This window comes from Petromyzon marinus, chromosome 4 (genome assembly GCF_048934315.1).
Source record: "Petromyzon marinus isolate PM22_M1 ecotype Great Lakes invasive population chromosome 4, UKy_Petmar_22M1.pri1.0, whole genome shotgun sequence".
Taxonomy (NCBI): domain Eukaryota; kingdom Metazoa; phylum Chordata; class Hyperoartia; order Petromyzontiformes; family Petromyzontidae; genus Petromyzon; species Petromyzon marinus.
Window position 1 is genome coordinate 15780593 of NC_133670.1, and position 142681 is coordinate 15923273.

At 45.6% G+C, this 142681-nt stretch overlaps 7 protein-coding genes and 1 long non-coding RNA gene across 26 annotated transcripts; 3 read left to right on the forward strand and 5 right to left on the reverse strand.

Annotated features, from left to right (window-relative positions):
• The first annotated feature begins 740 nt into the window (after positions 1 to 740).
• Positions 741 to 18451, forward strand: ACAA1 (acetyl-CoA acyltransferase 1). Of its 3 annotated transcripts, none has more exons than XM_032946000.2 (13): positions 741 to 814; positions 6675 to 6856; positions 7510 to 7603; positions 10171 to 10228; positions 11434 to 11513; positions 12004 to 12046; positions 13233 to 13340; positions 14531 to 14611; positions 15412 to 15599; positions 15999 to 16178; positions 16711 to 16766; positions 17254 to 17399; positions 18125 to 18451. In XM_032946000.2, exons 2-13 carry the CDS (start codon positions 6677 to 6679, stop codon positions 18198 to 18200), a joined length of 1290 nt encoding a protein of 429 aa, XP_032801891.1. In that variant the 5' UTR covers positions 741 to 814; positions 6675 to 6676; the 3' UTR covers positions 18201 to 18451. The 3 variants fall into 3 exon arrangements, with proteins under 3 accessions (XP_032801891.1, XP_032801888.1, XP_075914322.1); XM_032945997.2 differs by having other exon boundaries at positions 753 to 1040; XM_076058207.1 differs by having other exon boundaries at positions 756 to 880.
• TACO1 (translational activator of cytochrome c oxidase I) lies at positions 18448 to 22363 on the reverse strand. 4 transcript variants are annotated; one of them, XM_032946003.2, is made up of 6 exons: positions 22213 to 22363; positions 20983 to 21288; positions 20757 to 20863; positions 20035 to 20168; positions 19647 to 19821; positions 18448 to 18892 (listed from the first exon to the last, which is right to left on the reverse strand). In XM_032946003.2, exons 2-6 carry the CDS (start codon positions 21248 to 21250, stop codon positions 18680 to 18682), a joined length of 897 nt encoding a protein of 298 aa, XP_032801894.1. In that variant the 5' UTR covers positions 21251 to 21288; positions 22213 to 22363; the 3' UTR covers positions 18448 to 18679. The 4 variants fall into 4 exon arrangements, with proteins under 4 accessions (XP_032801894.1, XP_032801895.1, XP_032801893.1 ...); XM_032946004.2 differs by having other exon boundaries at positions 22201 to 22337; XM_032946002.2 differs by having other exon boundaries at positions 22104 to 22337.
• Positions 22364 to 24266: 1903 nt separating this feature from the next.
• On the reverse strand, positions 24267 to 41567 carry CYP27A1 (cytochrome P450 family 27 subfamily A member 1). 2 transcript variants are annotated; one of them, XM_032945993.2, is made up of 9 exons: positions 39519 to 41567; positions 34015 to 34205; positions 32956 to 33149; positions 31775 to 31972; positions 31024 to 31187; positions 30290 to 30456; positions 29434 to 29515; positions 25917 to 26120; positions 24267 to 25171 (listed from the first exon to the last, which is right to left on the reverse strand). In XM_032945993.2, exons 1-9 carry the CDS (start codon positions 39804 to 39806, stop codon positions 25055 to 25057), a joined length of 1605 nt encoding a protein of 534 aa, XP_032801884.2. In that variant the 5' UTR covers positions 39807 to 41567; the 3' UTR covers positions 24267 to 25054. The 2 variants fall into 2 exon arrangements, with proteins under 2 accessions (XP_032801884.2, XP_032801885.2); XM_032945994.2 differs by lacking the exon at positions 24267 to 25171 and having other exon boundaries at positions 25993 to 26120; positions 29380 to 29515.
• Positions 41568 to 41714: 147 nt separating this feature from the next.
• On the reverse strand, positions 41715 to 50001 carry CNOT9 (CCR4-NOT transcription complex subunit 9). 2 transcript variants are annotated; one of them, XM_032945996.2, is made up of 8 exons: positions 49859 to 50001; positions 47585 to 47740; positions 47041 to 47156; positions 46487 to 46596; positions 46266 to 46375; positions 45908 to 46006; positions 45693 to 45784; positions 41715 to 43078 (listed from the first exon to the last, which is right to left on the reverse strand). In XM_032945996.2, exons 1-8 carry the CDS (start codon positions 49880 to 49882, stop codon positions 42916 to 42918), a joined length of 870 nt encoding a protein of 289 aa, XP_032801887.1. In that variant the 5' UTR covers positions 49883 to 50001; the 3' UTR covers positions 41715 to 42915. The 2 variants fall into 2 exon arrangements, with proteins under 2 accessions (XP_032801887.1, XP_075914383.1); XM_076058268.1 differs by having other exon boundaries at positions 41715 to 43090.
• Positions 50002 to 52963: 2962 nt separating this feature from the next.
• BCS1L (BCS1 ubiquinol-cytochrome c reductase complex chaperone) lies at positions 52964 to 60502 on the reverse strand. Of its 5 annotated transcripts, none has more exons than XM_032945991.2 (8): positions 60387 to 60502; positions 58090 to 58507; positions 57801 to 57940; positions 57022 to 57216; positions 56091 to 56154; positions 55188 to 55357; positions 54669 to 54786; positions 52964 to 54056 (listed from the first exon to the last, which is right to left on the reverse strand). In XM_032945991.2, exons 2-8 carry the CDS (start codon positions 58407 to 58409, stop codon positions 53777 to 53779), a joined length of 1287 nt encoding a protein of 428 aa, XP_032801882.1. In that variant the 5' UTR covers positions 58410 to 58507; positions 60387 to 60502; the 3' UTR covers positions 52964 to 53776. The 5 variants fall into 5 exon arrangements, with proteins under 5 accessions (XP_032801882.1, XP_032801883.1, XP_075914348.1 ...); XM_032945992.2 differs by lacking the exon at positions 60387 to 60502 and adding an exon at positions 59972 to 60320; XM_076058233.1 differs by lacking the exon at positions 60387 to 60502 and adding an exon at positions 59796 to 59818.
• A 1125-nt stretch (positions 60503 to 61627) lies between these two features.
• On the forward strand, positions 61628 to 75790 carry CCDC47 (coiled-coil domain containing 47). Of its 4 annotated transcripts, none has more exons than XM_032945982.2 (13): positions 61628 to 61860; positions 63172 to 63697; positions 64017 to 64115; positions 64411 to 64585; positions 65781 to 65902; positions 67391 to 67456; positions 67603 to 67704; positions 68778 to 68888; positions 71043 to 71128; positions 71417 to 71475; positions 71845 to 71954; positions 72637 to 72834; positions 73857 to 75790. In XM_032945982.2, exons 1-13 carry the CDS (start codon positions 61817 to 61819, stop codon positions 73935 to 73937), a joined length of 1779 nt encoding a protein of 592 aa, XP_032801873.1. In that variant the 5' UTR covers positions 61628 to 61816; the 3' UTR covers positions 73938 to 75790. The 4 variants fall into 4 exon arrangements, with proteins under 4 accessions (XP_032801873.1, XP_032801879.1, XP_032801878.1 ...); XM_032945988.2 differs by having other exon boundaries at positions 63264 to 63697; XM_032945987.2 differs by having other exon boundaries at positions 63292 to 63697.
• Positions 75791 to 88580: 12790 nt separating this feature from the next.
• LOC116938622 (1-phosphatidylinositol 4,5-bisphosphate phosphodiesterase delta-4-like) lies at positions 88581 to 129616 on the forward strand. 5 transcript variants are annotated; one of them, XM_076058297.1, is made up of 15 exons: positions 88581 to 89348; positions 101069 to 101227; positions 107972 to 108199; positions 110350 to 110480; positions 111371 to 111617; positions 112332 to 112533; positions 113095 to 113239; positions 114726 to 114878; positions 117083 to 117253; positions 120127 to 120283; positions 121893 to 122009; positions 123318 to 123496; positions 125593 to 125728; positions 126246 to 126395; positions 127096 to 129616. In XM_076058297.1, exons 1-15 carry the CDS (start codon positions 89324 to 89326, stop codon positions 127185 to 127187), a joined length of 2292 nt encoding a protein of 763 aa, XP_075914412.1. In that variant the 5' UTR covers positions 88581 to 89323; the 3' UTR covers positions 127188 to 129616. The 5 variants fall into 5 exon arrangements, with proteins under 5 accessions (XP_075914412.1, XP_075914407.1, XP_075914411.1 ...); XM_076058292.1 differs by having other exon boundaries at positions 88584 to 89357; XM_076058296.1 differs by lacking the exon at positions 88581 to 89348 and adding an exon at positions 96383 to 96631.
• LOC142908095 (uncharacterized) lies at positions 128368 to 133569 on the reverse strand. The gene is made up of 2 exons (XR_012931589.1): positions 131346 to 133569; positions 128368 to 131226 (listed from the first exon to the last, which is right to left on the reverse strand). It is a non-coding gene; the product is annotated as an uncharacterized LOC142908095 (long non-coding RNA).
• Between the last annotated feature and the right edge of the window lie 9112 nt (positions 133570 to 142681).

Below are 142681 nucleotides of genomic sequence, written 5' to 3' on the forward strand. Positions count from 1 at the left end.
GCAGGGTGTCTGCACATCACCCACCACCCGTGCAGGGTGTCTGCACATCACACACCACCGGTGCAGGGTGCCTGCACATCACCCACCACGGGTGCAGGGTGTCTGCACATCATCCACCACCGGTGCAGGGTGTCTGCACATCACCCACAACCCGTGCAGGGTGTCTGCACATCACCCACCACCGGTGCAGGGTGTCTGCACATCACCCACCACCGGTGCAGGGTGTCTGCACATCACGCACCACCGGTGCAGGGTGTCTGCACGTGACCCACCACCGGTGCAGGGTGTCTGCACATAACCCACCACCTGTGCAGGGTGCCTGCACATCATCCACCACCGGTGCAAGGTGCCTGCACATCACCCACCACCGGTGCAGGGTGTCTGCACCTCACCCACCACCGGTGCAGGGTGTCTGCACATCACCCTACTACCTGTGCAGGGTGCCTGCACATCACCCACCACCGGTACAGGATGCCTGCACTTCACCCACCACCTGTGCAGGGTGTCTGCACTTCACCCACCACCGGTGCAGGGTGTCTGCACATCACCCACAACCGGTGCAGGGTGTCTGCACTTCACCCACCACCGGTGCAGGGTGTCTGCACATCACCCACAACCCGTACAGGGTGTCTGCACATCACCCACCACCTGTGCAGGGTGTCTGCACATCACGCACCACCGGTGCAGGGTGTCTCTGGCTGTCACTCCTGCACGCTGTATCGCCGCGCGCGCTGATTGGCTGTCCGCGCCGCACGCGTGACGACATCGGAAGCCTGGGCCGTGGTCTCTGTGCGGTGTCTGTGTTGGTGTACACGTGAGTCTGTGTTGGTGTACACGTGAGTCTGTGTTGGTGTACACGTGAGTCGGTGTTGGTGTACACGTGAATCTGTGTTGGTGTACACGTGTGTGAGTTTGTGTTGGTGTTCACGTGAGTCTCTGTGGTGTCTACGTGTGTGTGGTGTACACGTGTGTGCAATTGTGTACACGCTTGTGTGTGTATATTTGTCTCCGTGTTGAGAACAAGCCGGCGTTCTTCGACGGTATGTAATTTTTTTTGCAAAGGCTATACGACTACACTTTTACATCAATCGTACAGCGTATAACCGCATACACGCACACACAACAGCATGTGAGTGTGTGCAGCGTGAACACGCTTGTGTGTACGTGTGTGTGTGTTAACATTTCGGCTAGCCTGCCTACGATCCATCCTGGGTTTAACCAGCAGGCTGGATTGTGTGAGGAGCTCACAAATCCTTGAAAGATCTGGGCAAGGTAGAGAAGAGATGGAGTGATGTGGTACAGGAGGCACGGGCTAGAGAAGAGATGGAGTGATGTGGTACAGGAGGCACGGGGCTAGAGAAGAGATGGAGTGATGTGGTACAGGAGGCACGGGGCTAGAGAAGAGATGGAGTGATGTGGTACAGGGGGCACGGGGCTAGAGAAGAGATGGAGTGATGTGGTACAGGAGGCACGGGGCTAGAGAAGAGATGGAGTGATGTGGTACAGGAGGCACGGGGCTAGAGAAGAGATGGAGTGATGTGGTACAGGAGGCACGGGGCTAGAGAAGAGATGGAGTGATGTGGTACAGGAGGCACGGGCTAGAGAAGAGATGGAGTGATGTGATACAGGAGGCACGGGGCTAGAGAAGAGATGGAGTGATGTGGTACAGGAGGCACGGGCTAGAGAAGAGATGGAGTAATGTGGTACAGGAGGCACGGGCTAGAGAAGAGATGGAGTGACGTGGTACAGGAGGCACGGGCTAGAGAAGAGATGGAGTGACGTGGTACAGGAGGCACGGGCTAGAGAAGAGATGGAGTAATGTGGTACAGGAGGCACGGGCTAGAGAAGAGATGGAGTGACGTGGTACAGGAGGCACGGGCTAGAGAAGAGATGGAGTGACGTGGTACAGGAGGCACGGGCTAGAGAAGAGATGGAGTGATGTGGTACAGGAGGCACGGGCTAGAGAAGAGATGGAGTGATGTGGTACAGGAGGCACGGGCTAGAGAAGAGATGGAGTGATGTGGTACAGGAGGCACGGGCTAGAGAAGAGATGGAGTGATGTGGTACAGGAGGCACGGGCTAGAGAAGAGATGGAGTGATGTGGTACAGGAGGCACGGGCTAGAGAAGAGATGGAGTGATGTGGTACAGGAGGCACGGGCTAGAGAAGAGATGGAGTGATGTGGTACAGGAGGCACGGGCTAGAGAAGAGATGGAGTGATGTGGTACAGGAGGCACGGGGCTAGAGAAGAGATGGAGTGATGTGGTACAGGAGGCACGGGCTAGAGAAGAGATGGAGTGATGTGGTACAGGAGGCACGGGGCTAGAGAAGAGATGGAGTGATGTGGTACAGGAGGCACGGGGCTAGTGAAGAGATGGAGTGATGTGGTACAGGAGGCACGGGGCTAGAGAAGAGATGGAGTGATGTGGTACAGGAGGCACGGGCTAGAGAAGAGATGGAGTGATGTGGTACAGGAGGCACGGGGCTAGAGAAGAGATGGAGTGATGTGGTACAGGAGGCACGGGGCTAGTGAAGAGATGGAGTGATGTGGTACAGGAGGCACGGGGCTAGAGAAGAGATGGAGTGACGTGGTACAGGAGGCACGGGGCTAGAGAAGAGATGGAGGGATGTGGTACAGGAGGCACGGGGCTAGAGAAGAGATGGAGCGATGTGGTACAGGAGGCACGGGGCTAGAGAAGAGATGGAGTGATGTGGTACAGGAGGCACGGGGCTAGAGAAGAGATGGAGTGATGTGGTACAGGAGGCACGGGGCTAGAGAAGAGATGGAGCGATGTGGTACAGGAGGCACGGGGCTAGAGAAGAGATGGAGTGATGTGGTACAGGAGGCACGGGGCTAGAGAAGAGATGGAGTGATGTGGTGCAGGAGGCACGGGGCTAGAGAAGAGATGGAGTAATGTGGTACAGGAGGACGTGGAGCTGAGTGGACTTGCCGATGACTGGTACCAGCGGTGTCAAGATCGGCCTCTGTGGAGGAGGCTCGTGAAAGACGCTGCTGCTACTGGGCAGTGCCAGGCTAGGTGCATAGTGAGGCTACTGGGCAGTTGGAGGCAGTCGCCCTCCAACAATAACGGAGGGCGGAGGAGCGACGCTCACAACAACGAGCGGAGCGCCGGGTAGCTAAAGCACAGCAGGTTGGCACAGTAGGGGGCACAGGTGGTGCATCAGCCAGTCATCTCAGTCAGTCGACCCGTGGCACCTGGGTCTGCCCCGTGACCTGCCAGCGGGCGTTCGACACTTCACGTGTGTGTTAATGTAGTGAGTGTGTGTTAATGTAGTACGTGTGTGTGTAAATGTAGGTAGTGTGAGTGTTAATGTAGGTAGTGTGAGTGTTAATGTAGTGTGTGTGAGTGTTAACGTAGTGTGTGTGTGTTAATGTAGTGTGTGTATTAATGTAGTACGTGTGAGTGTTAATGTAGTGAGTGTGAGTGTTAATGTAGTGAGTGTGAGTGTTAACGTAGTACGTGTGAGAGTGTGCACAAGGTAACAATATCGCTACTGGCCCTATGACCTACATACGTAGAGTGCACATGCGCACACGTGGAAGTGGCTGTAGTTTGTACGCACCCGCGTATACTACGTGTGTGTGTACGTGTGTATACTACGTGTGTTTGTACACTACGTGTGTACACTACGTGTGTTTGTACACTACGTGTGTGTGTACACTACGTGTGTATGTACACTACGTGTGTGTGTACACTACGTGTGTGTGTACACTACGTGTGTGTGTACGTGTGTATACTACGTGTGTGTACACTACGTGTGTATACTACGTGTGTGTACACTACGTATGTGTGTACACTACGTGTGTGTACGTGTGTATACTACGTGTGTGTACACTACGTGTGTATACTACGTGTGTGTACGTGTGTATACTACGTATGTGTGTACACTACGTGTGTGTACGTGTGTATACTACGTGTGTGTACACTACGTGTGTGTACGTGTGTATACTACGTGTGTTTGTACACTACGTGTGTGTACGTGTGTGTATACGTATGTATACTACGTGTGTGTACACTACGTATGTGTGTACGTGTGTATACTACATGTGTGTGTACACTACGTGTGTATACTACGTGTGAGTGTACACTACGTGTGTGTACGTGTACACTACGTGTGTACACTTCGTTTGTGTACACTACGTGTGTGTGTGCAGTACGTGTGTGTACACTACGTGTGTGTACGTGTACACTACGTGTGTGTACACTTCGTGTGTGTGTACACTACGTGTGTGTGTGCAGTACGTGTGTGTACACTACGTGTGTGTACGTGTACACTACGTGTGTGTACACTTCGTGTGTACACTACGTGTGTGTACACTACGTGTGTGTACGTGTACACTTCGTGTGTGTACACTACGTGTGTGTGTACACTAGTGTGTGTGTGCAGTACGTGTGTGTACACTACGTGTGTGTACGAGTGTGTAGTATGTGTGTGCAGTACGTGTGTGTACACGTGTTTCGTACGTGTGTGTATACACGATGTGTGTGTATAGACGACGTGTGTGTGTACACTACGTGTGTGTACATCCCCCTCCCCGTGGCCTCTGCGTCCTCTGAAGGAGCCGTTCCCCGAAACGTCGTGTGTACACTTGTATGTGTGTGTACTCATGTGTGTGTGTACACGTGTGTGTGTACACGTGTGTGTGTACACGTGTAACAGGGCAGCTTGCGCGTTCTTGGCGCGGTGTGTTCGCATTAGGCCACAGAGAAGCTTTGTTAAAGACGAGCGATGGATAAAACATCGCGTAGCGAGGCCCATGTTAACACATGCATGTGGAACTTCTTACGTGTGTACACACGCCTGCACACGTGTGTGTGCTGCACGTGTGTGTGCTGCGCAACGTGTGTGTGTGTGTGCTGCACGTGTGTGTGTGCTGTGCGACGTGTATGCGTGCTGCACATCGCACACGTGCGCTGCACATTGCACACGTGCGCTGCACTTTGCACACGCGTGCTGCACATGGAACACACGTGCTGCACATTGCACACGCGTGCTGCACGCGCGCGCTGCACACGCGTGCTGCATTGCTGTTACACAGAGGTTGGGGTGTTGAGATGTACTCATGTATATATGGAGATCCCATTGTTGAGAGAATACAGGGAATCTTAAGAATGCGAGAGAGCTGCAGTTCGTAATTGCATAGGAACAGTTTTCACGTGAGTTTTTTTTTTGCCACGTATTTTATGTTCATTTCGATCTTTTTGTTATATTTTGACCTTGCATCCGAATGAAAAACTGTTCTTTTGTCAATTTCATAGCAGGCACATTTTTCTCAGGGTCAAAGTGTGAATTGTTATCTTCAACGATGTCACCGCTTCTCCCTACCCATGCCCCCCCCTCCTCTCAGGAAGGGTTTTTGGCCAAAGCATTAGCCTATTTTTTTCTTATAAACCAGTCTTAATCATCGTAATGTTCTTACCACGTTCCCATGGGCTCCATTCCCTTCCCCCAAGCCATCCCGTACCATGAGCTCCTAACATGATTCATCCCATTCCTATATATTACCTTGAGCATCATTGCCCTATTTATCCTTTCCCATTTTTTTAAATCTCCATTCTCTTGGGACTGCTGGATCCTGCTGGAGTCTCGTGATAATGTCACTCGCTACTAAGAGCCCTACAGCCTGCGTTCGATTCCCAGCCACGGCTAACACCAGTGGCAAGTGATTTTGAGTAATATCTGACAATGTCTGCTTCTGTCTTCTTACCAACCCGCACTGATCATTGTGGTGACGTATGGTTAAATCAACCCCATGACCAAAAGAGTAGGGGGCCTTCGTTCAAACTTTGATTGAAAAAAGGTATTTCTTTTTATTGTCACATTCCTAAGTTGCACTAAAATACAATGCTCTATACAACATTAACGCCACCAGTGCTTTCGATTTAAAGCTTTCGTGACTGCAATGATTCATCTTCTTTGGTTCTTTCGGTAAAGTCACTTAGAATGAGAATAAAATAATAAAATAAGACAATTAAATTCTCACATCGTTTCAGCCACAACACAAGTAGCCTTCAGGTGAAAGAACAGAACTGTCGGGACGACATTCAAGTTCTGTCGTCCCGACAGTTATGTTCTTTCATCTGAAGAAGGCTACTTGTGTTGTGGCTGAAACGTCGTGAGAATTTTATTGTCTTATTTTATTTTATTCTCATTCTACGTGACTACCGAAAGAACCAAAGAAGCCATCAGTGCTGTTTGGTTATTAACCAAATTGCGACATGCCGCAATACTGCAAACAGTCCTATCATAAGAATGTAGATTTGCTTTGGACTGCCACGAAAGGTAAACCGTGTTCACTAGCCTTTTGAGCAGGGAGACTTTAGACTATTTCTGTGTTCCTCATTACGGCTTGAGACGGACACTGCAGGGACATGACGGACATTCTCGTGTGGCTCATACGTTATGTTTTGCAGAAGCTTCTCTTTTCACTGTGTATGCTATTTGTACTGAGTGAAAGCACCAATAAGGATTGTCGAGATACAGCGATACTGTGACACACCATACGATATAAGGTCCACTAAAATCGCATTGTCTGTTATTATCATGGCTGCTCACATTGAAATGCAATATACGAAATGTACATGATGCAATGTACCAATCCTCGCCTCCAAAGCACTGTCATTCACGGCTGCTGTGTTTCGCTGCCCACAGACATGAACCGGGCAGCGGTGATTTTGCAGCACCTGGCGCCGCGGGGCGGTGGTGCCACCCCTCGCTCCGTTTCGTCAGCTGGCGCAAGAGTGGTCCCTTTTGTGCCGCAGACGGACGATGACATTGTGGTGGTGCACGGCGTGCGCACGCCCTTCGGCAGAGCAAAGCGCGGGGTCTTTAAGGTGCCACCGCATCCAACGTCAGCACAGGGCGACCAAGCAGATTTTATTTATTTGACAAATGGAGCATATTTCTGCATTCCTCAATTTGCATTTACACTTTTTCACGGTCTACACTGTTTTACGATATGGTGCAGAGCCATGGGCATCAGGGAAGATGTTAGAAGGAGCTCTTGAAAGGACAGACATGAGAATCCTAAGTTGGATGTTGGGAATATCTCTGATATCTCACTAAGATGGATGTTGGGGATATTTCTGAGGGAAACGAAGCTTAATGAAGACAGAGGCTTAGAAAGGGTTACTAATATTCTTGTGAGGGTCAGTGTGGTTCGACTTTGAAAGTTTTGAACTGTGCTGATAAGGGCTATGGAGATGCTAGTGCAGGGCAGAAGGAGGAGTATATGGATTAAAAACGTTAACTTAAAGGGATCTCAGAGATAACTATGTAATATCTGTTTCCTTAGATCATTCTCTTAAGGAGTTATGAATGGCTCCTTTGTCTCGACATTTGGAATAAAAATTTGTCCAGACATTTACAAATATTGTGTCTACAGATGAATTACCTAAATAATCTGATGTCTGTGTCATGGGCTGTGTGTGGGAATGTGAATTTGGTGCTTGAGATTTTATCTGTTTGTGCCATATTCCACTTGCAGGACACAATGGTTGATGAGCTTCTGATAGCCGTTATGACAGGCCTGCTCAAGGCCACCAAACTCCAGCCAAGCCAACTCGGGGACATCTGTGTGGGTGGGTGGCCACATCCTGTCCTTTATAAGTTATCACCATCGTCAATTAGCCTTGATCAATCCACTGCTAGATGAAGGCCTCCTTTAGGCTGCCGCCATCTCATTTTTAAGCGGCAAGAAATGTGTGCTTTACATTTGTTGCTGTAACATCAGCAGTTGATTAACTGTCAAAAACGTCAAACATACACATCACATACCTAATTTAAAATGACTCTTTTCTCTATCAAGCAGATTAATGTGCTGATGTGTGTGCCAGCTAAACTGGGATTAAAAGGTAAAGGTTCAGACCTGTAAACTGCTTTCTCACGCCACTGCTGGCATAAGGGCCTTTACTAGTGGGAACTCTAAACAGCCCCTCGAGAGTCGTATTTTTGCTTTCTACTTTCATGCTGGCTAGACATCTGCTGATTGACTGTGGCCTACCCAGTTTTACTGCTGGGTGGACAGAGGCGATGGAGGGTTTTAATAATCTTGCAACATTTTGTCAACTGCCGCGCTGGGAGATTGAACCGTCGACCTCTGGATTGCAAGTCCAAAATGCGAACCATAACACCTTGGCAGTCTCCCGGAATTAAGAGTCACACTATAAATAGCAAATTTCAGCAAACGAGAGCTCTAAATTGCTGGGCAAAGTTCAAGTTTTTGCCTTTGTACCAATATAATGTTTTTGTTCCCCAGCATGACGGTGAAAATAAATATGTGTGTAGCAGCAACATTGAAAATTGGAATAAAACGTCCTTGCTAAACAAATAATAACATTTGTCTGGCAATTGCATAATATTGCCTTTGTGTTAATGTGGCCTAGAAACCCCTGCCACTTCAATCTACGCATTCAACCTGCACCTCATGGTATTGTTGGTGAATCTGGCTGTCTTCCCTGCAGTGCAGCAACATCAGTGCGAGCCAGATTAAACCTCTCCTCCAAGGACGATTAAAACATTGTCGTCACTTATCCAGACACACTTGTCTATTTTAAATAGAATATGAATGAAGATTTCAAGAGCATATGTGTTTCTTTGTAACATCTCGAATGGAACGAGAGTGCTCAGCTGTGAGGCAACGACTATTTTATTGTTTCCCTTCTACGTGATTTTACCGAAAGAACCAAGAATATTAGAAGGGCGGCAATTTATTTCCTCGGCATTCACACTTCACATGCAGGCGTGATGAATAAATAAGTGGTGGTGTGTCGCAAGAGGCAAGAGTAATGCCCCTCTCATCTCATTCTACTCCCTATGACCTGCCCTGCGCTCTGGCAACCAACGGCTCCTATCAAAAACCTCAGTTGACATTCACACAATGGGAGGTCGCTCCCTCTCATCTGCTGTCCTCATGGGAATTCCCTTCCTCTAGCTGTCAGCACTGCTGAGACTGTTTCTCTGTTCAAGTCTAGGCTCATGACTTTCATCTGCTCTTCTGCATATGACGATGTCCCGATAGCAGTATCTTAATTTTCCAGTGCATATTCTATTCTTGCATATGCCGATATGTTCAGGAGTGAGATGCGACTGTTGAGATCTGCTAGCCACGACGAGAGGTCTTGAGGAGAGTTTGTGTAGGTTTGCTATTCCTCCTCCGTTGAAGGAGCACTGACTATAGTGCCTTAACAATCTGGTTCCATAGATTGGGTTACATGGCCACAGGCGCACTGTGGCTTGTGTTGAATCTCCATTTATGAAGGAAATGTACACATCGGCCTGTTGATGTTCTGATTTGTTTGATGGCTACACCAATGTCTTTGAGGAATGTCAAAGCCAGGAAGTGCGATTTTTGTCTCGAATAAGGTGTTTATTCTGGACGTCTGTGCATATGACTCTCACAATGAATTGTCTTTGCACTTCTAGCGTGACATCATAGCTCTTTCTCCTAATTTCCTTGCGATTAAAAAAGTCCATGTTTCCCCATTTTTGTATAGCTTGTTGAAAAGCGGTATCTTGGTTTACAGCCCATTGTTAATCCACTGCTGGATGAAGCCTCCCCACACTGGATCAGTCAGGGTTGTTTTAACCATATTTCACCATGCTGGGTAGTGCGGATTGGTGAAAGACGTGGTCAAGGGGATATCCAAAGATGGTTAAGATATCGCTCTTCCACTGATGTTAGCTATGGCTGGTAATCCAGTTCAGGTTGCAGGTTTCATAGTGCAGTCCACTAACCACACTGCTGATGTGCAGCCCTGCAATTTTTTCTCATGCCACTTCTTGCAGAAGGCACTCCACTAGAGAGCCTCTGTAGATGGAATTTGTGCCTACTCTTTCACACTGGCCATACATTTTAGAAGAGGTGGGTGTACCCGCACTTTATTCCACCACATTAACATATCAATCAACTATTTTTGGTGGAACCATTTATACTGCTGGGTTAAGAGAGGCTGGGGAATTTTAATGAATGTTCCCATTGTTTCATCTGTCACAAAGGGAAGTGAAATCGCACCGGCGACCTCCCCATTGCATGTCCAGTGAGCTAACCATTGTATCACGGCAGCATCCCTATGAATGTTAAATTATGTTTAAGCCCTAATTGAATTGCAATTGTAATGCTTTGTCTGGCTGTGTGTGCCACATGCAGGGAACGTGCTGCAGCCGGGAGCAGGTGCCGTCATTGCCAGGATTGCGCAGTTTCTCAGGTAACCACGAGGATGAGCTCCACCAGGAAATAATTTCAGGCGGGTCAACCCGGGCACCCGGCACACTGCATCCAGTATACCAATGGCTATGGCTGCTGCCAGTGACCCGAATAATATTTTCTAATCCAGCACACCACAAAAAGTATGCCTCTCACTTTGGCTGTGGTTACTAGTCACGTGCCTACTGCGATCTACCAACGCCCCGGAAAATATTTCTGCAACCAACACACCACGTCTAGTATAACTCTCGCTATAATTGTGTCTGCCAGTCACGTGCCAACCAGACAGTATTACCGCGCCCGCCACACTGCATCCAGTATACCTCTCGTTAAAGCTGCAGCTACGAGTCACGTGCCACTTCCCGGACTTTGTGCCTGGAGATGTTGGTAACCTTTTTTTACGGGGTCAATGCCTGTTTTGCTCTACGGTGCTGTCTCTAGTCGTACTCCAGTCTGCCAGCCACCTGGAAAATAATCAGTGAGAAATTAAGCTCTGAATGCCACACTTTGGCTGTGAAGAAAGGACATTGATTATGGTGGATTCATAAGGACATTGTATATGCACCGCTAGCTTCTGAGTGTTGAAATTAATCGTGGGAATTAATTTATTTAATATATGTAAAATAATTGCTTTGACAGCTTATAATTTGCACAATTCGTTTTATAAGCATTTATATTAGATTTCATAGATCTGTGTAGATGTACATCCCTTTATTATGCCAATTCACTGTTAGATGAGGGCTTCACCACACCCATGTGAGTTGAGGGGATTATTTGACCATACCTCACCATGCTGCTTACTGTGGGTAGGTGAAGACAGGGAGCATAGATGTTGGGGCATAGTACAGTGCGACAGTGTGCTGCTGTCCTGCTTACAACGTAACCCCACAGACGCCTACAGCACCTGTTTTACGTATGGTAGTCACCATTCTAAGCATTGTCCAGGCTCAATCCTCCTTATCTTGCAAGATCTGAACAGATCGGTACATCCCGGGTGATTTTGAAATAGGCTTTGCATATACATATGCAATATATGTATATATTTTCTCTCGTACTCATACTGCGTTGGAACCTTCCAGAATATGTTTGATGTGACTTTCATAATCATTAACAAGTTTTGCAGCTGCATTGTGCAGATAACGGTGCTTATCTTTGTTAACTTTATTCATCCCTCTGCACCCCCCCTCCTCCCAACTTGCACTCCAGCGGTATTCCGGAGACCGTCCCCGTTTACTGTGTGAACAGGCAGTGCTCGTCTGGACTGCAAGCCTTCATTAACATCGCCGGTACCCGAGCACACACAGCACGCCCACACACCCACTCGTACACTTGGCATGCTTGCTTTTATTTCAAAATGAAACAATAATTCACACCCTTTTTAAATACGTTGATGAATGAAGGCCTTTCCACGTTTTGTGTTTGTCATGTGGGGGCTGTGTGTCCATTAGCTTCTTGAATTGCATCTTCCTTTACGCCTCTCCTGTACCGTCAATAACACACGCTGCTGTAAACAACAATGTCATTTGTGATACTTTCCTTGTTCGTCCACGTTGTCGTGCATGCTTGGAGCTGGCTGTTTTGGGTCCCAGGGGAGCGTGGTAAGAGGAGTGCTCCTGGGCACGACACAACAGGGCCTGGGAGAGAGGCAATGGATAAGACTTTGGTTAGCAATAGGGTCAGTGCTGCCGATTGGTTGCAGCGTTGTTGTTCAGACAACCACGATGCCCGTGACACAGTCTCTGCTGCCATGTCCCACTGCACTGTGTGTGTGCACAGGTGGAATACGCAATGGATCCTATGACATTGGCATGGCGTGCGGGTAAGCAAATTGCTTGATTGTGGGCACAAAGCGATGATTAAGTGGCTTCCATTCCAATCAGTGACACTTGTTTTCGCTGCCAGGTTGGTAATGTGATGGGGCATTTGCAGAGCTTGAAAGAAGGTAACTTTTACTCTTTTAAACCTAATGAAGTTAAATGTAAATACGGAAATAAAAATAGAAACTATAAAAGAACATACAGTTGTTTATAAATCGATTGCTGGATGAAGGGCCGTCCACGCCGTGTCAATCACGGGGCTGTTTGGGCATACTTGTCCACGGTGGTCAGTGTGGGTTGTTAGCGGGGGATTAGCCAGAACAAGCTCTGATATCACTCGCCACTGACGTTCGTTGTGGCTGTGAGTCGAACTCAGATTGCCAGGTTCATGGTCACGGTGTACGAGTCACTGTCACCACTGCAACCTTTTTTTTATCTCCAAATGAATATTTTATCAAACATAGAAATGTACAGCACACTCCAAGGTTCAAACAAATTGTGTCGTCAGTGTAACTACTACAAGATAAAAACATAGATGGCGAGGATACGAGTGGGTGAGTGGGTGGTGTTCGGTTGATAAGGGGAGCGGGTCCATTGTAAGCTGTGAAGAAAATGGAGCAAATTGATCAGATATTATTACATTATTACCTACTTAAACTATTATTACATTTCATTATTTAATCCACCATTAAACCATACCCAACATTACAGAGTGTGGAGCAGTGGCGCAGTGGTAAAGGAATTGAACTGTAAACCTGATGATCTGAGTTTGATTACTGGTGACTGCTAACATCAGAGGTCACGTGATAACTGAACCAGCCATGGGCTGTCCCTCTTCACCAATCTACACTGACCAGCATGGTGAATGCCTTCATTCAAAAGAGCAGTTAATTATTATTATCTTTTACCCCCCCCCCCTCATTAATAAGTGATTGACATACATATTTGATAACAATGGACAATCAGGATAAAAAACATGGAAATTAACATCGTAACTTCTTCACTTTCGGAATGACGTGTCGCACCATCCTGGCTTCTTTGTAATTGCACTTGGCCCAGGCATGCTGTAACACAGCGGTAATAATCGGAGAATGAGAGATAGAGAGTGAGAACCGCAGTCCCTTTCTCTGGAGCGAGCACTGCGGTGATGAGTGACAGCTGCATGCTCTCGGTGCTGTTCTCATGAAGCGTGGAGCTCATGTCTCGCGGTTCGCCTGGGGACCCAAAGAATGTCGGGGACGTGAGCTCGCGAATGATGGACGATGACAAGGCGCGGGACTGCCTCATCCCCATGGGGTGAGCTATGGCACACCGTTGAATGGTGGAGGGATTGCTGGGGATGATGCGATAAGGCCAAAAAATAAATAATGGCAGGGAGCAATACGGCAGCCAACTGCTCTATTTTAATGGCCTGCTGACCTCCGTTTTGCTGTATTTGTGTTGCTCTTTTGCAGCAGAGTGACAAGACATTCGTTCATAGATATAATGTTAATTCTTAATCTCACAACAGGTGCATTGAATCACGTGATTAAGGATCGACATTTAAGAAAAAAATCTCATGTTATCTGGAATGGCCCCGACAGCCACTAATCGCTGCTAAATTCAATCCCAATCCAGTCCCAGATCAACTTCAAGATCGCCCTCGGCATCTTCAATATCATCCATGCACTCGTCTCTGCTTGCCTCTTCACTCTCATTTCACTTTACTCCCTTCGACAAATCCTCCATTCTAACAACCAAGGTCTTCTGTTGAATCCCCCAGTCAACTTCGGCAGAGTGGAAAGTTGCTCCTTTTCCTCTGCTGTCAACGCCCTGACCCCTTCTCCTCTGCCGATACCTGAGCATATTTTGCGTTATGAAACAAATAAATAAACATTCCTCTTTTCCCCTTTTGATGTTCCATTGGTTTTCCATGGTGTCTTAGGATACGATTGCATTTAGATGCTATATCAAACTCCATCGTGATTGTGATCACAATCACCGCAAAGTAAAACAAAAAATCCATTATTGGAATAAATTACTGTGATTCATCAACTCCTTCCCGAGGTGGGTTGCATAATTATACCTCTTACTAAAGTGTCCGCTGATTAAGCTGGCAAATCATTTTCATCTTGGCAAACACACAGCCCCTGCCCTGTGGCACAGAGTCCTGCGATCGTGGATATACGGTAAACAAGTTTTTCCTTACAGGATATAATTTTATAATCCTAACTGGATGGTGTGTTTTGGTTTTACAATTTTATCTCATTTTAATCCTATTTTCACGTTGTGTTTTACCATTGTGTACTCAGTTAATGTGACATTGACCACATTATTTGTATGTAAATAGTTGTTGCTGTACAACATCCGGAGATGCTGCTCGTACTAAGACACTCAAACTCCAAATTAGGATTATTATTGATGGAGCGTGTGACCCGGGAGCATGGCCGTGTTGGTTGTGACTGTGGTGACGTCCCAGGTCCTGCCCCCCCCCCCCCCCCCTGCAGGGTAACATCTGAGAACGTGGCAGAGCGGTACGGCATCACCAGGGAGGTGCAGGACGCCCTGGCTGTCGCCTCGCACCAAAAGTGGGTCCCTACCATCACACAGGAAACACCGCTGAGCGGTCGATGTGGGCGGCACAAAACAAAATGAAAACACGGGTAGATTTGTCACGAGAAAGTTGTAATTGGATCCAAGACTTGCACAGATCATCAGTTGTGAAGCAGTGCTGTTGCAATTCCGTGTATTGGCAGTATAATCATTTATGTGTCTGGCCTATATATAAGCCATATATATATATAATTTTAAAAGAACACTGTGCAGTTTGCAGAATTAAAATGTATCTTTTGGATGGTCCATTTATATCCTGGTGGGGGAGTGGTGGTGCAGCAGTTAGCACACTGTGCATTGAAGCGAACGATGCACATGGACCAGTGTGGTTAAGTATAGTAACAAACCCCATGACTGACACGGAGTGGGGAGGCTTCATCCAGCAGTTGATTGGCAAAGGGCTGTGTAACCATCATTATCGGCCATGACCAAGGCGCTGCTTTACGTAGGCCTCTCCAAGTTGTCGCCATCTCTCATGGTTCAGCGATCTAAGATTGACGACAAAACAAAATGTTTATCTCGGTAGGTGGTCGACTCAGCTCATCACATCCTCGGGTCATTAGATTGACTACTACATGTTAGTGGGACTTCAGTAGCCATTGTCCTATGAAAATACTGGCCCACACCAAAGGAATGGATTGCAGCCATGCCTCGGAGCCACCATCAGACGTGGGCATTATATTGAACAGGGCAACACATCACCTCTGTAACCTTGGAAAGCGACTAACAGTGCCGATGTGCGTAATTGTTGCGGTGACGGTGCCGTATTGGCCAGGGCGGCACGAGCCACCAAGCTGGGCCTATTCCAGGAGGAGATCGTGCCCGTGACCACAGTGGTGCTCTTGGGCGACGAGGAGAAAACCATCACCGTTACCCAGGATGAGGGCATCCGCCCGGACACCAGCATGGAGGGCCTGGCGCGGCTGCGGCCGGTCTTCAAGGAGAATGGCACCACCACCGCAGGTCGCGAATTCACTCAAATCATCTTGAATATATATTTTTTTCTCCTCACTGTAAACCACCTTACCCTACGCTTTGCACTTTAACATGCTGAGGCTGGTCGGATTCAATTGTTAACTAAGTCAACATTTTTATTTTAGTCTTAAGTCTAGTTGATAACAAACTGGAATTTTAGTCAGTCTACAAAGAAGACAGAAAATGATATGAAACAGAAGCAAAAAGATTAATGAATTATTGAATCCCTGATTGTGGGGGGGTAGTGAGGTAGTGAGTGGGTGGGCAAGGGTTGAATCATCACATGCCTACTTGAAACAAAGCAGGAGCCGTATTGCTACTTGGCCGTTACTACCGGCTGCATCCTGCACCCCCTCAAACCCGGCCAACCATTTCCCCTTCACATAGGAAACTCAAGTCAGGTGAGCGATGGCGCCGCAGCGGTGCTGGTGGCACGGCGGAGAGCAGCACGGGAGCTGGGGCTGCCTGTGCTGGGGGTGCTGCGGAGCTACGCGGTGGTGGGGGTGCCACCCGACGTCATGGGCATCGGCCCCGCGCTCGCCATCCCGGCCGCCCTGAGCCAGGCTGGTGAGAGATGCTTCAGCTCCTCTCTCGCACCACCCTATCGCCCTGCACTTGCACTGTAGCTTCGGATTCGCAGCGCACACCCTGACACATTGTGATTTGATGTAGAGAGAGCAGTTACGCGGCTTGGGTAATGGTCAATGTTATATTTGGTGTATGTGGTGAGTATTGGGGTGTCTTGGATCGTGTGTGTGTTGTGTCAATTGTGTATCTGTGGTGTGCGGGATGTGTTTAGGAGTGTGTGGTGTTTGTGTTAAACAGGTTACTCTTATTTTTCACAAACAGTTCAGTCGATGGCATTAGGTGTGAGAACTTATTTATGAATGCCCGTTAAAAGATGCAAGTGTTGGTGTTGAAATGCTAAATTAAGTGCCTGTTTTAATTTTTAGTAAATTCCTTCCATGCCTAAGTGTGTATGTATATTGCTGGCCATTCATCTGACACAACAGCCTTGCAATACTTTTCAGCTTATCTGATTTTGCACTGAAAACCTTTTCGATACCTCTAACACTCCCCTATATATCTTATTCAACAGGTTTGACAATTGATGACGTTGATGTGTTTGAAATCAATGAAGCCTTCGCCAGTCAGGTGAGTTGAGAAGTAGTGGGTTTCATTTATCCGGAATAAGTCGAAATATAGGTTCTACCCAGGTTTATTTTTCCTTGTTTTATATATTGCTCATGGGGACCCTTTAAAGAACCTGTGGAATGTTTCATGCTGCAGCTCCCTTGCAGTGGCGGTTACAGGGAATGATTCCCAGCAGCAGCCTTGGTAACTGAAGCAGCTCTTTTGTCAAACTGGCACGGGCGGTGTGCTGCTGCTACATCTCCAGTGTTGACAATGTGACCAATAAAAAAAACCTTAAATGATTGTGCTGGTCAAGTAAAGGTCATCACAATCCACGACTCACATCTAATGCAGTGCACAGCAGTGATGTTTGTTTTCAGCCACCCCATTGGTTTATCCCATTGTCTGATGTCAGGGTGACATAAACACTGTAACGTGTCAAAATCGCAGTCGCCAAAAGTAACAGAAGCATCAATCTGGCGTGGCCGGTGATGTGCCTTCACTGCAGGCGGCGTACTGTGTGAAGCGCCTGGGCATCCCCGCTGAGAAGCTGAACCCCAATGGAGGTGCCATCGCTCTGGGCCACCCATTGGGCTGCACGGGCACGCGGCAGATCATCACCCTCCTGCACGAGCTGAGACGCCGTGGCCGCAGGTCTCGTCCGGGATTACACACCCAACCGGGATTACACGGATAATCTGGATTACAGGTTTAACTAGGTTTACTCACCTAACCAGAATTACATAACCTTCATGTTTACGCCAGTGGCAGATCCCAGGGGGTGGGTCATGGGGCCAATCGCTGACCTAGCCCACAACCACCGCCCCTTAAGACTCTGAAAATTTTAATATTGATATTTTTCCAGAGAAAACACATGCAATGTTGTATTTATGAATGTGGACCTTATTTAAAAAGCATGACATTTCAAAACTGCCCCCCTGGGAAGTTTATATATTTGTCTCTGTCACACCATGTCATATTGGTTAATATGACCATTGTTCACTGTTAAAGGAGACAATTGCAAGCAAATTGTTTGAAATGTTTCCTCTTATACTCTATATGCATCTTACCATAATGCAAAACAATAACAGCCTCTTGACAATTCACTGCTGGATAGGGGTTGTTTGATCATACACACTGGTCAATGCAGATTGTTGAAAGTGGTGGGGGAATCTCACAACTATCTCATTCTTTAATTCCAAAAATAACCAGAAATCAAGCTCAGGTCGCCAGGTGCATAGAGCAGTGTGCTAACCACTGTACCACCGCAAACAATGTGTGAATATTTCTTCATTGCAGTATGTTGTCGGACCGACAGTACCCAGTAATATAATTCAGAGGTTGAGTCTAAAATTATTATTTTTGTCTTCTCTCCCCAGGGCATATGGCGTAGTCTCAATGTGCATTGGAACTGGCATGGGAGCTGCTGCAGTGTTTGAGTTTCCAGGAAACTGAGGGAAACTGAGCACATAACACACGTGATTTCCACTTTTGGAATACTCTAATCATTAACTTTATATCTCTATACTATACTAGATTGCCTTAAGTTTAACACAAAAAATATGAAATTCTCCTTGATTGTACATCTCATTTAATCATGAAGTTTCATTGAAAAAAATATGATTTAAATTTTCTCATGTATGTACACCTTCCCAAAGTTCGATTTAAAATACTGTATTGAAAGATCTATAAACATTTAAAAAACGTTTCATTTGTTTTGTTTATTGCAGCAATAGTATTACACTCACCATATTCAAAATCCTTAAAACAATATATATAACATTTGGACACAGGTTGGTGCAGTGCAATTATTGTAGCTGGACTGATGTTTCTTTATCAAGGAAAAAAAAGCAGAGGTTGGCAGAATTAAAATAAGAGTGAAGGTCTTCAAGTGTCCAAGGTGAAATGGCAGGGTTTGAGCAGGAACGCTGGTCTCAGCTGTCGATGGCAATGACATTGTCGTAGACTCGCACGACATCGGGCAAACTCTCCATGAGGTGCACGAGGTGTGCTGCCACATCCATCTCCTCGCTCTTCAACTCCACAGTCCGCACCGGTATGAACTCCAGCGCCGAGGAGAGCGGAGTAAAGCCAAGGGACATCAGGCGTTCACGTACCTCGCGCAGTGACTGCACTGCGCATACGAACTGAGTCCCACAAGCACAGTATAAATGCGCATCGTTGGCAAGAACAATGCTGAGATTTTGACATGTCTGTGCTGCTAATTATGCAAAAGCAACAGAAGATTTATACTGTTTTTTTCTGGGCGTTTTGAGTACTAACCCATTGGCATATAAACAATATATATAAAAGGGAAATTTGTGAATGTGTCTGTTTGAAATGTTCAGCATACTTCCCACCATGCAACAAACTTGAAATTTGGCATGTGGGTCGTTTCCGGACTGTACACAATGCAAAAAGTATAAAAATAGACTTTTGTATTTTGGGGCGGGGGGGTGCAATAATTGATATCTTTTTCACGGCAAGTGAGTGGTGACGTCACATCTGTGATGTCACCCGCATGCGGAAGCGTTACGCAGTGTGCCTGCTGACGTCATGCATCCCCCCCCACCCTCCGCGTAGGCCGTGTATTAATCCAAGACAAGAATACAAGTCCCGGGTGAAGCCGGGTAGTAAAGCTAGTAAGCAATATGGCACACTGTGCTTAAATGTGCATAATGAATAGAACACCACTGCAATAAACAATTAAGTGCTTAGACGTATTCGTATGTTAAATATCTGGACCGGATAATATTTTGCCCACATTTTCTTGATAAAAGTTGAGTTGTCATAAGATATCGCACTTCAAACAATGCACTGCTCACTAACAATTGGCAAGCAACGTTTTATTATTGGGCAACCTTCTGGTGCCATTGTTGCAGGTGTTACAGAGCACCTCACCTGGAGGTTGACTGGATCATCTTCGCTGATCTGCTCACGGACATCTTCGGCTCCCACTTCAATTGCCAGTTCCAGTGCCTCCTCTAGACCCAAGTTCTTCCTGTCACTGTCCTTCCGAATCGTCACCACTCCCCTCTGCTCAAAGCTATTCTTTGCCCCTTCAAATAATGACCCACTTTAGAGAGAGCAAGAAATAAAAACACTTTAAACACACTTATAAAAATAATATTTGAAAAAAAATTGCAGTCCACACGAGTATTTCAAGCCGAAGATTACCAGAAAAAACACATTTAGATAACTTTCTTTTAAGGGAAGCTTTGTAAAGTTAAAACTTTTTGTTGCAATCTAACCTTGAACGAAATTATTGTAATAGAGTGCTTTAGCTTACCCATTTTTGTTCACAAGGTTGCGGATATCGCTGTTGGTTCTTTTGTAATTGTCTGTGCAAGTCTCCACTAACAGTGCGAAGCCTCCTGGTCCACGCACCCCAAAATTAATGATTGTCAGAGGCTTGCTCTTGTCCTGAGGTGGCAGGAGAAGAAGGGGAGATGGTCTCCGTTAAATACCACGTTGTTGCACGTAAATGTAAAATTGTGAAAACTTTGTCTTTGTCATGTGGGGGATCAATAATACACATCACATCTGCTGGGTTATTGGCAAATTGACTCCAATTATATGTGGAAAAAAATCGCATATAATTACGGATAATTTGGAGCATTTTTCCACGCGACTCCACTTACGCACAAAATCGTCAATTGGAAGTATCGAAGCACGGCGAGGGGACTTTGAAACATGCTTTTCTTCAAAAACATGCGTCGCTCTGTCACCGTATATTTGTGTCTCCGTCTATTTCCGTGTAATTTTCTGTGTCTGTCTTTCTAGGCATATTTTTACATTAAAATATGAAACAATAACCCACCAGTAATTGGGAATTGCCAAATTTTCCCTCTTTACTGAAAACATGTGTAACTGGATGCTGTGCTCCACAGATTTATGGATAAATTCATATGATGGTGGGCAATGGGAATGGTTACGGGTAATATGATTTGGGAAAAGAGTTTTCCTTTACTGTTATGAGCATTAAAATTGTGTTTTGGTTTGATTACTCACCGCACCCTTGATAGCCGTCTCGTAGGTGGCTTTGGGCATGTTTTTGGAACGGCAAACTTCAAGCAGGCTGGCCAGTGCTGAGTTCATGTCTGGGTTTGGTCCACCCTCTGCAAAGATTATAGTTTTAAATTTTCAAAGCTCTCACTTGAAACGTGGTCGTGTCCACTCCGACCCACAGCAAAGCAGATATGACGAATAGCATCACCTGTGTGGAGAATGCACTCACCCTTCACCGCATGGCGGATCATGATGCCCAACTTGCTGAACTCCAATGACCTCGCAGTGTCCTTAGGGCCCTTGATGTTCTTCACTTTGGACCACTTGTTGTGGCCGGCCAGAGCCCGCGCCGACACGCGATATCCACGGACGGTTTGGCACCGTGAATAAGAGAAGCCACTTTCCACGGGACAGTCCAGCAAAACGGACTGCAGAGACGCTCGGAGGGGTGCCCAGAATCTCCTGGGAAGGTGTTTAAGTGTTGCCGCCCAAGCCATTCGTAGAATAGTCTCGCGGCCTTCTCAGGTTGCTTTCTCTGAGGTACAAACCGAGACAAATGAAAATACTAATTATCCCAATTCTGGAAGATGGAATAATTACATGTGAATGCATTGTCTTGGGTAGTCTATTATTACGCAACTGAAAAGAATGGGACTCATAATATTCTACAAAAAACTTAAACTACCTCAAAATGAGAATGATCCCTGCAACAAAAAAACAACAGGTGGCAGCCCCCCATTTATCCGTGCTGTAACAGCACGGATCCGTGCTGTTGAATAACAGCACGGATAAATGAATATCAACAGCACGGATAAATGGGCGCCGTCGTGCAAGCGACGCAAGGAAGACTGAGAGCGCAGGGGGGCCGTGCATTAATCCACCACGTTCATTTTAACTCCGAGCAGCACAGCGTCGTGCCTTTGAATTATATTCAACGCAACTTGTTGTTCACGAAGATTAAAAGGAATGAGTTGTCGAACGAGCGGCCAAGCCGTCCTTGAATTACGGACGTGCAACTCGCCGTCCGAGTTTCTTTTTGAGCGGCGCGCTCAACTCCATTTGCGATCCTGAACCAGTAGGGGGGGACCGGCATATTTTCATGACGAAGCCTGGTTTCTCCAGAAGACGACCACCCACAACGTTGTATACTCATTTTATTAACGCCCGAGAGAATGCCGATGGGCCGAGTCGATCAGGCTTTGAAATCCGAAACTTTATGTTGCGAGTTGAGCAACATTAACACATTGCCACTTGGCCAAGAACAGGCGTAGAGGCGTAATACGGCGGCAATGTGTAACCATGCAGCGATACTGTAAGTGTAAGAATATTGAATTGAATGACGTCACCTGCCGGTAAAGGGCAAGTGCCACCGTCCGCGATCTCGATGGGAGTGAACGCGACTAAACTGCATTCAACCGCGGAACGACACGCTTTAAACCCGGTTTACCCGCTCGCAAACCTCGGTTGTCCGAATTTAAGTTCGAATCTCCTGAAGGAGGCCTAGGCAAGCGTGGGGGCCGCCTTGACAGTTTCCCGGCGTGCAGCGCGGCTCCTTGGGCCTCGCCCCCCTAGGAGGCCCCGGCGCGATGCCCCGCCCCCAATACTCTATCCCCGCCCCCCTACATGCGAGGCGCTGCCTCCATATTCTAGCCCCGCCCCAAACGCGATGCCCCGCCCATCTCACCCCTACTGCCCACCCGAGGCCCCGCCCCCACATCCTCTGCCGCAACACTGCCGCTTGTGATTTATTCACACCGTGGGAGGGTCTCTGTGGAAAAAGGCAACTTATGTGGAGAAAGAAAACTGGTCGTTACGTGGTTTAGACTCGGTCCCCCGTCATGGAACCAGAGAAAATCCCACCACGGGCTCAGGGCTGTAATTAAAGATGTTCACTTTAAGCATACACAGTACAGTTCAGTACGGTACGCCTGTAGCATGTTATAAAGGGGCCTTAAATAAATAAAATTGCAACACACAATTTTTACCTGCATAGTAAAGTTATTGTATTTTTTTAATTTGCTATACAGTGAGATAATATGACAAATCGCTAACCTTAAACACCCAGTTCATAAAAGTTGAAGGCAGTATAGTACTACAGTAATAGAGCAAGTGCAGAATCACTGAACCGGAATTGAGAGCTTGAATGAATTTAGCGCAGGGCCCTTGAAAGTGCGGGGCCCGTAGCTACTACATATGAAGCCAGTTTTACTACGAGTGTAGTGGAGTAGAAAGGTGCGTATTGCATGGAAACAGAGACAGTGTGGTTTATGTTGGGTCAGCCTCTTGTGAAGGCAGAGTCATTGGGGTTCATGTTGGGTCAGCCTGTAATGAAGGCAAATACAGTGCAGGTTATGTTGGGTGGGGCAATTAAGCTGGGAGAGCCAAGGACGGCTGTGATTGGCTGGTGCTGTTGCCGGGGCCGGAGAGGCGTCTGGAAGTCTGGCGAGAAGCAGGTGTGTGATCACGCGGAGTTGGGACGCGGACTAATTAATTGGGGGCGTAATGAGAGCGGGGATAAATTGGGGGGTCGGCAATTGGAGCGGGGAGTTGGAGTTTTGGGGAGCTGGAAGACGGAGCTGGGAGTTGGAGTTGGAGAGCTCGGAGTGAACAGCGGGGAATTGGAGAGTGGAGAGCTTGGAGACAAGAGTGGGAGACGGAGCTTGGAAACAGCGTAGCGATAGCGGAGCTGAAGAAGAGAATAGCCAGCAGTGGAGAGAGCGTAGCGATAGCGGAGCTGAACAGAGACGAAGCAGTTAGCAGTGGAGCGAGCATAGCGACGGTGATAGCGGAGAGCGGAGACGAAGAAGTTAGCGGCGGAATAAGCGAAGTAATCGTGGGGAGTGGAGAGACAAATGTGGCGAGCGAGTCGAGTGAAGCACGGCGAGCGATCCGTGGCGATTTGGATACTGTGGAATGTGGAGGACATGCTGAGAGTTGTAAATAAAGCGGTGTCCGGAGAAAAACAAGTTGTCCGAGTGAAATCGAACACTACACGAGGATAATTCGGCACAGGTTTCGGCTTTTTTTTCCAATGTGAATAAAATCGAAAACAAAACATCAAAAGGAAAATATCGATATTTCGATGTTATTGGAGGGACCAACATCAACGACAAAACATTCATGTAACGGAACCAAAACACTGATGTCACTCGATGTGCTCTGTCCATCCTTACTTGTAGCCCACCCTACCTCATACCAAATCGGGGGTGAGGAACCTTTCCATAGGACCGAATACGGCTTTCAAACACATTGGACGGGTCAGATTTACACACATGCAGAGACACAACAGCCACTTGTGAGTGCAAGAGGCCCTGCGCCTCTTAGTGCCCCTGTGTAACTTGCGTTTTGATGGATAAATGCATGGACCTTACGAAATTGACCATCCAATTACGAACTAGCGTCATGGTTAGCTACAGCTTGCTCTCGCACCCCTGCATTAAAGCCACTCCCATAACTCTGACCAATCACTCTTGAATCATCGGAGCCTTTCCCAAAGTTAGTCTACACGGAACATTTAAGCATGTATTTATTATATGTAAATCATACTGTATATAAATTACATTTCAATATAGAGAATTAGTTAATAACCAAGCAAAACATAAAACAAATTCAATGGTACATCTCAATAACAACGTATTTAGGTTTTATGGCATTAGTATACATTACAAAACCTAACATTGGACATCGCTGTGTGCACAAGTTTCACAAGTGCTGCTTTCAGTTTACGGTGACAGCTGAACGTAATGCAGCTGTTTCTGGCACTTGTCGAAATGCCGGTTTGGTGAACTGCTAATAAAGTGGTTTCTCAGCTGTTGTTACATTATATCACGTCAGTATGAAAATATTAAACCTAAAAAAATTACCCTTTTATCCTAAACTTATTTTAGCAACATGGTTTTGAGAAATTAACCCAAACATAGCCTGAGTAAACATTTCATTACCTTAGTATGAAATTAAATATAAATCAGTCTAGTATATTAAAATACATATATAAATCATTATAGTTTTGTTCAATGCAATAAAGGATTGGTAACATTGAACTGTATTTTGTGAATATTAACTTCACGTTCAAATAAAAAAAAACTATTATGTTGAAATACACATAAATGAAAATATGCCTCGTGTTCATCATTAAAGCACTCTTTTATATATGTTATAAAACGTGTATGCAGTGCTGATGACACAAACGTGCGAATGTCTGCCCCAAAATGCACATGTAAAACGCCACTTGGTCAGGCCGATTTTGCTGCACCCTGCAAGGTGTCAAATATGCTGCACAACATTTTGAGCAAGAGACATCATCACTTGCGTGCAATGAACTTAAGGTTAATCGATTCACTGGGGATGATGACTGTGCTCGTTTTTGGTAAAATATCCTTTTGACTCGGGTCCCACTGAACCTCAAACTCCTTGATCAACTGCAAGAGACAGGAGACGCAGTGGCACACACATGAACACCGGCGACACTCATGTCAGTCCGCCAAGCGGTAAACATAACCAACTTCCTTACTTGGTATACAGTATTTCATGTAAACAGGAAATCCAGGCTCAGAGACAAAGAAAGATGCAATCAAAGGGAATAAGTTAGTGTTATACCAAAATATAAATTAAGCCTATAAGCATGTTATATGTCAAACTAGTAATACGTATGTGGGTTATTGACAGTCTGAAGCACGGGGATGGGTACACATTAAGTGGAGCATGATATTATTCATGATAAAGGTTTTTGGGTTAGATCGCGTTATTGACTGATTACCAATCGATTATATAATTACAATCCCCCCCCTCCGCCTCAAATCACTGCACCTCAAATGAGTTAAATGATGACGTCACCCTGCTGCTCTATTTGAGCCCAGGAGCAAGTGAGGGCTTTACCATTCTGACGAATTGCCCGATGATGCTGGATGTAATTACCAGCGAAACGTTGTACGCAAACTGTAAATGTTGTGGATTCACTCTTCAACACACCCGTGGGCTAAAGTAGTGAACTAATTGTCTTTTGTCAACGTGACACTTTTTTGTCGGGTGGTGGAGGGTTACGACACATTTATAAATAACGCGATCGAACCCAAAAACACCTTTATTATGAACACTTCATATCATTCACATCTGAAAAACACATTTTATTTGACACTTGTGAAGGATCTCTGTTCACAAACTCACGCGGGATAAGGTGAGGTACATCTCCAGCTCAGCCACACGCCGCCCGACGCATGCCCGCACGCCAAACCCGAACGGAATGGATCCGAAAGGGGGGTGCGCCAACATGGTGCCTTTACGCAGCCAGCGCTCGGGCTTGAATGCCTCCGGATCCGGGAATATTTCAGGATTGTGTGACACCGCGTAGTGGCACAATTGAAACAGTGTCTGAGTGAAATGGCAGAACATGTGCATGCAATGGAGGAGAAAACACAGAGATAAAGATTAGTTGTGGCATGAATATTCAGAATTTGAAAACATTTGTACATATTGGTATTTTATTGTTACTTGTGTATATTAATCAGCAATTACGGCAAGTTGAAAATGTTTAATGTTGTAGATTATTGTTATAATTTTGCATAGATTAGATGTGGACAGTGTATTTTTGAAACATCAAGTAAATGAACTGCACGTGGCGCGAATACATTGTTATGATCAGATTGTTGGCTGCAGGATGAACTATCTGAGTTCTCCTCGGTCCACCTTGGACTCTCATTCTTGTCGCCGAAACATGTCCTGTGGGTCTCTGCAAGATGTGTCTCAGGAACATATTTCGCTTCTAGATTGAATTAAGGGAACCCCTTTTTGTAGTCGGTTTCATTTAGGATCGTTGTATTTGTTCAGCGGCCTGTCCAGGAGATCCTCAGTATGCAATGGAGTCCTTTCATCACTAAGGCCTCGATCCTGATCTCTTCAGCTTTCCTAAGTGACCAACCCTTAAATTCGTACGTTACCGGCCACACAAGCCCTTTCTGCAGGTGAATCTTGGGTGGAAGTGCGATATTCCATCCACGCCAGATTGGCTTGAAAGAAGCTATGACTGCCGTACCCAGGGCGAGCCATTCCCAGACGCCTTCTATACACCTTGCATCTTCTGTATTGGCCTAGCTGAGGTACATCATTTTATACCTTTTCCAATTGTTTGGCTTCAACGTAAAAGCGTATTGCAATTCTGTCCTTGAACGTGATATTAGTCTTGTCGATATTGATAACAAGGTTATGTTCTTTCTCAGCTGTGACTAAACGATCAATCAGTTCCTCAAGTTCATCTGTCGAGCTTGCCAGGACTCTGTCGTTCGCATATCTCAAGTTGGGGATCCTTTGGCCTCCTATGAGTACCCCTCATTTAAAAGCTTCAAGGGGCTTTCTCATGGCCACGTCTTCCAGGATGTTGAACCGATATGGCGAGAGGACACAGCCCTGCTGGACCTCTTTATGGATCCGGATTGAGTCGGATATGACTCTGGTTTTTGTTCGTTATCACAAGAAGATGCAAGTGTGGTAAATAACCCATTTCCAGCATAATTCACCACAGCTTTACAGTGAGGGAAAAAAGTATTTGATCCCCTGCTGATTTTGTATGTTTGCCCACTGACAAAGAAATGATCATTCTATAATTTTAATGGTAGGTTTATTTGAACAGTAAGAGACAGAATAACAACAAAATCCAAAAAAACGCATGTCAAAAATGTTATAAATTGATTTGCATTTTTATGAGGGAAATAAGTATTTGACCCCTCTGCAAAACATGACTTAGTACTTGGTGGCAAAACCCTTGTTGGCAATCACAGAGGTCAGACGTTTCTTGTAGTTGGCCACCAGGTTTGCACACATCTCAGGAGGGATTTTGTCCCACTCCTCTTTGCAGATCTTCTCCAAGTCATTAAGGTTTCGAGGCTGACGTTTGGCAACTCGAACCTTCAGCTCCCTCCACAGATTTTCTATGAGATTAAGGTCTAGAGACTGGCTAGGCCACTCCAGGACCTTAATGTGCTTCTTCTTGAGCCACTCCTTTGTTGCCTTGGCCGTGTGTTTTGGGTCATTGTCATGCTGGAATACCCATCCACGACCCATTTTCAATGCCCTGGCTGAGGGAAGGAGGTTCTCACCCAAGATTTGACAGTACATGGCCCCGTCCATCGTCCCTTTGATGCGGTGAAGTTGTCCTGTCCCCTTAGCAGAAAAACACCCCCAAAGCATAATGTTTCCACCTCCATGTTTGACGGTGGGGATGGTGTACTTGGGGTCATAGGCAGCATTCCTCCTCCTCCAAACACGGCGAGTTGAGTTGATGCCAAAGAGCTCAATTTTGGTCTCATCTGACCGCAACACTTTCACCCAGTTGTCCTCTGAATCATTCAGATGTTCATTGGCAAACTTCAGACGGGCATGTATATGTGCTTTCTTGAGCAGGGGGACCTTGCGGGCGCTGCAGGATTTCAGTCCTTCACGGCGCAGTGTGTTACCAATTGTTTTCTTGGTGACTATGGTTCCAGCTGCCTTGAGATCATTGACAAGATCTTCCCGTGTAGTTCTGGGCTGATTCCTCACCGTTCTCATGATCATTGCAACTCCACGAGGTGAGATCTTGCATGGAGCCCCAGGCTGAGGGAGATTGACAGTTATTTTGTGTTTCTTCCATTTGCGAATAATCGCACCAACTGTTGTCACCTTCTCACCAAGCTGCTTGGCAATGGTCTTGTAGCCCATTCCAGCCTTGTGTAGGTCTACACTCTTGTCCCTGACATCCTTGGAGAGCTCTTTGGTCTTGGCCATGGTGGAGAGTTTGGAATCTGATTGCTTCTGTGGACAGGTGTCTTTTATACAGGTAACAAGCTGAGATTATGAGCACTCCCTTTAAGAGTGTGCTCCTAATCTCAGCTCATTACCTGTATAAAAACACCTGAGAGCCAGAAATCTTTCTGATTGAGAGGGGGTCAAATACTTATTTCCCTCATTAAAATGCAAATAAATTTATAACATTTTTGACATGCGTTTTTCTGGATTTATTTGTTGTTGTTATTCTGTCTCTCACTGTCCAAATAAACCTACCATTAAAATTATAGACTGATAATTTCTTTGTCAGTGGGCAAACGTACAAAATCAGCAGGGGATCAAATACTTTTTTCCCTCACTGTAAATGCTGTACTTAGTCGAAGACCTGTGCGAAGTCCACGAAGCACATGTCCAGTGACTGCTGGTGTTCTCTGGTTTTTGCCATGTTGATCTGGAGGTTGGTGATCTGATCTCATGGGCGGCGGTGTGGCCAAAATCCCACCTACTTGTCCGCAATTTACTGCTCAGTCTTGTTCAGGATTCTATCCAGACTCACCCTCGGCAGGATCTTGATTTGCATGATTTTCAACTTGGATTCCGTCTGGCCCGGTGGCTTTCCGGTACACAGTATCATATTGTATTTTGCAGCATGCATTGATGTAAGATAAGCAAATTGTTAATATAAAATATTTTAAAATATAGAGAAAGATATTTCAAGATTAGGTTTTAATTGGAAATGCAATCATATCGTTTTTATAATTTAATCGTAATTAAATGAAGCTTGGATTAGCATGCAGTTACAATGTTACAATAATGCACAATTGTCTGTAGACTGCATGGTGTCAAGACAAAGTATTATGTGAGTACATGCCTGTGTGAGTGTGATGCGTGTGGTGGTGTGAGCATAATCCATCTACACATTCACGTTTTTGGGGAAGACATATCCGCCCACTTTCGTTCCTCCTTCCACGATGAGGCGCGAGTTCGAAGGCACCACTGGATACAGTCTGCACGCACACATGCACAATGAGCACTCAGTTCCAACGCAGCTGCCTCTCCGGTTGTACCGTATGCTGATCAACATGATGTGCGAAGTTTAACTCCACATGCTGGACAGCACAAATTGAAAAACACATGTGGAAGAATGCACACGAATGCTTTTTTTGCATTTCCTTTCATTTTATATCTCGTTTGTAACTCACTTAAATGTTCTCTATTTACATTTAACATCTTGGTTTTGGATTCCGTGATCTGTACGATATTGCAACTGTTTGAGTGTTGTGGTACTAAACAAGCCTCCAGAAATATTTTCACCAAACATGGACAGAGAGAGAGAGCTTTGGAAGCGATGGGCGTTGGCTTCAGGACACGTGACCTCCATTAATTCAGTGCACTCAAGTAATCTTTACATTGGTATAAATGCCTTGTACTCTCATCCAGTGAACAGTTTAATTGTTAATGTGTTTTGCGACCTTGGTTTTGTAACCTTGGTTTTGTACAGTTCCATTGTAATGTATGATGTATGCTGTAGAGTTGAAGTCCTTCATAATTACGTGAGAGATCATTTTCATCTAATTCAGGACACAAAGGGATCCAGTTTTCTTTAATGGCAGTTAAGTCCTACATATACAACGAAGGTAATGCTTTTAAGATATAAAATAAGTACTTGTAAAAGCAGACAATATCTATTGGTTTTCATGTTTGCCATCATCGTTTGTATGCCACGTTGCGATGATTCCAGCTAATTCTCGCATTGACCACAAACGAGCGTGGCGGTTCACCTGAGAATCTCTTTGATGACAGCCTTAAGGAATGACATTTTGGCCAGATCTTGTACATTGGGGATGGTGTTCCCTGGACAGACGCCCTCGACCTCCTGGTGCAGCCTCTCCTGCAGGTGGGGCTCTCGTGACAGGTGGTAGAGGACCCAGGACATGGTGTTGGACGTCTATCAGGAAAAACACAAGCTGCACTGGTAATCTATCTTCACATTATATCAAAGCTAAGAGTTATTCACCATCATAAAATAAATAACATGTATTGACACATGAACTTTAATCTGTTTGCAGAAAGGTTTGTCACGTAACAAGGGCTGGTAATAACATTTTCCAATTTGTTTTTATCAATCATGTATGCAATTGAAACGTTACTGCCTTTCATGTGGATCGTGTGTAGATACACACAAATGATCTTCACACAAAATTGCACCCTTGTATGCACACATGACTTTTCCTTCTGCCTTCGTAGATCATTCATGCATCAGAGCCAAAGCGAAAATAGAACAACGTGGAAAGATGCCTTGCCCTTTAAAATTACTCAGACAGGCGAAGTGCAGCTGTCCAGTGAATTGTGTCTCATCTTGGGAGACAGCACTTAGATGTGACAAACGCAAAAATGAAGTGGCAGTTGGAGTCTCAGCAGCCTCTAATGCCTGCAACACCCATGCCCTGCGCTTGAATATTTTTGGTTGGTGTCTTGCGCCTTCTGTGTAAGAGATGATGCAGTGGTCACGCACGGTGTCAATTCCAGCCATCAGCAACTCGGCGATGCTGCCGTGGATTTCGTGTTCAGTCAGCTTGCCGTTAGACAGGAGGTACGTGAGGTACTCGCCCTCCACAGGCTCGCCTCGTGCCACCATCTCGCTGATCTTGATCATCTTCTTGTCTATCTCTTTCATTCCTGCTCCGTGCGACACATGTACAATGCTGGCTTGTCAAAATGGCATTATGCAAACCAAATAGTGCTTATTTTTAATTGTGCTTATTTTCAAATAAACTAATAACTTATAGTTTAGTTCAACAAAGCTTATCGCTCTTAAATGAAAATATGTAACTAAGCTATGTCCGAAGCTGTGTTACATGACATTAAAGCTTCCTTAGTGAGAAAAATAGACTTAAAATTATGATCTGGCATATTATTTTGAGAATGTTTTTGTTATAGTACTCTGATGCCACTCCCATACATTATAAAATGCCCAGTGCAATGACGTCATTGGAAGTGATTGTGTTTGTAAATACTAAATGGCCAACCAAGACTCAGAACAGCCCTAATCGAAAAAGCTGCCCAATATCCTGAAGGGTATATTTGAGTGTTGGGGCCATATTAAATGTTATATTAAATGAGTGGCTGTTCCAAGTGCATAAACAAGTGTTTTTTTTATCATAGAAAAAGATTAAATGCAATAATGCAGTGTGGCTCTAAGTAACGCAGTTTCTAAACATAAATTGTGCACTGGTGAGCGTGTCGGTGTGTGCACTGGACTCTACCGAATGAAAAGATCACGTCCCATGCGTTGCAGTAGTGCTTCCATAACGGCAGGATCATTCGAATCCACTTGGGAATAAGCGCCATCTTCTCCGAGTGAATAAAGACAGTCCTGACGGCATCAATGAACACCTGCGTCTCTTCCGGGACCGACTGCTCCAGACAGCCGAGCCGTTTCTCAAACAGCACGGTAGAGATACCTTGCATTGCACAGCAGATTAGTTCATGTCGACAGAGGAAGGACAAAGGGAAGAGGGCATGGTGTCACTATCCAGATTGCACTCTAGAAAGGAGTAGAATGTTCCTACACTTTGTTTTTCACCACCTATCATTTTTGTGGGTCATAGATTTTTCTCTTATGTTTTTGTGGAGTTAGGTAACATAGTCTCAATGTATGAGAAACTGTTCTTAGCAGAGGTCTGCTGACCAACATGATAAGTGCATCTACCTGGGAAGGTTGGCAGATCAAGAATTAAAATCTGTGACTGCCGATAAAACCTATCACAACAGAAACGTTTATTTTCATTCAAATTTGCTGTAATTTCTCACATTTTCGAGTCGGCCATCTAAAAACTACGAAATGGCTACAGATTTCTTCAGTTCTTTGGAGATGGCGGTCTGCATAAGAAAAATCGATTTTCTACAAGCAATGCATATCTTTGTGTGTTGTTAAATATAGTGCCCATTGTCATTTGAGGTCCTGAGAAAGTGGTGGAAATTCCAAAATCCTATGATGAGAACCAATACATTTGTAACGTATCCCATCAATCAGTGCTCTCCCAGTGTAGTAATTTCACTGACCCCAGAAAGATGATGACCTGAATAAACCCTGGTCGGACTTTGACTTCATGACATGGTTGGAAGCTCTGAGCTATACAATAAAAGCTCTCCAAACCGAACTGGAAATAGAGTTTCCGAAAAAAATAATTAATATTGCAGAAAATCTTACTGGAACAATGTTCATGCACTCGGTAGCTGCATGTGATAGGATATGACGTGTGTATGTGTATCAGTAATTCTAAAGCGATTTGCTTTCTGAAATCGGTAAACCTATTTCCTTCGACGCCATGCGCTCTGTTAGTGCTCTCTCCACATCCCACACAGCATGGGCAGGCCGTTCATGCAGCAGCAGCAGATTAACAAAAAGGCTGTACGTGAAAAACACGAAGAATCGCTTCAGTACCTTCAAAGGCAAACTTATAAAACTCATTGGCAAGGTTGTTCACCATGCCACCATTGCTCGCCGAGAGCATGTGCAGCCGCGCCAGCAGGTCGGTCACCACCTCGTTGATGGGCTTGACGTACGCCACCATGTCGCGCGGCCGCAGCATCTTCTGATTAAGCACGGAACGGAGCTGGTTCCATTTGGATCCATTCCTGCGGAGACACGGGCAACGTGGTGAGGGGGCAGCCCATGAGGACAAGGGGGCCTGGATTGGTCTGAACTGTGATGCAGGCAGAGTGGGTCCGTGGAGGATACACATGGGATAAAATCCTCACTTTCTTATAAAGAGTTGTAGGGGATGATGTGTTGAGAGGTAAATAATTAGACAGAGGCTGTAGGAGTTAATTGAGAAAAGCAAGTCCCTTGCAAAGGAGAAATCTGGAAAACTACAAGTGAAAATGCAATAATAATAAAAAATCAAGCAAATGCAATGTGCAAAGTTCAGTGCAAAACGCCAGTGTAAGCAACCAATTTACACATTGTTACGACCAGGCCAACACTAACCCCTATCACTACCCCAACTCCTCCTTAACCACACCCACCTGTCTTCCTGTCACCATAACTACACCACCATTTTCAATAACCCCACTTTAGCCATTATCATCTAACGTACAATTGAATAATAATTGTAAAGCGCCTTGAACCAATGCGCATATAAATCTATATAAGATAAGAATATGTACACTTGCTGCACTGTGGGAAGGCTCTTTTGTTGGCAAGTTCTTTGAATATATAATGCATAAAATTATACATGGAGGATTGAGTTATGCTCTACGCATATAACTGTTCCATTTAATAAACGGTTTAATGTTACTCAGAATGTATTTATGTCGAAGGCATTTGTGCTGAATCCGAAGAATGGTGAGAATTTTGAAAACTCTGCAGTCACTGAGGTCAAATAATTTTTTTTTATAAATCAAATAATGACCGGTATTTACACCACCAAAAATATGATACCAATAACCTCATGACCAGATAAAGTCATTGCTCAGGGTGAGGTTGTGGTGTTAGACTCACTCGGTGAAGGGCCCATAGGCGTATCCGCGCAGGTCACGGTAGTCGGTCCAGTTCTTCATGTCGAACCTAATGGGGTACTTCCCCTCCTGGCGGATCACCTGCTCAATGAGGTCTGCATCTGCAACGCTAATCACCATGTACGGCCCAAATTTTGACTTCCACATAGGTCCATAACGATTTTTGCATTCCACCTGAATAAGCGACAATAAAATACACTTAAAACAGCGAGTTTAAATGTTTCATTTGGTAGTTTCTGTTTTTGTTTGAAAACAAAATTGTAACCACGCCCTCCAGTTTACTTCGAGCCAGTCAATTTCTGCAGAACATTCTATAAGCGATTTATCATACTTTATTTCAACTGCTACTCTATGTGCATCTTACAAATTCCATGTTCTGATGTCCCCCCATCACCCTCTCTTAGATTATCTGTGTGTGTTCCTTTTGTCTTGTTTGTGCACTGTAAACAGTTCATGTATTAAATATAAATCAATTTATAGAGGCAGACAGGCAGGTCCACTTGGGTAAAGCTAAAAAAATCACCCAGAGCTCATGCAATGAGAATTACATCCCAAGATTACAATAACACGATCTAACCCAAAAACTTTATTATGAATAATATTGGTCGCGAAAGCCTATGTGTCAAATTGCATCTGTCGTAGGCAAGATATTTTAACCATCATAATCCCGTACTGCTGCAATGTGGCACAAACATTACATCTTTGAAAAAAGCCAACAACCTTGACCAATTAAAGTTGAGCAACTTTTACGAGTTTACGTTGTCATACATTGGTTTAAAGCTATCTGCTGTCCTTGCAATAACAAAGGGTACATTGCACTTTGTTTCAGTAAAAGTTCAAGGCCAGGAAAAACACACAAATACAGGCATAAGATAAAGGTAATGCACCCCCTTTCTAGAATGATCCTGGAACATTGTAGGATGTGTTATGCTTCCGAAGTACTAAACTGTATTGTATCATACAATAGTATGTGAACAATGGCGCAGTTATTTGAGCAACGCGCCATAAATCCAAACCTTAAGGGACTCCAGGCCACGGCTAACATCGGTGAAAAAGTGATATGTGAAGTAGGGTTATGAAAATCAGATTCTTTTTTTCATTTACCACACTTATAGATGTGTCTGGAAATGATAATATATTTACCTCTGAGAAACTAAGTGAGCTACAGTGATGTACGATGATATGTAGCACACAGGAGTTGCAAAAAGAGGGTCACCGGTTCGGTTCCATCTCCTGGCATGGCAGTTGAAACATGGGGTAATTTTCATAATTCTCTCAGCCTCTGTCCACTGAGCAGTATAAATGGGTATGCCACAGTTAGTCGATTCGCCGGCAGGTTGTGTGTGGTGGTGTAAAAAGTGGGTGGGTACGTGCACCTCTTCCAACGTCTGGTCGGCGTGGTGAGTAAACCCCCTTCCCCTCCCCTCTAAAGCTCACTCGACTGGGAGGCCCTTTCGCCAACAGTAGGGAAAGCAGGCAACCCCACCGCAGGGCTGCGACCTTTAACTGAGACAACATGGCACATTTACCAGGCGGTGACTTGGGACTCTGGGTCGTTTGTACTTCCTTCCCTACGTGGCGATCCGTGCATTCCATTCCCCGGAAATTGATTACCGGTCCCTGCGTTTTGGAACCGTTACATCGATTCTGAAACTTTGAAATGAATTCTAAGGTTTTGTTGTTTTCCCTTTGTATATAACACACTGAGCCCTATTTATTGCAGTGCTGTTGGCGATGCTTCGTTTGTTCTGTGTGGGTCATCTCCAAAAGGTAGTTTCTTTACTGACAGCCTTTCTACGAAAAAAGATATGGGAAACTAATAACTAACCAAGGTTATTATTTGTATTCTTCCGTTTACTATGGTTTTGATAATTAAGTTGACTACATTAGCATACTGCTGCTTCGAGGCAAACTAACTTAGTAATCAAAAGTAAGACTCATTGCCCTTGCTTTCTGCGTGACATTTCAATGTTTCTGTGCACGAATTACTCAGAGGAGAGGATTTTGAGAGCGAGAGATGAGTTATTCTTTAAAACAAATTTTTATCGCAGTGAGCAACTCAGATTTGTTAAATAAAGGTGATGTAGATATGGGGAGCGGTAGCGTAGTGACTTGAGTTCGACTCCAACTTACAGCCAACACCAATGACGATTAACTGAACCAGTTATGGGCCTCCCCAAGGTAGATTCAACCTCAAATGGGTACCTGGTGCGATGTGCAAACATCGCCATTCAGGAGACAAAAGCGTCCGGGTGTGGTGCTGGTCACCCACATTCTTGTGTGCTGTGCTGGCCTTGATTAGTGCTCGCCAATAGCACTTGCCCCAGCAGTAGTTTAAGACTACGTGGTGGACATTTGTCTTTGTAACTTAAAGAGGGGGCAAGTGTAGCCAGCACAGCTCCCGGCCACCTTTGTCTCCCCGATAACGATGTTTACACAATACACCAGTTACTGCATCGATCTAGGGGAGGCTCAAGGCTGTTTCAGATCATTATCATCACTAGTATTGACCGAAAGTGGGAATCGATCTGGTGGATCTTTGTCTTTGGGTGACACACACAGAGACACAGACACATGGAGCCAGCGATAAGGGAGAAGAGTAGGGGAATGAATAAAGTTCAGAAGTAGCGTACAAAACGAGCAATGGGCCGATTGATTATCTCGACACGAAACACAAAGTTCAATAGGACGGTTTTAAATTCGCTGGCATGTGGCGTGATTTCAGAACCTCTCTTCATAGTAAAACCCGTGTTTATGATGGCCCACAAGCACAACCAAAAACATTCGTCAATAACACTGCCTTAGAATACATGTGCTGCCCGAACGTTGCATATTATTGTTTTGCTTTTATGGCAGTCTTATTGACTTATGAACGAATGTGAGGTTTTTATTTGTTTCTGATGCAGTTTGACAGTAATGAGCAATAGTAGACGATTAAGCCAGAATTGAAGTATGTGCAGACCTGCAGAGAGTTGCGTAAAACATCAATTTATTAGCGACAGCAGTCTAAGAACAACAGTAATATCGGATGTAACATAACCTAAGAGAAAACTTCACTTGTATTGTAATGGGTTATGTAAATGTTAACTGGTATTACCACCCCCCCCCCTCCCCTTTATGTACGCATCGAACGGTATTTGGATATCTTCATCCTCAACGTGTTCTTAAATAAGTCTGCTTTCTTCTGGATCGTTTAATCTCCCATGTAAAGTTCCGCATCATAAGAAGTGCCTCCCTGTTGATTGATCAAATCCCCCATGCCCCTCCATGCCAGCACCCTAATCTCTGTAGTGTCCAAGCCAAAATGTTTAGGATTAAACAAAAGTAACATTCTTGACCTATTTTAAATCACATTTGGACCTCAGATTGTCCTTAAAGTGTGCATCCAATCGATCACTCTGCTTTGCACACATTACGCTAATGATACGTTTTTTTGTATGTGATGAGTTCTCTTAGCTAGGCCTCGGCAGGGTAAGGTTAAAGCAATGAGCCTACCTTTACCCTACCTATACTCTTTGGTTATTTCGGTAAAGTCACGTAGGTTTAAAATAAATCACGACGTTTCAATTGCAACACAAGCAATCATCATCACGTGGGAAAGCCACAGCAATATATTTTTTTGCTGAAGATTGCTTGTGTTGCAATCGAAACGTCGTGATTTAATTTATTTTATTTTATACCTACGTGACTTTACCGAAAGAACCAAAGAGTATGGATCCCTGCAGTCAGAAAAACTTGAAATCTAGATTTACCCTACCTTTTACCCTTACCCCATACAAATTACCCGATCACAGGGTAATTACTGGGGCACTACTACACATGGCAAAGGTTTATAACAGGTAAATGCTAGGTAGAGCGCTTTATTCATCAAAAGAATACTCTCGATTATTCCAATTTAGAATGGAGGCCACGGACTGCGTCACGGAGCTTTTAGCGAGCGGTAAACAAGGTATTTACCGGGTAATACCTCGCGATACCTTTACCCTACCCTTTACCTTAGCCCTTGGCATGTCGACACCTTTATCATTTTACCCGGTAAAAAGGGTAAATTTCCTTACCTTGCCGAGGCCTACTAGTCTTAGCCATGTACGTTTTGTGCGGGTTGCAGGACCTCGCCATTCGGAATTTGACCCTGTGCAGTTGACCTTGGATTGTTTTAATAAAGTATTAAAGCTTTCGTGACTGCATAAAATTACTCATTGTTTTTTTCGGTAAAGTCACGTATGTAGAAATACAATAAAATTATTTTAAAACAAAAAACAATCACGACGTTTCGATCACAACGCAAGCGATCTTCATCAGGTGTCAAGAATTCTCGTCTCTCATCTTTTTGTTGTATTTACCTCCGTGATTTGATCTTGACACCTGATGAAGATCGCTTGCGTTGTGATCGAAACGTCGTGATTGTTTTAATATAATTTTATTGTATGACTACATACGTGACTTTACCGAAAAAACCAATGAGCAATTTGGATTGTTTTGTTAACGGGTTTTTGTTATTACCGTAACGATGTTTTTATGGTGTAACCAGGTCCCCATCTTAAATTATGAGCGTGTGCAGTATTACCCAATGGTTTTAGATGTGCAAAAATAAACGAAGTACTGCACGAACACTCGTGTGTGCATGTTATCTACAACAGGCATATGAGCTATGCCATACGGTAGTTGCTTAACTCTCATAATTAAATCACTGTACCCGCAGCAAATTCTCAAATAGCATTCAGAATGTGTTTTCCAGCTAACTCCTGCAAAATGATGGTTTTTTTTGGGGTGAGATGGCTTAAATACATAAATGTGTCGTTAAACCCGCCACCACCCGACACAGCCAATGAGTAAGGTTTGTCACGTAAACAGAACATGACAATTGGTTGCTAGCACAGCACACTGGTGTGTCGGAGAGTAAATCCACAACATTTACAATCTGAATAGTACAGCAACACCGGTGTGTTGGAGAGATTTTGGAGAGATTTGCTCCCCAACACACCGGTGTTGCTGTACTATTCAGATTGTAAATGTACTCAGTACTCCGTTTGTAAATGCTGTGGGTTTGCTCTCCAACACACCGGTGTGATGTACGAGTAAATACTCAGATTGCAAATGTTGTGGATATCCATTCCAACACACCGGTGTGCTGTACTAACTCCTACAAGTTAATTTATTTCCACCCATGTCATCGTCCTGCAGCGGTTCAAGTCTAACCCGTAGCCTGCAGCAGTCACTTTTAGCAGACGTTGCTCTACCTGTATGTAACAGGTGTTCAATCTGCATGAAATATTATCAGCAACGAGACGTCGTTCCCCACCTGCGTGAGACGTCGTTCTCTACCTGCACGAGACGTCGTTCTCTACCTGCGTGAGACGTCGTTCTCTACCTGCGTGAGACGTCGTTCCCCACCTGCGTGAGACGTCGTTCCCCACCTGCACGAGACGTCGTTCTCTACCTGCGTGAGACGTCGTTCCCCCCCTGCGCGAGACGTCTGTGCTGTACCTGCAAAAGGTGCGCGTTATTGTTTCGGCACAAGACCCAGTAGATGATGGTGAAGAAGCTGGGCCCCGTCAGCTCATCCGGCGAGCGCGAATGCTCCGCGCCGCGAGGAGCCGCCACGGGAGCCACCGAGCCGTGCGCCCAGCGCAGCGCGCGCGTCTCGGCGCGGGTCTCGGTCCAGCTCCGACTTCTCGTCTCGGTCCCGGCAACGCGAGCGAAGCCGGGCGGTGCCGCTCGCAGTAGCAGAGAGAGGGGACGGAGGCGGGTGACCCTCGTCCACCACGCGGCCATGGCGTTTCTTTATTTTCTTTCAGCAGAGTGCTCTGTTCTAAAACTGGCGCGCTCACGATGATCCCGCGCAGCAAGGGCGCTGGCTTACGGGGAGCATTTGCTGATCGATGGACGTTGTCCCGTGATCGAGTGGAGTCCGCGACAAGCGTAGCACGGACCGCAACGCGTCTTCGTTGTGTCTTCTCGACTTGTCTCCGTGCGTCGACACGCAAGCTATTTTATACAGTATTTCGTCGCGTGTGGGTTATAGGTCTTTATTTTTGCTGGGAAAAAAAAGCTTTTAGTACCGCCCTCTACCTAACATTGTGAGCACTGCTGTGGATACGATGCATTCGCGTTCCGTTTTTTTAACTTCCAGAATGCGTACAAGAGCATTGTTTTTGCTTCTGTATTTTATTTGAAAACAAGTTGTGCTTCAAAGTTATCCGCTGCGCCCTGAAGACTTTTCCAATTGATGGTTGTCACGCACCTGTTGAATTCACATGCTGCTTAGTCCATCTTAAGTTACACATGGCACAGTGAACGTCTTTGGATGTGGATTAATTGCAGTGATTTAACATGCCCTGGCATCTGCATCAACAAGTACGCAATGGCAATCCTTGAGAAATTCTGAATGGTTTTTGTTCTTTGAATGGTTTCAAACTCCCCGTTATATATAAAAAAATATTGAAGTACTTTTAACTGTATGGAATCTGTTTGGGGGTTTAGACGTTCAATAGTTTAGCAAATGGTGATACCCCAACTAACCGGACCCGCCTTTACTGAATTTCACACCGAGCCACACCGCCGTCCTGAAGGCATAGCGAATCGGAGAAGACCGCCCCGAGCTTCGATGCAATACTTACGATTTAGTTCGAAGGCGTTGGGGCGTGGGGGCCTCCAATCTCTTATGGTCCTGTCTAGCCGGACCAGGTTGGTTAATTTAAAAAGACATCTCAAATTGTGTTTTAGTTGCGAATAATGCATATTTCACATACCATACACTACAGCATGTCATGCAATGCACAATAAAATACACGAGAACTAGTTATAGCGAGTATTGTAAAATGTTGCTGAAGTGCATTACATTTTGTGGAATACGGCCGTGTACCCTCCAAACAAATGGACCCAACTACCATTACAGACAGTGCCCACCTTACCAACATTTGCACTTACGAACGAGCTTCCTGAATATTTTTTTAATTGGACCTGAGAACGTGAACTCGCACTTTCGAATCGAAGAACGGGGCTATTTGGGTCAGCAATTGTACAAATTTCCATTTCGGTCAACCCATACGGTTTACCTGTATTCTTGTACAGCGAAATTGAGCAAAAAAAGTGTTTGTGTTGCTCTCTTGTGATGGGACTTTGTAGAATGACCGTTGATATTTATTAGGGCACGGTGTGACAAATAAAGTCTGAATTGGTTTGTATTAAGGTAGGCACTGATAAAGGGTCGACAGGTATGCATTTCTTATTAAGAGTTTAACAACGCTTCCCTTTGTTGAACCGTAACACATTTTATAACCAACAGCATGCGCACTTATAGTACATTGTATTCAGACCTACGAATATGCCTCAGAGACTGAGTCCATACGCAAGTCAGGGACTGTCCGTATTGTACAACGCATACCATAGTTTTGTTATTTGGTCTAACACATTAATGTATTACATTATACTTCACAGTATGAGTGTATAACACGTACTTGGTGTTTTATACAGATTTTAATTGAAGTCATGGCTGGCCAGACTTTTCCACTCTCTGGACCAGGACTTTTCCCCTACGAGTCTGAACTTTGTATCGAGATATAAGTAACCTTGTAATTTTGTTTTGGCACAACTCAAAGATAAATCACAGGGCAACATTAGATATTTCAAATAATACAAGTCTGCAGAAAAATCAGGCAGAAAAAAACTACTGCGCTTAACTTTATCCAGAGCTCAAGATTTAATACAAAAAGTATTGTCAACATAAGTTGCACTTAAAGTAAACATTGACATAAGTTTATCCCTTTGCTTATCTTGAAAAACTATCCTTCACAAAGCGCACGTTTGTTGCCAAGTCCTCAATATTCTGACCCACAAGCCTTTTAAATGGTATTCAGTGCATTATATGCAATCAATGTAAATGCTTTTCTTGTACAATGTAATCGCGTCAGAACACAATCACAATGACCTTATAAACGTTGAGTTAAACCTAAGATTTATGGCCTTTGCATATACAAAAATACTTTGTGATAACACACACAAGCATATAATACAATTTTAACAATGTTGCCAACTGAACAAGTAACATTACTTTTCTCCTTTTAATGTCAATCAATAAGTTGTGCTGTTAAAAACTCGCATGGTCGTTTCAGTAGCCTACAACTTAGGTGTGTTTGCTATTTAGCATATGAGCACATGGCTTTATTTCATCTTGGTGAACCAATTACAAGGGTTCCAACAATTTTGCCAAATGTGCAGGTATCTTTAGCTGCCACACACAACTTCAAAGAATAATTCCATTTAAACGATTCTATTTTACAAAAGTAATGCTGTGCAAACGTTTTGCACGTGGTATATTTTTTTTTATTACAGTACCATTTTGACTAGTATCAATAAACACTGATTTTATCAAGTAAAAGTTATAGCACAGACTTCGTATGCCTTAATAGGGATATTTTGGATATAATCGGCAACAATATGAACTCGGGAAAACTGCAGAAATCTGTTCCAAGCATGCAGTTTAAAGCAAAGATCAGTATATTGTGCTTCCTGTTACAATTGAACTTGTTGAAATATGGTGATACTGTAATTTTTTATGGTAAACAGCGTTTACATTTCCAAAATTAAAGCAAACATTCCACCAACCAACCATTAATGCATGACCATGTTGTTCCACGATAAAGCTTGGGAAATGCCTGTTTCCATGAATTACATTATATGAAAAACATTACCCCAAGCTCTGAGGTTTGAAGAGGAAAATGTTATGCAGAACAAGTCCAAGAGGCAGATTGTACTGGTTTCACAATAAGTGTTTCAATAAAAAATGATAAATTGTATTTTACACAAAGACTGCAACTACTGCTGGTACTGTCAGAATGCCCTGGGCAATGTGACTTGCTAGAAGAACATCCCAAGAGATGCATCACTGGGTGGGTAGTGGGATTCCTCTTGGGTCTGTCACTTCCTGCAGGTTCTTCATAAGCTGGGCCAGCCAGCGCTTGGTGGTTGTATCATCCTTCAGAACTGTGGCGAATGTGTTGTCCTTGAGCTGGTCAGGCAGGCACTGGCGCAAAGCCTCACGTGCCCTGTGTACACATCGGAAACATAACACAAGCGAGACATTAATTGGTTCCCACCAATGTATTGTGCAATCATCCACTGTAAGGTAGAAGATGATAGCCTCCTCAGGTCCCACCCTGTTACACGTGGAAAACAACAAATGTCATCAAAACGGCAACTAAACGTTGATGATCAGACATCTGTCAGAACAGCAACATTACAAGCTGTAAAAACGTCATTTTCGGGGCCAAACCTGCCTACATTTGTCCCGGGTATATAGATTTGTCAACTCAACGTTGACGACCTTTAGTAAAACACGAGTAACTCGTAGACACTGACGATGAACAACATCGTCTTCTTTGCACTCCAAGAACTCGCGTATCCAGTAATGAACAAGGGTACCATTGTCGTATACATGGCTATAAGCAAACAACAAGCTGTGACACATGGCCACAGAGTTGAACCAAAAACCAGAACGCAAAACCGGCTTTGCCTGTTAATTTTCCACAACAAAAACTGCACGTTATCCTCCGGGATTAAAAACCCAAAAACAAACGTTATGCTTTGCAGCAACGGTGTGAACACATCAACACAAGGATCCCCCGTATAGCCTTTAAATTACTATTGGAGAAAGTGATGTTACCAACCACCTGTTGAGGCTAAGTCGATGCAGCTACATCTCAGGATCCTACAATGCAATAGCCAATGACGGAGCCAGGATTTTCAAGTGGGTGGGGCAACCCCTCCAGCAATGAAAAAGTAGTTGCTAGTAAGTAAGGACTTGTCCCTTGCTTTTTATTCGACGCGTGTGCGGCGATGGCGCAGCCATCGATCGAGGGTCGAATTCGAACCGCGTTGTGTGATCGGCATCACGCTAACTAACCTTCAGGGAAGTCGTGTACTGTATACGCAACTGCGCAGAATTCTGAGTCACTTATAACTGCTTTGCCGTTACTTATTGCCAATTATGGACTCAGACTTTTGTCCTATCATCTCAGAGTCCCTGGCACATTATAATATACTACACAGTGGCAGTGGGGGTCGCAAAATGCCGATTTATTCCTAATAACCCCCAATGATCCGATCGAAATTTGGGATTTCGCTCGGATCATTGGGGGGGCATGTGCCACCCCACCTCCCCCCACTGGTTCCACCAGTGGCAATAGCCTATCCAGCACCTGCACATTAGCTGAATTCATTGCTCTATCTCGATGACAGAGATCCACTTGGACTTGTTCCATTATTTGGCGGCGACTCAATTATAATTTTTGGCCATCACATAAAACCAACGGTTAGTCTCTATTTCAGGCTCTCAATGTCCTTGTTTTGTGCGTCTACTTGTCTGCCTCCTTGTCTATCCTTGTCTGTTTTCCTCCTGCTGTATCTGTCTTTGTATCTCCATTTGTGTCTGTCCTGAGAGACACAAGGAGAGATTGAGATGCAGACATACAGAAACTTACGTCTTAGAAGAGCAGCATGTTTACACGGTAAAATATTATCAAAGTAATTTGATAGATCCCATGAAATTTTTAAAGCATTGGTTTATTGCTTATGTTTTATGTATTGTAACATGGCATTGTGTTTGCAACAATACATAGATGCTACGTGATAAAACCAAGAAATAAACAGTACATAGTAGAAAAAAAATAGCAAAATTAGAAGCTATTATTATCTAGGGTACATGAGGTATCTTTGTTCAGCTAATTTTGTGAAATATGCAAATTTGAATTGGTTTAACTGGTTTTAGCAAGGATTAGCCAGAATCAGTTCACCGACCTACCTTGGCTTGACACTTGTCCACAAACTGAAAAAAGCCGCTGGCAAAACCAAAACAAGGGTGAAGTCCGTTCAAAAATTAATCAGTCGGAGCTGGAGGATGGAAACCTTGGGGCTTCAGACATTGGCCATCACCCTTCCATACTCAACCAGTGTTCTATGCCCCAGTTTTCTAAAAAAGCCACGACGATCAACTCATTGACACCCAAATGAATGTTGATGCAGACCACTACAGGAACTTTACAAATCTATGCCAGTGCCTTGGCTTCATGTACTGTGAAATTAATATTACAGCACTGGATATTTGCTGCAATGCTGCAACACTTTGTGAAGTTCACCAATCAGAAGATGACCCAAACCTGTCAACCAACAATGATCTGAACAACACTGCATGTCAACATCGGAGGTCCATAAAGCAGCTTTGGAACCATACACAAACTATGCCTGGAGTGGATTTCAGTATCGACCAATGTGGCTTTGAGCAATGTGCTGAACAAACATCTGATCGGTGATCCCACTACCAGACTGCCCCAGCTTTATTATTCCACAGAAACAATGGGAAGCAATTAACCATATCCACACAAATCATGCAAATGTGGACACCTAATGCACAATTGAGAAATTAAACTCTCCCGTCTGCGACTGTAGCTATGAAAACTAAACTATGGATCATATAACTTCGCCCTGCCCGAAATACTGTATACATTTTAAGGCAAATGTATCTACAATCACTAACTCTCAGACAAAGCAAATAAATGGCTAAATCACAACCGAATTTCAAATAGTTGCTCTTCATTGGCAATACGAAAGCATCCCTTTCACAATCAAATACAAGACAGTCGTGTATTAAGAAAATCAATAAACCTGGGATTGTCAGAAAGACGGAGGTAGCAGCGAACAACGTGCTTGAGAAGACGAGCGGATGGTTCCTTGGACAGGGCAAGCACCATCTTGCCCTGAAAACACACCCACAAAAACACATTTTGGGTCATATCAAGGTCATGTTCAAGTGGACAAATATATAGTCAATGCTCTTTTAAATAATGAATGCAATGTATTAGCAGAGGCAATTTACTTACAAGAATCATGGCAACATGGGAGAATCTCTCATAAGTTTGACAAATGTAAGCAAGGCCTGTATCATCCAAAAGAATCTTCTGTAATATGAATGTAGCCACCTGCAATCATGCAAACAAAACAATGTTTCAATTACATTACAATTAAATACCTAAAACACATCATTTAGGCAACTTGCGTTATTGTTGGTGGATATGTCAGAACTATTTCACCAAAGATGAGACAACAGGGAACATTTGCTAACATGTGTCTAGAACCCAAAGCATCACATACCTGATTGAGCTTAGTCAACAAAATATTGTTTAAACACTTAAGTTGTGCATCACATTAACAAATTATAATATACGGACCAAAGCGCACCGTTTTTGATAGCTCACTCCCAGACTCCATGATTCTCAGGCACAGAGGGATGATCTCAGTGGTCAGCAGGAAATTGATGACTTCCTGTTCATCAGGCTTCACCAAGGCACCTGTCACCACAAATGTATTTTCTTTAGAACAATCGTCAAAACTGTCCTTTTTTTAAGTCAACTCACACACATTTTGCGTTTGAAGTTTTTTTTAATAACAATCCAACTCACCAATGACTCCTAGGCTGGTGAGACGAAGGTACTCAAATGGCCGAGTCTTGCTCACGGTGTGAAGAAATGGATACAGGAAGAGAGGAATGTGGGCAGATAGGAAGGCAGACCTGAAAAAAAAGATATTTTAACGGCAAAGTAATATATTACCTGAATGTGTATTACTGTATGAGCCCATTGTCAGTTGATTGGTAGGTCGTGTCTGGTGGGGTAAAGTGTGGGTACTACCACCTCTTCCAAGTCCAAAGCCAGCGTTCTAGAGCTCTCTCTAGTGGAGGCCCTTCTGCCAGCAGGTGTGAGTAATACATTTCAGGGCTGCACCTTTATCTTTTACATGGGCCCATTTTTATTATTTTTTACTCTCAGTTCCTTGATTTAATTTACATTTCCAACACAGACATTTCTGCTCTGTACTTTATTAAATACCAGGTCTTCCTTGCAAAAGATATTGTCTGAATTAATTCTCACCTAGGTATACAGTTAATGCCTTATGAAATCATTCTTATTAACTTTTAAATAAAGATGTCCACAATAATTAGCGAGAATAAACTTGCCTTGTCTCTGGGTGCGAGGCCACACACTGCAGCAAAGCCAGTGCATTGCACACGCGGTTGGATTGGTGTGCTGTCAGCGTCGCCGGGTTGATTGATGGGTAGATATTTACAATTTCCTGCAAATAAATATATGTTAGCTGTTTGAGCTTTTTTTGCCGTGTACTTAGGTTTTACAATCAAACTCAAAGCTTACACATTTCTCTTGACACCTTTGTAACAAAGTCATATCTCATACACAGAGGCCTTAGTGCTGAAAAAATAGTCTGTGTGAAAAGGGGCACCTTAACACACCGATGACCCCACAACTGGACTGCTCCTCAGTGGTACGGTAGCCAAACTATTTCCTTATTCCTTCCTCAGTGGCCAAATGCATGTCGAGGTCAAGAACGCAACAATGGCCATTGGTGCATTGCCTGGCCCTCCGAGAAAAGCAAACAAGCGCAATACACCCCCGTAGTGAGTCGTACGGTGGTCAACGAGTTAATCAGCTGTGGTGCACAGTTAAAGGTTGGCCAATGTAGCTCTCAACACCGAGGAGCTTTACCTGGAGGAGGGCCGCGATGGTTCCGAACGAGTGCCACAGCATGGGCGCCAGATCTGGCACGGACTCGCGCTTCTTGCTGAGTTCCAACAGTGCATTCTCCCGCGTGTCGGGGCTTGACAACTCATTGATCCACGTGTAGATCTTCTCTCGGTCAACCTGTGATGGTCCAGTTGCGTTCCGTGTGATGTGAAACGTGTACATTAGTGTACGCACAAGATGAAAACATTTGCGATGCGGCGACTGTACATAATTGAATTACCTGGAACGTACCAAATCTTGGCAGATCTAGAAAGCAAATTGGGTTTACGCCTCGATAGAGCTTGGATGGGCAGCTACCGGGCAAATCAGGTAATTTGATGGCAGAGGGACTACATTACCTAGTGGGCAGCAAAGGGCAGTGCAGGAAAATTAATTGTACTGTATTCCCTCCAACGTCTATGCTCCCTACGTATACCAAACTACACTGATCAGCGTGGTGAATTATGATTAAATCTTAAGTGCGTTATAATATTTAATCGATTACAAGCCGTTTGCTGGTGCTGCTAGGGATCATGTACGAAGGCCGACGGTTAAAGATGAGGTAAGCACGTTCACTACACCACACAGGGTACTAATAAAGGCTGAGATGACTTGGAGGAAGCTCAGTCAAATTTAAAATCTAACTGCGACTTGTGCTGTATGGAGCCAGGAATCGAAGTCACGTGACTGGGACCGTAGCTCAGCGAGTACCCATAGACACGTCTACAAATATACCAGTAAAACCTCATCAAATGATGGGGGCATATTTGAAGTTAGACGTTTTATTGTGCAACGTTTCTAAAGGCATTTTACAGTCCACAAAGACAGACACAACAATACTCGTGATTTAAAGCAAAAAAAAACTTGTATTTTATATTTTCTCAGACGTAACATTGTGTAATTTACAAACATAACTCAGTGATTTTGTAAATGTTATTTCTATAAAAGACACACTTGACATTTTTGAAGTTGATGCGAGTATGGATGACATCTGTGCACGTGGTAAAGACCTGTACAACGGGCCCATGTCGCTTTAACCCCCACTGTGAACGCGGGTTGTGGTGCCTTTTTTTACCACCACCACCTTCAGGTGGTCTTTGCATTTGGACGTCCCTATTCGTAATGTCACCCCGTGAAGGTCCACATGAGCATTTGATTTTATTTACGGCCCTGGCAATGCACAGCTGAACGCTTTACCCACGCGTGGGTGGCGTCATTGGGGTTGCTTTACCATAATTCACCACGTTGGCTACTGCAATTTGAATATACCGGTATAGTACTGTACAGTGCATACAAAGCATGCAAGAACAATGATTACGAACACACTATAAATGCAAGCATTGACTTTTCGCGTTTATATTGCACTAGTTTTGACCAATCGTCTTCTTTAAGCGATTTAAAACATCTTGATCATAGAAGGCGCCAAACGTAACGTTATTTTTGTTTGTTTGTACAATACTTTGGGTTGTCGCATGGTTAAATGGAGGGGGCCCCAAACCATGACGACGACGACGGGCGTAAACACGAACGCAGGGCGCCTTCACCCGTGCGCGTTTGTTGCCTAGAGGTAAACAAGATGCCGTAGATGTTGAACGCGAACGCGCGCGTTTATCGTCTCTCTCGTCAATTAACGTGGCTTTACCGAAGAAGAAAAAAAATGCGCGCAGACGCGCCCCTTTTATCAACGATACAACTCGCGTGGAGACGCCCGCCACCATGGGAGTTGTTTACGTCCACTACTCGACACGAGAGAGGCGGCTTTGTGCGAGGCAATCTCTCTCGGTCCATTCGACGGCGCGATGAAAACCTCAACCCCCACAAGCTCCCTCCCCCACGCGCTGAGCCAGGAGTGGAAACTCCACGTTCACGCGGCGAGACGCCTCAGAATAGACACATTTTTTTAAAAAAACATCCACGCAGTCGACTCGTTGACACGCCAGGTCACACAGCCTGTGTCCGAAACGTGTAAAAAATGTAGGGCCAGCTGTTATAAACTGCCTTCTAATTCACTAAGTTGTTCACAATTGCGTTTCATTTATGGACCAACCCCCCACCCCCCGACCACCACGCCAGTAAGCACGACGCTCATTGGTCCGCGTCGGCACGGAGCCCTAACAACGAGCTCTCACAATGGCCGCCACCGCCGCCGCCGAGGCCCTTCCAACCCCGAACGCCAAACTCGGCGGACAGGGCAATACTCGGAGCGATTACGACTCAAAAGGACGACGACGGCGGCGGCGGCGGTACGGAACTCACGGTGCCGGTCGCCAGGCTGTGCATGGCTGCGATGGTGCGGCCGAGCAAGACGAAGCGGGCGGAGTTGGACCCCGGGTGGAGCCGTCAACGGCTGTCGCTGATCGCGCATGCGCACTTCTACCACCCGCGCGGTGGACCGCGGCTTCTGACCGAGTACGGACAGCGGCGACGGCGACATCTGTCTAAACACTCGAATGGCTTCTGTGTGACGCGTTCCATAGGTTTTTTTTTCGTGTGGGAGGCGGGGGGGATAAAAGTCTCGTCAAAGAAGTGTAGATGATATTCTTAGCTCTTTCGGTAAAGTCACGTTGAAGGGAAACAATAATATATATAAAACAATAAAAATTCTCACGACGTTTGCGTTATGGTCGAAACGTGAGAATTTTTTTTATTGTTTTCTATATATTTTATTATTTTATTTTTCCCTTCAACGTGACTTTACCGAAAGAGCTAAGAATATGAATTACTGCAGTCACGAAAGCTTTAAATCAAAATTTAAGTGTAGAGGAGTAAAATGGGGACGTGACGTCATGTGTGCCGTCCAGTGCGATGACGTCACGGAACGTGGCGTCATGCGCGCGATTAATTACGACTTTATTAACGTCTAACTTTTTGGTGTGTGTGTCCGGTCTTTTGTTGAAGAGGAGGTTAAATTTGGAAATCAGGTTTTCCTTACATTTGGTCGACATAGTAGCAGCTGAAGAGGCAGTCATATTGTCTACATGTTCCCAATCGGATGTGGACATTGTTGCCGTCAATGATAAGTGTGATTTGTAGAGTGTCTTGTCTAACTGATCTAGTTCGGTGCGTATAAGTCTGATTTTTTCTGAGATAAGAGCTAAGCTAGTTTTGAAAAGAATTCGTTTCGCATTAGAAGAAGTTACAGCAGCAGAGGTCAGTGTAAATGCGATTGGTATTACCCCATGAACACAAAGCAGACCTTAAACACGGTAGGACCAACACCTCGGCCGTGGCAGATCATTGTTCTAATTCAGTAGGCTCACATGCCATTGACTTTTCCAAGACAGAGGTTCTTTGTAAGCCATCTGGCTTCCATGAGAGATTCTTTCATGAGGCTATCCACATATACAAGCACAGAGACAATTTCAACCGAGAAGATGGATTCTATCTTAGCAATCATTGGAAAGATTTGATAAACCATTTCAGGTCTTAATTGATTGTTCACGCTTACAGTGGCTTTCAGACAGCATATATTATAAAAAATCGTCTCCCCCCTCCTCTTTTCAGAATATAGATGGACTAGTCCTAAATAAACTGCCAAATCGTTGCGCGTGGCGCAAACGTTTTTAAATAAATAAATGCGCCGTTTAAAAATAAATTTATGCAAACCAACACACCTGAAGACGACCGTTTGAGTTATGGTCGAAACGTCGTGAGAATTTTTTATTGTTTTATATATTTTATTATTTTGTTGTTTCCTTTCAACGTGACTTTACCGAAAAAACTAAGAATATGAATTACTGCAGTCACGAAAGCTTTAAATCAAAACATTAAGGTAATTTATATTTTAGTTTTTTTATTGGTTCACTATATAGTATTCATTATACATTGTATTGTATACCCAGTTACTGTGAATAGCTCAGATGTGTAGACCTTGACTTCAACATAGCCATTTCTGTGACTAGTCACTAGCTAATCACTCAGTTATTTCAATGCTAAATTCTCCTGTTTGATTTGTACTCGGTGCCTCGGTGAATGTGTATGCTCTGACTTTAAAATAGCTATTTCTGTGACCAGTTACAAGCTAATCACTCAGCTATTTCAATGCTAAATTCTATGCTAATTCCTTTGTCAAGGGGTGCCTCTGCGGATGTGTATGCTTTAACTTAGCTATTTCAATGCTAAATTCTATGCTAATTCCTTTGTCAAGGGGTGCCTCTGCAGATGTGTATGCTTTAACTTTAACATAGCCATTTCTGTGACCAGTCACAAGCTAATCACTCGGCCATTTCAATGCTAAATTCTATGCTAATTCCTTTGTCAAGGTGCTCTGTTTCTTCTGACACAGCTTAAAGGTCGTGATCTGAACGTGGCTTTTTTCACTCCAGCGCTGTCCTACCAGACAGTCTCGTCCCTTCACCTGATGAAGGCCGCTTGTGTTGTGGCCGAAACGTCGTGAGAATATTATTGTGTTATTTTATTTTATCAATTTATTATTTCATTCTCATTCTACGTGACTTTACCGAAAGAACCAAAGAAGATCAACCAGGGGTAGAGAGGGATCGAGTGAAGAGTGAATCCGGTGGTAGCCGTAGGAGGTGCTGCTCTTCCCGGTCGGTGAGGTTGGCAAATTCCCCCATCCGACTCGAGGGAGAGAGACCGGAGATAGCCGGGCTGGACCAGGACGTAGTGTAGGACATCTAAACCCCTGGGAAGTTGTCACACCCTTTGTGTAATTGTAATATACTATAATAAACCTTTGGCGAAAGCCCTGACCTTCAAGCCGTCTCCGAGTCGTCGTCGTCGGGAACTCCTCAACAGAAGTTTCAAACAAGACGTGAAAATGCGTCAAAGGCACACGACAATTGGTGAACCCCCCCCCCCCCCCCCCCACCGTCAGTGCTTGCTGAAGAAGAGGAATTGTTGGTCGGTCTTGTCTTAGAGCACCATACATTACCTGAGAAAATGTGACAGTGGTAGGGACGCAATGGTAAGGCAACTGTGGATCGATTTCGTCATAATTAGGACTCATCAGCACAGTCACCAATGCTCACATCTGCAAAGTCTGTCTCTGAGAACCACAATGCACTATTTCTGGAAATTACGTTTTTTTATTTGAAACGTGGTTTTCCAGCCCGCATTGTTTTTGTTATGATTTTTTTTCATAATTTGCAGATTTAAAACGTGTGTTGACACAAGCCAAGCTCAAGGGCCTCTTGGTGTGGATGTGGGGACTCCACAAACAGTAGATGATTCCCAGAGGCAGACCTTTCAGCAGTAATCAATAGGTCGGATGGAAAAGTGGATTGGAATGGAAAGTTAACTCTTTTTTTTACTGTTGTTTGAAACTGCCCCATCTAATACAATGCTGCCCTGATCTGTTAGTTGCTGAGTTCCATGACAAATGGACAGTCATATTCGTGGTATATTTGACATAAATAATTTATTTTAAAGACGAAAAAAACCAGCACGTGTAAATCGAGTGCGAAACCAGTTTCTGGCTTAGTTTATATTCAGTAATATAGTATTTGTACAAAGTACAATGCAATGGAGACATGCTGACATTTTAAAACCAATACGATAATTGTATTTTAAGCAAAAACAAATGTTGTGCTAATCTCTCAGTGAACAAGTTTAAATTCCAGACACCCTACCTACTGGTGTTATTTCAATGACAGCTAACCATGCTGTCCCAATTCAACCAAATGGACATGGCAAGGATAGTGGTGATTACATTTGTAAGAACAAATATACACAGTAAATTGATTTAGTACAAAAAACACATCGTAAATAGCCTATAAAAAGAACAACTATTCGTCACAGGCGAGTCTCATGTTTTTATTTCTGAAGAGCAATGACAAATGAACAATAAATATACGTTATTATATCAAAATCAGGTCCATCAAGCAATTTAAGTTCATCTGCAATTCTCCAAATCACTGCATTGCGACTTCCACGTGAAAACCTTCATTTTAATATTGATTGCAAAAGCACAACAATCTTGGTCGATGCAGCCCACTGGCAGAACAATTATCCTGAGCTGGTCGATGCGTGCTGCTCCTCATTCACAATCAACCTCTTTCCTTGACAATTCTAGTAAGTGAAGAAGATAACAAGCCTCCGTCCACCATCCTCTTCTCATGGCACATTCGTAGAGTGAGATATATCGAAGCTGCAGGCTGCATGCTTGTCACATGTCAGCAGAGTTTTTGTGGCCCCATGGGTCAACTCGGTAAATCACTTTGCGAGGTCGCCAACATTACAAATGGCACCCTGTGGGTCCATTTTGTACAGCATGAAATGCCCCTGCACTTGTGCTGGACTCAGCTGCAGCGACTCAGTATTCCCGGTCACCTTCACAGCCAGATCAGCAAGTGCGCCTGCGAAGTTACGTGCTGCATCGATTGGTTCGTCCGGGTAGAAGCGAAGGAACATCTGTTCCAGCTGCCAGGACGAGCAGTAGCCCACATACTGCTTGAAATCCACGCGTCCAGGGCGGATCAGGGCTGGATCCAACCTGAAATACAGGAAAATCCATGAAGTGACAGGGAGAAAGTATCTATTTTATGCTGCTCTGTGCAGATCGGCAGTTGTTCTATCAATGTTTCACAAAAAAGGTTGAAAGTGTCAATACATTAGCTCTGGCCTGTTTCTGTCCATAGTGAGGACATAACTATATTTGGAAAAAAATCCAATATATACTCAATGTTCATATTAAGAATGTATTGCTATAAGGGACTTGTCGTTTAGAAAACTGGACAAATTGATCAAAGGGTTTCGTAAAATGTGGTGATAACAAAACACAAAAGATTAAATAAAATCCTTTTCAGACAATGATGTCACACAGCATGTGCTTGCTTCCTGCCAATGACTCTCCTTATGTGTGATGTTATCTCCTGATATCACATGTCATATCACATATGACGTCATCTCATGCTGGCTTGAATGAGGACAGAGTTAAATAATGTATGTACATATGATTTTTCTACTTCGTGAATAAATACCATTGCTCTATAACAAATATACATACATCAATTTAGTTTATAAATTGACACTGAAAATAAACGTTATTAAAGATCACAGGGGATACAGATTTAAACCTTAGAAGACGTGTAGTCAAATCTCCTACCTGTCGATGTGGTTTGTGGTCATAAAGACGATGCGGGCCTCAGTGGACGCCACTCCGTCCAGCGCATTAAGAAGTCCACTGAAGGTGAGACGCCCCAGTCCCTGGTAAGCTGAAGGATCTGCATAAATCAGTCATGAGGGATGCCAGGTTGTTTGGACGTCAGAGGTACACAGGAAACGTAGTTCAATTTTGCGCATTTGTTCTCAGTGAAAATAAAAAATAAATTACGACCCACGTGAAGTTTTGGAATACAATTTATATTAAGTAATAATTTAATAATGTTTCCACAGCAGACTATCTGTAAATCTGAGATAGAATTCGTACCCATGCCCACCAAACAATCTAGTTAAACATCAGCACTGGGGAGACAAAGGCTGCCTGGCATGGTTCTGGCCACACCACTCCCTCGTGCCCCATCCCAGTCTTAATATGTGCGCATTAACAGCACTTTCCCTGTCTGTGTAGGCTATATAGGTGACCTTTGCCTTTTTTTGTTTGCAAGTTACTGGACATTCGTACTTTCAGTCGACGTTTCTCGACTGACGAAGGCTGCGTCGACATCCTCCAGCAGAATGAGCGTCTGCTGTGGAGCGACGCTCAGCAGGTGGTTGAGTCGGTCGTCCGAGAGGCTACGGTCGCTCAGGCTCAGAAGGCAGATGCTGTACTCGAGCTTGCCAGCCAGTGCTGTGCTGCAGGTCGACAGTACACATCAAAGGGGCACTGACCAAGAGACAGGTTTATTCCATCTGGTTCATCCCATTAGCATCCAGATAATATTTGCATGTGATCATAATTTTAAAGTCCTTTCAATCCACTTCTGGATGAGGCCCTCCTGATGCTGTGCATAAAGTGAGGGTTATTTGAAGGTGGGAACATAGATTACATAGCATGGTACAGCATATACATGGAATCTGCTATACTCCCCTCTGCTTATAATGTAGCACAGCCCCACAGCAGATTATGACATGTATTAATTATATGTATAGTGGTGATTCAGCCAAGCACTATCCAGGATCAAGTCTGGTTAGCTTCTAACATTTCCAGATGGGGCACATTCGGGGTGATTTATTCACACACGGATTTAATCGCCATCATTTAATCTGTTCCCTTTACTTTATTAGCCTGAAGGTAACAATTATATATATTTTGCATAAGTACTAACTCATTATATCATTCAGGTTTTATTTTATGCACATATCCCAACAATAAGATACAATTTTAATTAATCACTGACATGCTTACTCATTAACATGAAGAAAGTTACCAGTAACTTCTTGCATAACACCAAATTGCATTTTACATAGGAAATACACAAGTGGAGGTGACCGTATCTAATATTAAGCATTCACAAAATTAATGCAGTGCAATATACGCCAGCTTGAATGTGATGTCTATGCAGCATCGGTGAGTTGTGGAGCTCACATGAAGCTGCTCTTGCCACAACCTGGTGGCCCATAAAGCAGATAGCCTCGGCGGTAGGGGATGCCTGTACACAAGAGACAAAAAAAGTACTCATTGGTTTTTTCGGTAAAGTCACGTATGTAGAAATACAATAAAATTATATTAAAACAAAAAACAATCACGACGTTTCGATCACAACGCAAGCGATCTTCATTAGGTGTCAAGAACAAATCACGGAGGTAAATACAACAAAAAGATGAGAGACGAGAATTCAACAAACCTGAAAAAACATTATGTGAAGCACATCCAGTCAGGCCAACAACACAGTTAGACACTTCCTGGCAGAAGTCTCTAATTGTTTTTCTACATACGTGACTTTTTCCCGAAAAAAACAATGAGCAATTTTATGCAGTCACGAAAGCTTTAATACTAGACGAAAAAAGTATTTACATACTGCCAATATGTATCATAATTTGTAGTATTGTTTTTCAATACAATTTGTATTAATGTATAGGATGAACGAGACCACATCTCAAGACACTATACAGAAACTGTGAGCATATTTATTTTGTAGATAAAGGCGTTCCGAGGAAATAAATTGTTGGGGTTATACTGTACTTCAATAGGGGCAGAGTCAACAATGAGTTCCAGACAATGCAGGCAGCAGTGGAGAAAGAGCAACCTCTCACTGATCAAAGGTTGACTGGGGGCTTCCAAAGAAAGGCTCGGTCACTTGATTAGACAGCGTGTTGAGGAGTAGCGCGAGATGAAAACGGCAGGGGCAAGTCCATGCAGGATATTGAAAACATTGAGTGCGATCTTGAAAATGAATCGGGATTGGATTGAAGCCAGTGGAGGGATTAGGGTGATGTGGTACCGTTTATGGGTGCAGGTGAGAAAGCGAATAAAATAAAAGAATACCAATGTAAAGCACACAAGGAGGCTTGCATACCACGATCCAAGTACCACTTGGGGTTGCTGATGAATTCATGCACGTCTTGCTTGATCTTGTCAGCGACCCCATCGTGCAGCACCACAGAATTGAGTGGGCGGCGTCGGCGCGGGAACCCAAACGGCCGCCACTCGGCGCCCATGGCCGTGTACATCACCGTCTTGCCCTCCTCCTGCCTCAGCGCCAACTCCCGTGCTGCATTAGAGCACATCAACACATACACACACACACACCTTGTTTTACACACCATATTAATGGTGCCTCTCAGCTTACACCCAAAAATACGTCCACTGCAGATATGGAGCGATGAGAACAGCTCATGTGCAGGTGCTAGGTGGATTGTTACATCACATGACTGTGACGGCGATGGCTTAGAGGCCTTCATCCAGCAGTGGACTGATTATAATGTCAGCTAAGATTGGAAAGCATGCAGGACTTCACTTTAGCCGAGTCTCTGTGGGTTGGCAGCCTGAAAAACATCTCCGCACCCTGCAGTTCATCTAGTATATACATCTTGCTAAGGCTGTGGATACCAATCACAGGCCAACTCGTCTATCAGTAATCCAGAAAATATTGAGTGAGCGTTTAAGCCCTATTTATAAATGCCCTGTTAATATGTATATTTATATGTTTTCATATTCACATTTCATATTTACATACTACAAAGAAAATATCACTAAGGGGCATAGTTTACGTGGCACTGCACAGTGTACTCAAACTATTGGCCAGGCGTCGAATTCAAGAAGTGAAGTTGTCTTTGGTGGGGAACATCTGATCACCTTCATTGAGGATGTTGAAATAGAGCTGCCGATTTCGTCCGAAGGAGGTGAACGTCACAGTTTCAAAGGGAATACCCGTGTTGAGATCCAACATCTGCTTCTCTCGGTTCCGCTCGATCCGGATCAAGTTCATCTTGTACCTGGCCACAGCACGCACACGGGGTGAACCACGTGCAATTATTTAAAATGGCATTTACGCTTCTTTCGGTGTCCCTCGAAAACGCGCCAGGTGTGTGTGTGTGTGGTGGAGACGTGAGCAATTTTCTCCGGTGGATGAGCACCCTCGCACCAGATGACGTGGGTGCCAGGGCTGGGCACGAAGTCGAAGTGGGTGGCCACGCGGCCGCTCTCGTGCTGCAGGAAGGTGGTCTCCACGCTCAAGTGCTGCGTGTGTTCCGCATGGTGCGTCACCCAGCTCAAAAGCCAGTGATAGCTCTTGTCCCGACTCGACACCTCCAGTGTGGTCACGCAGTGGCGCCGAAACGCCACGGCCGCTGCCTGCCCGCCTTTCCGCGCCACGGCCAGCGCTGTGCCCACCCCGACCAACCCAAATCCCGCGCTGAAGTACGGGTTGTCCTTGAGGGCGGATATGAAGTCTGACAGCGGCATCGCGCAGGGCTGTTAGAGTCAGTCACCTTCTTCCCTCGTGGGAAAATACGGTGCAGGATGTCTCACCAACTCCTTTGCCCGTGGTGGCAGTGGCTGAGCTGTAATGGGAAATAAAATATTTTAAAAAAAATTAATGCAGAATTGGGTGGAGCGGTGGTGCTGTGGTTAGCACACTGTGCTATGAATCTAATGACACGCGTTTGATGTTCGGCCAAGAGTAACATCAGTGGCGATATCTCAATCGGTCATGGGCCTCCCCGCTTCACCAAGCCGCACCGACTGGTACGGCAAAGTGTGGTAAAAAAAAAACACAATGACTAAGACGGCGTGGGGTGGCTTATATTTAGCAGTGATTTGAATAAGAGCTAAACATATATTTAAAAAATCTGGCCAAGCATGGAGGCAGCAATGTGCATTTTTGACCAGTTATAAAAGCTGAGTAGCTGTGTCAGCATGGGGCACTAGCAGGTTTATAAACTATGGCGAGGCCAACAAAAACAAGTGGGATAGCACTGAGCTCGGGGAGAGAAGTGTGTCGAGGGACGGCAATGTAATACGCGTGGGGGGGGAGACAAGAATATACGTATCGGAGACATTAATGCACGGAGATTGGACAAGGAATGTGCAGAGGGAGAGCACTGTAAGCAATTGCTAGAGCAATTTAATCATTTAGGGGGGCAGCAATTTAATCATTTAGGGGGGCAGCAATGTAAGCCTGTGATGTACTGTATATGCGAACATAACAGGGATGCACTGTAAGTAAAGGGGCAGCAATGCTAGCACGGGAAACGACAATGCAGGCACTGATGAAGCGCAAAAGAAGCGCAAAGGCCACAGGGAGAACACTGTACGAGGAACTGCAATGTACGGGAGACCGTAAAAAGAGGCATGTAGGGACAGCAATGCACGAATGAATGTGAAACGTCGGCATGGGAGACGTGAATTGAGGCGTGCGGGAATTAGCAACGTGCGGGAGACAGCAAAGCGAGCATTGAGGAAAGGGCGCCACGCGCATAAAGGGGCGGCAATGTGTGCATGACAGTCATGTAAACACGGTAGAGAGCAAATTATAAGCGGAGGCTTATGCCCTGGACAAGCTGTCAGATGCACCGTGTTACCCGTTCCAGGTTGTGAGGGCTGTTACGGGTTGTTGTACCTTCTGACATTAAGGCTGCCTGGCCATCTGACCCATTCCTTTCCCCCCGGGGGCCCTCTTAATCTATTCTGCAATCGCAACTCGGACGTCCGCCGAGATGAAGGAGAGAGTGACGAACTGGCACGGGAAACAACAACTAAGCACTTGTCCCGGCACTGACATTGACAGCCGAACGCACGCGCGTTTCACGCAGCCGCCACTACCACCACCCTCCCCCTTACTGTACGCACTGTACGGCGGGTCCACGTGACGCTTCTCGCGCCGCGTGACGCAGGGCGTCGCCACGTGACGTGATCCCAGCGTCACGCGGAGGTCTGCAAAGCCACGTGCGCGCAGCCCAAAGTGCCCTTCCACGGTGACATTCGTCTGACACCAAATTAAAAATAACAACACCACCGCTACTTACACTTTCCAATGAGGAGCACGGCACTTGGCATGGGCGGTGAGGGCTTTGCGCAGCCGCTTTCGTTCACTGCGTAAACGAACGTCGTTGAGTTCGATTCCAGAACACGGCGAAACAATCCAATCACATCGAGCGATATCAGGAGCAGGTTCTGAGCCAACAATGCACCACTCCCGTACAGACCAGAATAAAGTATACAAGCCACACGATCGACACGGCGTGGATTCGTCTTAATTCGGCAGTGGGATTACAACAGGACTGTGAAACTAGAATTACTCTCACTAATACAGCACGATGCGTTTAATATTCTTCCCATATGTAGCTTGACCATTTATTTGGTATTTATCCTGAGTAAGATTCCAAGCCATGTCGAACAAGTTGTAAATGATACATGCACCAGTTCTCGTCCCTCACCCACCTTTCAACCCGTATTGATTAGCGTGGTGAGGTAGAGTAAATCAATGCCAGTGATCGACACGCCGATAGGTATGCACTTCACAGTGGATAAGAGACAAAGGGCTGTCAATCATTATTACGAGACGAACTACGCGACTTGAATCGCTGGTAATGCATGCATGGGGTGTGCATTGTGCAGAGTAGGGCAGAGGGTAGAGAGTGTGGGTGCATAGTGACCTCTGGTGGAACAAAGACGTTTTGACTTGGGATATTTTGTGGCGATTAGATAATGGAACTAGGACCCAGTTCACCAGCATTGGTTCAAGTAAGCCTGATCCTGAGTTGGCTTGTCTTTAATCACTGATGCTGGAATTTTGCGCATCCAGAAGGCCGTAGGGGCCGATGGCATGCGTAAAAAAATACTTTTAAATGTTTTTCGTGGGGAGACAGATATGTGCTAGGAGACATTGTATATTCTTTGGGTCTTTCGGTAAAGTCATGTAGATAGGTTCAAAGAAAATAAATAAATAAAGACTACGACCTTTCGATCACAACACAAGCGATCGTCATCCTCTTTTCTCCTCCTAATGACGATCGCTTGTGTTGTGATCGAAACGTCGTAGTTTTTTGTAAAAAAAAATGTTCTTTTCTTTAAACCTATCTACGTGACTTTACCGAAAGACTCAAATAATATAAATTCCTGCAGTCACGAAAGCTTTAAGAGACATTGTATGCGTATTCCAATTAGATCCTCGTATAATCGAATCTCGATTATCGACAGATTCACCTGCAATACGGAGTCGGCACGCTTTAATCGGTCTCACGGGAGTCGAATATGCGATTACCCAAGTGTCGATTCACGCGTTCCTGCCACATTGAACCGCAGGCATCCCCACCGGATCACAATTCCCGGCTCACATTCGCCCCGCAAGGTTTGGCGAGAACCAACAATATTCATCCTGGAGAAATCCGATAATCCGTGAAGCTCTTTTTTACTCACAGATGTCCGGTAGTGTTGGTGTTGTCCCGTTGGGGAGGGGGCCCTAAGGAGGTATTACTTGGTTGGAGAGGGGGGGAGGGTGTGCTCATTCGATGATGTACTCCTCCTGGGTTGACATAGCAGATGTTGACAAGAGCTAAATATTAAGAAATGTAAGACACGCGTGAGATGATAGATGTGTCATGAAGATGAGACCAAAACGAAAGCGCCGTGGAGTGTAGCGACGTCAGAATTGGAGCTGAAATCTGGTGCGTCCCCAATTTGTTTCATGAATTTTTTCGAGGGTTCTGATTGCCACACAGACTCACACAACGCGCACACGGCTGTGTAGTAGCGCCCCTAGCGGCTGCCGCTGGCCCAGGCTAAGCCGCTCTTGGGAACGCAACGCGGCCGTGTCGGCAGTCGAACGCGTCTCGTATTAATAGCCCAGACGACGTATCTCTAATAATTATATGGGAGAAGAAGAAGAAGAAGAAAAAAACACAACCCGCGGAAGGTGAGCGAAATGTACAATTCTTTAGCTGCAAACGCACGCTAACATGCTGGCGTGATGGACTGTGGCGTGTGAGCGCGCGTGTGTGTGTGGCATTAGGCAGTGTGTGGTGGCGTTGAGGTTGAAGCGGCGGCGGCGGTGGTGGTGGTGGGAGGGGGTTGCAGTGTTGGGGGTCGCCAGTTTGTGTCTGCTGCTGATGGCACACATGGAAATGTCTCACGGGGTGCACCGGAGGGCTTTTCTGTAGTGGCCTCAGGCACGCCACCGCCAAGCAGTGGATACACGGAGTGGACGGCCACGAGCATTGTCGCACACTTCGATGACTGCCGCTGCTGCTGCTGATGTGGGGTTGGGGATGGGGGAGGCACCGACGGGAGGAAGGAGGAGGCGTGGGGGGGGGGTGCTGGACAGGCAACCCCAGTGCTCGTGAAATCGAATTGTGCCGCAAGGATGGATATATATACATGGATCATCATTGTCGTGATCAGACATGGGTTGGAGAAATAATAGGTTACGTTTGAACATTTAGAGAACGTTGGCCGTCCGAAATGTGATGGTGACGTGATCATTAGAACAACTCATGGGAATAGAAGTGTGTGAATGAAGAACTTGCGAAGGAACGCTGAAAAGTTTGATACGTTAATGGATGTATCCGGTCCTCATAATTTGCAGTATGATAAATCTAGCTTTGGCAGGCCACGTGAAAAAGAGAATACAATGGTGAAGGTGTTCCAGAACACTTTTGGAAGGATAGGTCGCGGGGGGTTAAGACAAAAGGTGGAACGGAGATCAAGATGGGGATGTGAAGGAATGTACCAGCCTGGGGAGTCCGAAAAGTTCAAGAGAATGGTGAATGCCGGCAATTAATGGCGTGACATGGTTGATAACTTTTGAACCAATATCACTTGATGTTGATTATTAATTAATTATAATCGGTTTTCAAATTAACCAGTTATGCATATTGTAAAAGCAGCCGACCCATTCATTACCTAAATGTTTTATATTTATAAAAGTGTATAATTTAATTGTGTTAAAGAGGTTGGATAGCCTACTCATTTGTATGCTTACCACTCAAACCACAACAGCATAGTCTGCTTTAAAGTGGACGTTAAATAATATTTGACAGTCGTTCACAGAAGCATGTAACTGAATGATGGTGATCCAAACCCCAAGGTTTTAGAAGTACCCTATAACATTTTTTGTTTTAATGTTTGACACGTGCTTAAAGGAGATAGCAGTTGTGGTGCAGCTGTTGTTGTGTGGCCAATTCCAATATCGGATTGCATGTGTCCCCTTACCCTCTTCCTTTCCCAGTCTATCTGCCTCCCTGTATGCCTGCATCCCAACTTCTCTGGCTTCCCGTCTCCCCATCTCCCTCCCTGCCTCTCTACCTCCATCTTGCCTAGGCTCCCTGTCTCCCTGCCTCCCCACCAGTGCCATGCGGATGGGCACTCTGCTGGCGCTAGCTGTGCCGCTTGCTGTCCTGTTGCTTCTTCTCGGGAGCCGCCCGGCAAGTGGAAGCCTGCACTTTCAGTACGGCCACAACGATGACGATGGCGGCCGTGACAGAGATGAGGACGACTTTGCGGAGTTTGAAGAATTTGGTGAGGACGAGGACGAGGATGGCTTCTTCCCGGAGTCTGGGGGGAAACGTACCCCAGCACCCCCCATCAAGAGCCACGCGCCGTGGGAGGACGCACGGCCAAGCACGGAGAGGGCAGCCCGCCCGACAGGGGCCGTTGATGATGACGAGGACGATGGCGGAGAGGTCTCGGATGAGGACGATGAAGTGAACGGAGAGGCTGCGGATGATTTTGAAGATTCCGATAATCCTGACGAGGTCTTAGCCAGAGGCTAACAAGCACAACATGGCCCCATTGTCCCCGTGTAACACAAATCTGTTTCCGAATGCATTGATTAACATGCAAACAACTGTTTTATTTGCGCACTGCTCAATAATATATTTTTTTGTGTCCACTTGTGTTTGTGTGCCACTGTAAATGCAATTGTTGCAGCTTGCTTTTTAAAATATGCACACTTCCTAATAGTTGCAAGCGTACATATATTTATACATACATCTTGTTTGTCCACGAAGTGAGGGTCTTCATGCCTGTGTATGCGGGTGTGCGTCTGCACGTTTATTCGTGTGCGACTGTTAGGATGATGTTGAACAGTTTGACGAGGAGGAGTTTGAAGGGATCAGGGACAAGTCTGGCGGGAAGAAGCACAGCATTGACACTCCGATTCGCATTTTAGTGGTGAGTAATGCTGGCTAAGAGGTACAATGTTGTGGGCTTAATGAACCCTGTGTTCATCGTTTTATGTGGTTGACGTGTGACAACAGCTTATTTGTAATTCTGTCATCATTAAAAATTACCTGCATTGATGAATGAATGCAACTTTTAGCAGATTAATCAATTTTACATAACAGATCGATGTAGCATATCTAACCTCGTCAGCCAGCAGCAATAAACAACAATTGAATCTTACATTATCTTTTTAGACCGAGGCAGACACTCTTGTAACATGTTGCGTCGGCGGTCCTGTGCTCAGGTGCCAGACCATTTGCAGAACGGATGGGAGTGCTATTACCTGGAGATCCTCATGGTCACGGGGCTGCTCGCCTACATCGTGAACTACATGATCGGCCGCAATAAGAACAGCCGCCTTGCCCAGGCCTGGTTCAACTCGCACCGCGAGCTGCTGGAGGCAAACTTCAGCCTCGTGGGTATGCCATCTCGTTTGCCGGACTCGTGTTTCTTCCGCGTGTAACATTAAGCGCCACTATATTAAAAGTACACTGAACTTGCTTGCGCTTATTAAAGCATCGCACACAGAGTCAGCTTTTTCATCAGCTAATCAAATATCGCATAACGCTGAATGGACTTGTCTGCGGATTTCATTCCCTCTCAGCAATACTTTAATTTAACAACTGTATTTGGTCATTTTAAATTTCACCGTGTAATGAAATTGAGTATTTAATTTGTCATGCTGAGCTTAAGTCAGGGGTTGGTTTACACTTAAACAGAATTCGTTGCCATATATAACATTGTATTTGATAAATACAGTATCCACATTTCATACAGTATCCACGTTTTAGCCTAAGCGAACTGTATTTGTTACATACTTAATGGGTCTTCAAGTTGATGGTCTAATTACTCTAATAGGATTTAAATGACCCATATACTGTGACCACAGTCATGTTACATGTCGAATGTCTTCACATATATCACGCATTGTGGAAATGTATATTCCCTAAAATATTGTAAAGCACTTTTTGTAAAATTACCGTAAAATTTCACACTTGAGTAATGTTTATGTGATTTAAAGTCATATATTACATAGAGGACATGTATATGATATATAACTCCCCCAAATTTTTCATATATTCTCATGATATATGGTCACAATTCCACTTAAAAATGCATTATATTTCATAATGATGCAGTACATTTAGCATTTCTTGTGGTTTCAAGAATTATGTGAACCACACAAAACACAATAATACAAAAAAACTATTCATTAAGACAATAAGTGATTCAATGTATTTTTCTATGGTGACTATTCAGCACAACAGCAATTATTGTGAATTAGCATAGTTTTAATATATCTTGCAAACAATTGTACCTGTCCTTTACCTATGAATAAGTCATAGCAATGAGTCATCAGGTTGAGCAGTCGTGTAGTTGATAGCGCACTGTGCTACGAACATGGAACTCTGAGTTTGATTCCCAGCCATGGCTAACATCAGATATTGGAACAAATCTTGCCTCATCCCTCCCCACCATCACCAACCCACACTGACCAGTATAGCCAAATATTGTCAAACAACCCCTCCAGTCGACAGAGTGCAAGGAGGCCTTCATCCACCACTTGATCGACAAAGTAACGTGAATATGAATATGACGAGTCCCTTATTGCAGGTGACGATGGCACAGCCAAGGAAGTGATGAGCACTGGTGCGCTGAACCAGGAGAACGAGCACGTGTACAGTCTGTGGTGCTCGGGTCGCGTGTGCTGCGAGGGCATGCTGGTGCAACTCAAGGTGAGCTGCTGCCACTGGCTTTGTGTGGTCGGCACGAACCCTGGTGCAAGAAATAAAATATGGGCCCTTCCGGCCCATAGGCCCCGGTGCAGTGGCACCGTCTGCGCACTCGATAGGCGTGCCACTGGCTGCTGCTCGCACCAAGGTGGGACATCCATGCAGGCTCCCTGTTTGCTTGTACGTACATAGTACTGAAAACGACAATCTGACAACGCATTTAATGTCTCATAAAAGTGTCACTTGACTCATTTAGGTATCTTTAAGATATATTTTATGCATTTAAATTTGCTCACATTCACTGTGAAGGACTTGCTCTGAGTGTGATATGACTACAGTGTCATCTTGTCTACCTTTCAGTTATAATCACCTTCAAAGTTGTCAAGCTCTAGCCATGCATGAGCTAAATTTAACTACGCTGCAGAGCCCAACACATTATTTCATTTTTTAAATTCAGCTGACAAATGTATCGAAGTGCAACATTTATGAAGTACAGTCATACCTCGGTATACGACCGCTTTGGAATACGTCGAATTTGGTATACGTCGTGTTTTGACGAGAAAAAAATGTCTTGGGATACGACGCCTTTCTTGGGATACGACGCCTCGCTTGCTAGAACTTGTATGGGTTGGGATGAGTCACCGCGTACAGTACCCGCGTACACAATACTTTTACGGCTCTAATAAGCCATAACAGTATTGTGTGGAATGACCAGACAATGTCACAGTTCAGGAACATTCTTAGAAGAAGGCAAAAACAAACTTCAATGGACAGATTTTTAGTAAAACTGAAACCTGGTGAGCCGCAACCAGGTCCAAGTCAAGAAAAAAGACAGAAAAGAGAAAGAGAAAATAAAACCCCCCAGAATTTCAGCTTCCTGAAGTTTTAATGGAAGGGGACTCTCCTTACAAAAATAACATCTCCTCCTCCCCTTCCTCACCACCATCCTCGTAGGCTATCTACTCCTCTGAGCAAGTTAAAGTGATGTAAATTTTATTTCAATTTATTTTATTTATGCATTTATTTTAATTTATGTATGCATTTTAGTGATAAGTAGTTTCTAGATTATTTTATACAGCCCCATTAATGTATAATATGCCATATAAAATATCATTTCTTATACTCTGGAACGGATTATTTCCTTTCCATTTATTTCTTATGGGAAAAATTCGTTTGGTATACGGCATTTTCGGTATAAGTACTCCTACCTTCTGGAACGAATTACGACTTATATATCGAGGTACCACTCTAAAATAAAAAAATTAGAATGTTAAAAATGTTTTTTAACTAAGACACATTTTGTTGATTTTGTTTTACCCTAAGCAAACTGAAGAAGATCCAGCCAATGAAGCACACTTAACACGGTCTGGTCATTGAGGTGATAAGCTATTAATCAAGTGAAAACAAATAAACATAACACGTGAAGACTGCATACATCTCACATGTGACGCGTTGTCATGTTGCATTGCCATGCGTTGGGTGTGGACACAGTTCCTCAAGCGTCAAGATCTGCTGAACGTGCTGGCTCGCATGATGAGGCCCACCTCAGATCAAGTGGTACGTACTGCCCAGGGTCGTGGATGGTGGGTTCTTGCAGCAATAGTGTTTTCACGACGTTGCCGCCCGTTGCTCAGGCACCCGCTCTCTGACGTATCGACTGCCTATCCGTTGGAAATTCACCTGAATGTTGTGCTTTCCTGTAGAACATCAAGGTAACAATGACCATCGATGACATGGACAGCATGGTGTTTGCTGTGGGGACGAAGAAGGCTGTCAGCCGGCTACACAAGGAGATGCAGGACCTGGTATGTAATTTTATGTTGTAAATATGACTGCAGTGCACGTTTGCATTTGGAAACAGGATGCCTCATGCATGCACGGAGCATTGTGTGTTTGTGCAATGTGTTTATGCTAACTACAGCTATAAACTTGGCAATTCTGCCACACTGTCTCCTCATGCTGATTACAAAAGCAATATTACGTTGTACTAGTGGTGTTTTGCCATCGTTATATGTATTGCATATCGTTGTTTGCATTGTCACTGTGACCAGGTGCATCTACTTGAACCCCAGGAATTATTACTACATTTGTAAAAAATCCAGCTCATGCTTGTGAATACATGCTGCATAGAGAATGTGTTTGCATTACCGAGTGAAAGCAGTGTGGGATTTCTGGCAGACAAAAGCAATAAGTATATGTTTTTGGCCACTACGTTTTTGCAGCTGTAATTTAATGTATTATTTAATGACAAGTAAATATTGACTTTTCAATATGTGTGCCTCTTAGTGATGAAAGAGATATGTGTGAGATATGGATGTGCTTGGAATTACAAAGAGACAGAAAGGGGAACATGGGAACATATGCGGATTAAAAACAGGGTTAAAACAATATTTTTACTTAATAAAAACAAGTGGTTTTAATTTTCGATTTAAAGCTTTCGTGACTGCAGTGATTCATCTTCTGGGTTCTTTCGGTAAAGTCACGTAGAATGGGAATAAAATAATAAAAAATATTTAAATAATAAAAATCTTTTATTCCCATTCTACGTGACTTTACCGAAAGAACCCAGAAGAAAAAAACAAGTGGCCTTGCGCAGAACACATTAATAAAAAAACACAATGGCTGATGGTTGAGAGATAACTATGGAGTCAACCAAGGAAGGGATTGCGCCCAATAGTTCGTCCACTGCAGAGATTAAGTGATAAAATATACTCGTGTGAAGCTGCTGGATGGATTGTGACATTGCAAGACCGTGAGAAATGGGGATGGCTTGAGGTCTTATCCAGCAGTGGGTTCATCATGGCTGCTGATGATGATTCACTGTGCAGGAGCTCTGACCTCTAGTTCACCTTTTGTGCTCACGCTTGCTAATTGCTAGAGCTTGTACTGCACGGACAAACCCAAGCCTCTGGGCCGCTACGGGCTGCCTGACTCACTGGTGGTGCTCAGCGAAAGTTCTGAGATTACTGACTGCCTTTTGGACCTCAAGGTGATGCACGGCCCTAGCATCAACAACAACATCTACCACTCTCTACTAAGCGACGGTGATGTTACCACAACGCCTGTGGCAGGTTAGGTGCACTTTTAGGCCACGTGAGGTGTCTAATGCTCGCTGGCATGAGTTCATGGGACAGACCAAGGTGTTATGGCTAACTGGCTGAGATGACTCGTAGATACATCAACTGTGCCCAAAACTGTGCATGGCTCCACACAGGCTTACTGCTGAGCTATTGAAGGGCATAGTACAGTGAGGGAAAAAAGTATTTGATCCCCTGCTGATTTTGTACGTTTTCCCACTGACAAAGAAATGATCAGTCTATAATTTTAATGGTAGGTTTATTTGAACAGTGAGAGACAGAATAACAACAAAAAAATCCAGAAAAACGCATGTCAAAAATGTTATAAATTCATTTGTATTTTCATGAAGGAAATAAGTATTTGACCCCCTCTCAATCAGAAAGATTTCTGGCTCCCAGGTGTCTTTTATACAGGTAACGAGCTGAGATTAGGAGCACACTCTTAAAGGGAGTGCTCCTAATCTCAGATTGTTACCTGTATAAAAGACACTTGTCCACAGAAGCAATCAATCAATCAGATTCCAAACTCTCCACCATGGCCAAGATCAAAGAGCTCTCCAAGGATGTCAGGGACAAGATTGTAGACCTACACAAGGCTGGAATGGGCTACAAGACCATTGCCAAGCAGCTTGGTGAGAAGGTAACAACAGTTGGTGCGATTATTTGCAAATGGAAGAAACACAAAATGACTGTTAATCTCCCTCGGCCTGGGGCTCCATGCAATATCTCACCTCGTGGAGTTGCAATGATCATGAGAATGGTGAGGAATCAGCCCAGAACTACACGGGAGGATCTTGTCAATGATCTCAAGGCAGCTGGGACCATAGTCACCAAGAAAACAATTGGTAACACACTACGCCGTGAAGGACTGAAATCCTGCAGCGCCCGCAAGGTCCCCCTGCTCAAGAAAGCACATATACATGCCCGTCTGAAGTTTGCCATTGAACATCTGAATGATTCAGAGGACAACTGGGTGTTAAGTGTTGTGGTCATATGAGACCAAAATGGAGCTCTGTGGCATCAACTCAACTCGCCGTGTTTGGAGGAGGAGAAATGCTGCCTATGACCCCAAGAACACCATCCCCACCGTCAAACATGGAGGTGGAAACATTATGCTTTGGGGGTGTTTTTCTGCTAAGGGGACAGGACAACTTCACCGCATCAAAGGGACGATGGACGGGGCCATGTACTATCAAATCTTGGGTGAAAACCTCCTTCCCTCAGCCAGGGCATTGAAAATGGGTCGTGGATGGGTATTCCAGCATGACAATGACCCAAAACACACGGCCAAGGCAACATAGGAGTGGCTCAAGAAGAAGCACATTAAGGTCCTGGAGTGGCCTAGCCAGTCTCCAGACCTTAATCCCATAGAAAATCTGTGGAGGGAGCTGAAGGTTCGAGTTGCCAAACGTCAGCCTTGAAACCTTAATGACTTGGAGAAGATCTGCAAAGAGGAGTGGGACAAAATCTCTCCTGAGATGTGTGCAAACCTGGTGGCCAACTACAAGAAACGTCTAACCTCTGTGATTGCCAACAAGTACTAAGTCATGTTTTGCAGAGGGGTCAAATACTTATTTCCCTCATTAAAATGCAAATCAATTTATAACATTTTTGACATGCGTTTTTCTGGATTTTGTTGTTGTTATTCTGTCTCTCACTGTTCAAATAAACCTACCATTAAAGTTATAGACTGATCATTTCTTTGTCAGTGGGCAAACGTACAAAATCCGCAGGGGATCAAATACTTTTTTCCGTCACTGTAGTACACTGTAATGTAGATATTAAAAGCCTAATTTTATTTGCAGTTGCACACGATTGTGAACCAGTGCCATGGAGCGGATTTCCAAGACAGCTCTTTTTGATACGAGCCTGTATGTGTCAATAAAGTAGAGGAATGTGTTTTTTATGTAGATCTCTGCATGTTATGCACGTTATTTTTACAATTTTTGTTGAAACAATCTACAGTTTCTTTCCTTGAAAGATGAGCCCAGGCAGATCAGGAACACTGCCTCAGATGTAAAAACAAAAACACAAGTCGCATTTTTGTTTGGGTAATTTTTTTGCAGATGATCAGCTTTCTGAAGGCGCATGCCGAAACCATCGAGTCCATACACATGTCCGACCAGTACTCAGGGCCCAAGGTCCCCCAGGAGTGAGTCTGCATTCATTCATACAGTATATAAAACATCAAAATCATGCATTCAGTTACCCACGTGCTACCTATATTATATTCTATAGCTTAACATTATCAGAATGACAGAAAACATTTACATGTAATATATCAACAAATAAATGTATCATGTCATATTTATTCTTAGATAATGGATCTTAATTGAAATAATATTCCTCATGGAAAATGGGGTTTTCTGTTAATGCTGTATTTAGGGAAAGTGCTGCGACGGATTGTGTGGAAAAGTGTGTGTGCTTTGTGTCTCTCTAGGGAGAGCCAGCCCATAAAGCTCCCTGATGCAAAAAAGTGTTTGCTGTTTACATTTAATGGTGAGTTGTAACTTTAGTTATAGGGCACTGGAACCCTCCGTATGATTTGTGGAGCAAAAATCTAAGCATGAATACATGTTCAAATGCTACATGCTCCACAATTAGAAACAATACTGCAAGGAAATGCATACATCCGTAATTTTATGGGTATGGATATGCCATAAACAAAAGTTTGCCAACGTAATGCTTGGTACAAAAACAATTGTTTCCATTGAACATAAAATATGTTACATGTATAATTAGCAAATAAAATATCTGCCACAATTTCCTTTATATGCCAGTATCAACGTGCACCCATAAATTATATATGCGTCTATTGTTCAAGTAAGGACTACTCTGTGTACATGATGAGTGTGTGCACGTCTCCAGTGCCTGGAGCAGGCCACACATCCCCGCGAGACATGGAGGGCATGCTGGGTCTCATGAAGATGGTCATCTACTGCATGGACAAGATGAAAAGGTTCCGGCTCGGCAAAGAGGTGAGCAGTGCAGTGGTGGAGGGGTGGGGTGCATGGTACAGAAGCTATAATTGAGGCTAGGTTAAGGCGAACACTTCTGTGGGGCAGTAGGGCTGTGCGTGAGCGTCACTTGCCGTATTGAATTCCGAGTGTTATGTTCTCTCCAAAATTCCTCATCTCAAAACTCGATGGATCCAAAATTCCACCGCCAGACTCCATGCCTGCATCTGTCAAAAGAGGCCACAATATCCCAATATTCCAACAACTCCACTGGCTCCCAATCTAATCCCGGATTGATTTCAATAGCACACTCACTGCCTTTAAGATCATCCATGGACCTTCCCCTGCCTACCTCACTCTACTCCTCCGAAGGCACTTTTTGCTCCAAAAACCAAGGATTTTGGTTGAAGCCCCCAGTCCATCTTCACTCAGTGGGCGGTCGCTGAATCTCCTCTGCTGCCATCATAGTCAGGAACTCCCTAATCCATGCTGTTGCCTCTCTGCCCCTGTTCAAGTCCAGGCTCAAAACCTTACTCTTTTCCCTGCCTATGACTGACTGCCCCACTCTGCCAAATAAAATGCCTGCTTTTTCTATACAGCATCTTGAAACGCTACGTAAATGTACATTCTATTGTAATGGCATTTGGTGTTTATGATGGGGACACCCTTCATATGTGTGCGTGCTTCTGCCTGCTCCTATTAGGCCAAGCAGAAGGCAGAGCGCAACCGAACGCGCGTGGAGGAGAACTTCCTGAAGCTGACGCACGTGCAGAGACAGGAGGCGGCGCAGAGCCGGCGCGAGGAGAAGAAGCGCGCCGAGAAGGAGCGCATCATGAACGAGGAGGACCCCGAGCGTCAGCGCAAGCTGGAGGTGCCGTGCGTGCCGAGCGTGTTCCTATGGGTGTGTGCCTGTGGCTGGGTGTGTTTGTCTGTGTGAGTGCATGGGGGAGCGGTAGCGTCGTGGTTAGCGTGCTGTTCTGTGAACCCAGTGACCAGAGTTGGATTCCCGCTTACAGCCAACACCGGGGTCTGGGCCTCTCCTAGGTTGACGCAGCCTTAAATTAGTACCTAGTGCAGTGTGTAAACATCAGCCCATGGGGAGACAAAGGTGGCCAGGCATGGTGCTGGCCAACTAGCCACTCACGTATCGTGCCGGCCTCAATAGGTGCTTGCTAACAGAACATGAGATAACAGTCTGTTGACAGTTACATGGGGGATCTTTGTATTTTGTCTCTGTATTCTTGTGGAGGTGTGCCTATGGGTAGTGTAGCGGTTAGCGCACTGCGCTATGAACCTGGCGACCCGGGTTCGATTCCCGCTCACGGCCAACACCAGTGACGATTATCTGAACCGGTCCTGGGCCTCCCCTAGGTCGACTCAGCCTCAAATGAGTACTTGGTGCGTTGTGTAAACATTGCCACTGGGGAGAGAAAGGCGGTCGGGCGTGGTGCTGGCCACCCACCCCCTCGTGTACCGTACCTGCCTTCATAGGTGCTCGCTAACAGCACTTGCCCCTACAGTCTGTTAAGGCTATACGGGGGATCTTTGTGTGTTCCTGCGATTGGGTGTGTGTGCTCCTGTGAATTCACTCTGGACAGTAGTAATGGACACCGCCTGTCCCCTGGAACCATGGTGGTACATGGTAAAGCTATTGCACCCACGACTACCGTTGCTTGTGTCTACGCATAAACGTGGGTGTTTTCATCTGCAACTGAGCTAATTCAAGTGAATTGAATGCAAGGGCCTGCCACATTCCCCATTAGCGGCCCAGGAACTCTTTTTTCCGTTTTATAATCTGTCCTTTCCCTTGTGGTTTCTGTACAACGTCTTGAGATGCAGTTGCACTTAGTTGCTCTGCAAATACAAATAGTCGTTGCTGTCATTGATGAACTCTTTGGCCTCTCATTTCTGTTTCCTTTCCAGGAGGTGCAGATTCGCCGTGAGCAAAAGAAGAAGGAGAAGAAGCAGATGAAGATGAAGCAGATCAAAGTGAAGGCCATGTGAGGAGAGTTGTTGCGAGGGGCGGAGCAACGCGTTGCTGTGCTTTGCTCCTGGTGGGAAAAGCAAAGAGATCACGATTTTCCGACGCATTTCCGTGGTCAATTTGAGTGTTCCCAGCGACTGAATGGTCGCGAGGTATGGGACTGAATATGCATGCCAAGTTTAACATCAATACAGAGTTCATCCCCAAAGAGCTGGAGTGGTTTAAGTGTCAGGATCATTTTGTATTTAGTTGGGTTGTGATCCCCCAATCTGTATTTATTAAGTAGCCGTTAATAATGCGGATACAAATGCATGAGGATTGCCTGTTTGTGTTTTATACTTTGCTAATATTTTATCCGCAAGAATCCTCACATGGAAGACAACATGTGTTGGACCGCGTGGAAGTGTGCACTTTATATATATGGTGTTTAGCACTCTAACCGCAAGCTGCATTCGTTATTGTCACCTTTGTTCAAAAGCATTTGTTGGTGCCTACAAGGCAGTGTTATTCGTAATGAAGATTTTTGGGTTAGATCGCGTAAGTATAAATGTGTCGTAATGCTCCACCACCCGATATAGCCAGCAAGGTTTGTCACGTAAACAAAACGCGCCAATTAGTTACTACTTCAGCCCACCATCCAGCATCATCGGGCGATTTGCCCGATGATGCTGGATGTGATTACCAGCGAAACGTCGTACTCAAGTTGTAAATGTTGTGGATTTATTCTCCAACACACCGGTGGATTGGAGAGTGGTAGAGGGTTATGACACATTTATACCTACACGATATAACCCAAAAACCTTTATTATTAATAATATTGGTCGCAAAAGCCTTCGTGTTAAAGCAGTGTTACGTGAACATATGCTTCCCTTCAGTCTTAAACGGTTTACATCTTCAGGATTTCATCAGAGCCAAATGAATAGCATGTCCATAATTAAGGTGTTTATTTAATGAAGATATAATAATGTACCATTTACTTTAATGAAATTAGATCAATGCATTGATTTAAGTTTATGCAAAGGAAAGTGAGCATGTGTTAAGCTATGTAAATGCATGGGTGTGCATACAGTATTCTAATGTCATCGTTACGGCTTTACTGCTATAGCAGGATTTATTTTAAAAACCCAAACCAATGCCCAGCTATAATGGCCACAAGAATGCAAAATTAGTGTGCTGCAATAAGTAATGCTGGATTATACGTTTTAACACTATCAACACATAGATGACTAGAGTATGCATATTTATTATACTAGATTAGGATATGTTTTTCAGATATACTTGGATAGTTCAGGACAGCATAAATAATATTTAGAATACTTTGAAATCTTGCACCTGTGATTTGTGCTGCCAGATGTACAAACAGTGCGCTACATTCTCTGCCCACAGTGGGCTAGCACTACAGGCCAGCACTGACAGTGTTCAGCATTGCAGCACAGATGCAGCACAAAATCCAGGGCAGATTGCGATCGCTACTGCGAACACCGCTTGTAAAACTGTATATGCCTATGCGATGGTTATATGCAAGTACCAGCAATACTTCATCGAGTGCGTTAATATTTTTTATTGACCAGGAGAGGAGGTATTTTTCCAAAAACCATGGCAAGGTTTACACCACGCAGATAAGTTCACTTTTGAGTGTTGTTTTGCGTGACATACGTGCATATTCTATTGTAAATCTGTGGTCAGGATATTACAGTACTCGTACTGAAAAATGCACTGTTCTGTCAATGCAATTTATTATTGTTAATCCCCCCCCCTCCCACAATACACTGTAAAATGTACTATTATAATCCATCGCGAACTAACCCTAAGCCGCTGTGTTTGTTGCTGAGAGACACCTTGTAAAGAAAATAAACAATGACTTCATAGCAAAGTTGTGATTGACAATGTATGTAAAATAACAGTTCACAAAGCCAGACTATGGCTCTCATGTACTCCCAGTTGCGCTTATAGATGAAGTAATCTGTTGATTTCAGCATTAATACATTACAGTGTTTTTATTTTGTTGTAGCCAATGATAGGCACCTTTTTCTTTTGGGAAGAATTATATTATTGACGGTGCTGTAGGATAAATGAGGAGGAGGTGGATGTCTTAAAATCACCATAACTTTCCTTTGTGTCATCACGATCCATGGGCAGATAGCCCGTAGGTGTTCACTGCACATTTCGTCATGTGTTTCCACTTTCCTCTGTCTTGTGCCAATATGCTCAAGTAGTACCACATCTTTTTGGCACCAATCTCTTACGTCGTCAAGCCATTCTCTGTTAGGTCTTTCTCTCTTTCCGGTTCCTTCAATTTTTCCGAACCTTGTCACCTTGTGCCTTGTGGTCGAGTTTGACCTCTGGTGACATCCACGACCAGACTCCACCATCCACAGCTGTCTCTCGCTGCCTGTCCCAACTGGGATAGTGTAAGGCCAGTGGTGTTCTTGATGTCGACCATCTACCTCCTCCGTGGTCGACCTCTGCCCCTGCTGCCTTCTCCATTCCCAAGCAAGACCGATTCCTCTAGTCCAGAGGTCCTTATAACTTGTCCAAAGTATGTCAATTTCTGCTTTACGAATAAGGCCTCAAATGCAGGATTGGGACCGATGTCTCTCAGAACGGGCATGTTTGATATTTTGGCTGTCCATGGTGTACTTAGCATTCTTCTCCAGCACCACGTGTCAAATGCGCTGATCCTCTTTTGTTCACTCAATCTCGGCGCCCACGACTCGCATCCATATAGGGCAACAGAGAATACCAGAGTGTTGACAAGCCTCTTCTTGGTGTTTATGGTAATGCCCGTGTCCCTCCAAATATTATTGAGCTGTGACGTGGCTGTTCTAACGAGACTAATCCACCTTCTGATCTCGTGGTGACACTCCCGTCTTCAGCAACCACGGAGCCCAGGAATACAAAGTTTTTCACAACTTCGATTGGTTCATTTTCCAGACTAAATGAGTTTAGTTGTTCTGTTGCCATCATCTTCGTCTTTTGGAGATTGTAGCAGAGTCCAGCCTTCTCACTAGCTTCTTTAACATTTATCAATAGGGTCAGAATTTCAGCTTGGCTATTTGCTAGTAGGGTGGTATCATCAGCACACCTTAAGTTTTTGAGTCTTTGCATCATGTGCTCACTGCACAAATTGAATAGGTAAGGAAACAGTATACAGCCCTGTCTTACTCCTTTTCCAATGTACAATTATTGTCTTCCCATATTGTGTTCTAAGCGTTGATTTTTGGTTGGCATATAGATTTCATAACAGGCACACAAGATGACTTGGGATTCTGATTTCCTTCATTGTAATCCACATAAGTTCATAGTCCACACAATAAAAAGTTTTGCTGTAGTCAATGAAGCAGAGGTACAGCTGGTATGAGATATGAGAGCTATAGTATGGTTATTGGAGCACTATCTGGATCGCCTTATGTATAGGTATATATACTTAACGCTTCCAGTCTCTATGCCACTCGCAACTAGACCAAATCTGTTGACAGAAAACTTAGTATCTTAATATCCTCGATGGGTATGCCATCTCCTGGGGCGTTGTTGTCTTAAGCTCCTGCAGGGCTTTGCGTACTTCACACTCAATCACAGTAGGTTCATGTTCGTACTTTCCTGCATAGATGTTTTTGTTAATCCTTTCATCTAGCTTAAAAGTGTCTCTGTGTATTCTCTCCATCAGCGTTTTACTTATTCTTCCAGAAGATTATTTATAATGGCGTTCGTAATGCCACTGTCCAGCACCAAAGCAGCGATCCTTACATTTCTAGTCATGGACATTTTTTTGGCAAATATAGCAGAAGTGGTTTGCCATTGCCTTCTTCTGTGTGAACCATTCGTAGTCTGAAACCTCCCCTAATACCAGTTCGTCATTCGTGACCCTACCAAGAGTATGGAACTCCGGACGACATAGCTGTGAGGGTTGTTGGGGCACAGCCTCACAGTGATGGTTCAAGAGAGGAGTGTGGGGGAGGGTCCGAACAACAAACTTTTAATTTTCCTGTTGTTGTCCATCCTACATTTGTGTCCAAATAGTGCCAGTTTCCTTCTCGTCACTGCCTGCATCAGGTCTTCTTATTCTTCTTATGTGCAACCTTTCTTTTTTACTTATACGTTGGTCACTCTGGGTCCAGCTGAGATGCAGTATCCTTCTGCAGCAATACATTTCTAGTGGCAATATCTTATGGTAGGCAATTATCCAATATGTAGGATGTGACAATATCCCTACGGTGAGACCACACACGTCTAGTGTATGGCCTGTGCATATTGGAGTGCAAGGACAGAGATGTGATGATGGGGCAATGTAATGGTGGGGAGAGGCAGAGGAATTAACAACGTGTCAATGATGTCTCTAGATCTGCCCTCTCTGCAGCAAACATCTGTAGCTAGCAGCTGTCGTGTTTGTTTACGAAGGAATGATTTGCTTTGAATTCATTGGTAGGCAAATGAATAGAACATGTGCACACCTAACACACAAAACCAATCCGAGGAGACTGCTTAATGGGGGTTTTATTACTTATATTCGTGTGTAATTACAGGAAACCAGACGGTGCATCACTTATAAAAGTGCTGGTGTATGCAGTGTTAAATAACGGCTGCGAGTGATTGCCCTGTGGCCAGGTGTCCGGTATCTGTTCTGCTTCTGGAGGGGAGTGTACTGAAGGTGATGTAATGGCGTGTGATATGTGTGCGCAGTGTCTTCACTGACTACGACAGGCGTGTCACCTTGGTTGCGAGAATCCACATGTCAACACGGAGTTGGAAAGTCAAAACAAAAGCTGTTGAAAAACATTGGTCCACAAGATCTGAAATGGAATGGACAACAATTTATTTTACGATTATTACGTGGTGAAACAGACTTGTAAGTTCATTATTACAAAAAACCGTTTACCCACAATCCATCACAACAGCACGTGTAATACAGCTTTGCGCTCTTGTTTGTTTTCACAACACGTGTTGCGAATTGTCGCACGTGACATCGTGCCGAACAACACACGGTACAAACCAATTCAATTACTGAAGCTTCAAGCACGTGGAGGGAAACGTCGGACATGGCGAAAAACATGTTTTTTGTTCTCTCTCCCAATTCCACAATAATTCGATTTTTGGTTGATTGACAGTTGTTGAATATGGCCAGGGTTGGTGGTCGTGTGCTGCATGTATCCGTGTCTCTCTAACCCTTCCTGTGTGTTCATGGGGATTCGCCTTCGTCTTCCTGCTCTGGGTCCAGTGTCCACTTTCGCTCCCTCCCCGCTTTACATAAAAGGAATATCTCGTTGCAGCCATGGTCAGTTTTTGTCAGTTACCTTTATTTAAAAAAGGGAATTTGAGGACGTCAACAGACGTGGTATTTTGTGGACTCTGACCACCGCCATAGGATTGTGGAAAGTCCATCAAAAATGATGGGTCCGACCCAGCGCTCGTTTTAACGTGGAGACGTTGGGCAGGGTAGGAACGTGACTTGAGTGCGAAAACACTGAAGTGCATGGCTGTGATTTCAATATTTATTTTCTCTCTCACGACGTTTCCAACTCGTGTGGGACAGCCTATGATGCAGAGCCCAGGTGAGTACTGTAAGTCTACAATACAAGACAAATTATTTTCTATTTAATGTGGCTCACTGCACTGGAAATCACTGCAATGTGTTGGACATACAGCGAGGGAAAAAAGTATTTGATCCCCTGCTGATTTTGTACGTTTGCCCACTGACAAAGAAATGATCAGTCAATAATTTTAATGGTAGATTTATTTGAACAGTGAGAGACAGAATAACAACAAAAAATTCCAGAAAAACGCATGTCAAAAATGTTATACATTGATTTGCATTTTAATGAGGGAAAATAAGTATTTGACACCTCTGCAAAACATGACTTAGTACTTGGTGGCAAAACCCTTGTTGGCAATCACAGAAGTCAGACGTTTCTTGTAGTTGGCCACCAGGTTTGCACACATCTCAGGAGGGATTTTGTCCCACTCCTCTTTGCAGATCTTCTCCAAGTCATTAAGGTTTCGAGGCTGACGTTTGGCAACTCGAACCTTCAGCTCCTTCCACAGATTTTCTATGGGATTAAGGTCTGGAGACTGGCTAGGCCACTCCACGACCTTAATGTGCTTCTTCTTGAGCCACTCCTTTGTTGCCTTGGCCGTGTGTTTTGGGTCATTGTCATGCTGGAATACCCATCCATGACCCATTTTCAATGCCCTGGCTGAGGGAAGGAGGTTCTCACCCAAGATTTGACGGTACATGGCCCCGTCCATCGTCCCTTTGATGCGGTGAAGTTGTCCTGTCCCCTCAGCAGAAAAACACCCACAAAACATGTTTCCACCTCCATGTTTGACGGTGGGGATGGTGTTCTTGGGGTCATAGGCAGCATTCCTCCTCCTCCAAACACGGCGAGTTGAGTTGATGCCAAAGAGCTCAATTTTGGTCTCATCTGACCACAACACTTTCACCCAGTTGTCCTCTGAATCATTCACATGTCCGTTGGCAAACTTCAGATGGGCATGTATATGCGCTTTCTTGAGCAGGGGGACCTTGCAGGCGCTGCAGGATTTCAGTCCTTTACGGCGTAGTGTGTTACCAATTGTTTTCTTGGTGACTATGGTCCCAGCTGCCTTGAGATCATTGTCAAGGTCCTCCCGTGCAGTTCTGGGCTGATTCCTCACCGTTCTCATGATCATTGCAACTCCACGAGGTGAGATCTTGCATGGAGCCCCAGGCCGAGGGAGATTGACAGTTCTCTTGTGTTTCTTGCATTTGCGGATAATCGCACCAACTGTTGTTACCTTCTCACAAAGCTGTTTGGCAATGGTCTTGTCGCCCATTCCAGCCTTGTGTAGGTCTACAATCTTCTCCCTAACATCCTTGGAGAGCTCTTTGGTCTTGGCCATGGTGGAGAGTTTGGAATCTGATTGATTGCTTCTGTGAACAGGTGTCTTTTATACAGGTAACAAGCTGGGATTAGGAGCACTCCCTTTAAGAGTGTGCTCCTAATCTCAGCTCGTTACCTGTATAAAAGACACCTGGGAGCCAGAAATCTTTCTGATTGAGAGGGGTCAAATACTTATCTCCCTCATTAAAATGCAAATCAATTTGTAACATTTTTGACATGCGTTTTTCTGGATTTTGTTGTTATTCTGTCTCTCACTGTTCAAATAAAGCTACCATTAAAGTTATAGACTGATCATTTCTTTGTCAGTGGGCAAACGTACAAAATCACCAGGGGATCAAATACTTTTTTCCCCCACTGTACTTCAATGATAAGGGTCTCGGGTGCCGATTTTAAACCAGATCTGGTAAATAAACATTCCAGCATAGCCAGAAGACTAACCGCCGCTGACTTTCTGTGAAGTTGCACTCGTGTAAACCCCAGAGGAATGCTGGAATGAATCGACCTTTGACCTAGATTGAATGTTATTGTTGAGTGCTATAGCTTATGATCACACCACACGGAATCCCATCACATTTACAAATGTAAGCGTGGATTGAGCCTGGATAGTTATTGCATTAGTGACAACCATGCCCAAACATGTTGTCATCGAGATTGCGGGCTCTGTGGTGGGCAGGAGAGGGCAGTCCAGGAACATCCATCGCAATCCTATGCCTCAAATGATATTCTCCCTGCCTTGAACAATGCGCACTGATTGACGATCTTTGTGGAGGAGTATGGTCAAATATCCCCCACGACCCGCACAGCAATCGGAGGCCGTGATCCAGCAGTAGTGACATAAGGGCTGTCCGTTCATAATAGAGATTTTTTGGGTTACATAGCGTATAAATGTGTCGTTAAACCCGCCACCACCCGACACAGCCAACTAGTAAGGGTTGTCACGTAAACAGAACGTGCCAATTCGTCACTAATACAGCACATCGGTGTGTTGGAGAGCAAAGCCACAACATTTACAATCTGAGTACGACGTTTCTCCAGAAATTACAACTAGCTTCATCAGGCGACAGCCATATTTGTCCGTTTACATTTGTGTAGTGTTTATAGTGACGAATACACTTCTAATGAGGCACACTCTGTTTATTGCAATTCTTCTCTTACACAGTCCTTAACACACAGAGGGGTATACGGTCCCCTCACCCGATACCCTAAGAAGGTACAGCCTCCGGACTTAGTGTGACCTACACACAGGTCTCTTCCTAACCTAAGGAGGTACAGCCTCCTATCTTGGCGGGACTTACACGTCTACCGCTATCCTAGAGTCCTGGGATCTAGGGGAGGCTATCTGACCCACCGCTGGCCCGGCGGGTCTTGACCACTGGGTATCCGAGCCTTTGTCCTCAGAAGGGCTGGAAGGCTGGTCCAGGGTCCTGTCTATCTTCAGCCCGGTCTTCGGTCTTCGTGTAGGGACAGAACTCCCCGCGCTCTGTGCGCTCACTCTTCTTATACCCGTTCGTGGCCAGGTCTAACCAATCCCACATTCCCACGTGGAACTGTCTGATTGGTTCTTACCAAACTGTGGCTACGATCCGCTTCACCTCGTCTGACCTCAACCGTTGTTCACACAGAGAGGTAACGCTGCACTGCCCCTTTGATACCTAGTGGCAATGCAGGTTACTGAACAGTGTGTAGTTAGCACCTCTACATTTGTAAAATCAAAACAATACTTTCTGAATATTACCTCGCACAACAGGTGGCTCAATGACTGAATGTACAATGCAATAGGACGTACAGCCCTTTGTCTATCCACTGCCGGTTCAAGGCATCGTCCACGCCGTGTCTGTCTAAGGTGGGTAATCGAGTATAAGGGCCGTCCATAAATGACGTCACGCACCTAGACATTTGTGACGATGTGTGACGAGGAGGGGGGGGGGGTGAGAAATGTGACGTCACATCAAAATGCGCAACTTTAAATAAATATATAATTGCTATAACAACACTAATTGTTATAACAACACTCCTACAACATCAGAGTACAGCGCCACATTAAATACGCACTACAATGACAATAGTTTAAAGCGATTTGAAGCATGTTTTAATTTCAAAATGGAAATATGGTTTGGGGGGGGGGGGCAGAGCTTTGTGACGTCATATTTGAGGGGGGGGGGGTCTGACTTTTTGTGACGCCGTGTGACGAGGGGGGTGGGGGGGGTCAATAATCGTCCAAAATCACGTGACGTAATTTATGAACGGTCCCATACTTCACCACGCTGGTCAGTGACGAGTCGGAGGCCAGGACCCGTTTGGATATCACTCGCCACTTGGACGTGGCTGGGAATCGAACTCAAGTCGCCGGGTTCATAGCGAAGCGCGTTATAAATACCACTCGGCGGTGCGTGGCACGCCGAGTTCTATAAATGTCCCTGGCGTGATCGCATCGCCTCGACTCGTTGATCGACGCAACCACCATGGTAATGCGAGTGTCACTGCGGTTGCTTCATATTGTACTGCGTAGGTGTTGTGGTTGATACCCTATGCGTGTAGCTCTCCGATGTGTTTTCAGGTTGTTCCCCGCGTTGTTCGGTATGATGTCCGACGTTTCTCTCCCCCGTCCAGGAAAACGTCTTCAGTTCGTTCCCAGAAGAAGCTTCCATCACGCGGTAAACACAGCAATCGGTGCGCGCGAGAGCTATGCGCCTTGGGATTGTGATGCTCGCTCGAAATGTGAATAGACCTGGGAACGGGCGGGGCTGTTTTGGTCGCTCCTCGAGCCTCCCCTTGCGCCACCATCGGCGTTCTGCTTCAATCCGGGGCACGGCTTCTCCGTGCCGAGGAGGGTTGGTGGATCACGGTGAGATTTTGTAAAAAAAAAAGAACCCTCTTTGGCCTGATACGATTTGTGCAGTAGGTGACAGTACATCAAGTGGATGTGTGATCCCACCGGCGATACCGTTGTTTAACTTCCTATACGTGGGGTTTCTCCGGCTACCACGGTTTCTGTCCCGAGGCGACCCTACGGAGTGTCACGACACAGCCATGCTGAATGTATCGCTGCTGTCCGTATGCCTGTACCGGGCTGGTACTGGTCTCGAAAACAGTCTGTCACTCACTCCCTTATGGCATTCCTTGATCTGAAGGCGCTGCTAATGATGATGGACGTAGAGATTGCGAATGACGACACGCGGCACGTTGTTTTTGGTGCGTGCTTGTAACTACAGTACAGCAGTGTCAACATAGTCCCGTCGAGTTGACATTTCCTGCTGCATGTAATCTACAATATTTAAATATTTATTGTGCGTTTGACTGGTTTACGGTGTTCATTGTATAACTACTGTGTAAGTTATAGATTTTAAATGTTTTTTACACGTGTCACTACAGTACGTGCTTGATAACTACAATACTTACAGCTTGTTGAGATTGACACTCTGGAAACCTTTGCAAACGAGATGTTCCACTTCAAGATATTATCCAAGTTCTTTCGGTAAAGTCACGCACGTAGTTTTATTTCTAACTACGTGACTTTACCGAAAGAACCAAATAGTATATTATCCAAGCTTAACATTTTATCTCGTTTATAAATTAATAAAATACGACAGTACACGACCTGGGGGTTAGTAGGGACACCAGCCAGCCGTTTGCGGTTGAGTCCTCGACATTTAGTGACCTGATATGGCAGGTCACTCATTGTTTGGCAACAGCGATCATTAAAGTGAATGACACTAAACAGGTCCCTGCAGGGTGGGCTGGTAGGACAAGTCTCTGCGCTGTCTTTTGCTGATTTTACACCCAACAGCACGAGATTTCACTTCGTTAAAGTATTGAAAGGGGACGGACGGACACATTAATCTATTGCAGGCTGGTACACTCAGTTTACAACTTCGTTCCTACCAGTATTACAGTACCCATAGCTTGTGGGGAGATTGCAATGCTATTTTACACCGACAGGACATCCAGGTAGCAGACTGTTGAGCCAAGTGCTGTTAGCGAGTGCCTATTAGGGCCGGCACAAGTTAGTGTGTGGCGCGATCGGAGCCACGCACGGCCACCTTTGTCTCTCTCACCTGTGCTCATGTTTACGCACCGCACCGGGCACTCAATTAATGATGACATAATGTGACTTAGTTCAGATGTCACTCTCCACCACTGATGTTAGCCGTGGCCAGGGATCCAACTTTAACTTTCATTGTAATCGTAGCTGCTGCACGTGATGTTGTGTCGCTGATTCACGGGCCGTCCCGAGGCGTGATTGTGGGAAAGTGGGGAACATCGTTGTCGGAGTCGCGTGTGGCTTCAGCGTGCGCGTGGGATACATGGTTCAATGCCGCACGCAACAGCAGGGTTCTGTTGAAAGCAATTCGTGCACGACAGTGATGTCCACATTACGCTGCTGTCGCTGCCGCTGCTGATACCGTTGCTGGCTTTTGACATTCAACAGGGTCGCTGCTTGTGGCTGGCTCCAGGTTGAGGAGGAAATAAGGTTGGTCTGGTTTTCATCACCGTCGTTGAACACAGTCCCAAAGGCGTATGGCGCAAGGCGGGCAGCAATGGAGAGCACGAATGATAGTACAGAATAGAAGACCCAAGCACGTGTCGTGAATTGCGCAAAGCTATAGGAACCTTGGGAAATAGATTATGGGAAGGAGTTCCAAAGTCGAGCAGTACGAGCAATAGAAGAAGGCAATATCGAAAGACCCAGGGAGTACGAAGGCAATAGTGATGGCATAGAGCACGGATTAGATAAATCGGTGAATCTGGCAGAAGGTATTCTTGATATGGGGAGAGATATCAAGATGAGGCGTTAGTGGGAACAATGAATCGTGTTGGTGGCGATTAAAGAGTGATAAGGAGTGAATCAGGTCAAACGATAACTGGAACACGAAGGCAAGATGTGGTGGTGATAATGCACTCGTGCTGGGCTCCTACGAGACCGATGCGGATTGCGAATGCCCAAGTGGAAAAGAAAAACTCTCCTCTGTGTGCGACTGCGGCTACGAATGCCAAACAATGGACCGTGTAACTTCGCACTGCACGAAATATAAATGTGATGGCGGTGGCGGGTCGGCCTCTCTGCCATTCACCAACTCTCAGACAAAAGCAATTGCACGGCTAAATCAATCACTAAGAACCGCATCTCTAATACTTGATCAGCATTTGGTTCAAAACGAAATAATCACCAATTCATCATCAAACCGACAAAGACACTGGCAGCAGATCACAGGCGTGTGACACGTATCGTGCACAGCCTGGCGCAGGATTTCCAGAGTAAATTGCCTTGAGCCGTGCAGCGTTATAGCTGCGCGACGCGGGGTTTGTTATCTCGCAAACACACGCGGTCCCTGGGATAAATGTGTGTCCCCTTTACCAGCCTTCTCCCCCTGCCCTACCAACCGCTCTTTCATTCCCCCAGAATTCCACACACGTATTTAACAGATTGGCATCTCTGAAAACATGTGTGTGTGTATATAATAAACCAAAAAATGTTTGTGCATCCAACAAACGCAATCGCTGGTCGCTAGACATGAAGTGAATACGTCATATCATCTTCCGTATCTCTCCATAAACATAAAGTATAGTGTAGTCGATTGGGCTGCTGGTCGTCTGGGTGAACCTACCAGCAATGCATTTTTGAACGTGCAAACGCTGCACGTGTTTCGCCCTTCGAGGGGTTATCTGCAGAGTCAGACGTGCTAAACAATGCTTTGCCATGTGTTATTGGTGAGTGCCCTCTCTCTACAGTTGTTGGCATTTGACCACAGGTGTCTGAGCCCGATCTTATAAATTTTGTGACAAGACAGGATAAGGAATGCAGAAGTCCAGAAGAGTACACGGCAGGTGAGTGTTGCGGATTATTAGGCAACAAAAATGACTGCGCCAGGTGGGGCATGCGTGCAGGTTGGAGGAGGGCCGGCTACAGAGACAGCTATTGGAATTACCTCCATGAGTTTGGCGATCAAGGGGAAGAGAAGAGCTAACACCAGATCATGGGACACTGTTAGGGCAGATGTTGGAGGTCCCTGCGTGTCTCCTGTGCAGCAGCTGCGGGATTCTGGAGAGGTGTAGTGGCGTCAACAGCTTGGTCCATGATGGCACCTGGATCTTGACCTCTTTCTATCCCGTTGGTCGTCAGGGTAACACTTAAAGGTCTGCGTTATTGGTCTTCTGTGTGACCGCACGTCCGATGTAAGACAGTCCAATTAATAATCGTGCAGGTTTCTTGAAACAACTATTGAGGCACATGTTTATGATGCGTATTACATGCACTCGAATATATCCTGTAGGATATAATGTGAATATTAAATGCAATACTGGCATGTAGAATATTTCTTCTGAACATACCAGCACCTTTTATAAACACGCTTTAAACAGTGCAGCTACACATAAACATAAGCAGGATAACATGCTCAAGAAGGCACGTCAGCCGAAACGTCGCTAATGTAATACACTTTAGATCTGTATTGCATTGGCTGTCACTTGTTAACCCTTCAAACGACACGCACAGTCTCATTGACTGCTCACGTGATCATCATCATGATTTATTATTTATATACAGCATCTCCCATGCAATGCATCTCTATGAATTAAAGTCCAACAGCCCGTATTATTTGTCTGCTATGTGGGGAATTGTTACGTTTAATTGTATTGATCTGAAAATAATTCCTTAAGTAACAACTCCGCTTGAATAACCTAATAAGCATTGGCATAATCCAATATGCGTTTGATAAATCGAATAGGCCTGTACAGTGGTGATTCCAAGACACAGCATGTAGGGAGGCACCGCCTCATATAAAGTGAGGGGTTGGGGAGAGGGAGAAGGAGGGGCTGCGGCTCTAAATAGGTCATCGCAGAAACAAGATTAGGAAACGGACACTTTGTGGACAACAATGACAAATAGAAGACATGCAGTTGTGGGATAATTGAGACCAGTGGCTGGTTGCATAAAACATTTTTTTTTCCATTTAATTTTAATCCACCCAAAAGGTTACTGAAGTACATTTTAGCAACCAAACACGAAGGCGGCGATAGTGTGCAGATGTTTTTTTGACAGTATTGTGCAAATTATGGTTTTCGACGGTGACAGACAATTCATAGGACAACCACTCGGATGTGTCGTAAGAGTCCAGTTCAATTTGATTGGTTATTAGAGATTCACGAGCAGGCCTGGTGGCACTCAAGCTGACCACACGAACGCCCAGTGAACATCTTTACGAGTTCCAATCCCGGCTGTGGATCGACTCAGCGAATAATTAATCTGGGGTTGATAACATTTGTATCACGTTTTGACCATGCAATGGAGAAACTACTCCCCCACTCCCGCACTTCCGATTGGAACCGTTGGTTACGTATGGTGCGAAAGAGGTTCAACATACATGAGAATATGGAATTTCCAGCAATGACTTGGGGTCGCCAACGTTTGAGAAGACACTTGATGTTAAATGTAAACTATATCAGGGAAAACGCATCGCGAATTGCCTGCCCATCTTTGACCATGCGTATATATGCGCCTGCCGCATTTGGGCACATTGTTGCCCAATTGGGACCACCGTATACATCCAAGATCAGGGTTGAGATAATTCCGATACATTTAAGAACATCGACCACCTCCTGGCTTCGTCCCTCGCCTGCCCGATCGCTCCTCTCACGTCCCGCTGAGAGCCTTTTTCGCTGAAACTGTGGCACGGAATTAAATTAAATTCCGTGCTTGGGCGCCCCGGGGTAATCGAAGCCCCCCCCCCCCACGGAGCCGCCACCACAGCGGGGTCGGGTGGGGCCCGGATCGGGTGCGGGTCCCGTGCGCGGTTCGATGCAAATTTAATGAGAGCCACCCACCGTCCCCCAACGAGGCCGCATGAATAATGGAGTAACCCCGCCGCACAGGTGAGCGTGAGCGGGCGTCTCACCCTCCGGTGAAGGGAGGCTTGCATCATCGTCGTCATCGATGGCCACTCCTTGTCCCCACCATTGCCCGTGCGAGTAGATCTTGCGCGGCCAGTATATATTAGGTCAAACACCGCTCCCAAGAATGTATATGCGCGTGGCTACACAAGTAGAACGTCACTGAATTACTCAATCCCAGATCTCCCTCCTTTGCAAAAAATAAGACAGCATACCGTGGTTTATGTGGGGGAGGGAGGGAGAGGGGGTGGGGGTCTCCCTTGCTCGTAATTAAAAGGTCATCTCTCCTTGCTGCTGGTATTTGCGTGGCTGGGCAAGGCTTGCCCCGCGCTACGCGGCACTTTAAAGAGCCTCGTTCGCAGTCGGTCATTGTCACTCCCGAGCAAGGCGGTCGCGTTGTTGGGCAGGCGACATCGCTCCGCGGGTGACTTCGATCGACGCCCCGCGCGCGTACCCTCGGCGAGGAGGTCGCCTCCCGCCGGCGCGTTGCTGGAAGTATAGAGTCGGCCAAAAAAAAAAGGCCGTGGGTCCGGTTTTTTGTTTTGTTGCCTTCATCATTCCGATCGGCCCGTTGCAGTCTCGCGGCGGGACAGCACTCGGTGCCTCGCAAGGGGAGCTCGGAGGAGGCGCGGCGCGGAGCGATGGAGCCGCCGGACGACTCCAAGGGTACCCGGCGTGAGTCGCGGCTGACACGCGCCTCTCTCTCTTCGCGTGTCTGCGCGTGTCCGTGGCGTGCGTGCGCGCTGATGATCTTAGAGATCGTTGTATTTCGTTTAAGCTGGTGGGGAGCAACTCGGGATGCGAAAGTGACCTGGAGCATTCGTCTCATAGAAGCGGGCGGTGATTGCCCTGTATGATCGTAATCTAGTGCTGTAGTTTGTTCTGTGTCTCTGTTCGGAGTATCTTGATCTGTGCATAGTATTGCATTGCATGTCCGATTGGTATGTGTGCTAATGATCTGCGCCGTGTGTGTACTGTGTAGGTGTACTGATTCATTGTGCTGTATAGCTGTGCGATGTTTGTATACGTATTCTGCGTCTGTACTGCGTGTGCTGTGCTTGTGTATTGATTCATGATAGTTGCTCTGCATCAGCACTGTATGTGTGTACACTTGCGCTCCTGTGCTTTGTGCGTTGCATATCTGGACTGTGTTCTGTATTTGTACTTCGTGCGTGTTGTTTAGCTGTGCTGCATATGCATATACGCCCCGTGTACTGTGTCTCTGAACTAATATGTATTTGTACTGAGTATCTGAACTGCTGCGTATCGGTACTGGGCAGTGGTACTGTGCATCCGTGCTGAGTATCTACGCTTTGTAAACGTGGTGAACCGTGGCGATATGTTTACTAGCTTGCTTGGTATGCCGGAGGGTGTGGATTCGATCGTGACGCCGGACTATTTGGAGTTTGCATGTTCTCCCCGTGGTCGCTTGGATTTTTCTCCGGGTCCACATTTATATTTATAAACATGCGTTTAGAGTATTTGGCTGCTATACATTTCTACGCGATAAGTCACTTTGTTGAGCTCTCATTTGTGGCCAGGTCGCTTCTGACAAACAGGTATACAGCTCAGTGGGCCTTACCTGGTAAAGTAAAAACATGTTTTAGTTTAGTTTACATTTGTGCATGTATACTGTCGTGTATCAGAGTCAAATTATTTCCCTTCTCATATGACCATGTAGCGGTTCTCATCGCCTGTTTACAACCCTGAGTCAGGAGTAGTATACATTACATGTTTTTGCTTTTTGTTTGTTGCGGTTGCACCCGATTCAAGAGCCGAATGGCTCACAGGGCTATACCAAATGAATGGAACTATGAACTACACATTCCTATGACGGGACGAATGTCGATATGGCACATACACTGGTGACAAAGTGGTGCTGGGTGATGTCAGTGGAAGGATCTGTCAGCGTGCAACTCACATTACTAGACGGTTGTAATATATCTATATATAAAGTAATTGCTTGTGTGTATATTGTGCTTTTGTCCTATGACGATGACGGAATTCACTTATATTGTAGGTGTAACTACTCACAACAACCCTCCCTTCCTGCCGGCGATCTGACTCTATGATATATGTTAAACATATTGTTGTAAATTGGCAGCGCCTTTAGCGGCTGCAACAGTCACGTGAACCCAGTACATAGCACTAAATACTCAGAGGCGTCCTTGTAGAGAAGAATATAAGGGGCCGTCCATAAATGACGTCACGCACCTGGGGGGGGGGGGGGTCAGACTTTTGTGACGATGTGTGACGAGGGGGGAGGGGTTGAGAAACGTGACGTCACGTCAAAATGCGCAACTTTAAATAAATATAGACAACACGTTCTACTTAATGAAATCGACTTTTTAATTAATGTTTTCTCCTACAACATCAGAGTGCAGCGCCACAGTAAAAACGCACTACAATAACAATAGTTTAAAGCGATTTGAAGCATGTTTTTTTTTGCAAAATGGAAATATGGTTTTGGGGGGGGGGCAGAGCTTTGTGACGTCATATTTGAGGGGGGGGGTCGACTTTTTGTGACGCCGTGTGACGAGGGAGGGGGGTAAAAAAATCGTCCAAAATCGCGTGTCGTCATTTATGGACGGCCCCTAAGTACTGTGTTACAAAATCAATTATTTTGTTACCAATGCATGCAACATACATACATCTAGAAACGTCGATTATTACCTACGCGCGATTGTATTCGTGTATTGTCAGATTTGGTAATAGCCGATATGACCTCACGAGTAGATGGCGCTGTGGTGCGATGTGAACTACCTCGCCTTGAATTTCGATTTAAAGCTTTCGTGACTGCAGGGATTCATCTTCTTGGTTCTTTCGGTAAAGTCACCACGTAGAATGGAAATAAAATAATGAAAATAAAACATAATGAAATAACATTCTCACGACGTTTCGGCCACAACACAAGTAGCCTTCTTCAGGTGAAGGAACAGAACTGTCGGGACGACAGAGCTTCAATGAACGCTGCTAAGATTCGCAGCGATCGATTCCGACCCCTGACGCCTCATGTATATATTTGGAGCTTGCATGTCTCTCTCTCCCTGTGGTCGCGTGCATTTTCTCCGGGGTCCACATTTATTAGCTTTATAAACGTACGTTGAGAGTATTTGGCTGCTAGACATTTCCACGTGATCAGCGACTTGGTTGAGATATAATTTGTGGCGAGGTTGCTTCTGAAAAAGAGCGATGTAGCTCAGTGAGCCTTACCTGGTAAATTAAAAAAAGTTTAATAGTTTATATAGAATATAGATTCACCTTTGGTCCCTATATATTTGTTTGTATTTAATTAACGTTTGTCTATAAGCATGTTGATATACTTACTGTACACAGTTTTACTCGTTGAGGACTACATGAATCCATGCTTTAGAGTTTTCACGGAATCAAACTATACGTGGTTATATTCTTAGTTCTTTCGGTAAAGTCATGTTGAAGGGAAAAAACTAAATAATAAAATATATATAATATATAAAACAATAAAAATGTATATTATTATTTTGTTGTTTCCCTTCAACGTGACTTTACCGAAAGAACTAAGAATATGAATTACTGCAGTCACGGAAGCTTTAAATCAAAATTTATACGTGGTTACTGATGTATCATCAACAATTTACTTATTGGTTCAACTGCTGTATTTATTTGGTCCCAGAGATCCCTCAAAAATGAGTTTTCTGGTCTCTGTGGTCCCTCACCGGGTCATTAATATCGCTGATTCTCCATGTAATTGTGTACATGTATAGGTGGATCCTGTATACAAACACATACACACGTATATACATTGTACATGATGCACGTGTAAGGCCCCTTTGTCAATCCATTGCTGGATGAAGGCCTCTTTGCGCCGAGCGGGTCCGCGGGTGTTATTTTTATAATGTTACTACAGCTGGTCATCGGTGCGGGTTGATGAAGGCGGGGAGCATATACGTGGGCGCTTATAAGTAGAGTGTAATATAATATACAGGTATACATTTACGTGGGTATAATATATATGTGTAGGTCCAGCTATACGACCGTGAAACGGGGGATCTTTTTTTTGGGGGGGGGCGGGGGGGAGTCCCAAAACACTTGGGCAACAAAAGAATTGACCAGTTTGTCATGTGAGAAGACTTGCTTCCACGAGGCACTGCATGTGAGTGGTCGTGTAGACTGTGTGCGCGTGTGCATAGGCATCGACCACACCACACGCCTGTGTCGGCCTTAATAGTTGCTCGCTAACAACAATTGCACCACCAATCTGTGCAGGACCATAGGACGATCATTGCGTATGGGGTTGGGGAGGGCTTGTGTGTTGTGGTTATCCTAACCACGGCTTATTATCAGCGCGTGATATCTTAATCTGTCGCGGACTTCCCCAATGTCACTTTAGCCTGAAATGAGTACCCGGTCCGGTGGAAATATCTGCACTGGGAAGACAAAGGCGGTTTGGCATAGTGTCGGCTGCATAGTGTCGGCTACATCACCCACCCCTCTAGCCCCCGTGCCGTGTTGTTGTCCAAAATTGGTGCTCGCTAACAGCGCTTAGCCATATACGAATGCTTTTTTGTCTTTTGTTTCCTGGATGTTGGTGTTATACAGCATTAGCAGTCCACAACGTTTTTGGGTTCTATATTATATATCGTCAATTTATCTGGTGAATCATACTGTACCTAAAAGTCAGGGTTAATAGTGACTAGTGCAGGTCAATAAAGGTCAGCAGTGGGAGACGGTGATAACCACCTCTAATCCGGGGCGGAGATCGAGGCTCAACCGCGAACAGCTCGCGAAGTGCAGAAATGAGTGGTTATTATTTATCTCCCTTTGCCAGTCCACTTGTGTGGACTAGGGCCACCAATGCGCACTTGTGCGTTGGTGAAGTCCAGAACCAGTTCACATATCACTTGCCAACGATGTTAGCCGTGTCCGGGAATGGAGTTCATGTGCACGGGGTTCATAGCTCAGTGTATCGCTCCATCCAAATCGCTTCTAACTCCGTTGTAAAAACAACAGTATGTCCGTCCATTTAAAATGCATTGGCAGCAAGGCTTTCGACAGCACGCTCTGTTCCCCGTGTGTGTACATGTGATGTAAGGTCTGTTTAACGCAGTAACCACTGACATTTTAACATTCATATGTTGTGAAAACGGTGCTGTGGGTAGATAAACAGAATACAAAGTGGCACCAACAGTTTCCATCTCCCGGGCTGGAGAAAACTTTCCGCTAGCCAATATCACAACTCCGAGCGGTGAGACTTGTGATGATGAGTGAGCCGCGGTGCCGCCACAGGACGATAATAATTGTCAGCCATTTGTCACTACACTGTCGGATTAAGGGGTCCCACTTCGATCGGTGCGGGTTGGTAAAGATTGTGCCCAGGACCGGTGCAGATATCACTCGCTGCTGATGTTAACTGTGGCCTGGATTGGAGTTCAGGTCACCGGGTTCATAATTTATAGTGCCAGCCACTGGCTGTCATATTTGTGGCCCGCATGAAATGAGGGTAACGCAGTTTGGGGGTGGAGCCCCCACACCCGAATTAACGATACCCCGACCCCTAACCAACTACCGAACACAAGCACACTGCGAACTATCCCTCCCAGAGCCCGTAACCAGCTAGCCAACCAACCACTAGCACTAACACTAACCACTAGCCAACCATATTCTTAGCTCTTTCGGTAAAGTCACGTTGAAGGGAAACAATAAAATAATAAAATATATATAAAACAATAAAAATTCTCACATAAAACAATACAAATTCTCACTAGCCAACCATTAACGCGTACTAACACTACCCATGAAAAAAAAACCTGGCAACCAACCACTAGCACTGAGCCCACCACTGACCCCAACTAACCAACCAGCCACTGGTATTAGCCTGTTTACTGCCGACCTCAACGAAAACCATATTTACTGTGCGTCGCCAGGGCTCTTTACCTTTTTTATTTTTTCGGGTCTGGTGCTCACCGTGGCACTTGGGCTGCAGCACACGCGAAATGAAACCTCTTCCCATCCACTTCTAAATGCCCTTGTTGGGTAAAGAATGTGAATGGTCACACACGGAGGCTCCTGGGATGCGAGCGCGTGGTCTGAGCGTTCTCTGCTTGAAATCAACAGCAGCAGCAATGCGAGCGCTGAACAAAGAGTCGCGACTTTTGCCGAGTCAGCGCTGAGAGCCACCTACACGAAGCCGCGTCCATTTCACGGTTCACGCACAGTGCTGGTGCTCAGCTCCTTTAGAGAAACAAGTTTGGCCTCCAACTATAAGCGTGGATTGAGCACGCATGGCAGTCTTCATCATCCCTCTTTCTCTCCCTAATGTCTGTCTTCCCTTCCTCCTGTTTTACCTCTCTCCCTGTTGTCTTTCCTCTCTTCCCTCCTGTCTTCTCCCCCCTCTCCCTCTGTCTTCTATCTCTCCTTCCTGCCCTCCGTTCAACTCCCTCCTGCACCACCTCATTAGCTTCCCATCTCCCCGCATACGCGTATATGTAAGTCAGTGCTCGCGTATGACATTACACGCTCCAAGTAATGCCTTTACACTAAGTGAAAAATATTACGAAAATAATCTATAAAATTACGTATGCCAGATTTTACAAATGCCACGAATTGTAAAACATTATTTAGCAATGTTCTCCAAGGAATCATCTCACTTAAGCGTTAAAAGTGTTTTTTGAAAAATCAAAATACACAACACTTAAAATGATTCATTAGGACCCTTTTCAGGAAGTCTTTCTTTCGCATATCGACCAGTTCGTCTGTCACGATTGTTGAGTGGGAGGAAAAGGAGCGCAGAGAAGAATGAACACGCACACGAGGGTATTAGCACGAAGCCTCGCACTGGACACGTGGAACTATTTCTACGCATTCCAGTCACATCGCTCTAAAACGTAAAATCGCTTTTTAATACAAACATTGTTTTTGTTGTGTTGACTAGGGCCCCGTGATGTATATGGAGTGATCTTTTACTGGTAGGAACGAAGTTGTAAACTGAGTGTACCAGCCTGCAATAGATTAATGTTTCCGTCCGTCCCCTTTCAATACTTTAACGAAGTGAAATCTCGTGCTGTTGGGTGTAAAATCAGCAATAGACAGCGCAGAGACTTGATATGTCTTATTGCACCCAACATTTGGAAGTATAACAATGTCATAAAATTGCGCAAAATTCCAATGTTCCTACCAGCCCACCCTGCAGGGACCTGTTATTAACAAGCCTGACTGCTGATGAATTCAACGAAGGAACGAAACCGGTCCTGAGTTTGCACGCGTAAAAAAGCGACGTTGCTGGGCAATGTTGCTCCGGAAAGCGCGTTGCTTGTGATTGAATTAAAAAAAAACGTCAAATTTTTACGTGACAGCGACGAACATATTCTTTTTTCTTTATTTATTTTACGCGATGAAGGTCAATTCTTCCGACAGAAGTGACGTGAGTATGCAATTGCAGAGCCGCACATTTTTTTTTTACTGCTCAATTTGTAGCCCTGGTCTCTGTTTGATCACCAATGCCTGTGTGAGAGGCGCGCGCACTTGCGCCCTCATAATGATCCCGGTGGTGAAGCCCATAAACTGTTGCCTGCGGGGATATGGGGGAGGGGGGTGCAGATGGAAGGTGGGGGGAGCGACGCGAGAGTGGTGGTGGCGGGGGGGGCAGCTAATGACTTCCACTTGGCAATGCGGCGGATGGGGGGGGGACAAGGAGGCGGGGTTGGAGGGGTGGTTGAAACCACAACGAGTTCCTTCCTCCTCCACGCGCTCCACGCCTTGAAACTGAGAAGCGAAGGAAAAGTGGCGAGGCGCCGGGGATGTGATTAGGTGCAGTTACGAGTTGATGGTTGGCTTGCGTTGTTTACTGAGGAGGGCAGTGATGGCCATAATGCAGGGGTGGGGGGTGGGACTCTGAGAAGGAGGTCAAGATGCGTATTGCTCTCGGTCAAAGTTTCGATGGGCTATGGAATCCACCTTGGAAGAGCAGAGAGGTAAGTCAATAAAAATGTCAAGATATGGGTCTTTGATGCGAGAGTTGCTATCCGTATTGGTGTATCGACCCGAGAGCGCTGGACGCCGAGCGGAACGAAAATACGTCGCGGACATTTAATCACAGGTGTCTGAGCCGGATGTTTGGAATTCCGTGGCAAGGCAAAGATAAGCACCGCAGAAGCCCGGAAGAGACCGCGTCAAGTGAGTGTTGTCGATAGGATCAGGGGCGCAGCTATGGGGGGGGGGGGGGGGGTACGTGGCAGCGTTATGCGACGCATAGGGGCCAACTCGGCCGGCCACAAGGGGGACCGGAATCAACAGATGCGCAAGTTAAAAACATTTTTTTAAAGAAAAATATATTAAAAACATATTCCAACAATTGACCGTAAATGCCCCCAAAACATTGTTACAAGTGAAACGATGTTTCAGAAAAAAATTCGCAGCGTCATATATGGCAGGGCTACTGCTGGTGTTTGTTACTGAACACCAGGCGTTTTTGCTAACTCATGCGCATGAAAGCGAGACGCACAATAACTTAATTGTGTGTATTGTGCCTTTACATCTTTATTGTTAATACTGTCACTGTTAGATTGTCTTCCTCTAAACCCAATACACGGCACAACTAAAATAGTATATACAGGGTGCTTCAAAATGTTTTTTTTTAATACTTATATGAGACGATCGTTTTTAACGGAAAGGAACGGATAATACACCGTAACATGATAACAGATCTTCGCAGCTTAAAAGACGCTGCGAATCTTAGTAGCGTTCATTGAAACGCTGTCGTCCCGACAGTTCTGTTCCTTCACCTGAAGAAGGCTACTTGTGTTGTGGCCGAAACGTCGTGATAATTTTGTCTTATTTTGTTTTATTGTTTTATTCTCATTCTACGTGACTTTACCGAAAGAACCAAGAAGATGAATCCTTGCAGTCACGAAAGCTTTAAATCGAAAATGATAACAGATGTATGTTAATAGCTTGAAAAAAGTCAAAAGGTCTCCACTTGTTCTCCATCATTGTCAACACGTGCCTGGACTCTTCTACAGGCGGTCTCCAGAGCCCGGAGGCGCATTTCTCGTGGTATTGTTGCAAATTCTCAGAAGTCTTTAAAAACAATTCGAAGCACCCTCTTTGGTTATAGCCTACACATTGTATACCGGTTAAAACATCCGTAGCTATTTCAGGAAATGTGACTCAGGAGAACGGTGGGGTGGGAGGGGGGGGGGCACAGTCGTGTCTTGCATGCCCCCGTTTAAATAGGTAGTTGTGCCCCTGGGTATGATCATGACAACACGGCTGCGCTGGATGAGGTGGCACGTGCGCAGGATGGAGGAGGGGCGGTAACGGAGACAGGCCTTGGAGTGACCTCCACGAGGACGGTGACCCAGGGGCAGACCCGAGAGCAAGGCAACTGTTGCAGGTCCAGTTGCCACTGCGAGGTAGCTACGGGATCTGGCAGAGGGTAGAAAGCGTTGTAAATGAGGTGTGGCAGCAAAGAATTTGGGCCGCGATGACTTCTTGATCGGGGATGGTTGGCTCGTTGGTTTGAGGTGGGGTAAGTACCGGGTAACTGGTTCACAAGTTTGCAAGGATCAGTGGGAGGAATAATTGTTTTACGTGTTTTTTTTTAAATCATAACCATCATCATCATTGCACAGTTATTAAAGTATCATTGCACCGCTATTGAAGTACTGTATTGAAAGACCTTATGCCGCTTTTCCGCTTTCATCTTGAGAACCAAAAGTAACGCACGAGGGTGACGTCGACGCGGTCAAGGAACAAAGCCTTCCCGTGCACACGGCCGCGAAAAGTCGTCCACACACTGATGACAAAAAAACCCCGAAAACACAAAACTCGCAGTTACACTGCACTGTACAGTTCACAGATGGAAATAATTTAGACGCTTTTCAAACGCAACTCGTGTTGTACTGTAAAATCACACGAGATCAACAGAGACCTCGAAAGCTCAGCATGGGGTGTGCCTGGTTGTTGGTGCGGTTGTATGAGTGATCGCTCAAGGCTTGCCAGGGGATGCGACGTGGCCAGGAGATGGCACGGATGAGCGTGAGTTTTCTCCGGTTTCCTCCCACACTAAGCCATTCATGGTATTGCATTTCTTTTGGCCAAGCATCACAGTGTATCAGGACCCTCGGAAAGAGGTACTTGCCCGAATTGAGGATTTTCTGGAGTAAGATTAATCATCATAATCAGCCATGATCGATGCACCGATGAGATAAGGACTCCCCAAAACGTCGCACTACCCTGCAATCTAAACATCCACCGAGCACCCGCACAGAAGCTGATTTACGGTAATCTCTTCTTCTCCACGGTGGATGTGCTCTCGAACAAGGCGTTTCATTCCTTCGCTGCCATTGTCATTATGCTTGACCATCGGCCATAATCCCATCCAGCCACGACGTGTACACGATGGCGTTAACCTACGAATGCTCTCTATCCCACGTGTTCCTCTGGTTCTCAGTGCAGTGCCGGGGAGAGAGGGGAGTGGTGCTGGGGGGAGATATTGTTATCGCACGCGGGGTAAATGAAGATTAAACTCCTGCGAGTGTCCGCGTGGGGTCGCTCTCTCTATCTCACGCGCGCGCTGTCTCGCATCGCACCGCGGGAGCTGCGCCCTCTGAGCGAGCAACATCATCATCATCCTGTGACCCGCTGGATCAGGGCGGATCAATCCAAACTCCGCCGATATGGATCAGGGCTCACTCTTCGCTCCGCCCGCTCTGGGTGGGTGGGTGTTACGGGAGTGGAGGGCTCCGCGTCACAGGGAAGAGTCTTTTGATGAGAGACGAGACGGGGGAGTTGAGGGACACTCGAGAGGCGTCATGTTCCGCGAGCAGAGCGCGCTGCCTGCGCTCCCGAGCTGGAGAGAGACGAGTAGGGGACGACTCGATACGGGTGGACGGGAGCCCTGCACGCGGTCGATAGCTGTGGGCAGTGTCGGCTCCCAGACATCCAGGGGGGTTTGCAGTCTCGGGTACTGATGGGTAACACGCGCGGGTGGATTCAATCATCAATCAGTGGTGGTATGGTGCAATTTAAACGTAATTGGCGACGCGGTAATTGCAGCAATTGTAGGACCCCCCCCCCCTGAATAGGAGTCTTACGACTCATTGAGGCATTTTTTGCGTAATCATCAGCTCATAATCATCCTTTGTTGAAGATGCATGAATTGAATTATTCATTTAATCGGCGCTTTCTTCAAATTGGTCTGGTGGGAGTCCAGCACGGGTGCATCACCACCACCACCACCACACGTTGTCAAAGCGTTCCATTTCATGAAGGAAATCCATCTGCACGCGTTATCGCCTGAGAATGGGAAAACTCAAGTCGGAGTTTATTTCCGGCGCAACTTGGAACCACGAACCGCCACTTATCGCAGAAGATGTCGGCATAGTTGTTTTAATCGGCTGCGCACCGCTCTAGCAATGTGAATTGGTCGACTGGTTGGTTTGCTAGTTAGTAGTTAGTCGAATTGGTGGTTGTATATTTTGTTGGTTAATTGGTTACTTGATTGGTTGCTTCATTGGTTGTTCAATTCGTTGTTTGGTGGTTAATTGGTTGTTTGATTGGTATATGGTTGGTTATTTGGTTGTTTAATTGGTTGTTTGGTGGTTAATTGGTTGTTAAATTGTTTGATTGGTTGTTTAATTGGTTGATTAATTGGTTGATTGGTGGTTAATTGGTATATGGTTGGTTAATTGGTTTTTTAATTGGTAGATTATTGGTTAATTGTTTGTTTAATTTGACTATTGTTTAATTGGTTGTTTAATTGGTTGATGTGTGATTAATTTGTTGGTTAATTGGTGGTTAATTGATGGTTAATTGGTTGATTGGTGGTTAATTGGTTGTTTAATTGGTTGATTAATTGTTTTATTCGATGGTTGTTTAATTGGTTGATTCGTTGGTTGTTTAATTGGTAGATTGTTGGTTAATTGGTTGTTTAATTGGTTGATTGGTGGTTAATTTGTTGGTTAATTAGTGGTTATTTGGTGGTTAATTTGTGGTTAATTGGTTGTTTGTTGGTTAATTAATTGGTTGTTTGTTGGTTAATTTGTTGTTTAATTGGTGGTTAATTGGTTGTTTAATCGGTTTAATTGGTTGTTTGGTGTTTAATTGGTTGTTTAATTTTTGATTGGTGGTTACTTGAGTGTTTAATTGTTTGATTCATTGTTTGATTCGTTGGTTGTTTAATTGGTTGATTCATTGTTTGATTCGTTGGTTGTTTAATTGGTTGTTTAAATTGCTAACTGGTTGGTTAGTTTAATGATTGGCTGGTTGGTGAAGTGGCTTTCTACTTTAGTTGGTCAATTAATTGGCTCATGGTCGACGGGAGTCGCCGATGAATTAATGTGCGGTGTAGTCCCCGGTGCTGTGCTGTGCCGTGCCCATAGCCTCGTGGTCACGTGTTCTGTGTGCAGACATCACCGTCGACGATGACCTGAGCCACATGCTGCTCGGCGCCTCGCTCTGCAAGATCAAGTCCAAGACGTGGAAGAAACAGCGGCTCTTCAAGCTGCAGGAGGACTTCCTCACCATCTGGTACGAGTCGAAGAAGAGCAACAAGAGCAAGGCAACTTGTGAGTAGCGCTAGCCCAGTGAGAGATGAGTGCCTCGTGTTGAGCATATTACGCAAGGGACTGGCTGCACTGTCGAATATACAGCCTGATGCACTTGTAGATCATCATCATCACCACCACCACCACCAGCGATGGGCCACTGCTGCCGCCACCTCTTACAATTCTGTGATTCACTCAGGACCTGGACACAAATTAATTTCATCGCTCCTTCTCCTTGGTGGGCGCCCTTTCGGATGCCTCCTCTGCTTGGCTGCCACTCCATTTGTTATTCTTTCAGATCATCCACCCATCATCCCTTCTGCAGATGTGTCCTGCCCAAGCCCATTTGCCTTTTCTAAACTGTGTGGATGATTTTATTAAATCTACATCTGTTATCTAATCCTTATGTTCCTGTTTCGGTCTGTCAATGTGATTTCCAGGTTTTGGATCTCTCCACGCTTATTTACACATTTCAGTTTTTGTTCCATATTTTTTGTGAATGACCGTGATTCTGAACCACACATTCTATCAAGTAGAACACACGTTTATAGACATCCCACTTAATAGGAAGGATTTTTTGAGAATTTTTTTCATTTCATCGCCTCTGCATCTCTCACCAATTTCAATATACTTTTTGCTTCCGTCACTTTTTCAATGCTAAATCACACTGTTGTTAAGAAAGAGAGTCACAACAGATCAGTGGGGTAGATCGCTATAATGTATGGCTCACCCTGTATATCTGAGCACGGAGTCAGCACCACTGAGGTCCTGGGTTGTAATCCAGGTTTCAGTAGCCCGTGATGAAACCGACTTCTAAATTGTTGAGTTGATGGTCTCAGCCTAGTCATCACTGACTATACACAAAAAGAAACCCATTATATGAATTTGATTCTACATTTTGGCATAATTCAGGAAATACAATAATGGGTTGATTTCCATGTGAAGGGGTTCTCTTATGCAGGGCATATGGGAAAATTGCAGTTCCCTTACTTGCAAGAATCTGAGAAGCAATTCTGTGATATCTGCTTTCTCAGGCCATTCTGTAACACATGTGGTGATTCAGTTCCACATGGACTCTTCACTTCATGACATGATGCTGAGAGCACACTTGGAATCACATTTTCAAAGTAGATAAAATACATCTCACAGGGCTTTGGCTGCCATTCGAACTGCTAGTACTTTTCATTGTAAATGGTCACAACCCCCAGTCACCTCCCATCCAGCAACACACGATGATTCGAATAATCTAACCGATAATCGGGAGAATATTATATTACTTCAATAATCGTAGAGGCCAGCTCCAGTAAAGATCCTCCCCGCCGGTCGCACATAAAAACCGGGAGTGATATGTTAACTCCCTCGCTTAGTATGCATGAGGTCATGTCTCTCTCTCTCACTTCCCGTGCTCGTGTGGATTTTTCTCCGGGTCCTCCAGTTTTACCCTCCACAATTTAGAATAATGCATTTTATAGTATTTGGCTCCTATACATTTCCACGTGATAAGCCACTTGGTTGAGATATAATTTGTGGCCAGGTCTCTTCTAAAAAAGAGTTATATAGCTCAGTGGGCCTTGCTTGGGGGAAAAACAAACCTCCAGGAGACCTTGCGCAGGCCCGAATGAATAACCCTACATGGTTTGAGGTGCAGAACACGGCTCTGTCGCTGCATAATGCATGGAGTTTCGCTGGGGTAAGAGGAGCTCCCGTGCAATAGGGCAGGGCGAGGCCCCCGTCTGTCGCCGCGCAACCCCTTACCCCCCTAGGCCCCCAATAAATTTTGAGGTGCAGGGGGAAGTAAAGTTTTGGCACCGAGACTCGCTCGTTACAGACACTGGTGTGTGGTCCTGCGCACTTGTGTGTGCAATGTGCGCGCGTAACAGAGCAGGCTTCCCAAACTTCACACCTCAGACCCACCGTGCGGTTTCGCCTTTCCAAGCGTATCGTGTCTTCTCTGTTCAAAACAGATGTTAAATCAAGTCGGCACTCTTTATATCAATGAACGCAGCCCGAAAATATATAATAAGCAAAGAACAGTGATATTAAACAAATTATAGTAATTATGCAAGCAAAAGGTGATTTCTAGACAGTAAATGACACGATTGTGGTGAAAGGACCGGTCCTACCATCATGCCTGGCTTATCAGGTGCCATTGGCATACTGTGTATATAATGCAAACAGCCTTGCTTAAGGGCCAGCAACTGAATGATTTGGCCACAGTTTCTAATATAACATAGACATAATTTTGACTCTTGAGTTGGGGGTCCAAAACAGGGCTGTGTTTATTATATATTTTTTCCATGACACTGCAAAAATGTCCCTCTCCTATGCAATTTTTTTTGCACTCACTTGCAACAACTACATGCAGGTCTCATGGGCAGGATCCATCGTTTCACGTCAAACAATCTTCAATATTGGCTTTTAAATGCCTGACTTGCATGATTATGTTAAGTGCATGCACTATGGTGGGGTCGTGACCTGCCCAAGAGCTCGAAAGCTTAATTTCCTTGGTTTCGATCCCAGGCTTTGATCAGACATTAGTAGCAAATGGTATTTTAACCTGTCTTGTGCCTCCACTAGGTTTACTCGGCCTTAAATTTCGACATGACACGCTGTGTAAGGATTAGAACAAGGGAGGTAAAATTAATGTGGTTCTGGCCATGCAAACTCTCTTATTTCCAAGCTGACCTTAACCCTTTCCCATTCTGAAAATCTTCCGTTTCAGAATCGGGTGAAAAACTAAAATAAAATAACTTTATCAGTACCGAGAATCCCACAAGGCCATGTGAGAGGGTGTGTGGCACAGTTTGCAACCAGCTACCATAGAATGTGATTGTGTCGCTTCAGTTCTCTTTCGTGAGTACAATGTCTTAAAAACAGTGGCGCTGTGCCTCTCTAAGTAATATTAACGCGAACCGCTTGCACGTTTCAAGATTCAGTGGTGAATGGGACCCACCCTGCAGCTTGCAGACGTCTCGGGAACGGGAAAAGGGTAATAGGTGCTCATTAGTAGCACTTACCCCTGTAAGACTAAAAGGAAGATCATTTGTCTTTGGAAGTACAATATATATTCTTGGTTCTTTCGGTAAAGTCACGTAGATAAAAAAAGAAAATACAAATATTAAAATAAATTTTAAAATAATAAATTGAAAATAATGAAAAGCAACAAATCCATGCCGTTTCGATCGCAACACAAGCGGTTTTCATCTCTCCGCCTGATGAAGGTCCCTTGTGTTGCGATCGAAACGTCGTGCGTTTTTTTTATTTTTATTATTTTCAATTAATTCTTTTTAATTTAGATTAAAAAAATTTCATTTTTTTTTTCTATCTACGTGACTTTACCGAAAGAACCAAGAATATGAATTCCCGCAGTCACGAACGTTTTAAGTCAAAAGCATATCGAGTATTCCGCTGGCAATGGTGGATGATGGGTCACATTTATATTGAGGCTTTGCCAGTGCCATGGCAGCTCGAGGCTGGGGGGGGGGGGTTGGGGTGAGGTGGGAGGAAGGGGGAGAGACTTGAAGCGGCGGATTATTACTGGACATGGGCGGAATTATTTGTGCCCCTTTTTGCTTCATTTTTAATCGCCGATGACATGCCGAAGTAACCATCTTATTGGGGAAGTGAGACTGAGCACTCCATATTCCGTTTCTGTTTGAATCAATTCCCTTCAAATTAAGTGTTAAAATACCATCACACCATATGCAAACCTCCGATTAACACGGTTGTCTACGTACGGTGCGAAATAAGTTCAACATACATACATTTCCACTCTTTTTACATTAAAAAAATATATATGTGTATTGAAAATATATATTTAAGCAATTTCTTTAGATGGGGTGCTGCCCCAAAGTCCCATATAGACCGGCCGCTACGGTAAGGTAGTTTACTAATTTGTAGTGGCTTGGTCAGTCAAAGCAGTCCGCTCACTCAAGCACTCCAACTACTCAAGCATAGTGGATATGTCACCCGTGGCTAAAGCGTTGCCGCTCTCTGGCAATCCAGGTCTCTGTGTAGCAAAGCACTTGATGGGATTGGTCTCACGGGTTAATATTTAATCTGGGATCATGGGGTTGGCAGCACAAACACAAGGGCAATGGGTTGACCGTGGCCAAAACATTAAGTGCCTTGCCCTTTAACGAGCAGTGACCGGGCATTCAAGCGTCGCATTTCTTAAACTCATCACTCCAATTCCACGGGGTGCGTCCTCTCAAGCATTATCCCTCCTTTGGCTGTTACACTGGCGTGAGACTCGACCACCGGCCATCATTTCTTTAGAAGTGCTTTTTGTCTTTAGTTTGTTGTCCTTCCCCCCACACCTCCGATTAGCACGGTTGGCTACGTATGGTGCGAAATAAGTTCAACACACGTACATCATTCGTTCTGGTACTGCATCCGGCCCAACGCCTTTCATTAGGCTCCTAGCCCTTCCCTAACCTCCGTCAATAATACATAGCTCGTAATTGTGGTTTATAGCAGCATGGGTTTGTAGGAATGCACACACTCTCTATACAGTAGCCTACAGTGCCAGAGCACGGTCCACCTCTCCACATTTATCAATCTCCTATCACATTCACCAATATTTCCACATACGTACAAACATTGCACGCTGCACGTGCCTAATGATTGCTTAAGACATTTATTGTGATATAGTTGGTGCTCTGTGTATTGGAGCCCTCTATGTCAGGTAGGGGACACACGTGCACACATGCACACGCGATTATTGTGCTGATATTTATTGGGACTCCATATGTTTCATGGGACGCAGGGAACATATTTTTTTGGCAAGCCCTTGTCCTCACTGGGCCCTCGGTCTCTGCCCAGTAGCCTGTCAGTCCATGCCAGGCCCAAGCCAAATTAATTTTCTTTACAGTAAATATGTCTCTAACTAAGATATAATCTGGAATCCACATATTCCTTTTAGTATCTCTCAATGAACTGTAATTAATCTTTACATGCAGTTCAGTGCACTCTTCAGTTTTTGTTCCATTTTGATCATCATCGCCCGCGTTTCTGACCTACGTCAGTGTCTTGCTGATGGTCTGGGCTGCGGCGGTGTCTTTTCTGTCGGTTTGAAGAAGAAGATGATGATGATGATGATACACTGAACCAATGCATACAACTCAAACTATAGCCCTGTAATACGAGGCATTATTATGTAATAGGGATGATTATCAATATTATTATTATTCAACACACAGTAGTGTGCGTACCCAAGACAAGCATGTTCCACTCATGGATGGTGTTTGGCATCCTGCCCATGCACGAAACAGCTGATACATATTCATCTGGCCAAGATGACATTAGCTGTGTGCACAAACTGGAAGTGCAGTAATAATGAAATGTGTACCCGTGCTGAGTGAGCGAAAAACTTGTGCTGTAATCGCACTATACACCTCTACACACAAACAGTATAGTATCATCATCATCATCATGTATCAGTCATCATCATGATAATGACTGCCGGATGAAGTGTGTGGTATAGTGTAGTGTACCATTCATTGTGTGATGTTCTGGCTTTACACACAGTATAGTTGCAGCATACTGGTGGGTGATGTACTGGCTTTACGTGGTGCCTGGGCTTTACATCCCAGATCGATAGCTAATGGGGGTTGCACTCTTGGTACAGCACCTGAGTGAGTGACAACGATTTTAAATCAAGGGGGTATTTTTAAAAATCGCTGGATGCTGGTAATTGTCCATCGCTGTGCATTTATGGGAGTATATATGTACATTATAGAGTACATGCAACAATGTGTGAACAATATTGTACATGTACAGCACGGGTTGGTGGAGGCGATGAAAGACAAACGTGGGAGCATAGAAGTAGAGTACAACGATGTATGTTGCTGCACCGCCCTCTCTATTATCCACCTCGTCGTGGTGTAGCTCTATGACAACCTGTTTTTGCATGGTGGTCACCCATTCAAGCACTATCCAATACCGAGGCTCAAAATAATGATGAGCTTCTAAGATCGTAACGAGATCGTTTGTATTCCGGATGATTTTCTCATGGGCAACAAGGGATTATACGTAGCAGAATTAAAGTACCGTACAGTTTGAAAAGAGAACCAGATGTCTGCATTGTTTGTAAGGGAATTGACAACTGCACTTTTTTGGTGTGGTCGTATTTGCCTTGTTATTGTTCACAAAGGAAGCTAGAACTGTGGCTGGATAAACAATTGCGAATACATTGTCGCAGTATCCTTGATAATGAGGTTCAGCAGCACTTTAAGATTTGTTCTTGAAACAAGGAGCACTCATCATCATTTTCATCCATCCTTCCATCATCTTCATTCATCATCAATCTTAACATCATCACCATCATCATTATCCACCGATAATGCATCACTCATCATCGTTATCCAGACTGCCACCATCACCACCACCAGGCAGAGGGTAGAGTGGCACCATGAAGGAGATGTATACTGCATCCTTTCCGGTTCTATTGGAAGTGAAGCTTTCTTAACCTAACATGCTGTTTCTTGCTTTGGATCAATTGTTGATTTTGCCTTGTCGTAGGGTTTTCATTTGCTTGGTAGTGGCTGTATATGGGAATTGGTCCTTATCTATGAATAATGTACAGGGTTAGGGGATGCTATGAGCATGAATGACGCTATATAAAATGAAAGTAGTATTGTTATGGTACAGGACCACTGCACCATCTCTATTTCACATCCTAAAAACCCTTACAATCCCATCGTCCTCCCTCCCCCACCACGTCCGCTGTCCGTACCGCCCCGCCTGTCGCGCGCTTCCGCGCAGTCTCCGTAGTGGAGATCGAGGCGGTGCGCGAGGGCCACCAGTCCGAGGTGCTGCAGAGCTCCGCGGGAGAGTTCCCTCCAGAGCGATGTTTCACCATCGTGTTCCGCGGACGGCGCGGCAACCTGGACCTGGTGGCGGAGAGCGAGGAGGAGGCGCAGCGATGGGTGCGCGGCATTGCCAAGCTCATCCGCAGCGCCGAGAACATGGGCTCCCAGGAGCGGCTCGATGCATATCCACGGTGGGGCGGTGTCATGCTTAAGCAAACCAAGGAAAAGGATTATGGGTCAAGAGGGGTGAGCTTAGGGGGGGGGCATCGTATTCATGAAAGAAATAGGGGACACATCACATACCAACGCGGATTCAAATCATAATACACGGAACGAGTCCATGAACACAACGGCCAATACATCTCTCTCATCGCTCACTCCTGTGCTTCTCTTCTCTCATCTCACTACATCCTTGTCATCTTCATCTCTCTTACCTCACTACGTGTCTATCTCTTGTCTAATAACTATTCTGTCGGCTCATGATTGAATACATTGAAAGCATGAACTCCCCATTTTTTATTTCTGCTTATTAGCCCCCTGTGGGCTAGCACCACCACTGCATATCCAGCTGCTCTCTGCTCGTGCTCTTGATCCAGATTGGTGACCACTGTGTGAGTGGTCACCAACGTCCCAAACGAGCCTCCTTCGCAGCACTACTTTGCCTCTTTACATAGCAAGCATGACTTGACGCGATCGGCCCAAACACCTATTTGCCAGGATGTATGACTTTGAAGTACAGTACAACACTTCTGTTCCTGATCTTTGTTCGTATGTTGTTCAATTCAATGTGGTGATCCTAGCTACTGTCACCAGCTTCCACCCACCCGACACTCTACCGGTGCTGTAGTAAGAGTGCCGCGTGACTTCACCCGTGTCAACATTTATCAACATTCACCCAGAACTCTCAACATCCACCGAGGACTACCGACATCAACGTTCACTTAGTGCCACCAACGTAAACATTTGGCTCCCACTCAACGCTGCCACCATTTACAACCACCAAACTGCTACTACCAGCGTTCACGCTCAGTGTTTTGAATTCCTTTTAACCATTTGAGCAACTGTAGGGAAAAAAAAACTCCCTGAATATAATGCACGCTTGGAAGTTTGTGTTACAGCTGGTAAGTATTATATTGAAGCTGTGTGTGGTGGGCAACAGTGGGCAGTCCAGAAAACACATTACATAGCACTACACTTTCCATGCTCTACACCTTCACCGACCCGCCCCGACCACCTTGAAGTGTGGCCAAATAACCGACCACGACAATTATGGCATGGAGAGGCCCTCATCCAACAGTGGAGTGACAGTCGGGCTGTACATGTACATTGGCTGTGGTGCATGTCTATTAACTGCTTCGCAATAAAGTGGAGTTGGTATTAGAAGCTTTCAGTCGATTGCTCAAGTCTCACTTATGACAACACTTTGGCAATATAGTTTACAGTGGGAATTGCATAGCTGTATGGGGTGCGCTCTTTCTATTTGGTTTGCAGTGGATCGATTGCAGGGCGGTTCAGGAACTTTTATGGGTGGCGGAAGTAACAAAAAAAATAATCCATAGAATTTTCGAAAGCTGGACCCCAATGTTATTTTTTTTAAGTTCCGCTTTCAATGGGCTTTCCGTGAATTGAGGCTCGCATGTGTAAGCGGCGTGTGTGGTTGTGAAGGGTTCATGGGGCCTGCCCCAAGGTGTTTTCCTGTGTTTTTCCGTGCGCGGGTAAACTATACCGTTGGACAAAAGCCACGCTGACTGGTTAGGCGGGTCTGAATTATAGCACTAAACTTGGCAGTGTTACCCAGCAAACAATGGATCTTGCCTCTACACAAAGACACACCCTCGAGAGAAATCCAATTCCACAAGGGACTTAACACTCGTACAAAGGACACAACGGTTAAGCCCTTGTGCAGTGTTCTTTTTTTAACAAACGCAGTAGCAGAGGTGTGTTATCTGTCTCCGGTGACTGCGCTATTTCGGAGCAGTAGTCTATTGCAGTGGGAGCGAAAGTTATTTTCTCAAATGACTTATTTTTTTTAAAGGACGGAATTTTGACTTAAAGCTTTCGTGACTGCAGGAATTCATGTTCTTTGGGTCTTTCGGTAAAGTCACGTAGATAGGTTCAAATTTATAAAAAAATAAGCAAAAACCACGACGTTTCGATCACAACACAAGCGATCGTCGTCAGGAGGATCATCATGAGGATGATGATCGCTTGTGTTGTGATCGAAACGTCGTGGTTTTTGTTTATTTTATTTTTAATCATTTGAACCTATCTACGTGACTTTACCGAAAGAGCCAAGGAATAGGACGGAATTTCCTTGACTTTTCTACCGCACGTGGATTTATGATTGCTTCAAGAAGGCAGACAAAAACAAGGACGGGCGGATGACCTTCAAGGAGGTGAAGAACCTGCTGAAGATGATGAACATTGACATGAACGAACACCACGCCCAGCACCTGTTCGAGGTAGGTCCTGCCCTACCAACAACACCATCTCAATGACACTATCACAACAATAAAACTACCTAAACTCATCACACTTCCTAGCATATGATACTGCCTATGCCACATTGATGTTAATGAATTATACACCCGTGCTGAATGCACTTGCCAGGAAATGATATACGTGCACAGCCCGTTGTCAATCCGTTGCTGAATGAAGGCCTTTCCACGTCGCCATGCCGTTCATGCGGATTGTCAAGCTGATCAACGTGGGTTGGTGACGAGGGGTGGGGGGGTGTCCAAGATCGGTTTGGATATAACTCGCCACTTATGTTAACCATGGCCAGGAATTGAACTAAAATATCTGGGTTCATACTGCCATGCACTAACCACTGCACGCCCCCCCGAGAGTAATGATACCGCCATGCTCGTGACCACCGTAGCAATGACGCTGCCATGTCAACAATATTCCTATTCTAATGATGCAACCATAACAATTAACCATTTCCAGACTCTAACATCACACACTTAACTTCATTGACAACACATTGATTGATAGACTAGACAAAGCAACACAATGCATTAATGCTGACCACTAACCGCCATCAACTCGCATTGTCAACAAGATGATTATTGATGGTTGGTGACTGAAGATTGGTGGTTGATGATTTATTGTTTCTGATTATTATTGTTGATATCGATGACTAATTATAGATGATATATGGTGAATAATAAATTATTATTGATGGTTAATGCATAATAGTTATTGATATCTGACGATTGTTGATTGATGGGTGAAGAACGATAATGGTTTATGATTGATTATAATCAATCGTAATTATTGGTAATTTATAGTTTATGATTGAGGCTCAACTCGTTTAGAGTCTCTCCCCACTGTGTGCCTCGCGCTCCAGATGGCCGACATGTCGCGCTCGGGCACGCTGGAGGGCATCGAGTTTGTGGTCTTCTACAAGTTGCTGACACAGCGCGATGAGCTGCAGGCGCTCTTCTCGTCCCTGTCGGGCGACGGCAGCGTGCTGAGCCGGGGCGAGCTCGCTGCGTTCCTGCGCGACTTCCAGCGGGAGGAGGGGTGCGAGGAGCTCCGCTTCGCCGAGGAGCTCGCCTCCTCCATCACGGAGAGACACGAACTCTCCAACATCGGTGCCCGCTCGCGATTGCGGGCTATCGTCTTTCCCGTTTTGTGTGCCTGCGTGCCGTCTGCTGCGCGCGCTATCGATGTCGTGTCGGCTGCCTGGATTCAAACCCAGGATCTCGGTGGTGCGAGCTCCGTGCTTTGCCGTCTGAGCCACCCAACCACCTCCGTAGATGGGAACTCTTAACTCTGAGGTCATCCTTCCTCTGCCTTGTGTGATTTCTGTCCTTTCAGTTTGTTTAAGAGCGGGGTTTTCCAAAACTCTTGTTCCTTGTCACCCACAACGGCTGCCGGTGGCATAGCATGGTTGACATGATCCCTGGTGCAAGGATGAAATGGGGCTCCCTGTCCGCCTTCTCCACTCTTTGTAGCCTGGCAACTGGATCCCTCCAGCACTATCTGCACACTCAGTAGCAATGCCACTGGCAGGCCCATTTCACCTCCCTTGAAACCCGCATTCAATTGTAACACGCTGCATAGGCCTGATGATTGCTAAAGATGTCCCATGTGATCTCGCGCAAGTGCTGATTAAAATTAATCAGCCATACAGCATCGTGATTTGAATAAATCGGCACTGTCTATGTCGCGTCGAACTTGTGCCAAACATCAGGCACATGCAGTGTGCAATGGCTAAATTTGTATTTGAATGGAGCAAATTGTGCTGTCGGAAGATCAGCTCCGTGGAAGATGGTGTTTGTTCTTCGTCGTGTGATCTCGTGCAGCGAGGAGCCTGAGCGTGATGACGCTGGACGGCTTTGTGCGCTACCTGACCTCCCCGGATGGGTCCCTGTGGGACCAGCGCCACGACTCCATCGGCCACGACATGACGCGGCCGCTCAGCCACTACTTCATCTCGTCGTCGCACAACACCTACCTCATGGAGGACCAGCTCCGTGGCCCCAGCAGCACCGAAGCCTACATCAGGTCTGCTCGCTGAGCCTAAGCCAGGGGCCTACGGAACTCGACAGCGATGTTGCTCCATTCAACGTCCTTTGTGTGAACAGGAGGGGGCCTATTCTTTGCACTGTTGCACTATTCAGGGTACATTTTGGCTTTGGTTCTAAGATTTTATGAGCTTAGGTGCATTCCTGGGTGATTTGGGCATCGGCATTGTTAGACAAGACGGAGCTAAAGGGAAGACCATGCAGACAAGTGACTGAGACGTCTGCATCTGTCCATGTCTGTCGGAGCAGTGGTGCAGCATGCAGTGACCTGCGCTATGAACCTGGCGACCCGAGTTTGATTCCTGCTCATGCCTAGTATCGGTAACAAATATCTGAACTGGTTCTGGGCCTCTCGAAGGTCGACCCAGCCTTAAATGTCGGCACTGGGGAGACAGAGGTCGTGGGCCGTGGTGCTGGCCACACCACCACCTCCTTGTGCGCCATTGCCGGCCTTCATAGGCGCTTGCTAACATCACTTGCCCTAGCCGTCTACGTGCCTACAGGGGGGAATCTTTGTCTGTGGTGTGTGCGCCTGTTCCAGGGCCTTCCGCAAGGGCTGCCGCTGTGTGGAGCTCGACTGCTGGGACGGTCAAAACGGCGAGCCGGTCATTTACCACGGCCACACGCTCACCTCCAAAATCCTGTTCAGCGACGTCATCCGCACCATTGAAAAATACGCCTTCCAGGTGCCAGAGCGGAGTTCGCTTTGTTCTGCAGAATGAGTTTGGTGCTTGAGCCATTGGGCGCAAAAATGGCTTATTGTTACCACCGAGGCTGGCGAATGCCAGCCTCGTTATGACACGGGTTGCATTGTATATTTGAAAGAGGATACAATTTGGGAAGAAAATAACCGACGTAATATGAAACCTCCACCAAGTAGGAAAATAAAGATGAAGTGTGTGTGTATAAAACAGCCAGTATATACGCTCAGATTTCAGTCTATGATGACTACTGCCTATGGTGTATACAAGCAATATTTTACACCCCAAATTGTACCGACCAACCCCATCGACTCATAGGCAAGTTGTTTCGAGTGGAGATGTCCCATTTGATGAAAGAAAATTAATCTGCAAACGCAAGGACTGTTGGGGCAAGTGCTACTATGAGTGAGACATTTAAAGGGGCGTGGTCATTGAGACATTGTGATATTTGAGATAATCATGGTCAGTCGAAAAAAACTGGAAAAACCAGAATTTGACACAGTTCTTCATTCACAAACATCTTTGTACACGTGTGTGTACATTTTCTCGTGCCTGTGCGCAGTACTACCTTCTTGTGCACGTGTGTGTGCGCATGTGTGTATGTATGTGGACTGGGTCATGTAGCCCGCATGCCCAGCCACCGCATTCCGAAACAGCTTTTGTTCGGCCGGATCGAGGGGGCTAAACAGGCGCGGCACGGGCTAGAGAAGAGATGGAGTGATGTGGTACAGGAGGACGTGGAGCTGAGTGGACTTGCCGATGACTGGTACCAGCGGTGTCAAGATCGGCCTCTGTGGAGGAGGCTCGTGAAGGACGCTACTGGGCAGTTTGAGGCAGTCGCCCTCCAACAACAATGGAGGGCGGAGGAGCGACGCTCACAACAACGAGCGGAGCGCCGGGTGGCTAAAGCACAGCAGGTTGGCACAGTAGGGGGCACAGGTGGTGCATCAGCCAGTCATCTCAGTCAGTCGACCCGTGGCACCTGGGTCTGCCCCGCGACCGCCTGCCAGCGGGCGTTCGACACTTCACGTGGCCTCAAGGTGCACATGACCTGGCACAAGCGTCGTGGTGACGTCACCGCCACTTAGTGGCGAATGGTGGTTGTTGTATGTATGTGAGCCATAGTGAACCTGGCGACTTCCGTTTGATTATTGCTCACGGCCAACATCGGTGAAAAATATCTGAACTGGTCCTGGGCCTCCACTAGCTCGACTCAGCCTTAAATGAGTACCTGGTGCAGTGTGTGTAAACCTCAGCTCTGTCGGAGACCGAGACGGCCGAGCGTGGTGCTAGCCAACCACCCCCTCTTGTGCCGTGTCGACCTTACTACAGTTCTCGCTAACAGCACTTTCCCCAACAGTCTGTCCAAGGCGAAATGGGGGGGACCTTCGCATTAGTCTTCCTGTGCTTGTGAATGAACGCGTGTGTTCTGTGCACGCGTGCGTCTGTGTGTCTGCGCGTCTCTCAACAGGTGTCGGATTATCCGGTGATCCTCTCCATAGAGAACCACTGCAGCGTGGCCCAGCAGGCGGTGTTGGCTCGGCACATGCAGTCGATCCTCGGGGACAAGCTGCTCACCGCCCCACTCGCTGGACTACCCAGCTCGCAGCTGCCCTCCCCAGAGGTAGCGCAACCAGGCCCTACTGGTGGCACGAAGGCAGTTCCACAATGTGGGACGTACAGGTTAGACTCTGTAAGACTCAGTCTCAGTCCTACAGAGTCTAGACCAGTCCTCGGCCTTGGGACTAGCCCGAGGACATTTTCTCAGGCCTCATCCTTCACATTGGCCTTAGTCCGATGACTTGGCGTAGGAGAGTGGTTCTAAACGTATTTGGTATGGTGATTCCCCAATCAATACCACTGGACCCACAGGCTAGAGTATGGGCAAACACAGACACAACACATGTGAAGATTCGCCATGTACTCTTTGGGTCTTTCGGTAAAGTCACGTAGATAGAAAAATTATAAAATAATAAAAAATCACGACGTTTCGATCACAACACAAGCAATCGTCTTCAGGTGAAAAAATACCGCAGGCGGACTGCTGAGGCAGGAAGAAATTTAACGAGAGAGCTACTGCAGCCAAAGGTTATATAGGTGTGAGATGGGTGCAACCCAAGGGTAAGTGGGCGGGGCTAGAGATGGAATTTGCAAGTCAATGTAAGATCGCAGAGCTAGGTATACCTCGGCTAATCATGTCTGCATTAACCACAATACCTGTGGTCAGAATGCAAACAAAAATAAAGGCGATCGGTATTACCTTGGTGTCGCGGCATCTCTTCAGAGAAGTGAGCGACTCGATCAAAACCTATGACAGTGGGAGGCCTCTTTCTATCGACGTGACTTTACCGAAAGACCCAAAGAGTATGAATTCCTGCAGTCACGAAAGCTTTAAATCAAGATTCGCCATGTAGCTTTAATAAACTGTTGGGGCAAGTTGCTGTTGGGGAGCAGCAATAAAGACCGAATGAGGCATGAGGGGGTGGTGTAACCAGGACCATGCCTGACTGCCTTTGTCTCCCCAATGCTGGTGTTTATACATGGTGTTCTAGGTACTCATTTAAGGCTGAGCCGACGTAAGGGAGGCCGAGGACAAAATATTTGTCACTGATGTTGGCCGGGACCGGGAATCGAACCCAGGTCTCTACGTTTGTCGTCCAGTGTGCTAACCAGGACTGCCATGCACAGACGTGTGTATGCACACTGAATCCAGAACATGACCCCCACATTACCTCGCCCTCCCCATTGTGCTTAAAAATATATATTTATTTATTTGAATCCTCTTAAGTAACCAGTTTCAATCGCGGGATGAGCCAGTGCAGGGATTACCCAGGGGGCATCACGGTGTTCACAAGCAATGAGGCACTCGGTGGATTAGAGATTTCATTTTCCAAGGGCTTTATGGAGGTCATTTGGTAATCCGCTGTCAGGGCTGTGTTGCAGGGCCATGGTGCTCACAGCTCTCGGTACAGTATTTGTTCGCGCAAAAGGATGTCCCACATTCATACAGGCAAGGGGGAGGGGGGAATATGCCGAATCGTGTAAGCGAGGGACGGTGGTGGACTGGTTAGCGTAACTGCATTCTGAGCCGAGAAATCCGAGCTCAATGTGCGAGCGAAGGCCCGCCCGCATCAGTGGCAATATCTGTACTGATATCGCCACTGACCAGCATGGTCAAGTATGGTGGTAAAAAAAACCATGATGACAGTGGGAGGCCTTCATCCAGTAGAGCATTGGTCAAAGGCTGTGCAGTACATTATTACGATATTATTTGTCGTCTGTGTGCAATGTACACTTTTTCTTGTCAATTAACTGTTGGAATAGGGCCTCATGGGGTTACTTGGCCATTCCTCACCATGCTGGTCCATACGCGCTGGTCAAGGTTGGGAGCATACACTCAGGTTCATAGACGGTACAGTGCAGTACGTAGAGTATTGTGATGAAATAGATTTAGTGTGCTGGCATCTGCTGCCAACCAGATAGCCACGTACTAGCCTATAACAACCATAAATGCACGTGGCTCACCCATCCAAAACTATCCAGGCTGAAAACTGCTTAGCTATCAATATCTGATGAGATCGGGCGCATTCCGGTGGAAATTCGGCCATAGTCAACTCCATCTTTTGATATGCGTGTAGTCAAATAATAATAATAATTATTATTATTATGCCGGTCAAAGCCTTCTGCGCCATGTGCCGTAATCAACCGAATCGGTTTTGCTCGCTTTAGCAGCCGCTTGCCTCCTGCCGGCCTCCAGTTAACGTGGCTAAACGGCGCTTGCGGGGGTGCGGGGTGGGGGCGTTCGGGGTTGGTCACGCGTGCGAGCAGCAGCTGCGGGGGAAGGTGCTGGTGAAGGGAAAGAGGCTGCCGGGCCCGTGGCCACGCGAGGCGGTGCCCGTCGCCAACGGGCACGACGAGAGCGGCGAGGTCAGCGACGAGGACGAGGCGGCCGAGATGGAGGACGAGAGCGTGCGCAACTGTGTGCGGCAGCGCGGCAAGGTGAGCCCCCGCGGCGGGGGGGGGGGGGGGGGCGGGGGGGGGGGTGTGAACCTCGGTAACGTTTTTTATTTTTTTTTGTCAGGGAATATATTTATTTGTATTGGAGGAATCCGATGAGCTATGAAGCTCTTTTTCACATATGTCCGGTCGGGGCGAATGTTGTTAAAACGTTACAACAAATTATACAAAATAAACACGATCGGCGTGCAAAGTATATGAAAGGTAAACACATCACTTACACAATTTGTTTTTTATCGTACCGGGCAAACTCCACTAAGGTATTAACTTGTTTTTGCGAAGCGGCCTGGCCACAAATGATCACTCAACGAAGTTGCTGCTCACGTGGACATTTATAGCAGCAAAATAACCTAAATAATTTCATCTTTCTGGAATGCACTGGAGCTATGTACTTTTAAAATCTTGTTTGGAAAGTAATTTCTTTAGAACTGCTTTTGTGTGTTTAGTTTATTTCCCCCCCCCCACACACCTCCAATTAGCATGGTTGGCTAGGTATGGTGCGAAAGAAGTCCAGACGTACATACTTACATACTTACGTACATACGTTATCGACGGTAATCACTGGTCGTTGGTTGTCCTTGTAAAAGAGTTGCTGAGCTAAGTGGACCCTTACCTGCCGAAATATAGTTTCTTGAATCTGAACATGTGAAATATTAGTCCAGTCTTAGTCTGTGGATTTCATTTAGAGAATTCTGTTAGTCCTTGTTTACTAAAGTAGCAACATGTTTAGTCGATTATTAGTTATTGTATGTTGGTTGAGTCAGTCTTAGTCATTGGCCAAAAGTGTTATCAACAAATTTTGATTTAAAGCTTTCGTGACTGCAGGGATTCATCTTCTGGGTTCTTTCGGTAAAGTCATGTAGAATTGGAATTAATAATGAAAATAATAATAACAGAATAAAATTCTCACGACGTTTCGTTCACAACACAAGTAGCCTTCCTCAGGTGAAGAAACAGGACTGTCCGGAAGACATTTAGTGCACAGATTTTTTAAAAGTGGAGTGCAACCTTGAGTTAATGTATTATTTCATTTATTAGTTGTGCAGAATGTGTGTGACGTGTCGTGGTGTACTTTATAACTGCTTACCTTAATCAATGTACATCCCTTGAGCATCCTACTGTTAAATGCTATCCAATGTTATAATAGAGCGTTTAATTTAAGAAATGTTTGAAGCTAAACACTGTTAATCGATGCGCATATATCGATTAACCCCAACTCGACACCAGTAATTGCATGCATTGTCACGATCTGAATCACAGATTGATCTCGTTTTTACCATCTCATTGGTTTTGTTTATCTTTGTTTCTGTTATATCATACAATTGCGTTAATTGCATTAGCTTCAATGCAACGTTAGAGTATACTTTTTTAATTCAAATTGTGAAAAATTGTATAGAGCGAGAATCGATCATTTCCATTTCGCATACGTTGCATGTCAACAGGTCACATGAACCCTGCAGCCACTAGAGATGTTACATTCACCATAATAGGGATAAAAAGATGCTTGTATCTACGTAGCCAACGACACCAAACGGCCAATTGAATTGATGCTCTGAGTTATGACAAAACATAGAGTTAGCCTCTAATCATTTGGGGTAAATGATTACAGGCTAACCACTCAACTGTTTGAGAATCCTCCTGTGAAGGTCTCACGGGATTTGATAATTTGGCGGTTTGGAATCCTTGAACTTGATGATTCTTAAGATACACCTGGGCGTTTGTTCATAAATCGTAAAGCAGAGGTGTTAGGGCTTTGGAAAATTCACAGGCTTAATATCCAGTGCAGTGAGTGTAAAATCATTTAATTTAACTTCACCTGCACCACCTCGTGTAAATCGGCTGGGAACGGCACCACCTCGAAGGATTTATGCCGACCTATTTCCCAGCCCAATCGTGCCTGGCGAGAGAATTTGTCGAGGGCGTTTGCATGTTAATCTAGTGGCAGCTCAAGATGCCGGCGGGATTTATTGTCTCTTCTTGGTTTGCAATCGCACAGTACCCTACAAACACAGCGTGCTTACATAACGTCCAGTCGAGTAAAAAAGCGACAAAAATAGCAGGTTAGCTACATTGCTCATGTGATGCACAATGGCTAATGATGTCAACTGCAACAAATAATTATCATTTCCAAAAGCAATGGATTATAGGCGTGTATTATCATCTATGCCTATAATCGATGTGTGTGTGCCTGTCATGTGTTCATGGTGTGTGTGGGGAGCAATGGTGCAGCGATTTGTGCATTGTATTACAATTCCATATGCCTGGGTCCATTTCCTGGCCACAGCTACCATCAATATAAAGTGCTTATTAGAATTTGTCCAGGGCCACCCATAGGTTGTCTAGAGCATAAAATGAGTACCTGGTCCGATGTATGAACATCGACACTGGAAAGTCAAAGGTGGCCGGGCATGCTGCTGGCAAAACCACTCCCTCTTGTGCCATGCCAGCCTTAGTAGAGGCTCGCTTACAGCTCTTGCCCTTCAGGACTTTTAGGACAAAGGTGAACTCCGTTGGTCCATGCTGCCCCAAGAGTATTTTTCTTTTCTCTGTGTGTTTGTGTATATACTAATGATTCTAAATTATGCTCCGAGTTCACGTGTAAGTGAATGTTCCTTTTAGCATTTATCATAAAAAGTTTTGATTATTTCATTTTCAAAAATGTGCTAATGTGTCCATCGCCAACAATGTGGCAGATTAGCAAAGGCAATGCGTCTCTTTGGTCTTTCATCGAGAAGTGAAACTGACCCCAACTCTTCCTCTCTTCCCCTCTTCCTCTTGTTGGCGACTCCTTCTCCTCCCACGTCGCGCATCGCCCCATCCCCACCCTGCTGGACCCATCGTCGCCGTCGCCGCAGAAGTGCAAGCAGAACCTGTCCATGGAGCTGTCCAATTGTGTGGTGTACTGCCGAAGCGTGCAGTTCCCAGGGTTCTCCCGCCCGCGTGATCAGGCCAGTGCCTGGGACATATCCTCCTTCACGGAAACCAAGGCTCGCAAGCTGCTCCGCGAGGACGGTGTGTGAAGCTGGGCAGCGGCACCGGAGCACTCCGGAGTCACGCGCGCGGACACCCAGAGACGCGCGTGGACACCCAGAGACGCGCGTGGACACCCAGAGACGCGTGCAGTGGGGACGCGTGCAGTCGGAGACTAGTGCGGAAGTGACGTGTTCTTTGGATATTCCCTCGAGGAATATATTAAAGGGGGGATATGTGCATCCAAAAACGTTATTGACAAGTAGTGTGGTAAAATAAAACCCACTTGGGAGGTCTTCATCCAGCAGTCAATTGGCAAATGGCTAACCATGCACTCATATGTACGTGTGTGTGTATGTGTCTATTTCATTTAGCAGGGAAATGGTCTTTGCACACAATGGCTAGAGTGTTAAAGTAAAATGAGAGTTGTGCTTGTCAGGAAGTGAGAGTTGAGCTTGTTAGAAAAGTGAGGGTGAGGTGGAGGTGGAGGAGGCAGCTCGTGGAAAGCCAGTGGCTATTAAGCTATTGCACTCAGTTGAGTGACCAGGTCAGCAGTGGTGTAAGTCGATCCACCATGTGTAAACGAGTAGCTTTTTCAGCTCTGTTACACCAGCCACTGTTATGCCACCGTGACGCCCAGCGAAAACTTCCACTCTCGCCTGCCAGTGAAGCAGCGCAATGAGCCAGCGGCCGGAGCGTTTGTTCCGCTCATCGCTTACAGGGTCCTATGTACCAATGACCAAAAACATCAACCATCCATCTGTCGCTGTTTTTTCACTCGGGGGGGCTTATTCTGAACAGGTGACCACTTATTAACACTACAAGGATGGCTCGGAGGTCAGAGTGCTGAGCTGACACTGCAGGAATTCTGGGCTTTTATCTGAACAGCTGCCCGCGATTAAATAGGCGGTCAGTTGATGGTTTTAGCCTGGTCTCCAATGACTGCACTAAAAAAAACCCCAATCTGTTACATTTTGTGAGTCTCTATTTTAGTCTTTTTAAGTCTTTAGGTCTCTATGTAAATCTACGTGTCTGGATGTACATGGGTCTTTTTAATTTGTTCTGTATTTATTTAACTCCAGAACACCGTATAAACAGAGACTTCCGATCTCATTGGGCTCTCGCTTGGCTATAAACGAAGGTCACCTTCCGCCATCAACCTAAATTCCACTGAGCCACGACGTGTGGTCACAATGTCCAGGTCGCGGGCTGAACGTTGGCGTTAGTTTGTGTGAACAGGATTCTTTTCCCCGTCATTTCCATTCACATTTCGTCCAACGTATTGCGAATAAGCCGATGGACGATGTCACACGGAGACGACGCATCGGCCAGTGCGGCATGAGCAAATCAAGGAGCATAAACCAGTCATCCTCACAGCAACGGCTTTTGCCTAACCATCAAACGAAGACGGTCACCGCATCGCGGGTTTTCGGATGCACTTCTGCGGCCGTCTGGAAGTCACTGCAGCTATGCACTTTTAAATATAGATTGAAAAAAAAAGATATTTCGAACTTTTTCTTTTGCTTTTAGTTCGTTGTCCTTCCCCTGCTCCTCCGATTAGCGCAGTTGGCTCCGTACGGTGCGGAGGACGTTCAACACGCACATACAAGTACGCTTATCGTTTTATGTTCCGCCGTGTTCACTGCCGCAGGCAACGAGTTTGTGCGTCACAACACCCTGCAGCTGAGCCGAGTCTACCCAGCCGGGCGTAGGACTGACTCCTCCAACTACAACCCGCAGGAGTTCTGGAACGTCGGCTGTCAGATTGGTGCGACGGCCGTGTATGACAACGACACCTGGCGGGATGCAGCGTCTCCTGTTGGAACGAGTCGTTTTGTGTAGAGCTGCAATTATCAGCGATTTAAATTATTTTTGTGTTAATCCGTTGATTATTGCTTCGATTATTTCGATTACAAAATAATGGTGCTATAAACGCAGTTCATCTGGGCAGGGATTCATAACATCATCACCGCCGTCATCGCTAATAATCATTGCCGTCATCACGCATCATCACGCATCATCACCACGTCACGCTAGGCATGCGTTGCGCTTCCAGTATTTTGGAAGCCGGATGTCGGGCATCTGCAGTAAAAAAAATAGTTGCTATTTAGCCGATTATTTAAAATGTATCTTATAATAAACACTTTATTGTTTGTTTCAACACTAATTTTAAGCAAAGCATCATGTAATTGTTAAAAGCACTTGAATAAAGAATGGAAGCAGTGAGACCTGATGAACAAAAATGTTTGTTCTCTACCGGGTGAAAGAGTTTAACAAGGTTTACTGTAGACAGGAGGGTTAAGGTGTAATTACGTCAGACAGAAATTAGTCACAATTATTGGTGTGTAGCCTCCATTTACATCGCCGTTGTGAGTGTGGTGCATTGATTCAATGTTCTAATTAACTTTCATGCCACACTTTGTATATTCATTTTTGGCTTGTTTTGTCAGGAAAGTTGATATGTTTTATTTTATCAAAATACTGATAACAGGAAAGTAATACTCCTTTTACATCTTTGCTAATTAGTTCGCACATACAATTATTGAACGTGCCAAAATAAACTATATGTAATTCTGAGTTTTTATAAATATAGTAATATTCCTCATAAGCATCTAAAAATAATCCACACCTCTGTAACGTGGTGTGCTGATGCTGCCAAAGTGTAACTGTTCACATAATGAACTTGCAATCCAGAGATCAAGTATCTTAAATCCTCTTCTTGTCCACCCAGAAGTTTAAATTGGTTAACCACAGTCAGTTGTAAAGCATGGTCGGGTAAAGTGTGGGTACGTCCACCTCATCCAATACCCTCTAGCAGAAGCCCTTCCGCCAGCAAGCAATTTCAGGGCTGCACCGTCACCTGTAACGTTTTGCACTCCAATTTGGCTCCTCCTTGGTTTGTGTTCCGTCTCAAGTGTCCCCACAATGGCGCTGAATTTCCCAGACGGTAATTTTTAAACGTAACCATATTGACAATAATCAGCGTATACTATCGGCTAACAATAATAATCTGCATTCTTGTGACGTGCTGAACTTTGACCTGGATGTGTCTCGGCTTCCGCCCCCGCCTCGACAGTGGCATTAAACTTCCAGACAGCGGGAGACGAGATGGACCTGCACGATGGGCACTTTCGGCAGAACGGCGGCTGCGGCTACGTGCTGAAGCCCGCCTTTTTGTGTGATCCCACCACGGCCTTCCAGCCGGAGAACCCACAGCCCGGCATCGGCCTGCACACCGTGAGGCTCACCATCAAGGTGGGGCACACCACCTCGTCACCTTTGGCTTGTCCTTGTGTGCCTTGCTTTAATCTCCGGGGCTCCCAGTTGCCGAGGAAAGTGTTTTATTTTTATTTTGTTTTCTTCAATGACTGTATATTCATGTTTATCACAGGTGCTGAGCACAGGACCAAAGGCCTAAAAGATCAAACAGCCAGCAACAAGCAGCATAATGGACTGTTTAATAGATATAAGTTAATAGAGGCACTAAAAAATAACTTGGGGAAACAAGACTATAGGAGGGAATTCCCAAGTGTGAGGAAAGAAGCAGAAAGGGAAGTGTTGTGACCTACACTATAGTGGTTGAATATAGTATGGAGGAGACGAAAGTCCATCTAGGAGACAGAGTAGACTGGGTACAGAGTGAATTTGTGCTCTCAGACATCGCCGGTGGTTGAATGTATTCAATATGGGTTTGAAATTCATTTGTGCAGGAGAGGCCCAAGTCTTTTAAAAAATATATATATAAATTCTTGAGTAAAGAAAAATAATAGAGAAAATTGACGTCATACAACGAGAGAGTGCAAGCGTTGCTACCTGAAGAGCACGCGGTAGACAGATGAACACAAGGGCACGGGTTCACGGTTGTGACAGTCTACCAATTGCTCTGCTAGTGATGAATCTTGTAAAAATAAATTACATTGCATGGATTAACTGATTGCATCAGTTGAGGCTGTGTTTGAAATATACGCTGGTAATAGACTTCGGGGGGCTAATCCCTGTTAGCCCAAACCATTTGCTGCCATCTGCTGCCTGTGCTATCGATGTCATTTCATAAGATGAAGACATTTCCATTCGGAAACTTGGCACCCAGTAGTAACATTAGGCTGTGTTTGACAGTTCACTCTCAACAATTACTTTTGATGTGCCGTTAATTTTCTCGTATGCACACTAGGTGGAGCACTTCCTCACATGCTTTGCGATAGAGTTGTTCACTACATGGGGAAAAAAACATCGAAATAGAGTATATTTTAGTTTTTATCATTGAAAAGGCAAGTTAAGTCAAAACAAATGTTATGACTTTTTTGTGCAGTTGAGACCATCAACTCACTTCACTAAGAATATTATTTAGTAATGGGTACTTGCCCTTACTCGAAATGAAGGCTTCAATGGTTTGGGCCCAGTTCTGAGCCTCTGAAGAGCAAAATGTCAGACATCATGTGAACAAAATTTTGATTTATTATTTTATTGTTTCCCTTCTACGTGACTTTACCGAAAGAACCAAGAATATAATATCATGCTGAACACACGAGAGCGTAACCTGAACACACATGGAAGAGCGTAACCTGAAAACACATTGAAGAGCTGTGCAGCATAACAGTGAAAGCCCACGCGGTAGTCGTTGACTTTCCATGTACAGGGAGCGGATTTTGTCGTCGAACCGATGTCAACAGCTTTCGATAACAAGGAAGATCTGTCTCGGTGTCCTCTGTGGTCATCCATTCATTGTTCGTGAATAATTATCAAATGCTGCCGGCTTCGGCTGCGGAATATGAACAGACTTTAAATGTTCATAATTTTGCCGGCGGCTTGCTATTCACATACTGTTCAGTGTGAGCAACACATTTCGCGGGGGACGTGATTCGAGAATTTAACAGGAAATTCTTAAAGGCAGAAGTCAGTGACAAAACCAATGAAAAAACGCAACTCTACCACGTATCAACGCTCTTTTGTTCCAAGAATATTCCTGGAAAAGAGTTTGAGATTCAGTGAGGCTTTACTGGATAGGTAGATATATACATAAATGAAGGGCACAGTCATAAAAACATATTGGAACAGTCTACACTTCACCATCAGGCATGGCTTCCAATGTCAAATGGCCTTTGCTGGGCTGGTGGGTTGAATGGGATGTGCAAAGCATAAAATAATGTTGTTGCCATGGAGAGACACGAGTTAAGTTTGGCTGCGGGATTGCTGAGAAAATTGGCGTGTGAGGTTGGACTACTGTTCGAGTGGCGAGCGATGTGCAGTATAGCCCGGCACTTTTAATAATTTTCGTTTTAAAGCCTCGTATAGCAGAGACTTGACCGGTGCCTCCGTGAGCGTTTATCCGAAGTGCCCATGTGGACCCGCAGGTGATCAGCGGGCAGCAGCTGCCCAAGGTTCCACACAGCAACAAGGGCTCCATCATCGACCCGCTGGTGCGCGTGGAGGTGCACGGCGTGCCGCTCGACAACGCCCGCTACGAGACCAAGTACATCGACAACAACGGTGGCCGCTGCGTAGGGCACGGGGGACAAAGCAGCTGTTACTTTTTTTTATTAAAGTCGATGCATTTTTGCCGGTATCAGTTGCCTCCTTATCACCTTTCTATCACTGTTACCATGAGTTCTGCGCAAACTTTACTCCTTGATTGCTCCACTCATTTTGAGGACTTGGCCTACCTACCAGACAGCCTGTTTCGTCTCGTTCATGCTGTGTTCAAACACCACACTGCAGGCCAAACCGTTTTTTCTTCATTTTCCTCATACCGCTCGATTTTTGATTCCCTCCCACCGTCTTTTTGCCAAAGTTCTCATAACCTTGCTCGACTCCTGCAATGTATTAACTCCGATCTATTTTACCCTTCAACAGCGCTCTTTTCTGCCGGCTGTTTGGCGTTTGAGGCTTTTAAGGCCTGCGCTCCGTAACCACGATGGGACTTCCTTCCCAGTATTGATTTGCCATCTTAATAAACTTCTGCTCGCCATTCCTCCCCCCCGCACCACGACGCCTCCCCGGCTCGCAGGATTTAACCCGCAGTGGAACGAGATCCTGAGCTTCAACATCAACGTCCCCGAGGTGGCTCTGCTGCGCTTTGTGGTGGAGGACCATGACACGGCAACCCCCAATGATTTTGTGGCGCAGTACTCGATCGCCTTCAGCAGCCTACGCCAAGGTGAGCCCTCCTCACGAGGCGCGTTCACGCCTCCACTTTGCTGCTGGTGGTGGTGGCGATGATGGTGGTGGTGATGGTGGCGGTCGTGGGGATGCCGTGGGTGGGGAGAACGACAAATCCCTGGGTCACGTTTCCAGCCTCGAGCGACACAAGCCGGTGGATAAATAGAATCACTGGAACGTGGAGCAGGCGGCTCGCTTGTGTAATCCACAGCCTTTAACAATGAACCGATTTTAAAAGTGATGTTTACGCTCGCGACACATGCGTTCAATTGTGCGTGCAAGCATCGGTTATTTTCATTCGTATACATGTTCTACGGTAATTGCTTTACGTGACCCCTCCAGCCACTAGAGGTGTTACTCTTCACTACAATGTAAATGTAAAAAAAATATTGCACAAAATCGTAACCATAAATTGTGACAGATAGGTATTTGTTTAAACCTCAGGCTGTCAAATGGTTTGGTGTGAATGCAGCACTGGCGCATCGTAGATCGCCTCTGTATTATAATCACTCATGAGGCCTCATACGTGTTTGCTGAAAGTGGAAAACCCATCCCCTCTTGATGTAGGAGCCACACGCCTCAGCCCCACCCCCTCCATTTCCCCACAGTCGTGTTTCTCACAGCTTCCGTTCGCATTTCCAGGACTGACGATGCACGCCCCGGCTGACCGCGCGTGCGTGTGTGTGCCGCCATCGCAGGTTACCGCCACATCCCTCTGCTGTCGCGTGATGGGACGCGCGTGGAGCCCTCGTCCCTCTTCATCCACGTGAAGATTGCCAATGTCACGTAACGTCGCAGACAGGCGGGCAGACTGGCAAGGCGACCGGCAGCCCCAGCGGGGCAGAGTGCGACTCGTGAGAGCGACGTTCGTGTCGAGCGCTGTCGGCGTGCGTTTGTCCCTCGCCTCGCGCCCCCCCCCCCCTCCCCAGTGTGTCGGCGTTCCGTTTAAGTGTGCGGTCGGTTCGACCGTCAGATAACGATGAGCGAGGTGTGGCGGTGCTCGTTCAGAAATAGAAGATAGTGGAGTCTGAGTTGTGTTTAGTTAAACAAAAAAATCCACCGGTTTATAGATTTTTTGTTTATTTCGTTGGATGTTTGTTTTGTTTCTGTCTCGTGCTCTGCTGTGAGGCCACATGCATTCCCGGCTGAAGTGCTAACAACCATAGTGATCCAATTGCACTCTCCGTTTTTGTACATCACAGCATACGTGTTTTGAAGCTGCTGCATTCAATAAGCATTGTGGTGATATTTATGAAAGATAACTGCAAATACGCGTTCTTAATGTATTTATCCATATGCAATAAAAAAAAGTTCTCACTATAGTATATATAGACAGTTGGGGCAAGGGCTGTTAACAAGCACTTATTTAGGATGCAACAATGCATGTTACCAGGTTGTCACTTATGGTTCAGTCGATGGAGGGGAGGCCCAGTACCGGCTGAGATCTTCACCACTGATGTTAGCCATGGATATGAATCAAAGTCGGATACCCGGTTTGTAACGCAGTGTGCTAATCGTATTGCACCACCACCCACGTATATTAATAGTTCATTACATTCAGACATTTTACAATGATGCAGAAGTCTTATCAGATCGCTCCTCGTGTTTTGTATTGTTTGTAAATATGGACCGATATTCGTGGCCAACACAGCTCGTTAAATAGTCCAGTGTGATGCACGTGTTTGTTGCGTTTTAGTTCCCTGTTTTTATAGCCCATGGTTTTATAGATAAAAAATTTCATTCCAGTTTTTTTTTTTACTTCCGTTGAATCCCTTGTCAAATGTGACGTTCAACAGCTCTATGTAAAAGAGATCATCGTTGTTATGCTTAGTGCATGAATGTACCTGATATTTTAGTGCATGAATGTACCTGATATTTTAGCTATTAACCACGTCTCATTGCAGTGACTACCTCCTGACATGAGATGGTCAAAGGTATTCAAGAACGGATTGTCAAACGTGCACACAGACTAACGCTGCCTTATTTTTAATAAACCCGAAAAACGATGCACAGTGCACATTTTTAAGCATGCCATTTGTATATCATAATGATGCTTTTCAGTGAGCCAGATAATTTTGATGTTTTTTTTGTAATTTACCTCCAATTTTCCCTCAATTGCTGCATCCGGTAATGTGACGAAGCTTCCATCCACATCTTTTGCAGAGCAATGCAGCCCTTTGTGTTTCAGAAGGGCTCACAGAAGTGGATATCGCAGAGCTACCTCCGAGATCAACATATTTCCACCCCCCATAGCACGTTCCCGCCCAGTTCATCGTATGAGAGAGTAAATGTCCGTCGGATGACAGTCAAACCAATATTTTAAATCTGTAGGTTGAATTTTATCAAAACTGAATGTCATATTTTTTGTTTAATTATATTATTGGTGGCTGGGCTGACGCGATCAAATCACTACACTGGAGAAGCTCGTTTGATTACAGGCAACTGCCTGGAATCACAAACATAGGATCTTGGCGATGCGAGGTCAACGATCTGACCTGTCACATTGTTTTAAAGTGACCTCTCGTTCTCTAAACTTTTGACAACTCATATGCGAGATAGAGGTATTGCATGTTATTCAGGGGATAACGAAATGTCGTTCAATCGGTAGATATCGATTCTATTCTTGGGTCTTTCGGTAAAGTCACAGATACCTGGCAGCCTTTTGATTGGTGAAAAACCAACCACCATCGGGTTGGCTGCCCACCACTTACATTAACATTGGCTGTTGACATTTGGGCTACGCCCATTTCAAACCCTTATAAACAGTTTGCCTTGGAAGCTAAGCCCCCTTTTTCTGAAGACGACCGCTTGTGTTGTGATCGCAACGTCATAGTTTTTTGTTATTTTTTGTTGTTTTCTTTGAAACTATCTACGTGACTTTACCGAAAGACCCAAGAATATGAATTCCTGCAGTCGCGAAAGCTTTAAGTCAAGATTTAGATATCGATTATGTAAAGTTCACGATACACGTAGAATTGCATGTGAGAGTTTTTCGATTCTTATACGATGTATGTAATGGGTTCACGTGACCCCTCCAGTCACTTGTTGCCACTAACTTCACATTTAATCGATCAACTATTGAATTGTTACACCCATATTTGATCTCACGTGAACTTTGAATGTGTGAACTTTGTAAATTGAAAAGTCACTGTGAAAGCAGGACGTAGTGTTTGTACCTAAAAATCGACCACTTGTCGGCATTAAACGTTATTTCAATCATCTGTGTAACATGGAGCAGCTGTGTGCGAACACGTGGGGTGTGTTTTATGTACTGTGTCCGATGAGTTAACCGCTGCCCTCGTTGACACAGTAAGGTCTGAATGCTAACTGTGTTCCTCTCCCCAATGTGTTTCCGAGTTATACTGAGTGCTGTTTAGCGTGCTACACAACGTTTTGCTTTTTCGTGAACTACAGAAACTCCAGGATGTGGAGCGAAATGTCAGACGTGTCGAATACGCGGTGCAGCCCAAAAACACAACAGAGAGCTTTACATCAAACCCACAAAAACGTGTCGTTAACTAGTTACGTTTAATGCGTAACAAAGTTGATGTCCTTAAACCAAAACTCATCCTGCTTGTGCGCAGGATAACAATTACATATCCTCAATATTTTAGCGAATTAATGCGTTTTGGAAGTTGTAAATAATTTTTACTTGCAATAAGCTATTAGTGACATCATAGTTAACATCATATACAACTGTGAAAACCGGGGAGTGGAACTGATGTTTGGGTATGGTTGTGTGGTTAACCCAAAACTGTTGAACCAGCTATGTTGCAATCTGTGCAAAGCGGTCTCAAAAGTATCAGTTCCGGCTAACCGTTTACTAAAATCCAGTTAAAAATGTTCAAATGTGCATATATGATCAAAAATAGCTATGCAATACACGTTACGCAATGCACATTGTGCAATGTGTATTGTTTTGGTTGCTTATGGTGTGTTCATTATTGTCTTTGTTCAGTGGTTTTGTGCTTGCGTTAAATACATACACCATAATCGAACAAAGCATGAGCCATTGCAGAGCGTTTTATCAAATTGACTTGAATTCCTCATTTAATATTTATGTAAGAGGTAGCCCTGCAGTTATTCACTAAAAATCAAATCTTATTGTGAAATATGGAGAGAAAATTAATTTGATCTAATCGTCAAAATTGGGAGCTCGAGGCCTGTATCTCTGTGTGCCTAGCCAATTCTCCGTGTGTTGAGTGAGTGCCAAACTTGGTACACAAATTGTTTCACTGACGGACTCCACTGCATATGTATGTTGAACTGTTTCCGCACTGTATGTAGCCAACCATGGAAATCGGAGGTCCACTCCAATGATTGCGGTCCCGGCTATCAGACAGTTCCTCAGTGCTGGTCAAGCTATCAGCGCAATATATCATTTAAACTTTTCCTGTTTCAGGTTGTGAGAGCCTCCACTACAACTCCAATGGAGTTTGAGCGAGTGGTGAAAGACGGAGTCTCAAGATAAGGGTCATGCATTGGAATGTTTCAATTTAAAATTAATTAGTTTGTGTGTGGTTTCATCCTTACTATGTCTCAAGCGTAGAATATCCAGCCCTGCCATTGCTTCCATTTTCCATTGGGGGATATTTAAGGGAGACCAAGAGTGAAAAGAAAGTGAAGTACAAATGGAAAACAAAGCACTAACCAATGATTACACCACCATCAGACGAAGGTCAAGAGGTCATCATGGCAAATGCTGCAGATGCCACCACACCTTGCCATCACTTCCTGCTGATAGTCTCCATTCAACCTCTACGGTCTGCTCTTATAGCATTCAATCCAAGTCTTCCTGAACCCAGGTCTTCTTCATCTTGATCGCCAACCTGTGGAAAGCCAGTCCAACACCTGTCTCAGTAAATAACACCAAAATACAGTATAACCAAAACTTATCAACCAGTTTAAATCGGTAGCATGCGGTGTTATGCCCGGTCATGTGACGCACCATCTGACCATATCAGTCTTCGTCCTCATAGATAGTCCAAGGGCCCAGACAAAATTTATTTTCCAACGTGCCTTTCAACAGGTGATAACTTCGTTCAATTTTATCGTTCCGGCCACATAACTTAGCAGCGCTGGACATGCTGCCATCTCGGGTGAGACCAAACTCTGCTCTGGCGCCTGGAGAATGCGCGGGGGCAGTTGGACCAGGCGCGCAACCCGCTGGGCGCGAAGGCCCTTTTAAGGCGCTCGGGGCTCCGTGGCCCCCCGCTTCATACCCGGGTACCCTCCCTCCATCCCTCTCCCCGCCCTTCGTTTTTCCCTCCCTGCCTCCCTCCCTCGACCCCACCGCCGTTGCAGCTGTGAAACCACGCCAGCATCGGGATCATCCGCAAGGCACACGGCGCAAACCCAAGTTTTGAAGGGGAGAGGGAACACCTCGCTTTCAATGTGGCACCGGCCGAGTGCGCACGGACAGACATCGGCACGGGGGTGGCCGTATATTTTGTCCGCCGTGATTGCTGAGCGTGACCTTGAAGCGCGGCTCGAGGTGGAACGCGACACGTGCGCTCAGAAAGGTTTCACGGCGTCAAATCTCCCGACCGTGTCCCCAAGAGACACCGCGGCCGGGTTACGTCTCTACCGAAGGGTTATCTCTCTGTCTCTCTTGCGTGGGAGGACATCTCATCTCAAATGGGCTTATCGCTTTATTTTAATCCACTGTTTACTGGTAACGGCTACAACACTTGGCAGGCAGTGATCTTTGTGGCTCACCAGCTGAGTGTCGGGAGCAAACGAGAGCCGCAGCAGCAGCAGCAGGGATAGTGAACACGATGGGGTCAATGATTAATCAGCAGCTGCTGAGAGGAGCTGGTCAGTTAGGGCTGTTGCATCGATCTTCTCACGGGTACCACGTGTGGGAAGAGTTTAGTTTTCTCCACAACCCTCAACTTTGGCTCTGTGAGTTTAGGTGAAGTGTGGGAGAGTCCTGAACCCTGTAAGTTAAAATGCAAGCGTCACGTTTATGAAGTTAATGGCACGTGGCTTAAAGCACCACCACAGCAGGGGTTTATTGTCGGTTTCACTGCAAGTTTGAACGGGGTTTATGAGCCAGTTTTTTTGGGTGGTTTTAAATATTAAGTTGGGTAAAATATAAAAGCGATCTAAAATAATGCACAGCCCTTTGTCGATCCATTTCTGGATCAAAGTCTCCCCACGACGTGTCGGAAATCACAAAAGTGATATGACCATGCTTCACCAGGCTGGTGAGTACGAACTGTTATACAAAAAAGAAGAATATCATCAGCCATGATCTATCCACTGCTGGATGAAGGTCTCTCCAAGCTGTCGTCATTTCTGAATATATTCACTTCCAAAAATCGCTACAACTTATTCCAAATGTACAGAAATAAAAGGTATTATTCAATTGTGATACAGGGAAAATAACACATCAAATATATTAACTCCATCATTTACTCGCAGCTCCCAATATGTTGATCTATAACACGAAAAACCCAATGCAGCGACGTTACACAGTGGGTAGGAGCAGTGACGCAGTAATGAACACGTAGCTGTGAATTCGGCAAGTTTGATCAACGGCCACAGTTAATATAATCAGTGCTGGCGATATACAAATCGATCATGGCCACCTCCCTTGACTAACTCGAACAGACCAGCATGGTGAAGTCTGATTTTTTTTTTAAAAAAAGCCCTTTCTGGACCGACACGGCGTGGAATAGAGGCCTCCATCCAGCAGTGGATTGACAAAGGGCTGCCAATCACCGCACAGAAGAATTCGCGCACGCAAATGCCCTGTGTTCTCTGCACATTCCCTCGACGTTTCGAGTTCTTTCCGCGCTCACGCGCACCGGAACCATAAACCAATCGATCATCAACATCGATTCTCAGGCTCACGATATAAACACGTCAAATCGTGCGCGCGGCGATCGATATTCTTAGACCCGTGCGTGCGTTTCGTGTGACGGGGACGACGCGACACCTGCAGCCCCGCAAGGATCCCGCTGCATTCGCCAATAAATGTTTATCGATTCTTGAATGCCATCGGAAACATCAAACACGACAATTCATCGAATTGCCGCGCGGTAAGTGTTGGAGAGTGGGTTGTTACACCTCTGCCGAAGGGCCACACAGCGACAGGGCTGCCATAAATAGCCTCGCCATGTACAGGTAGGAGGAGGAGGGCATGGGGTGACAGATTTATTTTTTTAAACCAGTGGTGGGGCGGGGGGCGAATGGAGGGGAGGTTGTGGAAGGCAGGTGGGGGGGGGGGGGTGACCGCTGCGTGCTTTCAGGTGTTGATTAGCGGCGCTTCGCCTCCAACTCAATTAGGACTTCGGGGGTGTCTTTGGGCTGCGCGCTGCCGGTTGAGGGGGCACGGACAGACGGGCGTGCGTGGAGAACACGGCCTGTGCGCGCGTCACCTTTCGCAAGAAAGAGTCCTTCGTCCTCTACAGCGTGGGTTTTCACTCGGAGAAAGGGACTGCGGACGCCGTGGGCTTCGCGAGAAGTTTGGTTGCGTCCACGTAGGGGTGTTCTTTTTTGCTGAATTCGCACAGACAGCGGCTGTCTCCTTCCCCACCCCCCCACCAGCGCCAACCCTACCCCCCACCCACCGCAGGCACACTCCGCTCCCAAGACTTCCCTCATTCCCCTCTCTTCACTCCTCTCTTCACGCCTCTTCTGCATCATCATCATCCCCATCCCTCGTTAATCCCGCTCGCTCCTTGCCCGTGCTCACATGGGTGTCCGCCAGCGCTCCACTCTCACCGTGGACCTCGTGGGCGATGGAGATCGCGGCAAGGCGCGCGTGGGAGAACCCGTGGTGCTCAGCTTCTCCAAACCGGAGCAGCACGGCCACCACCACCAGCAGCAGCAGCAGCACCACCGCCGCATTGCCTACCTCCGCTGGGCCACGGGATTCCGCTCCGTGTTCTCGTGGACCGCGGCTCACTGCTGCAGCTGCCTACTGCCGCAGAACGCCCACGGCCCAGCGGACCGCGGAGATGCGCCCCGCCGCGTCGAGGGTTCGAGCCCGGTCCCGGGCGACCATAAGGTTCAGAAGATCCCGCAACTTATGGAAGGTCCCGGCGATTCAGAGGAACCCGTCCCGCCAGCGAGGGACGACTTTGCGGACAGGGAGGTGCAGGTCCTCGGGAAGGACGGGGGCCTTCTGACGCTGGACGACCTCGAGGATTACGTCCCGGGGGACGGCGAGACCTTCGGGAGAGAGGCCATCGGCCGCGACGGGACGAGTCAGGAAGAGACGCAACGGAGACGCGACACCGACCACGACGACGATAATGATGATGATGGTGACGACGACGTGGAGATTTCGGTCATACAGACCACGCTGAAGACTCCCCCACATCGTCATTATCATTGTCAGCAGCAGCAGCACTATTACAACAGCCACCACTACGGCCACTACCGGGACGTGTTTTACAGTCGCGGCGTGGTGACCTCCACCGCCTCCTTCGTGTTGGAGGGAGGGCAGATGAAGTCCGCTCTCGTTCCCCGCGCGTCGTTCCTCGGGGCCCGGGTGTTCACGAGCAGGGCCGACCTGTTCGTGTCCAGTGGCACCGGCGGTGTGTGCCACGCTCGCTCCGTGGTGGAGGCGGCGAGGGGAGGAGAGACAAACATTGGGAGCCGACCCTGGGTCTGTGTCTCTGTCTAAGGGGTCGGTCACTCTGGGCCGTGTCCCGCCGCTATGGGGAGACTGCGTCTCTGTGTGTGTGTGTGTTGGCTGGCGGCCCTGCGAGTTTGTTTCGATGCAGTACGTGTGTGCGTGTGTATATATACTGTCGGGTGACGAATGAGGAGGGTTGTGTGTTTGAGATGGCAGGCAAGAACTCTCTGTCGGCGAACCCTCGACCTGTGAGTGAGAACAATCAAGCTCGTAAGTCTCGGGGCCCTGGGTGGCACATTTTTGTTTTTCGGATTTTCGAGTCGTTTCGGCGTAGACGAGACGACGCTGCATTGCTGTGTTCGTTTTGCTGAATGTCAGCTTTCTAGCATTTATATAACATCATCAGGGTTTACTGTGTGTCAACTCAGTCGCGACCGTCGTGTGTCTATCCCATGGGTAGGCAACCAAAATAACAAGAAGTGCAACGTGAATACGAGACGGTGGTCTCCTCAATAAACAGCGCCACGAAGCAGTCCCCTTTAAAGAGCCGCAGGTTGGCGACAGCCTGGCCCTCGCCCTTCTAAATCACAATGAGAATTTAGATCGCCACTCAGTCGCGATCGTGTGTCGAACTCTTCCACAACATTTCGCACGGTGCTTGCCTCATGCTCGTCTCGTTTCGGCTGGGTGCGGTGGCGCTTGCTTTTAATCCTCCAGCGCTTTCGAGGTAAGGGTTGGCGGATCACGCGTAGATTTGTGAAACTCCCAACCCTGATTCCTGGCGAAGTGACCGGCAGATGGCAGTACAGCAAGCGGGTTCGTGAACTCGTCTGCGAGGGTCTCCGGGGTGTTATCGTCCCCCTCCTCGTATGCCTGCTGTGGGTGTTCTTGGGGTGCGCCGGTTTTCGCCGTTCACAAACTGGAATTGAACAGCAAATATCCCAATGCAGGACCCTCCTGAAAATAAGTCTCGAGACTCGGCGATTCCTGTATTGAAGGCGTTGACGTCCTTACGATATCATTTATTGAATTCGATCTCTGAAATGGTGTTCTATCCAATCGTACGTCGTTTTGAGCGCGTGTGCTGATTGTTCTCATACAAGATTCAAGGGACTTTGTCAGAGCATTTGATCGAGGAATAATTGTCGTGAAGGAGCGAGTTATGGACACGTTATCACCGAAGGCAAACGCGCACCTTTGCTATGAATGAAGAGCTATACGTAACCTTTCACATGCTAAACAAACCGATACCTGACCTCAAATAACCACGTTATTAACCCATCGCTTGAGGATAGAATGCATTTGTACTGCTTACATTTCGTATACGACCTGTGGTAGGCATGAGTTTTAGATGTAACAATTTTGGAGTACGAAATAAATGTTAGGATTATTTACATTGATGTTCTATATTTATCTTATGGTTCACAAAGGTGACAGACACCACGTGACACAATTTGGTTGTCGAAATTCATACGAGTTGAAGTCACTAATATTTAAATTATAATCCGAATTAAAATAAAATTGTACCGAGACAATTTTAGGGTGCATCTGAAAATCGGGCGCACAATTCCCCGATAAGCCGATATTCCACTTGGGTAAAACTTGATGACGTCCAAAGTGACCGAGCGGCGGAGAACGAAGCTTCAAGTCACTCGTACAACTGCTGGATGAACACCTCTCCACGCCAAATTTCACTCATGGTGGGGGGGGGGGGATGTTTGGACGCATGTATGTTGAACTTCTTGAACCATCCAAGCGTGTCATCCACGGATTGAAATTCACGCGAAGAAAAACAAAGCCACAATCGATCCGTTCATAAGACGTTACCAGCACGCACTGTAGTGCACTCTATTGCAATGTCAACGTCGGACCTGCGTAGCTTCGCAGAGTTTATTGGGCAGGTGGCGCGGCACGGGGCCACGCGCTACGCACGTGTTCGCTGCGCCGCCGCTGGTTGCCTTTCCCGCACCTCCGATGAACGCGATGGAAGCTCAACATGCTGCACTGACATTGAGGCCCGGGACGGTAACTGTGGTGCTGCAATCCACGCGGAACTTTAAATGTCGAGGGGTTGTTCCGAGTGTCAGACGCCGTGCCGTGTTTGTGAGTGTGTAACGAACGTGTCGTGCGTGATGTGAAGTCGTGAACGCGCGTTGTTCGTTTTGCCCTAAACGTTTGCGGTTTTGTGAATCTGGATATCTTTGATTTTGCTTGACGGCGCACAACCGATTAAATAAACATTTCATAATTTAACCGCGTGGACTGTATGTGTGGACACATTCACACGAATCTAGAGTTGAACGTGTTTTAATCCATGCACACATAGGCGGGATATTGTAAATGTGCTGTGCAAATATATACAGCACATCGTCTTTCCGGATTATAAGACGCACCCCAAACGAACTTGTTCCCGGTGACAATAAAGTTATACAGACCTGGTCACACACACACGCACGCATACCTGATTACAAGACGCTCAACGAACATTTGAATTGATATATACAAAGGAAAAGGTGCGTCTTATAACCCTGAAAGGTGATATGACAATTTAAAACATCACTTACATACAGAATAGATGTACTGTGCACATAGCGCATCTCAATTATATACTCTACAGTCGACTTTCAAATGAACGGTCAAACAAATCTCATCGACCTTTCAGCCAACAAAGCGTCAAGGGGACAGACAAAGAGGGGAGTGGCTCAAGATGATTGGCAGGAAGAAAGCATGAGCACTGGGCAGGAGGGAGAGGAGGGGGATCAGGAATGACCGGGCCACGATGTCGCGGATTAGAGGGCGATGAGAAGGGAGGAAAGAGGGGGAGAGACATAGCAAGGAGACGAAATGAGCTGCACGGAGCAGCGTGTGTTTTCACAGGGGGCGGGGTTAGGGATTCAGAGTGGGAGTAACCACACATAAGTCACATTCACGAGCGGCTTGAGCTGATTTCGATGTTTAGGCAGTCCTCGTGTTACGAACCTAATTAGTTCCCGAGGTCCGTTCGTAAGTCGAACGGTTCGTAAGTCGGAACACAATGCCGATACGGTCAGTGTTATGAAATGTTACAAAAAAGGAAGCATTGTGAAACTCATAATTAACAAGAAATTGTGTACATATGCATGGAACACTTTAAAAAATACTGTTTAGTAAATTAAGCAAAGTAACAAAAATAAATCAAAACTTGTATTTTCACTTACCTTGCCTCCTGCTACTAGCCTCTCGAAAGGGGGGCAAGGAGCCATCACAATTGCACACACACGGGGCACGCAGGCACACACCCCAACGACAACGATCCCCCGTGTAGCCTTAACAGACTGTTGGGGCAAGTGCTGTTAGCGAGTAGCGCCTATGAAGGCCGGAACGGCACACGAGGGGGTGGGTGGCCAGCACCACGCCCGGCCGCCTTTGTCTCCCAGGTGGCGATGTTTACACATCGCACCAGATACTCATTTGATGCTGAGTCGACCTAGGGCAGTCCCAGGACCGTTTCAGATAATCGGCACCGGTGTTGGCCATGAGTGGATTCGAACTCGGGTCGCCGGGTTTGTAGCGCAGCGCGCTAACCACTACGCCCCACACACTCACACTTTTGCACACACGCGTGTCCACGCATATGCACACAGAGGATCACTCCTCTGAACAAAATAGTTCCGCGGTTCAGTTTGAAATTTCGAGTTCGCGTTTTAAGTCAATGTTCATGTTTTTATATTTCAAGGACGCGGGTTCGTAAGTGTGGATGTTCGTAAGTCGCGGGTTCGTAAGTCGAGGACTGTCTGTACAACCAAACACCACACAGCACGGGTGTAACGATCCGTAGACTAAGATCGAATACACTCAACGACAAACGGATGTATGTGTGCGTGTGAAAATTGATTACTTTGGAATCACCGCACGAGTTTTACAATTATCGATGTTTGTTTATAATAAATCCTTGAATATTATCGTCATGAATCGAATCGTTATCGGTCTACGGTACAGGTAAAACTACATTAATTAGTGATGCTGCATTGGCAGTGGTGCACACGCGCAAATAACAAAATCAACATATTTGTCAATACCAAAGAGGTTCAACATACACACACCGCCTTAAAACATATTTAATGTCGCCCATTGCTGTATACGTTTTTTTCTTTATAAGTAAGTAAATGCGTTATAATCGGCCAAATATAAATGGACATGTTTTAATCCATTGGCCTCTGTGGGCTTTGCACACCGATAACTTTCCAGTCGCATTCGTTTAACCAAAGCAAGCTGTTTCGACCTCGGGGGTCTCTCATCAGAAGAGTCGGACTTGTTAAGCACGCTGCGGTGAGCACCAGACGGTATTGGCAAGGGCACTGCATCTCAACTGGGTTGTCACACTACAGTGTACGTGCAGAGCAAGGGGCGCACTGCCCGTCTTAGCCGTCGCCATGCGAGGGGGCAGTCTATGCGCTCACGAGGGGATTCCTCTCTGCTGAGGTCACCGCTCGCCAAAGGCAGCTGTCCCTGCTCAACAACAAAAAAAATAATCGGCTCCGTTGTTGTCGCTCCAGAAGGAACAAAACACTCCCTAAGCTCCACCAGCCTTGCCTGCACGCCTTCCCCGCCCCCCGCCCTTGAATGTATTGAAGGAGTCAAACTCTGGGTTGATGTCAACCCGCGAATCGGAACCACACAGCGGGGGGCTTTCTCGAGAGGTCGGATTCAGTTTTAAGTTTACTTTCACGTTGCTTTAAGAGAGATGACTCGGTGGGCACACGAGGGACCCCGCTCGCCGTGTACAGGAGCTGCAAAGCTGCGTGGGGAGAGACATCGGGACCATTAAAGTAAATTGTAATTGAAGGGGGGGGGGAGGGTGGAGATGGAATTTGTAATTATTGAGCGGGGATTGACCAAATCGATCGGAAATCGGCCGAACTTCGTTAGATCTCGGACACTCATCAGAGTTGAGCCTGGATAGTGCTTGGATGGGCGATCGCCATGCGCAACGGACAGATCTAAGAGGTCGTTGTACATAGTAGATACCAGTGCATACACATATGCCGATTACACCTATTATTGTACACCAGTGGTTCTTAACCTGGGTTCGATCGAACCCCAGGGGTTCGGTGAGTCGATCTCAGGGGTTCGGCAGAGCCCCATCCACGGAGGTCCGGACACACACGGCCCGCTTGGCCATCACTGGCTGCAGATGATCATGCTACACTGCTTGGCCAATCAGCGCTGCGGGGAATTTAGTGCGTACTCAGTAGTCAACGTGTGACTGTTGTTGTCGTACGTCGTGTGATTTCTTTAATATTTTATCCATACTAACTATGTCGGGCAAAAGAAGAAAGTGGTCGGACGAATATGTACAACATGGATTCTCATGTATCACGGAACGTGATGGGAGTGAGCGTCCTATCTGCATGATTTGCAACGCCAAGTTGAGCAACTCTAGTCTTGCACCGGCAAAACTAAAGGAACACTTCTTGAAGCTGCATGGAGACGGGGAATACAAGAACACAACACTTGCTGAATTCAGGGTAAAGAGAGCCAGATTCGATGAAAGGGCCACTCTGCCTGCTCTTGGATTTGTACCTGTTAACAAACCGATCCTGACAGCATCGTACGAAGTTGCTTACCTGATCGCAAAGCAGGGCAAGCCACACACCATTGGTGAAACACTTGTGAAACCAGCTGCATTAAAGATGGCGAATCTGATACTCGGAACAGCGGCCGAAGGTAAATTATCCCAAATTCCCCTTTCAAATGACACCGTCAGTGACAGAATAGAAGACATGAGTAAAGACATCTTGGCTCAAGTAGGCGCGGATCTGATTTCAAGCCCGGCAAAATTCAGCCTTCAACTCGACGAAACCACAGACGTTTCTGATCTAAGCCAGCTTGCTGTTTTTGTACGCTATGTGAAAGACGACATGATAAAAGAAGAGTTTTTATTTTGTAAGCCTCTTACAACAACAACGAAGGCAGCCGATGTGAAGAAGCTTGTGGATGACTTCTTCAGAGACAACAATCTTTCATGGGATATGGTTTCTGCAGTTTGTACGGACGGAGCTCCAGTCATGCTGGGAAGAAAGTCTGGTTTTGGTGCGCTAGTAAAGGCCGATGCACCACACATCATTGTGACGCATTGTATTCTGCACAGGCATGCGTTGGCAACAAAAACCTTACCTCCAAAAATGGCAGAAGTATTAAAAACTGTGGTGGAATGTGTGAACTATGTGCGAAAAAGTGCTCTGAGGCGCCGCATCTTCAGTGAGCTGTGTAAAGAAATGGGCTCTGAATTTGAGGTACTTCTGCTCCATTCTAATATTCGGTGATTATCCCGGGGACAGGTGCTGAATCGTGTTTTTGCCATGCGTGTGGAATTAGCCCTGTGTTTGCAAGAGCACTAACACTGCCATGCAGATTGCTTCAAAAATCCTGAGTTCATTCTCATTTTAGCGTACATGGCTGATATATTCGCAGCTCTCAATCATCTCAATCAGCAGATGCAGGGTGGTGGAGTCAATATCATGGAAGCGGAAGAACACCTGAAGGCTTTTCAAAAAAAGCTACCGTTATGGAAACGACGAACAGAGAACAATAACTTCGCAAACTTCCCGCTTCTGGACGACTGTGCAAGTAAGATCGAAGATGTGTCTGGAATCGGAGATATTTCTGTATCCACGGAACTGAAGCAAACAAGTGCCACGCACTTAGATGAGCTTGCAAAGTCTCTCGACGGATATTTCCCTACAAGAGAGTCATATCCAGCATGGGTGAGACAGCCGTTCACGTTTGCTGTTGAAACAGCAGATGTCAATGATGAATTCCTCGACGAAATCATTGAAATTCAGCAGAGCCAGGTTCAACAGCAACTCTTCAGAACAACAACGCTCTCAACGTTTTGGTGTCGACAAATGAACAAGTATCCAGTTATTGCTAAGAAAGCCCTGGATTTTTTTATACCATTTGTTACAACATATCTTTGTGAGCAATCCTTTTCGAGGATGCTGGACATAAAAACGAAGAAAAGGAACAGACTTTGCTGTGAAAATGACATGAGAGTGGCACTTGCCAAGGTGAAGCCACGCATATCTGAACTGATCTCTCAAAGGCAACAGCAGAAGTCACATTGATTTCCAGGTATGTAATTTGTTGTGAGTTTATGCATTGTGTTGGTTTTATTCTTTGAACAAGGTAATGTTCATGCACGGCTCATTTTGTGTACCAGTAAAAAACATATCTATGTCTTGAATTTGAAAAAAATCACATTTTATTTTTCACTAAAGAGGGGTTCGGTGAATGCGCATATGAAACTGGTGGGGTTCGGTACCTCCAACAAGGTTAAGAACCACTGTTGTACACTAATAATGAATAGGTGTAATACGTGGAATGGGAGGATGGGTGGGTATGATACGTGCTGCTCTGTTACATTTTTATATCTGTGTTTGATTATCAACAATATAGGGTTGCTTTTACCACGTTTGTAATTATATACAGGTCCAGCATAGTAACAAATATGCGCTGCACATCTTAATAAATTAAACATATATTGTAAAGTGACCAGAAAAGTGCATGCAGACTGGAGATACATAGAAATAATAATGTTACTCCACACCAACGTGACGAATATAAAACAAAGGCGAGATTGTGACCTGAGGATCAGTACTCCCACCAGGTGTCTGTCACGGAACACACGCAACAGGGCTGTAGCGTCTGAAACG

Coding starts and splice junctions, on each gene's coding strand:
- ACAA1 (XM_032946000.2), top strand. CDS start 6,677: ATGAACCGGGCAGCGGTGATTTTGCAGCACCTGGCGCCGCGGGGCGGT. Junction 12,047..13,232: donor GACATTGGCATGGCGTGCGG/GTAAGCAAATTG, acceptor GTTCTCATGAAG/CGTGGAGCTCATGTCTCGCG. Junction 13,341..14,530: donor GACTGCCTCATCCCCATGGG/GTGAGCTATGGC, acceptor CCCCCCCTGCAG/GGTAACATCTGAGAACGTGG.
- TACO1 (XM_032946003.2), bottom strand. CDS start 21,250: ATGGCTTGGGCGGCAACACTTAAACACCTTCCCAGGAGATTCTGGGCA. Junction 20,864..20,982: donor GATCCGCCATGCGGTGAAGG/GTGAGTGCATTC, acceptor TAATCTTTGCAG/AGGGTGGACCAAACCCAGAC. Junction 18,893..19,646: donor ATGATCCAGTCAACCTCCAG/GTGAGGTGCTCT, acceptor TGTGGGACTCAG/TTCGTATGCGCAGTGCAGTC.
- CYP27A1 (XM_032945993.2), bottom strand. CDS start 39,806: ATGGCCGCGTGGTGGACGAGGGTCACCCGCCTCCGTCCCCTCTCTCTG. Junction 29,516..30,289: donor GTCATCAAAGAGATTCTCAG/GTGAACCGCCAC, acceptor GTGTGCGTGCAG/ACTGTATCCAGTGGTGCCTT. Junction 26,121..29,433: donor GATATGTCTTCCCCAAAAAC/GTGAATGTGTAG, acceptor CATTTCACTCAG/ACACTGTTTCAATTGTGCCA.
- CNOT9 (XM_076058268.1), bottom strand. CDS start 49,882: ATGCACAGCCTGGCGACCGGCACC. Junction 47,741..49,858: donor ACAGCCTGGCGACCGGCACC/GTGAGTTCCGTA, acceptor GGACCATCACAG/GTTGACCGAGAGAAGATCTA. Junction 43,091..45,692: donor CGTCTTTCTGACAATCCCAG/GTTTATTGATTT, acceptor GTTATGTTTCCG/ATGTGTACACAGGGCACGTG.
- BCS1L (XM_032945991.2), bottom strand. CDS start 58,409: ATGCCGCTGTCAGACTTCATATCCGCCCTCAAGGACAACCCGTACTTC. Junction 57,941..58,089: donor CCTGGCACCCACGTCATCTG/GTGCGAGGGTGC, acceptor TGCTGTGGCCAG/GTACAAGATGAACTTGATCC. Junction 57,217..57,800: donor TTTCAACATCCTCAATGAAG/GTGATCAGATGT, acceptor GCTCTAATGCAG/CACGGGAGTTGGCGCTGAGG.
- CCDC47 (XM_032945982.2), top strand. CDS start 61,817: ATGGGAGAAGAAGAAGAAGAAGAAAAAAACACAACCCGCGGAAG. Junction 71,129..71,416: donor GGGCCCAAGGTCCCCCAGGA/GTGAGTCTGCAT, acceptor GTGTCTCTCTAG/GGAGAGCCAGCCCATAAAGC. Junction 71,476..71,844: donor TTTGCTGTTTACATTTAATG/GTGAGTTGTAAC, acceptor GCACGTCTCCAG/TGCCTGGAGCAGGCCACACA.
- LOC116938622 (XM_076058283.1), top strand. CDS start 99,473: ATGTTCCGCGAGCAGAGCGCGCTGCCTGCGCTCCCGAGCTGGAGAGAG. Junction 110,481..111,370: donor ACGCCCAGCACCTGTTCGAG/GTAGGTCCTGCC, acceptor CTCGCGCTCCAG/ATGGCCGACATGTCGCGCTC. Junction 117,254..120,126: donor GTGTGCGGCAGCGCGGCAAG/GTGAGCCCCCGC, acceptor CCGTCGCCGCAG/AAGTGCAAGCAGAACCTGTC.